The 121,896-nt window shown below is 34.2% G+C and overlaps 4 protein-coding genes across 4 annotated transcripts; all 4 read right to left on the bottom strand.

Moving 5' to 3' along the window:
• Positions 1 to 15,816: 15,816 nt before the first annotated feature.
• On the bottom strand, positions 15,817 to 30,618 carry LOC123542542 (protein eyes shut homolog). The gene is made up of 15 exons (XM_053531158.1): positions 30,573 to 30,618; positions 29,948 to 30,020; positions 28,209 to 28,291; positions 27,234 to 27,305; positions 26,534 to 26,636; positions 24,940 to 25,034; positions 24,371 to 24,439; positions 23,933 to 24,107; positions 23,611 to 23,715; positions 22,812 to 22,922; positions 22,315 to 22,425; positions 21,688 to 21,824; positions 21,352 to 21,448; positions 16,836 to 17,003; positions 15,817 to 16,085 (listed from the first exon to the last, which is right to left on the bottom strand). Exons 2-15 carry the CDS (start codon positions 29,991 to 29,993, stop codon positions 15,817 to 15,819), a joined length of 1,641 nt encoding a protein of 546 aa, XP_053387133.1. The 5' UTR covers positions 29,994 to 30,020; positions 30,573 to 30,618.
• A 23,184-nt stretch (positions 30,619 to 53,802) lies between these two features.
• On the bottom strand, positions 53,803 to 74,905 carry LOC123541803 (receptor-type tyrosine-protein phosphatase alpha-like; the record flags this gene model as incomplete). Its single annotated transcript, XM_053531159.1, has 19 exons — positions 53,803 to 55,690; positions 56,035 to 56,170; positions 56,943 to 57,106; positions 58,950 to 59,078; positions 59,375 to 59,509; positions 59,937 to 60,013; positions 63,637 to 63,739; positions 65,154 to 65,282; positions 66,039 to 66,174; positions 66,967 to 67,115; positions 67,573 to 67,698; positions 69,346 to 69,449; positions 69,829 to 69,865; positions 70,313 to 70,377; positions 71,900 to 71,987; positions 72,364 to 72,515; positions 72,785 to 72,885; positions 73,219 to 73,321; positions 73,810 to 74,905. Coding segments are annotated over 19 exons (3,108 nt in total), but the record flags the coding sequence as incomplete, so codon positions are not given.
• On the bottom strand, positions 74,787 to 82,685 carry LOC128551249 (proprotein convertase subtilisin/kexin type 5-like). The gene is made up of 2 exons (XM_053531999.1): positions 82,624 to 82,685; positions 74,787 to 75,581 (listed from the first exon to the last, which is right to left on the bottom strand). Exons 1-2 carry the CDS (start codon positions 82,670 to 82,672, stop codon positions 74,914 to 74,916), a joined length of 717 nt encoding a protein of 238 aa, XP_053387974.1. The 5' UTR covers positions 82,673 to 82,685; the 3' UTR covers positions 74,787 to 74,913.
• Positions 82,686 to 102,990: 20,305 nt separating this feature from the next.
• Positions 102,991 to 120,878, bottom strand: LOC123541838 (NADPH oxidase 5-like). The gene is made up of 15 exons (XM_053531136.1): positions 120,756 to 120,878; positions 119,670 to 119,820; positions 119,120 to 119,330; positions 117,430 to 117,616; positions 116,266 to 116,470; positions 113,351 to 113,523; positions 111,817 to 112,008; positions 111,221 to 111,353; positions 110,764 to 110,883; positions 109,340 to 109,377; positions 107,997 to 108,098; positions 107,062 to 107,271; positions 105,736 to 105,912; positions 104,585 to 104,677; positions 102,991 to 103,584 (listed from the first exon to the last, which is right to left on the bottom strand). The coding sequence occupies exons 1-15, from the start codon at positions 120,837 to 120,839 to the stop codon at positions 103,453 to 103,455; spliced, it is 2,208 nt and encodes a 735-aa protein (XP_053387111.1). The 5' UTR covers positions 120,840 to 120,878; the 3' UTR covers positions 102,991 to 103,452.
• Between the last annotated feature and the right edge of the window lie 1,018 nt (positions 120,879 to 121,896).

Below are 121,896 nucleotides of genomic sequence, written 5' to 3' on the forward strand. Positions count from 1 at the left end.
CTCGGGCACCAACATACCCCTTATGATTCTGCAGATGTTATAACACGAAAAAAAAGCACAACAAAAACATGCGTCATCCCTAAAAAATAGATACAATGTATAGATTAATATATTTCTTTTTAGTTACTTTCTTATTTCTTAGCTTTTGCAGATTTACAAACTGAGACATATTTGCATATAAATTAGACGAATACGTCCAATCAGTAATGACCGGATTTTGTCTGATATTTTGTAAATATTCGACCTATTCTATGTAATATTTGACTGCAATATATAATACATAATCATCTAACTAGGTCGTAACTTTTTTTTATTGGATTTTTAACGTCGCACCGACACATGATAGGTCATATGGCGACTTTCCAGGTTTAATGGTTGAGGAAGACCCCCGGTGCCCCTCCGTGCATTATTTCATCAGCGGGCACCTGAGTAGAACCACCGACCTTTCGTAAGCCAGCTAAATGGCTTCCTCACATGATGAATTCAACGCCCCGAGTGAGGCTCGAACCCTCATCGATGAGGGGCAAGTGAGTTGAAGTCAGCGACCTGAACCACTCGGCCACGGTAACTTTCAGTAAGAAATATCAGTACAATTACAGTTTGTCACTTGAATTTGTTTTGACTTTCAGCAGAAATGCGTTTGATGCTATAACCCAAATAACCCAAGTAACAACGTTGAATCTTTTGTTAGAAAAAGCGTTATCATAATTTGACAAATGATAATTATTGTTTTCTCCCTTTTTACCCCTGTTTTCGTGTTGTATGTTAATTGAATTGATGAATTAAATATATTCACATAACAGAGTTTAAACAAGTATTGATTTGGATGACAGATTATTTCTTGATATGCACCGAGTGCTAAAATTATCAAAAATTACAGAAACTGAATCTAACTTAGAAATAATTTCATATCAAATATATAAATGTACTGTATCAATCTGTAAAGTTAAACTTCTTACCAATACATTGTACATACATTGGCATTGTGTTTGTAAAGAAACTACTGAAACCTATTAGCTTACATGTATAATATTCTATCTGAACGCCAAATAGGAGACATTTACACGCGAATGTTCAACAATATGATAACTACTATCAAGAAAACGAATCTGAGTTTTACAAGTTGAGGCCAGTAAAGAGGATTATGTATTAATACACAGTTATAAAATCGATTTCACGTGATTAAGAAAATAATGTATTTATTCATGAGAGGAATATTATAAAATAGCAAAAAGGGTCAAGGAAACATCAAATTTTAATGCGAAAAAATGAAAGAAAGTAATACTTAAAATGTCCCCCCCCCCCCCCCCCCCACCCCCCACCCCTACTCCAAAAAAAAAACACAAAAAAAACCCGATATCTATAGATAGACTATAAAAACTAAACTTCAACGAGGAATACTGCTATACCTTTTTACTTAGTTTTGTTTCCGCTTATTGATCTTTTGAAGTATAGTTTGTAACGTACAAATATATGGCAAAAACATTGTTTGATATGATCTTTTTTGCAGTGTTTGTTCTTCCGATTCTTATAGATATGAAAAGCAAACATGAACGAAACAGTATTTCGAGAACACAGTATTTAATGTTTCTTTCCTTGAATCAGTTAAAAAAAGTTGTATGTGACCAAGAGACGAATGCGATGCCGTGTCATACCACTGTAACAACCTTGCTTTGTACTCTACATTCAACGTAATATGCTTTCTTCCGCCAAACAATCGTGTTGAACGGATTTCATCAAAATTTAGAAGTCGAGAGTTATTAATAAAAGTGACAGAACTTGATTCGCTTATTTCTGTCAATTTCATGATTACCTGGCATAAATGAGGTTAAATGCATACTACACTATACTTACCTATGACAAGGCTTATGCATTGACTTAACAGCAGGTTTAGTTCTAAAACATATATCGAACTCATAATTCTGATGTGTTTGATGTTTATATTCATGCGGGAGAGTTACAATTTTGCAAATACAGATATGTCTTAATCAAAAAAATAACTAAGCAAATTCTAACCAAATTTGTAGCATTAAACAATATACAATGACTTTTCAATATGACAGAAAGATGTCAATAATTTTCAAACATTTCATATAATTACTATCAGCATATCTATTTAAACCCTTGCATAATATTGTTTTAGCAAAGATAGAAGTCATACTTTTTTATATTCTACAGTATTGCAATTCATATTTACGACATACTATTCATAGTGTGAAATATCTGCAAAACTATCACATCTTGATTTATATATTTCGTTCTTTCATCATCAAGTGTTGGACATTCTAAAAGATAGTGGGATTCGTCACCTTAACTTGAATAAGACCCAATGTACATGTTCTATGGTTTAGTGGTACATGTACATTATTCCAATTGCCATTTTCAACAGGTAGTTTACGGTTTCTTGTTCTGAATTTAATAATGTATTTCAAAAAGTTATTTTGAGGTTGAAATAAATATTGTTCCAAACCAAAAGTATACTTTAAAAGTAAGTGCTCTAAAAGATAAATTCACGTTTTTAATATCAATAGACACCTGTTTCTTTACGTATCATACAGGTTAGAGTAAACCACTTTTAGATTCAAAATGCGTTTAAAGAATTTTTTTTAACTCTTTCTATGATATCCATATTTTCATTTATTTTGCAGCCGTACATTAAGATAGGTTAGACAGTTTTAGAAAGAAAATCTATTTTCATATCAATAGGTAGACACAATGCTTTTTTTTCAACAGGCAATACACAGCTTTAGATCCTTGCTTAGGAATATGTTTTTTAGCTCTAAAAAACCCCGCTTGTACTAAACTGGCCCCGTGTTCACAAAACATTTTCAGTCTCAGCTGAGTTTGATAATGAAATTTTACTTCTCATTTATATTTAAATAGCATGTTTAAGACTAAATTTTATGTTAATAACTATTTTAATGTGACTATTCAGTATTAATGGTCAGTCTCATTTGGAATTTAAGCTTGAAGTTTTAGTAAAAATGATATTAAAAGTTTCAAACTCAAACTCAGCTGAGACCGAAAAATGCTTTGTGAACACGGGGCCAGAACTCCTACTCATCAACAACATTCAATATATCTGTTTTTTCACAGCCTATCAAAATATATTAGTAAAAGCTAAACAAAAAAAAAAGATATTTTTCTGTAAGGCAATGATTCAGGATTGAATGATATGGGTGATCTGGCATGCATTTTATGAAAACATTGGATGCCAATCAAGAAGACACAGGGGTATATTCAGGTGCCTACTTAATCACCTTCCCATTTTCTTTTATTAGACTCAAATCCCTGTTTGACAGTATAGCAATTACTTAATAGGTTTTCGTGAAAACAACAACAAAAATACGTCTGTGTGTACAAAATAGTACTCACTTCATACACGAATAGCTAAGCAAAGCATAAATGTGTACTACTACTATTGTGCGTTTAAATCGACCTGGCGGGGTGGGGTGTCACGGTGGCCTACTGCATTATTGTGCAGGATATGTAATATATTCGGCAACCTGATTACCAATTTAGGGGTCATGTACCTTACATTCTAACCAATGTAGCGTTGAATTTTAGTCGATTACGGAATTAAACAATAATATTGCTCTATCTATTTTGCTCGTTTTTTGAGATCACCATTATTTGCATAAGTCAGAGATTAACTCCGCCCCACCAGGTCGAATAAAACGCACAATATAAGAACTTGAAGCTTTTTTAATGAATAACGGTTATATACATACATAGTTATGTCATTGAGACCGTTAACGACACATATATTTTCATCCATAATGGTAATTATACGTATGAAAATATATGACACGAGTTTTGTTTCTTTTTTATATTTTTATTTTGTATTGTCGAAATTAAGGTCATATGGCTTTTTTATAATCGGGGAAGACAAATTGTTTTCGGCATGGACAACTACGTTGACTATCGGCCCTCGGTTAGTCAGCTGGATGGCTTCCTCACATGAAGAATTCTACAAGGTGTGTTCAATAAATACCCGGAAAAGTACTCTTTATTCTTCATGGATCATCAAAAATAAGTGAAATTGCTATTCAATATAGACTAGGGTATACTGATTTGATATGTCAGAATTATATTGTCTTTGGATAAATAATAAGTAAATGCTAGTCCCCATGGCAACGTCATATGAGGTCATCCGGACCAATTTTGTCTCTTTTTCTACTTCACATGCGCTAAAACACTACTTATAACTTACCTATTTTTCAAGCTACCCAATCTTAAATCTGGTGACTATTGAACAGATACTAGTATAAAGTTTTAGCGTTACGCCAATAACGACAAATTATAAATGTGACATCATAAAATATTTGGCAGGCATACTGTGTTTTTCATAGCTTGAAAATCGGTGTTGAACGGAGATACGAGATAACATTTCGTGTTTTAAATAAAAAAAAATCAATGAAAGAGACAATTGTCATGCTGCAAAAGGGACAATGCCCTGAAGAAAATGAAAAATAATTAGTTGAACGGGACGTTTAAAAATGGCCAGGAGAATATTGTTGACGACTCTTGGTACAGACATGAAACAACGTTCAGTCACGGTTTATAATTAAAAATACTCCTTGATACGGAATCACAATCCAGTGTCTGCAATACGACAGGAATATCATATGAACAGTATTTATATATTCGTAGGAAGGTGTTAAATACATTTATAATTCATGGCGATAAACATTGAACCAAAGGTAACCTCGAGTTGTATTGATTAATTGGGTGTGATATGTCAGCGTCATAATGACGTGTGTAACATTATACCGTCATACCTCAAACGGCATAATTCTTATACATAGAACATCATCTTTAACCGCTCATGGGTTCGTATCAGCTCATTACTTTAATGTAACGATTATATATTATGATCAGTACAGTTTATAAAATTGATATAATATGTAATTGATAAGTCACTGTGTATAACAGCAGTTCATCAAGGATATTCCGCATATTGAAATTAGAAATTCATGTGAAAAATCAGAATCCTCGAAAAAAAACTTGGGAAATGCAAGGACACAAAAAATAAATAATAACAGTTAAAATGATATATCTGTAGGTAAAGTTGCGAGAATGAAAGCTACGCTGAACCGTATCTCTACAGCGCATTGAAAGAAAATGAACGAGAAATTTTCTGTGCAGGAATTATTTGGTATCGTATGCAACTCAAACTGCTACAAAATATGTATTTTAACACCAATAAGAACAAAAACAAAAACAAAAATACTCGTTATATTATTATGGTAATTAAATGCGATAACACTTCTACTAGTCATTTGCAACATGTAGTCATAGGATTAATATGTATTTCATTGATAACTGATTGTCCGTCCATCCGTCCGAATTTGTGTCGTTCATCAGCCAGTTGTTCGAAACTTTAACAGTTGATTAAGCTAACAGTCGATTAACTTTTAGGTAATATTTTGACACTTTAGAAAACAAATGTATGACTTAAGGTTTATAAACACTAAAATGTCTTTACAGTAAAATTAAAACATCATACTAGTGTTTCCCACCAAGACTAGTATTTTGAATCAAAATTTAACTGGCGATTAGTTTAACAGTCCGTTAAAGTTTCGAACAACTGGGCCCATATCTCAAAAAGGTATTTGACTCAGAGTCATCAAACCTCACACGATTGTTTGATATGCTGTGCACCAGGAGTTTTTATTTGGATCCCACACAGTCAGACCAGAATTATGACCCTTGTCGTAGTAAAATATGCATAAACAGGGCCCAAGTTTGTCAAAAAGTATCTAACCTAGTATTATGAAATATTACAGGAATGTAATTCAGCATGTGAAGTTGTGCATCTAGGGTTTAGTTAGAGATATCACTCAGTCAGACCAGATCATAAATATACATAAATGGGATACAAATTTGTGTAATATGTATCCCAAAACACAGAGTCATAAAACATTATACTATTTCGTAGCACAGTTGATCACATTCAGTCATTAACTAGTATTACTGATAAAAGACAAAAATGTAAATTGTCAACTCTTTGTGCTTTCATTGATTTTAAAAAGGCATTCGACACTATAAGTAGAGAACTGCGGTATATACATATATAATATACCAGACATATAATACACACGTTATTCAAAGGCTCTTTACATATAGCAAACGCAGCCATACAGGGTGCGAAATTCATCCTCTACTAGTACAGACACAGAGTGATCTGAAAGAGGGACAGAGTGAGACAGATATAGAGAAATCCTATTTAGATACAGACCTGTCTGACTAATTTAGCCTAGCTCTTTGGGAATAGACAGTCTAGTTCTTTAAAGTGCCCGATGTATAGCACCGATACAGCGAAGCTGTCTCTCCTTGGAAGAACCGGTATAGGCCTCTAAGTTAGGTGGGAGACACTCAAGAGCATCTCAAAAATATCAGAGTGCCTGGGCCGGGATTAGAACTCTGGCCATCTTGATTGACAGTCAAGCGTATTACAACTAGACGATCGGCCCACCTGTACACCAAATTGACTAAACTTGGTTTTCATACGAAATTATTTAATGCTATCAAGTCACTCTATTAGAATGTTTTGTATTTTGTGAAGCTAATTCATTTCAATACAGATTGATTTGCTGTCAATACTGGATTAAAATCGCTTTTATTATTTAAACATTTTATAAATGATCTAGCTTTAAAACTTAAATAGAGGATATTACATAAGTGTCTTTTCATATTGAATTTATTAAACGAGTTGAATAAAATAATAAAATGCGAGGCTCTGCCGAGCATTTTATCAATTTTATTCAACGAGTTTAATAAATTCAATATGGAAAGTCACAAATGTAATATTCTTTTTATCACATGCTAGCCTTTCCTGTCGAAACATCAAAGATTCTACTTCCTTTTACTATATAAACAAGTCAATTTGACCAACGTCTCATGTACTATAAATGACGTCGACGTCAAAGCTTTATTACACTAGTGTATTATCATTTTTATTTAATGGCTTTATTACACTCCCGCGACGTCAAACATGTGATAAAGTTACATATAATGGGATTGATATTGGTGGTGAAAATGTACCTATACTATTGTATGCTGATGATATTGTTTAAATAAACCAATTAAAGTCAAATATTATACATTTTTCCATTATACATTATATACATTAATCCGTCCGTGTTTCAGTCAGAATGAATTTGTGCTTAGAATCGGTGACACAACTCTTAATTAGGTAACACAGTATAAATATTTAGGTGTATCCTTAACTCAACATTTAGATTATGCAATTACTGCAAAAGCTGTTGCACAGTCTGCAAATAGAGCTTTAGGTATGTTAATTGCCCGGACCAAAGCATTTGGAGGCATATCGTTTGAAGCTTTTACGAAAATGTAAGACGCCGTAGTTGTTCCAGTAATAACATTCTTCATCCGCATGGGAGTGTGATATTTTTTATGCATCTCTGCGGGAAGATAGAATGTGTGTTTTTGTAGCGTAGTCAAATGTTTCTTTTTAGGACTTCTCAAGGCAATAACTAACAACAGCATACAAGCAATAGCACTTTATTCCAGGTCAACACTTCTATACAAAGATATCAAACAAAATTGTATATCAAATTATCAATAGTATATTAAATAAGTGGCAGAAAAAGGCCGCATGATATCAGGCCCACTGACTGACGAGCAAGCAAGCGCATGTTTCAATCAATAAATTGACTAAAATAGCAACTGCGGACTGCGGACTTGTGAAACTAGGAATTACGCTACGTAGTAATGGGCAAAACCTAGTTCACACTGTAAACGAACCTATCCGTTAACCGACATAGCGGTAACACACTGAAAACTGACCTAGCTGTTAAAAGACGACTTAGCGGTTAACATACTTTAAATTGATATAGCGGTTAACACACTTTAATCGACCTAGCTGTTAACACACTTTTAAACCAACCTAGCGGTTAACACACTTTAACCGACCTAGCGGTTAACACAATTTAACTGACCTAGCGATTAAAACACTAAAGTGTTAACAGAGCTAGCGGTTAGCATCACTTTAACAACAGACACGCAACCAATGGTTTGATATACTGCCAACCGACCTAGGGGAATACATCACTATAACAACATACAACCGTAAAAACAGTTGTTACACTTTCAACTGCCCTTGTAGCTTACATCACTTCTGCTACAGGAAACCAACCAGTGTGTTGTAACATTTTCCCCGTTTAGTTATATATGAGACTTACACATTAACTTAAATGTTTATTTGATATAGGCAAAAGCAGTTAGGATAAATTAAATGTGTAGATGACAACCCAAACTACCTAAGGAGCACTGTGACCTTAGTCACCCGTAGTATAGCATGTTAAAATCTACAAGATTTCAATTATCACTGCAAAAACTACCTTATCCACTCAGATAATAAACTGATTAAGGCAAATGTAACTTAGGCAAATTTAGCATGTAGACGAAAAACTTAAACTACCTAAGGAGCATTGTGACCACAGCCACCCAAGTTACCAAGGACAAGGAGCATTGTGACCATAGTCACCCAAAGTATAGTAAGTTAAAATCTACAAGATTTCAATTATCACTGCAAAAACTGCCTTATTCACTCAAATATTAAACTGATTTAGGCAAATCTAATGTATCTCGGGCAAATTTAGAATGTAGACGAAAAACCTAAACTACCTAAGGAGATTGTGACAACAGCCACCCAAGTTACCGAAGACAAGGAACATTGCGACCATAGTCACCCATTGTATAGTAAGCTTAAATCTACAAGATTTCACATATCACTGAAATAAATTTAGACTTGAATTGGATATGTGATGTTAATACACATGCTTACTCGATGCCAGTTGGAGACCCTCATCAACGCGACAGAATCCTATAAATTAAAGCATATAATAGATTATTTAATTGTTGCATTTATGTCTTTTTCATTTTCTACTCAATACTATACATTCCGAGGCAACAACAGAATCCTAAGAAATAATGTTTCCAATCATATATGGAACTGAAACTTCATAACATATTTTTCCATAAAAAGGGTTTCATATTCAAATAGTAACTTTTCTTTTTTAAAAATAGGATAACATAATTGGCTAAAGCCCGTCTAACATATGGTCCTCTAACATAATGATGTAAAAAAATCATCCTAGATACATAATATAGAAGGTGAAGTGAAAGACATGAATCAGAATAACGTGTTGAGCGACCTGTGAATTTTCCACTTTTCTCTATTTTATAAACAATTTAGTTCTTCATGGCATAACAGTAAATAGTGCAGTGAACAGAGATTAACACGGTAAAATTATGTACAAGACTTAGTGTTATTTGTAATCCGCGCACCAAAACCCTAAAAACTTTTTAGAGAAAAGTACGGGAAAGCGTTGGATTACATGAGCTGGATGACTATACAATTTATATAACATAAAAGTACATAAACTTTACGAAACAAGGACTGTTCAAAATTCGTATCGATCCATGTTCATTGCACTATTTATGCAAGTTTAAACATGTAAAAACAACAATAGCTAATTTACACAATAGATGTACAGTATGTCCAGCGTTTAGTCACAGGTTAGGCAATTTTTGACCAAATTTGTACAATCCGATGATGTACATCATGATAACATATTCCACTTTTAGACGTAATTACCTGGGTCGGAAGTAACTGGTTAATAAAATGAGTTTCTAAATATAACCTCATTATTCTAGAGTATAACATTACATTCATTTAAACAAATTCTTAATAGACATTTCTAAAGTAAACGTAAATCGGAAACGGATTACTGAATCCGTAAATGTTATTTGCCAATAATGGTCTAAGGGAGGTTACTATTGCATTACTATTGGATGAAATTGTCTCCCATAGACCACAAATTAGCCTAAAATTTTACGGATTCAGTATTCCGTTTCGTAATTACGTTTACGTTAGAAAGGTCTAATAGTTATGGCTTTTATTCATTTGTGAGCATTAGCACAGGTTTGACTATGTAATAGCTTCATATGGTATCGTGGATTCTACGATATCGTGTGTATGTAGTGTGTAATGCTGTAAGACCTTAGACGATGCATTTGATCATGGCACTTTCCAATAACACAGCCCAGCCAAAACAATGACAAATATCTAATATGCATAGCCACTTTCCAATAACGAGGTCCAACCAAAACAAAGACAAATATTTAATAGATATAGTCACTTACTTTCCAATATTTCAGCCCATTAAAACAATGACAAATATCTAATATGTATAGCCACTTTCCAAACAACACAGCCCAACCAAAACAAAGACAAAATATCTAATAGGTATAGCCACTTTCCAACAACACAGTCCAACCAAAACAATGACACATATCTAGTATGTATAGTCACTCTCCGAAAACACAGTCCAAACAAAACAAAACAAATATGTGATAGATATATCCACATTCCAAAACACAGCCCAAACAAAACAAAGACACATATCTAATAGGTATAGCCATTTTCCAACAACACAGCCCAACCAAAACAAAGACAAATATCTACCCAACCCAACCAAAACAAAACCAAATATCTAGTAGGTATAGCCACTTCCCAAAACACATAGCCAAGCCAAAACAAAGACAAATATCTAATAGGTATAGCCACTTTTCAATAACGTAGTCCAACAAGAACAAAGACAAAATTTATATTGAAATATCTGAAACGTACAGCTTCTTTCCAATAACGTAGTCCAACCAAAACAAAAACAAATATTGAAATATCTGATTGGTATAGCCACTTTCTAATAACGCAGCTGAACCAAACCAAGGGGGTGGGGGAAATATAAATAGCCATTTTTAAAAATGATAAAGCAACCCAACCAAGTGAACGTGTTGTGCAATATTAGCAACTGAACCATCCAAACCATTTTTTTTTCTTTTGTCCACGATAGTAGAAAATTTCAGTCTTGCCGTGCCGTGTAATATAATTTTTTTTCTTTTGTTTTAAAGAAAGCAAGCTAATTACTTCAAGGTTTACACTCCGTCATTTCTTTATATATAATATGTATATATAATTTGGTAAAATTTGTAAAAATATTCACAAATGTCGTGTCATGATACATGAAGAAAATAAGTGTATATTTTTATGTATATGCAATAGGTACGGTATGGCAACTTGAAGGGTGGGTGGGGGAGAAGCGGGGTGTGAGGGGCTCAAAAAGGTGGAGCATTTTTATGTTCATGTTACGTACCTTTTATTTAGTAAGCTATATTAAGGCCCTGCCAAAAAAGTTTAATTGCATAATATTTAAAGGTAGATCTACATCGGAAATATACTTATTTAATGAAAAGTGTTGCTAAAAAGATTTGTATTTTCCGTTAACTTTTTTTGTCCTTTCATGTGAAGAGACCCTCACATAATTAAAATTTAAGAGGTACAGTTGGTGTGGGAAAATGAATATCATCGTTTAAACGTTGAAGGAATACGATAAAATTAAGAAAAGCCGTTATCAAATATTTCACAAAATCGAAAACGATTTAACTTCCTACCTTACCGTGCTATCTTCATTTTATTGTGAAGATCTGACTGCTTTTAATCCATGTATTTTTTACGAATCTCCACTTTATTATGGAAAATATATTTGTCTACAACGTTCACTGTATATGTCAAATCTGATTTATATGTATATAAAATACTTTGAAATTAATATGATGTTTGTTGCCACTCTTAAAATTTCAGCTATTCTTGTATGCCTATATATAGCGTGTGCATACCTTTTTTACAGAATACATATTAATAGTACGCGTACTTTTATTGTGCAGAATACATATTAATAGTATGCCTATACTTTCCTTACCATGTTACATTGTGTACTTTCTATTTTTGTAGACAATACATATTAATAGTATGCCTATTCTCTCCTTACCATGTTATATTGTGTACTTTCTATTTTTGTAGAGAATACATATTAATAGTATGCCCATTCAATCCTTACCATGCTATATTGTGTACTTTCTATTTTTGTGCAGAATACATATTAAAAGTATTGCTATACTTTATTTACCATGTTATATAGTGTGTACTTTCTATTTTTGTAGAGAATACATATCAATATTGCACCTATACCTTCTTTACTATGATTTTAATTGTGAACGTACTATTTTGTATCGACTTTCTTCATTTATTTTACTTTGTTTAAAATGTTTAAGTCTCATTTTATGTAGAATATGCATTATTGAACTTGGATTTGATGTACATGTATCATGTTATTTTCATGAGGACATCATGCTCAAATCAGGGCTAAAACTCCGTTCTGTTCTGTTATGTTCTGTGCTGTGCTATGCTATCAAGATAAATAATGGTTTTGATCATCATGTCAAAACGTATCAGTCTTTGTACAGTTTCTGTGAAATATACAACAGTCTTAATGAACGTATATATTTCATAAAAAAAACTGTGTATGTCCAGTAATCGTAAAAATACGATAGACATACGCGTATATTGTCCCGAGACAATAAAAACATACATACAGAAATCCTAGTGAAGTAAAAATACATTTCAAAATGTAAGAATGAGGTTTGAAAGCAGTAAACACGTCTGTTCATGCGTCGGTTACAAATATCATGATAGTCTGTGTCAAATTGTCACTGTAGTAACAAGTGATACAATAATCCCCCTTCTCATGGAAATCATGTGTAATTACCATTATTGAAACACACTCCTTTCGTCTTGGGTCTTTAAAGTCATTAGTTCAGGTCTATTGAAATTCTACTGTAACAACCTTAGATGCTTGCCTCATTTCTTCATGTTTATATATAAAATGTCCAACTTGCATGTTAATTTGACAATACTAAACTACCTAGATTCATTTGTGAGACAATACATCATAAGGAATTTATATCATTGAGTTTGTTTAAACATAAATACACTGTTTCAGTAATGTCCCCCACATTATATAACTCAATAGAAAGCCTGCTTTTAATTCTCAAGTTTTGCACTTTGCATGTTTTTCACTGACAAAATTATGAGAACAATGTAGATCTGTCTAAAGCTTTTAAACAAAATGAAATTGGAAAAGGTCGCCAGGTAATAGCAAAAGCTTTTGCGACATTTGGAGACCTTCGGGATTCACAAAGTGTTTGATCTACATATCAATATATTGTTGTTTAAAAGGTGTCCTTATTATAACTCCCATAATGTTTTGCTTTGTTACAAATCTTTGTCGTCTTCGGTCAAAATGCATTGGCCATTTTGCCACTGGCGAAAATGTGTACCGAGGCAGAGAGAATTTATACAAAACAAAATTATTATTTCAAAGATAATGATTGGGAAATTATATTTTCAAATTTTAAACCTTTCATTTGAATTTATTATCGGCTGCATCATAGAGAGCTAGTTTCCACACATTTCCATCATACGATAAAGAGAGTTAGAAGAGAGAGTTTATTAAAGATACCCAACGGCTATCCGTCACTAAAATATCTTTCGTAAATTTACAAGCTTTTGAGATTTTTCAAACTGCCATAATCATTTTTTTTTCTAATTCTGATCTAATTCGTACTTGTGCGAAATCTAGAAATGGTCTTTTAATGTAAAAAGGACTGGTTTTAAATATGGCTATGTGCATAAATTTAAGGAGACGAGCCTGTGATGGTTTTCAAATGTTTGCAGTAATATTCAGTCTTTATCAATTTATGCTAGTATGTAAATTTATGGACATTCAAGTAAATACTTTGTTAATTTACGAACTGTGTCAGATTTACATTTCGTATCATTTGTTTATTTTTCACATTTTCTTTTCAGTTTATTCGTAAAAAATGCGTAAATTTACGCACTAAATGTATGTTGTTTTTTTTTCTATATTATATCTTTACGCAGGTTTTTTTAACAGAAACGATGCAATAAAGATCGTAAATTAGTGGTTTCACGTGAAATCAGGGAATCAAAAAAAAAAGTTACATGCAATAACTAATGTATATGTAATTAATATAGAATAATTAAGACATTTGGACATATAATAAACCAACACATACGCCTGGTGTATTAATAATATAGATAAAACAATGGTCCATATGTGTTATGCAGACGTTTACCTACCATGTTTTAAACTAGACAAGAATTTATTTTGCAATGATCTCTTAAATCCCTATGATAAAGACGAAGTTTTCAGCATGTCAACGATGCTTGTGTTCAAATTTCTATCCCAACATGAGGTCAGTTTTAATCTTATTAATATTATCATTACACCACATTTATATAGCATGTCTCCATGTTATACAAGTGTATCAAAGCCTAATGAAATGACAGATCGATATACTTGCAAGAATATCATTATCAAAATATCATATTTCTAATTGTCGCGTAAGTTTTGTTATTATTTGTTGTCTTTCAGTTTTGCGGGAATAAGTAGAATCCATTTGAAAATTGAAACTAAAACTATGATTAAATACTCGTCACCACAATAGCACAGTGATGTTATACACATGTTATAGATTTCATTGCTTTTTAACGGAGTTAAAAGTAGAGTAAAGCCTGTTGACGTAGTGTTTTAATTTATCCTACCTTCATGCAAATAAAGGCAAAAATCAAGGGGTCAGATAAATTTTGCTTTATCTGGTCAGTGACTAGATAAAGCTTGGCGGACTACTTTTTGGATTTTTTTTTAAACGACGCCATCTTCTTTTTGAGAATAACTGCTAAAAGACATATTTATGCAATTATTTTCATAAACGCGCTTTTATTAGGTACGTGAGACAATGTCACAAATGTATAGTGTATGCATACCGTATTTGCAATTACTACAAAACGTTTTTATAACGGAAACGCTCGGAGAAACGGAAAGCGACTCATGTAATGATGTATAGCGTTTGTTTAGAATTTTAGCTTTCTACACTTCAATCTAGAAATATATTGCATCTGGAATGCAATGTTATTGAATAAAATCATCGAGGAAACGGTTTGCCTATTTGTTTTGTCAAGCGGCGATATGGCGTGTATATAAGTCTCGTCAATCGTTTGCTTGGTGAGGATGGGCAATCCGGCATTCAACTGAACTTCGGACAAAACTTCACTTGGCAGCAAATTAAAATTATTCTTTAATGCTCAGCAGAACAGAGAAGTCGGACACAAAGCAAAACAAGGTTAGCCTTTGTTTTTCGGCTCTTATTTTATAATATTTTTTTATTTTAAAGACCCGTTTGTGTAATGGTGGGGCGTATTAATTTCTGTGCAAGACAGACTCAGATCTAGGTGGTGGTAGATTTTGAATTTTAATTAAAGAATGATTTTTGATCAGAAGGTAGGATAAATAGAACATTAGGTTACTGTCTTATAAATTTGAATTTATTAAGTTCGTCTACGAAAAAACAAAAGTATCGGCAGAGCCTCGACTTTTATATTTTCTCCGACTCACTTAATAAATTTAAATTTATAAGACAGTAACCTAATATTCTCTATAAATATTATCATAACCAGTAATTATTGCTAAATAATAAAATAAATAGACCAGAAGTAATACATCCCTAAAATTGCATAAAAGTCACCTAGGTGTCTAGTACAATTATCATTTGCAGTAGGTACGATAACAAAATGCTATTACATCCAGGTGGTTTTTATTTTATGTTAAAACACACAGTTGAAAGTAATTGTCCTTATAGAGAACATGCGTATTTACAAAATTGTCCATGTTGCACATGAACTGATACAGTCAGAACAAAGTGAGTTTATCTGAAACAACTTATTTCATTTTACTTCCTCCTGTACGAATCAAGTGTTCCATCTTATGTTAATATCAGAGATAATATAATATTCTAAAAAGAATCAAATATATTCTTATCAGTTAATTAATATAAATAAGTTAGATATCTGTTATTCGAGCAACAATTTCAGGTGTGTTTTCTGAACATAATTTGTGAAGATTTAAGTGTTGCATGCTGTTTCCATGCATAATAGATGAAACCTCCCCATCCTAGGTAGTATTTGGATCTTGCTCCAGGTGGTGATACATATTCACCATTCAAGTTTGACTGAGCACAGTTCCAGTACCACCAACCACCATGATAAACTTGTCCACAGTTTAAGTCAGAAGTGTCCACATCATGATCGAATGTGCTAAAGTCATAACCATTGCAATACGAAAGTCCATTTGAATTACCTGAAAGTAATAAATGTTATATAATTTAACAGATGCATCAAGGCTTCAATAGGTTAGTGTTGTCTGTTCAATAGGTTATAAGGTATAGAATACCTGATCATGAAAATGTATAGTTCATAATGTTAGTCGCACAAACTTGCTCAACTGAAATTGTGTATAACGGTGCAAGCCTGTTAAAGATGCAGGTCATCACCTTATTTGCCACATGCTTACTTTGCTTGACAAAAAACTATTAACTTGAATGCATACACATATGAAAACTAGATGTATGACAAATATACATTGCAATAATTCTTATTAACATTTAGCCTGCTGGCGGCAAGTGATTCTGTATTTGCGACCAGTGAAGACCGAGATGAGCCTGCATTGATCATCTTAGTCTGCACTGTTCGATATTTGGTCAGTTAAGTTTCAGTGAGCACTTCGAATATCAAATGGTACTGCCAAAATTGAATGATGGACCAGTGCATTTTAGAAATTTAGCAGGGTAAAGATTAAGAGAAAGCGTGTTCAACGGAATATATCTTAAATGTTAATATAAAACTGGTTATGGCAAATGCTGATTTCATTTAATACAATCAAAGGCAACATATAATTTTCTTTTGCATATTAAATACGTAGTTGTGATTAGAAATCCTATCATACGGTATGCGATCAAAGACAGTAACAACAAACACTCTTTGATCGAGTCTGTTAATAAAATGCAATGAAAACTTTATCATCACTGACAACATAGTATCCTTAACAAACCTGATATTTGTTCAACAGTCTGAGATCCGAGATGGAGGGTAAAATTTGGATATTTCGATAAACTGAAATTTTGAAAGACCTCGTACACATGAGAATTGTCAGCTGCTACCACATTCAGTCTAAGTTCACTCTCATATTTAGATGCCATTTCTTCGATATAACGGAGACCTATATAAACAAGAAGTTGTGACAGAGTTACCAACGTCTACCGCCAAGGGACGTTTTTCCCAAAACATATTGGAATTGCATGCCAATACAACATAATTCTAAGTAATAGGGCAACATACTAACAATGTACATTAAGTCATAAATATATATCATATATATCATGAAGACATTATCAAGTTTGAAAATGTCTGGAAATTTATGATAATTTTTCTGGTGAATGCTGTCAAATACTAATATCTGTATTTTAAAGATTTAATGTGATTCTATTTTTAAATTGGTAAGGAAAATAAACAAGAGTGCAAGAATGTCACAATATACGCCCGATATAGCAAATTTCTTTACACTAGCACCTGTATTTGCATATGGATTTTTTACCAACTATAAAAAAGTTATTATAGATGTTAGTTTATACTAATTTGTTTAAGGTCGATTGTGATGAAAGCTTCAAGCTTATTGGAACCACTCTCGAGTCCGCTTCCTGGAAAAACCAGTACTGGTGTCATATGTGAAGTCATGGTCGTAACCCCAGTGGGGCTCGAACCCACGACCTCTGGATTGAGCGGCCGACACCTTATCCACTAGACTACCGCTCCCCTTAAAATAGACCTTGACCGTAGACCTAGGAACCTGGTTCTTGCGCATGACAAATCAACTCATTATAGGGAATATTTATGCAAAGTAATTTTAAAATCCCTTGATGAATGGCAGAGTTATGAACTGGACACGAAAACAGAACCTGTTAACCTTTGTCCTCTAAGAGCGACCTTGACCTTGGAGCTAGGGATCTGGGTCTTGCGCATTATGGGGAACATTTATTGAGTTATGGACTGGATACGAAGTGTGACGGACGGACTGATGGAAGGAAGGACGGACGGACGAAAAGACGCAGTCTATTTCTATATTCCCCTTTTTTCTTAGAAAAGGGCGGGGCACAATTAAAAGAGATGATATTTGACCAAATCAAAATAGTGTTAATATATGTATGCATTTTCCTCGGCGTATCGAAGACCTTTATTGTTCTTTTTCTTGAGAAGGAATACTTAGAATTTGTAAGTCACACTCGACTGAGCAACTGACATCGAAAGCTGTTGTCATTACAAGCTATTACTCCGTGACCTTAGAAATAACCTTTGACGTTAAAAATATTCTTTCTGTTTTTTGTCAATTAATGAGTGGGTAGTTCTTGAAAATAGATATATCTTATTTAGTGATTTGTCGTTGAATAAAACCATTGTTTGGAATTCAGATAAGACATAATAATACGCATTGATCTGAACGACAAACAATAATTTCATTCAAGAGCAAATCGCTAAAAGAGCTATATAATTTCGAATCTTACACGTTATCCATGATTATTGTCTATACCCTTAAAAATACCGTATAAGTACTTTTTTCTGCGGGAACTTTATTTCTGCATTTTCTGCGGGAGACAACAAGACCGCAGATTTAAAATCCGCAGACAATTTTGTCTTGACATGCCGTGATACGATGATACAAGCCGCCATTATAATTCGGTTAAGTATAAGACAATGTCCGATAGCGTTATCGGCTTTTGTCCCACCGACGAAGCAAGTTTAAAATTTTAGTAGTAACGGTAATATAATAGAACTGTTTTATCATTTTTTGCTGTTGAATAAACATAATAAAAACATCATTTTTTTTTAATTTTCGTTCCCTATTGAGCAGTCAGCTGCCACTTTCAATTTTCTTAAATTATGTGACAAACACAATCCATTGTATCCTTTGTGTCTTTTGTTAACCGATCCGTCTGGTGTTGGTCATATTTACCGTTATTTGTATGGAACTTGAAAAAGGCGTGATTAACAAAAATTTTCATACTGTTACAATGCATAGAATATAGATTCAAGCATTTTTCTTGTCTGTTTGTCATGACTGTATTTATAAAATGACAATTTTTTTCTTGCGTTTTTATTTAACACTCAACACGATGTCACATTAGTATTCGTCAACTTTTATTCTCAATCCGGAAGCCAACATAACCGCCAAAGTAACAACAAAATACGTACCTGTCTATTTGAAGTTAATGAAACAACCGGTGAATACAGAACCGCAAAAATAAATCCAATCAACGTGAGAAGGAAGACACCGCAGAAATTTAATACCACCCCATTCTTGAAAAAATCGCAGAATATTAAGCCCGCAGTAATAAGTACTTATACGGTATTCACCAAATATTTGCCTGTTCTGTTTTCTTTTACAGTGCGTCGCTATGACGTTTGCCGTTATGACATAATAACTGTGTCGTGCATGTGTGTGTGTTGCATAATAACACACAGTTTCAGCTTTTTTGTTTAATATGGAAATAAATCGGATAATGTTAGAATATAAGGACTGATCTAAAAATTATACGTATTATTCCTGTTAAAATCCAACTGCATTTCTTGTTATCTAATTAATACATCAATCCACATTATAAACTTTAAATCAAAGACATCGAATACTCATTTAAAAGTTATGCTCAGGCTAACAAATATCGCATGAAAACGAGAATGCCCGAGATAGATTAGTGCCAGATAAATACTTACGCACAATACTACTTTAAAATGAATTATGTTGTCTGGTTATGAAAATAAAGTCATGAAAATATTATTACTCGTCTTTATTGATATTGTTTATCATTGTAAATATATTGCGCAAAAATTGCTGCTTTTACAGTATATTAATATAACCACTATTTCCTACTTTCAAAACCTGCGACATGCTGCTCTACTGGTAGAACTGGCAAATAACAAATCAGAAGCGTGCTAATTTGAGATAACTACTACCAGTTACCGATTTGTTATCACTTAACCATATCTTATGGAATTTTATGTATTGGCACATAACTTCTCTTATCGTGCATGCAAAGATGTTAGAGATGGTACCTACCAAAGTAAATCTAAGGGGAACAGCTCTGAATTGACCAATAAACTGAAGCTAACATAAAACATTGGACAAAATTGAAAGAAAAATCCTTTTTCCAACAACTGATCAGGCAGACAAAATATGACCTACATTTGTTTAAATCTCATTGTATTCAATATACAATATGCACACTTTTCTCATGGCTTACACTGACAGTTATTTTATAAGTTGTAGTGAGGCCCTGATAGAAAGTTTAGTAATGCATGAAGATAATGTAAAATAATGCATAAATTCCAAAAATTTACGAAATTAAGAAACATTATTAAGTTCTGATCTTTTAGTCAAAGTCATTTATTGTTCTCAATGGTGATACACTCAATGAATCATTCTGAAAGTGTTGCATATGCTTTAGTCATTTTGAAGAGTTTCTCTTACTGTTCAGGAGTACTTTGCTTCAAATAATGTAACACAAAAATTCATTGTCATCGAATATAATCATAATGTTTTAAAGTAGTGGTTGTAATTACAACATTTAAAGGTAGCTCATAGGTAATGACTCTATGTAATGTATTTTAAGCAGTACAACATTCTCTGGATGGAACTATCACGATCATTGATTTCCTTGAAAAACGAATAAATGCTGAAAAGGCATATGGAGTTTACTTTATTTGATGATTTTGGATACAGGTCAACTACCTTAAACAAGCTATAAAGTGTTTTATTATTGTTTTAACAAAGTAAGCGGATAACTTCAGATATCAACATTAATTTACAATTTAAATTGTTTACACAACTTGAAAAAAAAGGTTTTTGTTGGGGCCTCTCATTTACAAATATATCAGCAATTATCACCTGAATTGAGTGCATTTATGAGTGGAAAATATTGATGGTAAAATGGTGTAGGGGTTTGTTTACATTATAAAATCTTTAATAACTTCTTACAGGTAAATTTTTGGTATGGTTTTGGAAAGCTTATGATAAAGAGCATGTCATTGTCTTTCACTCAGAAGTTTTTCAACCGTTTTAGACTCTTGGCTAGTCTTGGAATTTGACTTTATTAAAAGACAAAATGAAGTTCAGTATAGGCTCTTTCAAAGTGTTGAAAGTAGACTAAACTTACACTATACAATTTTGAATTTATTTAGCTGTGGAAACTTTTGATATAGACTATAATTGGAGAAATCCTAAAATCATTGAAAGACGGTCAATACAAGAGTTGTCTATTTTGCTTCAGATATTTTGAAAAAGTCGTTTTTTAAATATCAGATAATTCTATTTTTACATGGAGAAGAGGAAAACTATAAATATATTTAGAATATTGGTGCCCTTAGCTATCATTTCACTCTGAAAAAAATATGTAAAGATGAATTTGAATTTTTTAGGTACCATCTCTAAAGGTGTTGAACGATTTACACATTACATGTACATGCGAACTTAAAATTTGAATCCAGTAATATCATGTAATAAGTGATATTATACTCACCAAGCCAAAATTCACCTCCAAGGTTTCCAAAACCATCTGTATACTCTGTGAAATTGCGGTAGAAATCAACAGAGCCATCAAATCGTTTCTGAAAAACCTGTATGTAACAGAAGTTTTGATAAAGTATCCCCACGAAGCTGTTTCAACCAAACATTCTTTTCCGTTATGTGTTAGCTTAACTGTTTTTGTCTTGCTTAAGATATTACTTAAGATGTAATCTAGATCAGTACTCTGAATATTGAAATACCCTTATTTGTTAAATACGTTTTTATCACTAATCTTTTCATTATTTAAAACATATAAATGTATAGGTACAATACATTAAGAACAAGTTACCGTCCATCCGTAAGGATATGTATCCATGTCACAATATACGTCTATAATTTGTTTTGATCTCCACAACGTAACACTGTATACCCCACTTTTTGTGCTGATGTTCTTCGTGTAAATGTCGTAGCAATCAGCTGCTATAGCTTTATAAAATATTATACACAAATCGGTCACAGGTTCGGAAAGAGCATTTAATGCTGTAATACAATATTATTCATAACTCGACGACTTTCACTTTAAAGCATTTAGAAAAGGTGTAAGAGTGAAAGAAAATATAAATTTTAAATACAAATACATCCAGTGCAACAGTGGAGCCATACATGCTTGATATTTTGATAGAACAATATGAAACATAATTATGTACCTCTATCAATTTTATTTATCGAAGTCTTTGTGACCATTTTGATAACAAATACGCTTAAAAATATATCTACAATGTACAAGGCTTTTCACTTTAAAGTATTATGATATATTTTCTTCCATTTGGTTGGAAATAGATACAACTGACACATAAGCAAGAAAAAGTCCAACAGGAAAGTGCTACTGTAACATTATAGATTTGTAAGTCTGACAAAATAAAATATATCTTAAATTCTGTGTAAAGATTTAACAATATTTTGAATGACATCTTACCCGTTTCGCATCTTTCTCCTGTAAAATTACTTCCACAGATGCACGTGAAATTTGCTGTGTTAGAAACACATCTCCCATGCACACATGGACTCGATTGACAGTAATCAGTCTCTAAAAGAAAAAAATAAATGCATGTATCATAAAATAATTCTAGCAATACTAAAAACTTAGAAAACGTCAAGGAATCAAGACGAATTATTTTTGTATTGGTAGGCAATTATGTGTATGTGACACACACGTCATGTCAATATATAATATATAATTAAATGTAACAAACAGATGTTTCTTCGACATGTAAACAGTATAAGGGATTCTCGCTGGAATTCAGCGCGATCAAAACTATATCAAAACAAAAAAGTATCTTGTATACCGCATTCAATATCTAGAGTTGTGGTAATCCAAAATCTCAGTTCAGTAGCATACCTCTTACATTGATAAACAATTTATAAATGTATTAGGTTTGATGCAATGACGTCAAACTATCATAAAACACTTACTGTTTTCACATCGTTGACCCTCATATCCTGTTTCACAAACACACAGATAGCCCTCTTCGTTTCCATAACATTTTCCATGAACACAAGGGTTGTTATAACATTTCCCGAAACCTGTTCGTGAATAGAAAATTGACGAATACTGGTAGGTATATAATGTTTTATATCACTATCAACATGATTTTTAATACATTGAATGCAAGGAGGTAAAGGAATACTAGTACCAGACTTAGGTTAACTGAGAGGAAATGAAATGTGCAACATCCCTCAATACCTGGCTTTCGGCTAAAGCGAAACTTGTATGATAAAAATGCATTGAATGTACAATTGTATTAGGTACTATACAATCATCCCACTTTTTACGGCCACAAGACAACGCGTAAAGCCTGATCTTGTGATAGATAATAGAATTAAAGATATCATTTAAAAGCACTGAATTCAACAATTTAATAGCAGACACGATTTGATTATGTCTGTTCGTGAGAGGTTATGGAAGGTGCAACATCTCTCAGGCCCCAAAGCACTAACTTTGATTAACACTATTATATAAGAATTGGAATCATGTACAAAATTAATGTCGGCTTCTTATTAATCCATTATCAGTTTAGCATGGGAGACTAGGGTATTCGCCATTGTTAACCGTCTATTGTGGCTTCTTACATCTATAGCCCTTGGGTCATTTATACTAGTTTTCAACCTTTACTCGGAATTTTGAGCCCTGAGGTCAGAATAGTATTTATCCTTTGCACGAAATATTGTTTATTTCGAATCTACTTAATTAGAATCCTAAACAGCTACTTACGAGTATCACATGTAACTCCAGTATACGTATCGTCGCAGATACATGTAAATCCATTTGCGGTATTCTCGCAACGACCATGCAGGCATGGACTAGAAGAACAGTGATCTGAAGAAATATGCATAGTATAGCTATCTAGAACTTGGTATTAAGAATTATGATCTGAATATAGATGAACAATATGTCTATCTAGAACTGATACTATCATATTCTGCGACGGTTCTCGTAAATCACAAAATTAAAGCAGAAATGTATGAATTAATATTCTGTCAGGTATACAAATACGAATATAGTTCTTTTAACTGTAAAGAAGCAGTATACGCACCTGCGACAAGTGTTGTACCATTACAACCTTTATTGCACAAATCATTGTTACAACAGCCACTACAAACGTGGTCTGTCAGCGAACGTTTGGACTTTACATGATCACTTTTTCCTTGAATATTCGAAACGTCACGGCCGATAATCGCTGTCCCTTGTTGCTGATTGTGTTTACATTCCTTCATCACAAAGAAGTGTGTGAATAAGTGCATTTATTAAAATCGTGTCAAGAAAATGGTGCATTAATTTTTCTGATAAATGAATAAACGTGGAAGGCAACTGGGTAAACCTTTTTCACGATATGGAAATGACTGTTTTGTTTAACAAATATAAATCGACCACATTAGACGAGAAAGCACAAATTTCTGGTGCTTATGATGTACTACAATGTACATTAACAAGGGCTGAATTAAATAGGAAGATATTATACAAGAATACTCACGTGAGCCCTGGAACAATCGCTTGTATATATTGTATCTCCGAATTCATGCATGACATCAGACTTGCAAACCTGCAATAAATTACGTAGACATTTTTATCTGTATGCATTTTAGGCGACAGCTAGCCGAAAACTGTCCCAGTAGTTTGCAGCAGACCAGACCTTATTTAGACTACCCATACAATTGACTTTATATCTTTTATTTAACCATTTGAATTGACAGGTTACAGAAAATGTCATCGGGCAAGGTATTTATTTCCACACATTGAAGAAAAAAAAGATACTAAAAGGTTACTCGTCTTCTTCAGATACTTTAAAACCTTTTAACTTCGTGCACTTGTTCCCTTTGATGACAAAACGTAGAATGCAAAGAGTCCATTGCTCTGTTTTGTATCATCTCAAAGTTACGCCCCTTTTTTCAACGTAGTTTGTTATGTTTTAATGTATTTTCTGACTATGGTTAACTAGTTTCCGCAGGTGGTGCTCTTGTTTGAAAATGAAATTTTGCGTGTTATCTAAGCTTGAGCTTTTTATACCATATTATACAATGATAAATGTTCGAAGGTACGTACGTCGCCTGCTTCGCAGAAAGCGATTTTATGGCAAGTATCAGGACTTGTCTGCATGGGACAACTGTAGCAAATTGGGCCTCTGTTTTGTGGATATCCTGTATAAAAGGTCATAACCAATCACATAGTTTGCTAGTCATTTGAAACATGCGTTAAATTTGTAAATTCGTGTATTCAGAGAAAATAAAGCATCCACGTGATACCGATGGAAAGGTATTGATTTTGTCAGCTTGAAAAACAAAAACAACTATAAAGCAGAAAGTTAATCTCATAAAAATGTTCGAGAAAGAATAGAAGTATACTAGTATGTTGAAGAAAAAATGTACAGCAGAACCATGTTTTAATATAATTAAACACGACGAGAGATTATACGCCTGCCTAATAATTTCTCTTTGTACACTTAATATTTTAAAACCAGATTCTCCTATATCAGCATTTATTGCGCTTATTAGTAGGTATACATGAGGTCAACGTGACCGTGTTTCAATAACTCAAAAGCACGACGCGGGATCAATAACATCATATGTACATTACTGGTAGATAATAATAACATCATATGTACATTATACCCCCTTCACACCTACGATTTTTTCTTACGATTCCTTACGATTTGCCAACTCGTAGGCAGTCGCAGGCAATCGTAAATAGCTCGTCGGTAGTCGTTAATAGCTAGGCACCACTCGCAAAAGGTCGCAAGCTATCGTGAACGTTGAGGTAATATTTTTGACATGTCAAAAATTTCTTACGATCGTCCGCGATTTGAATTATCGGTGAATAGCTCGGAAAGAGCATGTAAAGAGCTCGTAACAAGTCGTAAGTATCGTAAACAACATGTAAACCACTCGTAAGCGCTCGTAAACGTATCTTAAAGACTTTGTTTTCTTTCACGATGCGGTACGAGGGGTTTACGATATGTTACGGGCACTTTACGAGTACTTTACGAGTACTTTACGATAAAATACGTATGCTTTACGATTTATGAGAGGCATAATAGCTACCGAATCGAACAGTTCCTTTCAGTTGCTGTCAGTACGTCAAAGGAGTGAAACCTCAATCATATCTGCAACAATGCCGCCTAAAAAGGAGGTAGTCAACAAGAAGAATGCAAATTTGAATTGCAAAAACATGATAATCGTAAATACTCGTATCTAACACGTAACTACTTGTAACAACTCGTAAACAAATCGTAATGTACTCGTAAAGCCTTTTGTGAATCATAATAATCCGTAATTCACTCGCAACAGCTCGTAAATAACTCGTAAATAGCTCGTAAAACGATCGTATTGATCCGTAATTACTCGGAACAAATCGGTAATTTTAGTCGTAAATGCATCGTAATTACTCGGAATAAATCGCAATTTGATCGTGCACAGCTCTTAAATAGTTCGTAAATGTGGGGAATCGGTGAACTTTTACGATTTTGTGGAATCCGTCACAAATCGTAAGAAAAATCGTAGATGTGAAGGGGGTATTACTGGTAGATAATAACGATTAAAATTCCACTTTCGAAGCTGAACATACAATATTTAAATAACTTTGAAGTAATTTCTTCTACTTTTTCAACAATACATATCTTAGTATTAATCAGAATATCTACCAGACACTCCGCACCCTTGGGCATTGCACAGATCAAACTGGCAGCATTCACGGCATACTACGAGGTCTGATCCTTGATGCGCAAATGACGTGTTGTGGCATAGCTGAAAAATAACAATTCCATTAAGCAATTTACTTAAGTTATAAGTTTATATATGGTGAAATACCGATATAAATAAACAAATAGTTTTAGTAAACTTCTACAATTTGCAAGATTTTTCTTTAAGTAGAAGAGATATGCTAACGTAATTACGTACTGTAAAACAATTTGTACACAGATATTCCAGCTGTTAAAGCTGCCTTAATCGTTCTGTTTTAAAATTGTATATATAATTAATAATATGCAGTTTAACAATGACATAGTAACATCGATGTGTGCTCGTTAGTTAGAATAGAACTTCTGCTTTTTAAACATCTTCAGTCTTTCTTATCGTTTCTTTGTAATTGGAATGTACAACAAATTATTTCCATACCTGTTTTTCTATGACAGTTTTTAATATATTTTTACAGCATACACATGTAGCATATTTCGGATACCTCAATGTCTAATTAAACGCATTTACTGTGATAGTTTGTATTCAAATAAAAGAACAAGAGTGATCTTCTCTGTGGTAAATCTTTTTCAAATCATTTAAATTTTTCATCGTTACTCATTATTTTCTCTACCTATTGGAAGAAGTATTATTCAAACACATTCTTACCAATTGAGTTATACATCCAACGTTGTAAACAGTATCTCCAAAGGAGTTAGTAATCTTTTCTACACTACATACCTGTTAGCAATATATAAAATACCCAAAATTATATTAGAAATAGAATACATAGTCTACATTCTGCCGAGTTTAAAGAAAATAAACTTATTGTTTATTTTGAAAATGTGAAGATTATCTACAATAAAAATATCCATAGTGGCGTTATGTTAAATACATGTTTAATGAGACCTGATTTCTAATGTATAAATACCACAAAAATTATAGATAGACGCATTGGTCAAGAGTGTGAACGCATTGGTCGACAGGACTATCATGACACTTTCCTACGGACGTGAAGGCTACGGGTTCGATTCCTGGCTACTCCCATTGCGGAGTGTCCTTTGGCAAGGCACTTTATCACAATTGCCTCAGTCGACCCAGCTGTAAATGGGTACCAGCCAATTGCGGGGGTAAGGTATATTTGCTTTTAACTGTTCTTAAAATAGGGTCGCTCAAAAGCTCTACAGAGTTTATGCTAGTTGTTTCACAAAGCGGCGGTAAATGAAATTTACCTTAACTTTTACCTTTACATTTAACAATATTTTCTGTGTGTACTAGTTAATCATATCTTGGATGTATACAGCACAATTTTGTTTTTTGCATATAATTGAGAGAGATGCACATGCTGTTGGATTTTTTAATCAAGCCGGCTGCTATATTTTTTCCGTATTAGATTCTTTTTTTTCTATTAGCTGCGGGTGGGCCTTGCTATGCATGGCTCTACGGCTGTATTTTGGAGTGTCTGTGCTTCCGGGAGGTCGAACCTTGCCTTTTAATTTTCGTTGGAATGTTACATAGACTACATGATCCCAGGATCAGAAATAATAGCATTCTTTACAGACTATTCTGAAAATGTTTCATATATTAATGATATAGTAATGCCAGACAATTCGCTAAACAAATTAGAAAATTATTTACAATTACCTCACCAGGAAAACATTCGTCTACAAATTTGCAGTGTCGGGGTTGTGAGATACCTTTACATTGTAAACATGTAAGGGACAATGCTGTAAAACAAAAATATAATACATGTAAAGAGATGAGGCAAAAATGTAAAACTGGATTTTTCTTCAAATTTGCATATGCAAGGGCGGATAACTCCTGAACAAGCATGGTGACTTTCGATTTTTTTCTCGTAATTGTGTTTATAACATTACACTTTGTTCATATACAAAGTTTGAACAAATTCTATTACTGGGATTTTTAACCCAAAACTGATGCAACCGTCTTTAAAATATTTCTATTCTATCTGCCATTTCATGTTGAAATAATCTAAGACTACTCAACATGCTCAACACATCAAAACATGTACAGCAAATAAAATGTGATTTAAAGTGAGTACGAATTAGTTCATTAAATGTTACATGTGAAACATAAGCGAGAATTAACGATAGATCTACTTATAATTATATAAATAGTATTAATTACAGAAACAATCAAAAAATTAAAAACTTTCATTAAAATACGATTAAAGACAAAATGTCTTTAATCGTTTCTGTAATTATATATGTGTGGTTAGCTTTTAAATTAATGTTATTTTACTATTTATATAATTAAAAATAGATCTATCGTTAATTCTCGCTTATGCTTCACATGTATACTTCAAAATTTGTCATGTAGATATGTTGGGTTTTATTTTTTCTCTGCTTCATATTGAAGAAATATGTTTTCGATAAATACCCGCCGTATCATTATGATCCGTATCTATATGTACATTAATACAAATATATTCTATATTTGCGCTTTTGTCACGTTGACGTTCGCGTCCAAACGGACGTGACGTCGTTTGTATTGTACGTTGTTATTTCTGACGAAGACATAAATGTCGAAGCTAGTAAAGAATGACTTTTGTGTTGTCTCGGTAATTTTTAAATCCTTTTGATTCATTGAATGTTAAGAACTACAATGGCCTAGACAAAACTGATAAAACATATAGATAAAAGCAAGAGAATTGACAGGTGGTGATAACCTGTGTTGAATTCTAACAGATCGAGATGACCTTTGGCAATGTTAATAAATCTTACTATTTCATTTTCCTTTTATATTTTCCTAAAATCTAACATGGCATGATACATTCGTACATTGAAACAGATATTAAAGAGTATTTGTACGACCTATCCAGTAAATTCTATAGGAAGAACTTTTAGCGGCATAAAATGCAACCAAGCAAAACAATAGCACACTTGGTTTGATAACGCAAACTTCTTAACGAAAGCTACCACCGGCTCAAGCGCAATACTCTGATGGGTGAAAATTGGAAGTACTCAATGCCCTCCCCCCCCCCCCCCCCCTCCCCGCACACACACACCCGCACCCCAATGGTAATGTATTAGAATCGAAATAATATATCTCATTTAATGATTTGCTCTTGAATAAAATCATTGTTTGTCGTTCAGATGCGTATTATTATATCACTCGGGCTGCGCCCTCCTGATATAAATTCTTCTCATTTGAACTCCAAACAATTATTTATTCAGCGACAAATCACTAAATGAGATATATTATTTCTTAAATAAATGGATTCACTATTTATGTACAATTTGCAAATTAGCCGAAATAGCATTTAAGGACCATTTTGTTTATCACAAAAGTCAACAAACTTTTAGATGTACTGAGTCTTTAATATAATCAATTGATTGAAGTAAACGCAGTAAGTTTATTACCTCCTTGCATCAGTGGGACAAACAGAAGTAGTATCCTCCAGTCCATTCTTTTTGTCCTTTTCGATTTAAGTGGCTGTAAAAAATTGCATCGTCTATTCATTATTCAGTACATTTACTTCGTCAAAACAATATATTAATCAATCTGGACAGTCTTAAAATGAACAATTTTATAATGTTGTTGTTGTAATAACTAAACCTGTACAGTTCACTGGGTAAATGCAATGTCTTTACAAGTGGAAGTTTGTTTGTTCAAACCAACAAATTGAACAATATTGGTGACAACAGGTTGCGAATATAAATAAACGCTGTTACCTTTTAACTATAATCTATTTGTTTGCAAATTATATGAATTACTATGAATTGCTTTTTTTGTAAAATATTGTACAGAGAGGTACTCCTCTTTCATAAATAAATGCTGGAAGGTCGTCATTTCCTAGCGTCCAGCAGTGAAAGGGTTTGCACTCATGAGATGATACATAATTCTTTGAATTTTACTTTAGTCATATCATATCATTTTTTATTTACTTACTACAATGTCGTGTATATCTTAGTTATATGATCTTAGATTAATTGTAATTTTAAACTGTAAAATTAAGTAAATGTTTTAAAAAGCAAAGCGCCTTACCTAAGTATCTGCTATCAGTCAAAACACTGAATGCCGAAATAAAATCAACTAGCCAACTTAGATAAGATAACATCACTAAAGAATGTCAATAAAGTAGGACTGTTATCAATACATTGCATATAGAAAAGAAGATTAAAAAGATATAAAAGTACTAAATAGATATTCAAGCTATTCAAGCAGCACTTCCGGGCTAGTCAGATAATGGCTGAAAGCTAAAATCCTCAATTTCTCCAAGTTAAAGTGACATTGTCATGTTTTATATAAGCCTGTTCCTATTTTTATTTCATTGTGGACCTAAACGTTTTGATTTTTATAGATTCTTTCAACATAGTGGGTTTGCGACCAGCATGGATCCAGACCAGCCTGCGCATCTGCGCAGTCTAGTCAGGATCCATCTGTTTGCTTTCAAAGTCTATTGTAATTAGAGAAACCGTTAGCGAGCAGCATGGATCCTGACCAGACTGCGCGGATGCGCAGGCTGGTCTGGATCCATGCTGGTCGCAAAGCCAATATGTTGATTTTCTCAAGGTGCGGCTCATATATATATATTATTTATAAGAAATGTTCGTTTTGGCACTATATATTGTGTACTGATGCTCCCAAATTAAATGTTCCATTTCAAAAGTCTTAGAATCGGTGCAAAATGTATTTGCTCAGCTACAGTATGATAACTTTCTATCATAAGCACGGACTGCATTTAACCAGAAAAAGTAAGATCAACTGAGACAGTGGCTACATATTGTCATGACGTATTTTAATACCCAGAAGATCAAATTAGGGAAAATATGGCCGTCTTTTTTGTGGAACGGGGTTATTCAAAGGGCGTATGGTTATTGGAATAAAGAGTTTGCATACTGGATGTGATATGGCGGAATCAAATATATAAGATTCGTTACGGCTATTATATTAGATTCCTTAAAGGTATGATAAGTTTCAGCAAGATGTTATGATGATATTCTATTTATAGAATATTTGGAAACTGTTATTTTCAAGGAATCGCCAGTTAAGTTCTTTAAGGTGACACTGCTTGTTTGATTATAGTTGTTGCATATGCATACTTTTAACGTTATGACAATTTTATGGCTTGGCCAACAGAGAACTTTACCTTAAGTGAGACCCTGTGTATTTTGTTAATACTATTAATTTGATTATTTCGTTATGAAATAACTGTGTAATTGTAAATGTCCTTTCTTTAAATTTCTTTAAGTACGAATACTTTTACTGTTATGATAATTGTATGCGTTGACCAACTGAGATTGTTACCTAAAGTGAAACGCAAGAGCACCCCCATTTTTTCTGGCACGTATTAGTCGTCTCCGGTAGTCCGTCTGCAAAACAGTAGTGGTAATAGAGAACCCCCAAAAGAATAGTCTGAATTTGGCGGCTCAGGTAGCGCGTCGGTGAAATATAGTGGTAGTCGAAAGAATACCCGGCTATTCTTCATTGGATGGTTTTTCGGACATTTTTGCTTTTTGTTTTCTAAATTTTAGGACATTTTATATATCTTGGCGTGATGAAAACTTGCCTTCAACCTTTCATATGAAAAGGAAACTTAAATTATTTTCAAATTATTGTGATTTATGAGATTATGAAATTTTTGAAATAATATAAATTATTGATATTGTCTTAAAGCGTTTAAATTAATGTCGGTGCATTCAGTTGTAAGGCGCATATTACACTCAAGTTTTCAAGCTTTCTATCAAAATCTTTTTTTATTTCAAAACATCAAATGACCGCGTAATGCTGCCAAAATGTACACGTGACGCAATCGACATGTGCGGCGAGTTGTACACTGTTTCCAAAGTATGAGTCCAAAATTGCTTGAAACACAAGTTTGCAACAGAAAAAGCACGATTTATTTCTATTTGGATATTTACAACATCATTTGTGAAACATGCATAACCAAGATTTTATAAAATTATGTTATTTCAAGTTGTTTTGTGTTATTTAAGGGTTTACGTTTTAGTTTGTTTTTTTTCATAATAATTAAGAATACAGTGGCAAGATACAAGCATGTTCTAATATCAAACGATTCAATGACAATTTTATACCTTCAATAACGTCAAAAAGGTTTTAATCTACGACGCTGAAAGGCAATACTCACCGTGGCATAGACACTGAACTGATACATGCACATATCCATAGAGTTCAAAATACCAGCAAAAACAGAAAAAATCACAATCCGTATCAACAGATATTAAAGAATTGTACGTAAGAACAGCCCAGATTTGTTCGTATGTACGAACAAAATTCTAAATTGCATTTACAAATTCTTTTTCATTTCTCAGATTTGTTCATACGTAGAAACTGAGCCTGGATTTGTTCGTACGTACAAACAATAATCCAAATTGCATAAAAAATATCATTTTTCAGTTCTAACATTTTGTTTGTTCGTACGATTCGCCCAGATTTATTCATACGTACAAACTATATTTCAAATTCCAATTTGTTTTTCATTTCTCTCATTTGTTCGTACGTACGAACAGCACAGATTTGTTCATACTTACGACAATATTCCAAAATCCTTCAATTTTATCTTTCAGTTCTGACATTTTGTTCGTACGTATGAACAAATATGTGGACTGTGTGCATTTGAAAAATGTCCAAGACATCCAAAGAATTCTCATATCAGTCTTAGCTGTTCGTGCGTACGACAAATGTGAGAACTGAAAAAGAATCTATGCAATTTGGAATATTGTTCGTATGTATGAAAACATCCAGCGACTGTATGCAAGAGATTAATTTTCAGTTCTCACAATTGTTCGTACGTACGAACAGCCAAGACTGATAATTATGAGAATTCTTTGAATGTCTTGGATATTTTTCAAATGCATACAGTCCACAGATTTGGGTTGTTCGTACGAACAAATCCAGGCTGTTCTAAAGTACGAACAAACCTGGGCTGTTCGTACGTACAATTCTTGATTTTCTGTTGCTATGGTCTATGATTTCTTCAATTTTTGCGGTGATTGTCACCGATAAAGACTCCATATAGCGGCAAAAAAAGAGGGACAGACAGGAAGATCCTCTTTTATTCCGGAAGCAGATAAAAGTTTAATTAGATAGTTGAAGATCAGGTTTTATTTTGATTTTAGAGAAAGGGACACGTAGTAAAATGCGAAATTGTCTGAGAATAAAATAGATACTGATCTTTCCATGAATTTCAATTTAAAGAAAAGAAAAGGGCGATTCAGTTAAACGCGAAAGAAAAAAGTCATACAGATCAAATTGTTGTACTTTGCTAACACATCATCCAGTCATTTACAAAACTGTCCAAGAAATGGTATCGACGAGAAGAGAAAATGGTTATACCAGTTTTTATCATTTCAAGTGGTAATTATAATATTCAGACTTTGCAACTCTGTATGTGAGACGTTGTCACATGTTTTCTGTTATCGTTGCGACCTTGAAATATTTACGTAGCTTATAAAATTTACTTGTAAGTAGTTCGTTTTATTTACTAGCTGATATAGCTTTCGCACATAAAACTCAATTTTGCAGTTATGAAAACGTAGAATCAATGCTTTATTACACGTAATAAATGAATCAACAAGGTTGTCGGGGCAACACCGTAACAATTGTTGTGGAGATGTCATCTCACGTTATCGTTGAGACTTGACTTACGTTGGAACGTTCTTCTCCTAAAGGGATAAAAGTTGTTGCACATTTCAACATGAACAAGCGAATTGTCACGGAACCAACTGTGGGGTCTTGGCAATTTTCGGTGTTGATTTACAAAGTGTGACATCAGGAATAGTCTCCAAAAAAGGAGATGCTACAAGTTTATTATTGTCTGTGTCTTCATACGTTGTTTAAGCCAGATTCACTTGCCAATGTTTAGTGCTGTGACAGGGATCAGCGTAAAAATACATTTGTGTTTAATGTCAAGAAGTTCCTGACCGTTCATTAAATTGGCAAAAACTACTGTTACCATATTTCGATAAAATTGAATCAACTTACGGTTTACAATTTTTAAAATATATTATAACTGTCTGTGTCCACAGGGTATTGATATTTTGTATTGATTTAAAGCATGGCAAAGTTTGTAAAGCTATCAAATATTTAGTAGTAGATGTGTTTGTTAGTGTTTGTTTGACGTTCGGTGTCTATTATTTTGTCTACAATGTCAAATAGCGACTGAAATTCCTTACCTTGTTTGTAAATGTTTCGATACTGAGTAAGAAATACAAATTGATTTAGAGAAAGACTTTCGAAAGAAATTTATGCTAAGCTTATCGCTACATACGAATATGTATGTCACTGCAGCCTTTGACAACACACTACGTCATGTGATTCATATATTAAACAGAGGCATTCCGTACTTTGCTCAGACGGTTGTTAATATATTTCTTGGATAGCTGAAGTTTAATGTCGATACGATTTGTTCGTTCTATCCTTATTTTTGTACATCTTTTCATTGATAATGGTAATTTTAAGTGTGATAATATATGACATGAGTTATATTTCTCATTTATTTTGTACTGACGAAATGTAGGTCATTTGGCATCCTTTTGAGCTTTTGATAAAGGAGGAAGACAACAGGTATCAATCCGAGCATTGTGTCAGGCAAGGGCAGGAAACTGGACAAACTAACCACTCTTCGGTTATTCAGCTCATGAAAAATTCTACAATCAAGCGAGATTTCGAACCCATATTTATGAGGGACAAGTGCTTCGGAGTCAGTAGATAGCCTGAGATAGCCGGTCCTATAGGTTATTTAAGGGATGAACCTCCATCACAGATAGGGAAATAAACGATCTTGTAGTGGCACCCGTGACCGGCTATCTAATGCCACTGACGCCAAATCACTTGCTCCTAAATTATCTAAATCTGTTATCAAAATGTTTTCAAAATATTTCCCTTATTAACGACCAGATTAATTAAACACGTAATTAATTCAGCATAGATAAACGGTAGCTATTTCCCAATTTGTACCCTTTCTTTCTCGTTATAATGAATATACAAAACAGTTTAATAAAAACAGATCAATGATAATTTATTCGATGAACTCTTTCCTTTATTTGCAAATTGTTAATAAAAAAAAAAAGTGTTTAACTTCCTGATGCTCTTAACACTCGTTGAAAGTTCAGTTCGTTTTTCAAAGCCTTTGGTATAACGATACATACCCACTAGTAACAGTGACTTTCTAGATCTAAGATTATATCTTTCAGAAACCTCGTGCTATATTTCGAATATAAGCTGACATTTTTTGTCACTGTTTTTCAATAAAAACACAGGTAGGGATACAGATGACTTGCACATATGTTCCTTGAATCTAAATGTTTCTTTTAATAGTTGACGTTAGAATTTAGCTTACTTGTATTTTCATCATTACGAACCGAAATTGCTTGACGTTCAATATCTCTTGATATTGGTCTTGTACTCGCAAATATTTCGACACACAAAGCGTATGGTTGTTACCATGCCAGTAATACTGTTTGATGAGAGTGGAAAATGATGATTATATAAAAAGGCTGTGACTAAAAACAGCTCTGGCCGGTGTGTCTGTGATACATTACAGACTCCGGTGTATACCAGAACGAAAAGTATCTTAAATGTATATATTTAGTAACCATAGTGATACTCACCCTAACCTTAATTCAGTATATTATACATATTATACACTAAATGCGTGCGGATATGCAAATCTTTGCTTTTTTTTTTTTTGCCGTGCACTCCAATTAATAATCACTTTCGGGCATGCACAGAACGGCTGCACCAGATCTGTAATGAAAAACATCGATACAGAAATTGCTATGGATTTACTGTTTTCAATGATAAAACACTAATATTCGATCACCTTTGCAGTTATAAACATATTGTTTGATATTGCCATTTATAAGTGTTACTTTAATGCCATCCCATAACCTGAGATTGCCATTTATATAGTGTGACTTTCATGCCATCCCATAAAACCTGACAGTACGCTATACTTGACTGGCTTCCCGCATTGAGATTTGCATATTTGAGCTGCGCCATGAGAAAACCAACATAGTGCCTTTGCGACCAGCATGGATCCGGACTAGCCTGTGCATCCACGCAGTCTGGTCAGGATCCATGCTGTTCGCTTTCAAAGCCTACAACAATTGAAAAAAAAATCGTTAGCGAACAGCATGGATCCTGACCGTACTGCGCGGATGCGCAAGCTGGTGTGCATCCATGCTGGTCGCAAAGATACTATGCTGGTTTTCTCATGACGCGGCTCATTTGAAAAACGATAAAGCGATAATCATCTTCTACTGCTTCATATTGTAAGACATACAGTATGTTTTCCTTTTAGGTATTTGTTGTGTCTGTCGTTAAGGAGACATACTTTGCTTCGCAGACATCAAAAGTCTTACCAGTAACTTATGAAAGATTTATAGCTACTCAGTTTTGCTTGTGTCCCAGACGACAAACGAATAAATTATTTCCAAACAATACCATAAAATCAGCTTTGTGATATATTTCAAACAATACCATAAAATAAGCTTCGTAAATATTCTTAATACATTTGTGATGCCATAAAATTTAGGACTGTTGCCGTAACTCATGATGAGTAAGAACATATGTTTTTATTATTTATAAATAGGCTCACGTGGTTATCATATTTGATCTCGTTATAGTCAGTAAGCTATAGAGAATTTAGAGAAAAGATATCCCTGTATAAAGAAATTATATAGTTTGCATCAACTACTTTAAAGTATGCTTTACAGAACAATAAGATCTATGACTCGGACTTGCGTTTTGAAAATTAGTATTTCTTGTTGAAGCTTTTGTTTATGTTTAGGTCCTGAACACATCAATTGTTTGTGTCTTTGATATTTTGAAATATATCACAAAGCTGATTTAATGGCATTGTTTGGAAATATATCACAAAGCTGATTTAATGGCATTGGTTGGAAATGTATCACAAAGCTGATTTAATGGCATTGGTTGGAAATGTATCACAAATCTGATTTAATGGCGTTGTTTGGAAATATATCACAAAACCTTACGAAGCTGATTTTATATTCAGAATCATTTCACGGCATTGAATTTTCAATATAAATCCTGTTGTGACATTTTATTATTTATTCTCTTTAACTTATTATGTTGCATCCATATATTTTTATAAAATCATTAAACACGTGTTTAAGTTTGTTTTGTGGTAATTTGAAATACAGCGAATAACTGAAATATTTTTTTTTTGAAAATTATTATAAAATAAGAAATCCATCCATAAATGATTGTGAATAAATGGAACATTTTTTTGAAAATAAATAATAAAATAAGAAATCCTTAAATGGTTACATTATATCATAAAATGATTAAAAATATATAATATTTGATATCACTAAAACGGGTATGCTATCATTCCCCTAATCCGACGGAATTAAGTATGTTCAATTTTGATATCTGAAAATTAATTCTGTCAATAAATGTTTCTAAATATAATTTTTTTCAATATCATTTCAGATTGACGCGTTCTTGTGAGCTTGTTATTGTTTAGGAAACAATATATACAATGGGAATAACACCTGGTTGGTTATTTGTAATCATGGTCGTTTCAAGTGGCTTGCCATCTGCAGTTAGTGTGTCTGGCTTCGACTTTAAAGTTGGAATTTTCAACTTCTGCAGCAACACCCGCAGTTAAAGCGGTGTGCTGAGAGATACATACAGAAGGTAAAACATTGACTTAGTAGTTTATAGTATAAATTAGCGCGCCACGAGAAAACCAATATAGTGCATTTTCGACCACCATGGATCCAGACCAGCCTGCGCATCTGTGCAGTTCAGGATCCGTACTGTTCGCTTTCAAAGATTATTGGAATTAGCGAAACTGTCAGCGAACAGCATGGATACTGGCGGATGCGCAGGCTGGTCTGGATCAATGCTGGCACTGTGCTGGTTCTCTCATGGCGCGGCTAAAATATGATCTTCGTTAGTAATTCACATTTCGATTTTTCAAAATATTGTAGAAGAAAATAGCTACTCCTATGAATTTAAAACGAGAAATACTTTCGGGATCTACGACCGTGATCAGAATATGGAATGAATATTATAATATCTATTTACTGTTTTGAATAATCAATTTTGTCCCAAGCAACATGTTCGTATCAGAAAGTGCGGGTAAATTATTTTTATAAGGTATCGTAGCACTGCCAGCTACTAAAGCAATGTTTTGCTATGCTGATTTAAATACGTCAAATCCATTTAATTAAATGCGTTCTATTGTTTGATTTGCATATAATTGTGTAGATAGAGTACCTATTTGTACATCACACATTCTGTTATTTATCATAGGACGAGTATGCCGGTTGTCGTGTGTCTGTTCAGACAGACCATTGTGAGGGTTTACCACATTCCTGGGGTTTGAATGAAACAATGGAAGATGGTTACGCATATGCAAAGAAGGTGTTTGTCGAAGAAACCTTCCAGCCACCGGTACAAATTTTTATCAGACTTTTAGTTCAATAACATGTTTTTAAGTTAATGAACTTCGTGGTCACCAACTCCTACAGAAAATAAAATACATTATATAAACAATGCATACATAGTTATTAGTGAAAACATATTAATTTTATCGTTTATTACTGGACAATTGTAGAAACATAAGGAAGTTGAGCGTCTTAGGGTCAATGTTGCCTTAAATATTTAATTAATGTATTATTTGGCATTTATAACATTTACATGTTATTAGCTTTGTATCGAGAAATATATGCGAGTTCTGTAACGTATAAATTGCAAAATATTATTCCACTAAACCTCTGGTGCATTTTTCTCGATGCAAAGCTGATATTGTTTATATCATATACGTATACATATACTGTTAGTTATTTTACACAAATATTATTTCAATGCTTCTAGCTAGCTGTAATTAAAATAGTATAAGTCACTACTTACTTATTTACTATATAAACACCTCGAGTAAATTTTCCAGGAGTAAATCATTTCTTATTCGGTTAAATTATTACTTAACTGATGAAGTTTTTGGTACTAGCCTGAACACGTTAAACGCCTTGGTACAGATACATCCCACATTGTCTTTAAAGCTGCTCGCCCTCAGTTTGGTCGAAAAAAATAAATTTCTCAAAAGCAATATTTTTGTAACAAGAATATAAAATGCACAGGTATAATCAACAAAATAAGCGAAAATCTACGTAGCGTTTTGAGAAAATGGCCGATGAAAACAAGTTTACGGGTTCATAGCACTATATGGCCATATTGAAAAATTATAAACCGTTTCCAACGCTTTACTTTTTCCTACATAACCATTTAATGCGGTGAATCCGTAAACATTTGTGCGGGTGAGCAGATTTAAGACTTGATACACGTTTTGCACTTACTAAAGTTACAGTACTCGAAGGAGCTGTAGCGCGTTCTAAACATGCGTCTTTCCTTTGAACAGAAGTATACCTCTTCGAAGGCTTTCTTCGCTCCCTTATACCTGACTTGTTTATAAAATAATGTGTGTGTCATAATCATAATTGATTCATTTCTACGAAGAATATGTATTGTTGGACTTACTCTTCCTACGAAAACTTGATGAAACCCAAACGTTACTGTGTGACAGTACTGGAAATTCCTTCCTTCTAGGTTCCCTGTTTATTTACATTTCAAGTAAATAAAACAAAAACACGAAAATGAGACTCGCTATTATTATGTAAATTTACTGTATAATGATGTTAATCAATATCTTTTTCATATCATAACATGTTGCACAATCTAATATTTAGCTTCAGGTTTCTACAAATACACAGCATCGTTGGGAGATTCTTGTTGTGCTTAATACTGGATCCCAGATAGACATTTCTATCTTTATTCCGCAACAGATTTTCATGAGTCAGTAAGTACTAGCAATAGTGTTGTTTTTTTTTTTTTGCATAAAGCTCAAAGGATGCGCGGTATTCAGTTTTCTTTTGTATTATAGAAAGTAGCAAGCAAGGTCATTCAGCATTTATTACAGTAAAAGTTATGCATTAGGGAAATTGGGCTATTTCAAATACGATTTATACCTGTAATGGTATTTCTAATTGTTAGTGAATTCTTAAAGTTGATCTATGTTTGAATCCTCTCTGTCAATCAGCTGCAAGAAGTTTAAAACCTAAGTGTACTAAAACATTGAAAGGAAAGCAATGACCTTAAAGCTTCAAGGTTACCTCTCATATCTTGTAAAACAACAAATAAATTAAAAATTGTGTAGATACAAATTGAATATGAAATAAAAACTCACAGGTTCACTTTTTGACATTTTATCAGACATGGTTGGGCACACGGGTAGAAAGACCGGCTTTACGTAATCAAGTTAGATAACTTTCTAATATACCCTGCTCAAGCCCACTAATGTAAGACGCATGTGACTTGAAGTCAGCTGCCTTAACCACTCGGACTTTTTCTCAAACATTTTATATTATATTCTAATTTAATTAGAGACTAAGATTTTAGAATTTGCAGTAAAAATACGTCACCTTTGGATAGAAAAACTAGCAAGAGTAAACCTTTACCCTGCTAAATTTCCTAAATGGACTGTTCCATCATCAAATTTGAGCAGTACCACTTATTATTCAAGGAGGAGTTCACTAAAATGTTTATGACTGAATAGCGAACAGTGCAGCCTTTGACCAACCTGCACTGATGTGCAGGCTGATCATGGTCTGCTCTGGTCGCAAAGGCAAAACCACTTGCCGCTAGCAGGCTAAAGGTTATTCTAAAACGAACCGTTAAATGAGCCGCGCCATGGGAAAACCAACATAGTGGGTTTGCGACCAGCATGGATCCAGACCAGCCTGCGCATCCGCGCAGTCTGGTCAGGATCTATGCTGTTCGCTAACAGTTTCTCTAATTGCTATAGGCTTTGAAAGCGAACAGTATGGATCCTGACCAGACTGCGCGGATGCGCAGGCTGGTCTTGATCAATGCTGGTCGCAAACCCACTACGCTGGTTTTGTCATTGCACGGCTCAAATGTGTTCTTTGTTAAAGCTGTATTATTTGCCTTTTACTTTGCTGTTTAAACCAATTTTGTTCTTTTCATAGTGCATCATGTTTTATATTTCATTTGCAGAGACCTCCTTGTTCTGACCTTGACCGATACGCCTCTTGACGACGTCAAACATGGAATGGACCAAATAAGACAATTGTTTCAGATGAGGTAAATTTAGCATCCAGTACAAGACAAACAATTTTAAAACACCATTTTAAGCTAAACTTTAGACACAATAAAGAGGACACATGATAACACTATATGTTAATATGAAGTCATTTGAAACCATCACCATGCATTGAATGGCTTCCACTATTGAAAAAATACATAGCCAGCGGAGTTTAAACTTTACAACACTTGTCATAACTTTAATAAATGAAAGAGTGTTCAAAATTTGAAAGGACAAACGGAACTTTATCGTACAAAGAGCCGTAATAAACATCATAAAAGATACACCATAAATGCAAAATTCAAAGTCTGCATTAATACAAGCGGAAGTGTTCATAACATTAAGATATCTGTTAAATAGAAAACTACATGCAGTATTTCCTCGGAGACAAAATGTAAAACATAAACGAATCACTTAATAACGTCTCGTAGATCCATTTCTATCTTTTAGGTTGACGTATAATGAAATAGAAATTTAACAAACTAGAGATCATAAGGAAGAACACTATTTCCTAATTGTCGCGTTTAAAGATAACTTATTAATAACAGGCTTAGATGTTCTACTGATTCTGTACGTTTGATAAAACCGGAATGCATGACCAATATCATAAACTTGATAGAATACGTACGGAAGGGAAAATCACCTTACGTATAAATGCCATGTATGCATTTATAATACCGGTAATATTGCTTTCTTTCTGAAACATGTGAAATATTTCCAAAACATGCTGTCAAATCTGCGTGGAATTTAGGGATCTTGAAAGTCATTTGCAAAATATGCACAACGACAATGACATTTAGATTATTTTAGCCCTTATCATGCTGAACACGACTGATTCTGCCTTTGCGACCGGTGTAGATCATGATCAAACTGCACATCCGTGCAGTGTGATCATGATATGCACTGTTCGCCAAACAGTCAGTATCTTTTTGGTATGCACCCTCTTTAACACTTAACGGTGGTGTCCAATTTTAAAGATGGAAAAGTTCAATATAGAAATTTAGCAGTGTAGGACAATGCAACTGAAAATGCATCGTTATAAATTATGAAATGTTTCATTTAAGCCTACATTGTAGGAAAACACTCCGACTATATGTCACCATAATTGTAATATTCTCATTCACAACTTTTTAAGAATGATAATTTCCCAAACGTGATTTATCGTAGAAGAACCCGGGTTTTGAGTTCTTATACGTAAGAATATATCACGAAGGCCGTAGGCCTGAGTGATACATTGTTTCGCATAACAACGAAAAACTAGGGTTATTCTACAATATATCACACTTGGGAACTTACTATTTCGATTCTAACACGACATGATAGTATCAACAGTGTTAGAAAAATCGTAACTACTTTTTGCGACCGTGCTACGCACCTGGATTAGATGACGTCATTGCACGTGAGTGGTTTATTGCAGAATAACCCGAGATTGATTTTGCTCTACATGTATGTAGGTTATTTGCTGGTCGTGTTAGAATATGAAATTTCGCACACTGTTTTTTGTACGTCAATGCGAAAAGTCATTTACGGATATACCGTATATGTTCGCTTATAAGACGTCGGAAATGCATTCTGCGGTTTCTTTTTCTTTTAATTTCCTTGCAGTGCACGCTTATAAGATGCTCCCTTCTCCCTGAACTGGAAATAATGCGTCTAATAAGCGAAAATATACTGTAGGAGAGGTTTTGAATCAAACCGCACACAGTTTCCTTTACTTAATGGCCAAATTCCTTTCTTTTTAAAAGTAAAGAGAATATCATATTGTATATTGTGTTGACAAAAATGGTCAGAATGTTTAGCACTTCCATATATTTAACAATCAAGGAAGTAGCGATAAGCGACTGGACATACTTTGAAGAGAAAATATAACATTTAAGAAGGTAAATGGGACATAATTCGAAAGTTGTTTCAAGTAATATATGGTGTATTAATACTTTCTCTTGAGCGAGTTAATATACGGATAGTCCGTTTAAGCGGACCTGTCTGTGTGAAACTAAAACTAAATTGTCAAAACAAAAATTGTTAGAATTAAAATGGCGATGTGGTTTACAGTGAAATAAAATTATTTGACTTTTACTTTATCAGAAATGCGCGTAACTTGGATACAAATTATCTTTGTATGTAAATATATGTATAGAGATTATCATCGGTATTGTTGATATTGTAATTACCGTATCTAGTTTAATCTGTAAGAAACCCCTTATTTCCTGTAGGTACACGTACCAAGGTACAAATACGGAGTTCGAAATGACTGAAAAAGAATACGGTGTACCTGTAGAATTTGCTCTCTACCACAACAGCACATTGATAAGAGACGAAATCTTCAAGATGTCTCTTCTGGCCAAGAAAAACTCAGTTGCTGTAAGTTTAGAAAATGGAAATATTATCGCCTGTATGTATATTGTAGCGGTTCTCGTATTGAGTGGCTTCGGTAGCTCAACTGGTCACGGTAAGCTTAAGGTCCGAGGTTCAAGTCCCGGTCGAGGCTGCACATTTTTCCTGAGACTGTTGCATTTGGAGGTTCTACCGAGATGTTCACCCTTGGAGCCCATGCGGGGCGAAGCAGTTTGGCTGGGGTGTGCATCTGAATTCGGTTAACAATATGCGACAGACGTTATCCAGGATGCCTATGTCTCAAATTAGGAGGAAAGGTGTGTAGCGGTTCTCCTATCCGTGGCCTTGGTAGCTCAATTGGTAGAAAGTTGGAACGGTAAGTCGAAGATCCGAGGTTTGTGTCCCGGTCGAGGCTACACATTTTTCCTGAGACTGTTACATTTGGAGGTTCTACCGAGATGCTCACCCTTGAAGCCTATGCGTGGCAGTTTAACTGGGGTGTGTATCTGAATTCGGTTAACAGTCGACGGCAGACATTGCCCAGAGTGTCAATGTATCGCACTAAGAGGGTAGGTGTGTAGCGGTTCTCGAATCGGGTGGCCTTGGTAGTTCAATTGTAGAGCGTTGACACGGTAAGCCGAGGTCCGAGGTTCGCGTTCCGGTCGAGGCTGCACATTTTTCCTGAGACTGTTACAATATTGCCTTTAATGAAATGTATTCACACGCGCAGAAATCTTTATCAGAATATGTTTTAGCAGTAAAAACCAATTTATACAAATGTTTCTCTCAACAGCCGCTGCAAATGCCATGTAAGTGTCAGTTCTGTATAAACCCAACTGAAACAGAATATGTTTGTACAAGAGGGCCGTGATGGCCCAATATCGCTCGTCTGAGTTTAGTTGCTTGCTTGAACAGTTAAACGTTTCTACTAAATATATACAGGCAGTTACTTTGTATGTGCGTTTTAAGTTTGTGGGGGGAGGGGAGGGGGGATTCTAAGTAAAAAGGGGGAATAATTCATGAAATTCATCCAGTAATTACAGAGTAAAAGAGAAAGTGCAAAAAAAACTTTAACTAAGGTGTGGACGCGGAAGGATGCCGACGCCGGGTCAAGTATGACAGCTCTCCATACTTCGTATAGTGGAGGGGAAAAGAAATAAAAATATAATAAAACATTTCCTCACATTAGAGTAATGCTGTATATACATGTGTATACTGTGTGTGTGTATTTCAGGTGCTTGTTGAGGACAAAGAGACTGGAGCGCTGGAACTCTCAACTCACCTTCGCACGATGAGATACGTCAATATTTTAGAATCCAGAATTTTTTTCCGTATTCACAAGCTCAAGATTACAGGAAATTAGAATAGGAACATAGCCGAACTATTTTCAACAATATACAAATTGATGCCTATGCTCTTTTGTTTTGGTGTGTTAGAATATTATCATTTATTTTTGTTTTGAAATTAAAAAAACCCACTTCTTTTTGAAGAAAACTGCTTCTGTTAAAACGTTATTTTTGAAAACATTAGCAAATGTTGCATGGATATTGCGCATAAGCCTCGTCACATTCGAACTTAACTTCGATGTATTGCCTATTCGCTCCCCTGTTAGTATAATTTTACCTGCGCAAATTCGGTGTTTACTTCTTGCTATGACGACCGGAAATGTTCTTTCTGAACTTAAGATGTTAGTTTTGCTAGTATATAGCAAATGGTACACTAAATTAAAGCACTACAATGTGAAATCATTTGGTATTTTAATACAGTGATGTGGCTAATACATCAAAAGTAAATAAGTTAGGATAGACGAGATGGGCGAGGTTGGTTTTAACCAATAGTCGACTCCAAACACCAAAATCGTTTTTAACATTGTATTTCAAAGAATCTGTTGCATTTTTCGTTTTGAAGAACGTATGTTAATCTTAATACCAAGTAACATGTCCAGGTAGCATTTTGAATAAAGGACTTGAAAGTAAACTTTTAAATGATTGAAATTGAAGTATTTTTGCCTGTTTGCTTAATATACTGTAAATGCACATATTTTCGCGAGGTCAAAATTTCAAGAATTTGAATTTTTGAGTATGTTCATGAGGTTTAGTATCCGCGAAACTGTAAAAATGGTATTCTGCTTAAATTAGAATTATACTGATGATGAATATTTACGCGAGGATTAATTTTTGCGAGATGTAGGGCCTTGCAAATATAGGGAAAATTAAACTCTCGCGAAAATGTCTGCTTTTACAGTATTTATGATGTGAAGTTGTTGTTTTTTATTGTTGTTTTTTTTTTTAATTATTCCATATACATATATAGAGAGAATATTAGGGTACAGTCTTTAATTTAGATTTAGCTAGCGATTCGAACAAATTTTAAAGTTAAAAAGTAAAGGCTTCAACCTTGAAATTGAAGACAGTAAACCTAACATACTTTTCGTCCTACAATCTGATTTAAAATCATTTTAATAAAATAGAAAAACATGCTAACTTAATATTTTACCTGACTAATTTGTACTGTTGAACTTTTATCATGCTTAACACCATTGGGTCTGCCTTTACGACCAGTGTAGATCATGCACTTCCTTGCAGTCTGATCATTATCCACACTGGCCGCCATTCAATCAGTATCGTTTTGCTAAGCACCCCTATTAACAGTTAATGGTTAAGTCCCAGTTTGAATGATGGACATGTTCATTATCGAAAGTTAGCAGGGCAAACTTTAATACAATTGAATTTGCTGTCTAGTGAGGGTTTACCACTAGTTAAGGTGCAACGTGGATAACCTTCATTAGATCTTGGATGAATTTATATAGACCACAAGGCCGCTTGATTCAGAAAATAATAACATGTCTTTCTAGATGCAATATTCGTTGTGCAGAAAACTCAACTCCTTCACAAAGCGATAGGTGAATGCAAATTATACGTGACGGTCTTATATACATGTGATAAAAATTTCGATTAAAAAACCCGTTGCATAAATATGTGTTTAGTAGCTGTAGTGATGATGCTGCTTTGAAACAAACACACATCTGAAAAAACAGTGTATTGGTCCAGCAGTCGTTTTGTTAGTTAGTAAACATAGGTAGTTGAATACAATTGCATTGTCTGTGCGTAGCAAACGGTACAGTCAACGGGTTAAACAGCACTGTATGTATTTATAGTTTCTTTGTATGTTTATATTCATTGTTATGTTTTCTCTGTTGTAAAATTGTTCGATATTTTTTCATCTTTTTTTTGTACAAGTTACTTCATCTTACAGAAGCATACTCAATACAACGAAAACAAAGACAGACATATTCTCCAGTTTGAATCAAAATCATACACCTTTCAAGGGAAAGAGATCAGGCATCCATCGCTGAATTCCCAACTATAGAGCTACATTCAAATAAAAGTATGCATCATAAAGCTAGAAAAATGCAATAAAAAATTAACAAACGAATTCCTACCCCACCTCCCTTTCAATTTTTCAAAGAGCGTTTGTTATTTTGATGTTATTTTTTCTTAAAGATATATGTATTACATCTTTATCAATGTCAAATAGTTAATCTCGCTGAAGCCGTTGATGTCCAAAGAGGAAAGATACATGCCACAGTTGCCTGAATACAGGGCAAAATGAATTGTCTGCCCTGGAAAGTACTGAAAAATCTACTTTCAAGGGCAGATAATTCAAGACGCATCCTGGGTACATATGAGTTTTTGATAATATTTCCGTTTTAAACTTGATTCTCAGCCAGTACACACCGTTTAAAGAAATTCTACCCGTAGGAAAATGTTTGCCCTATATACATATAGGCAACTGTGGCATTTACCCTCAAGTGCATACAGAACAAATAATTCACAAGTTTTTTTTTTCTATTATCAATTTCATTTTAAAGATGATTAACATTGATATTGTGAAGTCAGGCTTTCTACAAACAACCTAAGCAATAATCTGAAAATCAAAAACTTTTAACATAACTTTGTAAACTGGTACAAGAGGTACTGCTAGGGGCGGTGACTTATGTCACAAATTTTTAAAATTCCACCCTAAAAGTTAATAGATTTAAATGCTATTACTGTATGTACATAAACTGTCACTAACAGCTAGGGGCGGTGGCTTATATCACAGATTTTAAAATTCCGCCCCTGAAGTCGCGAAAATTTCTGCTTTTACAGTTTTCATGATGTTGTAAAGTTTTTGTTTTTTTTTTTGTTTTTTGTTTTATTATTATTCCATATACATATATAGAGATAATATTAGGGTACAGTCTTTAATTTAGATTTATCTAGCGATTCGAAGAAAGTCGAGGCTTCAACTTTGAAACTGAAGACAGTAACCTAACATTCTTTTCGTCCTACAATCTGATTTAAAATCATTTTAATAAAAGTAAGTATAAACCTATCTAAAGCAATTTTTTTTTAAAAATCAAAGTATATTGCCAAAAAACAAAATCTTGCAATTTTTTTTTTTAATTTGAATTGAATTCTTAAAAGCCACTAACATCATTAAATAGAAATGGAAAAAAATGCTAACCTAATATTTATACCTGACTAATTTGTACTGTTTAACCTTTATCATGCTTAACACCATTGGGTCTGCCTTTACGACCAGTGTAGATCATGCACTTTCGTGCAGTCTGATCATGATCTTCACTGGTCGCCATTCAATCAGTATCGTTTTGCTAAGCACCCCTATTAACAGTTAATGGTTAAGTCCAAATTTGAAAGATGGACATGTTCATTATCGATATTTAGCAGGGTAATGCTTAATACAATTGCATTTACTGTCTATTAGACATTTCTAAAGTAAACGTAAATCGGAAACGGATTACTGAATCCGTAAATGTTATTTGCCAATAATGGTCTAAGGGAGGTTACTATTGCATTACTATTGGATGAAATTGTCTCCCATAGACCACAAATTAGCCTGAAATTTTACGGATTCAGTATTCCGTTTCGTAATTACGTTTACGTTAGAAAGGTCTAATAAGGGTTTATCAACAGTTAAGTTGCAACGCGGATATCAGTCATTAGGTCTTGGATAAATTCATACAGGCCCCAAGGCCCCTTAATTCCAAAAATAGATTATTGTTTCCTTAACATTATGAATCTAATAACATGCCTTTCTAGGTGCAATATTCGTTGTGCAGAAAACTCAACTCTTTCACAAAGTGATAGGTGAATCAGTTTCGCTGTTTTGGAGTAAATGTAAATACATACGTGACGGTCTCATATATGTTACAATTATCTCGATTAAAAAAAAAAAAACGTTGCATAAATATGTGTTTTGTAGCAGCTTTTCAAAATTGTGCTGGTTGGTGTCGCTTTAAAAACAACAAGTCTGAAACTACAGTGTATTGGCCCAGCAGTCGTTTTGTTAGTTAGTAAACATAGGTAGTTGAATACAATTGCATTGTCTTTGCGTAGCAAACGGTACAGTCAACGGGTTAAACACCACTAAATGTATTTATAGTTTCTTTGCATGTTTATATTCATTGTTATGTTGTTATGTTTTCTTTATTCTAAAATGGTTCCATATTTTTTTCATCTTTTTTTGTACAAGTTACTTCACCTTACAAAAGCATACTCAATACAACAAAAACAAAGACAGACATATTCTGAAGTTTGAATCATTTATTTCGCTGAAGCCGTTGATGTCCAAAAAGGAAAGGTACATGCAACAGTTGCCTGTATGAATATAGGGCAAAATGAATTATCTGCCCTGGAATGTACTGAAAAAAAATCTACTTTCAAGGGCAGATAATTCAAGATCAATCCTGGGTACCTATGAGTTTTTGATAGTATTTCCGTTTTAAACTTGATTCTCAGCCAGTACACACAGTTTAAAGACATTCTACCCGTAGGAAAATGTTTGCCCTATATACATATAGGCAACTGTGGCATTTACCCTTAAGTGCATATAGAACAAATAAGTCAATGTTGTTGTTTTTTCTATATCAGTTTCATTTTTAAGATGATTAACATTAATATTGTGACGTCAGACTTTCTACAAACAACCTAAGTCAAAAACTTTTAACATAACTTTGTTAATTAGTACAAGAGGTCGGTGGCCTTATATCCGCCCCTGAAGTCAATGGATTTAAATGCTATTACTGTATGTATATAAACTGTCATTAAAACGCATTAATAATTGAATATATGAGGGCTCTCTCAAAATTACGTAGACTTTTGCTACAATTTGTCTTACTATGAACGGCCTGGGATAACGTCTTCCTAGAACTAAATTTGATATTTTTCGTTGAAAACATTAGCAGAAACTATTTGTTGGTATACATTTAAGATTTAAATAACTAGCCTTCGTGTGAACAGGGCATGTGATCATGTGTATAACACTCACCATACTTTCCGTCATAATGGTAAAATAAAGAAGACAAAATACATGTTTTGTAGCCAAGATCAATTCCAGATAAACCGTTTTATTATCATGTTTTGATTTCTTTGGTGACCATTTAAACTGGCGAAACTAGTTATAATTTGAAAAGTTAAAATAAACAAATCGTTAATCCAATCAGACAAGCTGAAATTGAGCATTGGATAAACCGTTGAACGACGATCCGTGGTAACCAGAATATATATAGAGCCATATCAGAATCGATGTTTCTCATTACAGATCTGGTGCAGCCGTTCTGCGCATGCCCGGAATGATATTCAATTGGAGCGCACGGCAAAAGTGCGCATTTTTTTTTTCATGTTTGCACGCATGTAGTGTATAATATGCATAATATACTGACTAAAGGTTAGGGTTAGTTTCACAATGGTTACAAAATATATACATTTAAGATATTTTTCGTTCAAGTTTAGTTAATCCGGTATATACCGGAGTCTGTAATATATCACAGGCGTACCAGATCTGTTTTTAGTCACAGCCTATCATAATCGTGTGTGTTGTTTGTGTGACTTCATTCTGTCTTCTATATCTGTGTAGTACAACATGTTTAACTATTGTAAGGCATACCAGTATATGTTTTGATTTTTAAACAAAAGAAAAGAAAATTATTTTTTTGTTAAATAGTTTGCATCAAACACCACACAAAATTAACAGTTCCAGATAAGCCGTTTAACAGTTACATGTACCAGTTCGTAATTGATTAATTTTTATAATATGTGGTAGTGAAATAGCATTGAATTATTTCTTTTTTGAATTAATACTGTAGTGATACGTCTAAATTTTATTTATGATAATATTTTCTTGATAAAAATAGTCCATCATTACAATGTATTAACAATCTGTTTGTTTCTTAAACAAGATAATGGTGATATTTGGACTTAATACTTAATATTATCAGATTGTTCAGATTTTTTCCCCGAAAATTCGATGACATACTAGTATTTCGATAAGTACCTATTCTAACTCACATATATTGGACGAACCGCAAGGCGAGTCCAGTATGTTTTTCGAATTGATACGAATCAAAATTTAGCAAATATCGTGCATAAATTAGATTTACTAGCAGGTATTTTGATAAAAATAATTATGATGTTTATTCATGGTAAGAGATGGACAAGTAATGCTAGTATACAAGCATCCTCATAATTTCAATGTGTTTTCTATAACTTACTGAGAAAAAATACAATACTACTCACTGTAAGATGGTATATTATCTACACGTTTGTTGTGCTGCTTTTGTGTTAGATAAAAATCACTATCAAAATTCGGTGTATGTACTTGTTTGGCTTTAAACGTAATCGTACAGTTGCGTAAACATCATATTATACCCCTGCTGCATTAATTGCATAAATTGCACACTTCCGCTAATTTTCTAAGAACAATACCGTATATTTTCGCTTATAAGACGCATTACTTTAAGCCGTACTTCCAGTTCAAGACTGGGGAGCATCTTATAGGTGTGTACTACAAGGACATTATAAGCGAATATATACGGTACCAATAACAACGAGACACTTCTTTTATTTTCTAAGAACCACAAATTTACAACGAAAAAAGTGTTACTGATAGATTTGGATAGAAAGAGCCAAGTTGTAAATGTATGGCAAACTATTTTGGCTGTAATGTCAATGAACATATACGAATTTTAAATTTTATTTAGAGTCCACGTTCATGATTTCACTTGAAATTTCAATGTGTCGTAAGTAGCTGGCTTTATTTGTTAAAAGCTTCTTGGTAATTGCTTCACATTGTGAAATGTTGAGAATTCCTGACACAAAACAAGACAGGGATATGAAACCAATCTACTAGTATCGTGAAGCGGTTTTAGTACGACCTGGAATAATTTACCGCTTCAGATTGATGTAACACTATTACCATGATGCCCGTATTAGACAAGCATTTTCAGTATATGAAGATAAAGTACAAAATACAGCTTTTGGGACTTGTGCAAATTAGCTATGGACACGAATTGCCAAACCTTTCGTTATTAAACAGGAATAGAAACTAGTATCACGGTAACTGGTTTACAGTATCTGAATTAACCCTTACCAAGTTAAATTTCTATTATAGACTGGCCCATCATTCAATTTAGGCAATACCATATATCATTCGAAGGGATGGTCACTGAAAATTTACTGACTAAATAGCGAACAGTGCAGACCATGTTCAGACTGCAAGGAAGTGCAGGCTGATTTTGGTCTGCACTGGTCGCAAAGGCAGAATCTTTTGCTGCTAGCAGGCTAAAGGTTAAAGTAGGATTTCTAAAGTCAAATACATATATTCAAAATACCGCTACATGTAGCAATATCGAGCGAATCAATTTGCTAAGGGTGACGGATTTCCTTAATCTGTTTGACTGTGCGATAGTATATGGAGCTAGTTGATTGCTGTCTTTGCTCAAAATACAATCATGATGTAGAAGCATAGCTCAAACAGTTGAGTGGTTCTGGCGGTTCAATAATATATAAACGAGAACTCTATAATATATTAGTCAATTCTGGTGATAAAGTAATAGAAATGGTACCAAAATAAAGCTGCGACACGGACATTTATTTGATAGATTCATGTTAATAAACTAATTTGCATACTCAGGAATATTGCAATATAAAAAGATTGTCACAAAATTACATTAAGTAACTTTTAAAACATATTTAAATGCACGAATTAGTTTTTACCTGGTCTTAAAGTTCCATAGTATTAAATTTTTCTTAAAAAGTAAAATGTTACATTTGAGGAAACTAGTTTCCTCTACATCTGATATGTTAGACTAGTTTGCAAAAAAAGAAATCAATGCTACCAGCAATATCTCTGGAAGCAAAATATTACTTAATCAGAATATAACGAAAAATTAAATTGACGCAAACAAAATGACGATGAAATACAATGTATTGTTTGAATATAAAAACACTTAACGTAACTTTTTTGAATATACATGCATTTCCGAAAATTAGAAAAAGTGTCATCAAACGTGCGAATCAGCTTTTCCTAGAAGGAGATGTGTCACTTCTGAAGTGGGAGATTGATCATGACAAGAAGAAGTTCATCTGTTTCTCATCTTAAAAATATTTTTCACGTACAAACATACATTTATATTTAAACTATGTGTAAAAAGGTTACTTTCTTTGCAAATCCGCTTAAACCCAATCTAGAATGTACGAAAATTGTAAGACGTATTAGGCCGGTTACATTATTAGAAATAATGACAGAGCCTCAAACTAATTCCAACATAAAGTTCTGTTGATGATTTATAATCTCGAGTTCCTTATGCAATACAGAAAAAAGTAATCAAAAGAAATCTTAAAATCAGGTGATATACAAGGACAGCTTCCTTCACACTTTCATTAAACAAAGTATTGCAAATTTATCTATTAGTCTAAGAATAAAATTAATTAAACGAAATAAAAGTATATTTCTTTATTCACATGCATGCATTTACATCATAAACAGTTCAAGTTGTAAATAATTGCTGTGTTTATGAATAATTCGAGCAAATATTGATGTTATAAAGTACCCCACCCATCTGCAGTAAATCATTCCTTTTTCTTTTCAAATCCCCTATGAATGTTTTTTTTTCTTCTTTTTTTCTGACTTCGAGATACACATGTTTGGTGTTCAATCCCCTTTAACTCTAATTGCGATGACTTTGTTTTAGAAATTACATGTATGTATGTATAAATCTGGTTAGACATTCTATGAAGCCCGCCCGTCTAACTCAAAAGGGAGAGCGCGATCGTGGGGTCGTGAGTTCGAGCCCTGGGCGAGTCGTATGTTCTCCGTGACGATTTGATAAAGGATATTGTGTCTGAAGTCATTCGTCCTCCAACTCAGATTCATGTGGGGATGAAGTTGACAGGTTTGTACTAGTTCAGAATCCCGGAACACTTGTTAGGTTAACCGCCCGCCGTTACATAACTGAAATACTGTTGATAAACGGTGTTAAACCCAAACCGGACAAACATACAAACAAAGACATTCTATGTTTTAACTTTTGACACCTATTTTCTAAATTTTGACACCCAGTACTTTTTGACAAAGGTTGTTAAATACTAAATGTAGTCTACCAGTACTTGCCAGAAATCTTAAAATATCATTTTGTCTAATTTTTCTTGATATTCAAAGCACACATTTATTCTATAGTATACAAGCTGTGTACAATAAAATTATGGTAAACACTAACGATCACAATACAAACTAGACGTTACTTCAGAATTTTAGATACAATCTCTCAAAATGTGCCATGATATTTTTGAGGCCTTTTTCTGTGTTTCATTTCCTTACATTCTAATTATCTAACACCATAAAAAAACAAAAGTTAAAATGATCAGCCTATATTTTACATATTCAAACAAAATGATTGAATGTGAAAATTAAAAACAGCGTCTTACTTAAAAACGTGAGTTAAACAAAACACTATGATTACTAAATAATGGCTCCCAATATTTCATGCATTCTTCCATTTATAAAATATTTCATATTTATAAATTATAAAAATCTTGCTTATCAACGAACATTGAGTAACAATTTGTAGCAATTCTAGTTTTTAATCAATTTAAATCAAACAACAAAGACATCAATTTAATACGTAATGTCCCTCTATCTCATGTAAAATAAAATAATTATTGCATAATTATGTTACTTACTATAGTAATAAACTTGCACTGAATTCAGATGTTAATGGGCAGAATGAATTTTAAGTGGCCATGGGACATGATGCGCCAAATATCGCCCTCGGGCTGACTTCAAAGTATACAAATAAATCCAAATGTCATAATTTCAGCGCCAGGTCGGCAAATATTTACAACAAATTTACAAAATAAAACTTGTAAAACAATATATGTTTGCTAACTTCTTCTTCTAGCCTGATTATGTAAGGCCAACACAAGAAGCTGATGTCCTAGAATTACATAAATATCAAAACTTTGATACAAATATAGAAAATAATGTCGACAGTTCCGACTTTCCCGCATAAACATTCAATGACGTTGTACAACACAATTCAATCTTCCGTTCTAAAAAACATTAGTCAAACATGCAAAGAAGCTGTACTTGTGTTCTTTTAGATGTTTTTCATACAATTGGGTTGTTACCTCTTCCAATATCACAAGCTCTATACAATAAGTATTTTTTAAACTTCTCCTTCCAGTCAGAGGGTAGAGCTTCAAACTTGATAATTTTAGATGCGTACTTTTTTATGTAACTGATTTAAATACTACGCATCAAAATTAGAGTATGTGTTGAATAACTCAAGATGTGCGGATATACAACGATGACAGAACTCAAATTGTTCCTGAAACATACAGAAAGCACACTGTTAGCATAATTATATGAAATTCAATGGAGAGCTTTTAGCGCTTTATTAAAATTTCGTGAAACATATTGCTGATCTGTCATGCATTAAATCTTATTCAAGTTATAAATATTGGATGCAAGCAGAGTTTCTGAAAGTAAAAGCATTTAATACTGAGCGAGCAGAGTGTATCAAGGTCAAATATCTAGTCATGATAAGCCTAATATTTGTTCCGCGATTTCTGTATATTAACATCAACATAAATATCTCTTTATTTCCTGGTTTGTATAATGAATATTCATATTTTTTCTATTACTGACAACATTTATCAAGATTAATCTTACCTTATTTGGTATAGCAGTCTTCCTCCTCAACTTTACTTGTCTTACTGTGTTAGCAATGCTGACATGGTACTCCATCTGTATTTTCTCAAGTAGCACAGCAACAACACAGAATAATCCACTTCTCCTTGCTCCTGTTCTACAATGTTAAAGGCATACGTATACATTTAATTTAATTATATCATTAAACCGTTACAATAAATAGAATCTGGAAAGTAGATCCCTCAGAAGCACCGAGAATAAGGCAAACAGTGAAAATTGCAGATTCGGTTAGATTGAGTCTGTTCATGAGCAGTAATGGAAAATGCAACATTGCCCACGCCCCCTAGCACCGGCTTAAGCAGTATTCAATCTTCAAATCTAAATGAATTGAAATCAATGATCACGAAGGACCAGAAAATATAACAGCAGGACTTTATTCTACGACATCCCAGCATGTTCCATAGAAAGCCAGTCACGAGACCGCGTTGACTGCAGTTTGGGTATATATATCATAAACTCGAAGTGTTAATTCATATCACTACAGTAACAAAGAATATCTTTTTGTGGGGTACATTTAGACCGAGAAAACAGTTTAAAGACTCATAATGCCCTTGTTTATAATGTGATTGCAATTTTTTGTTATGAACATAAAGTATCCAATTCCTTTTTAAATCTTACTTTCGTTAATCGTTTTCTCATATAAATGACAAAGACTTGAAAATTAAGAAGTCTTAGCGTATGATATTATTGAAACAAATGAATATGATTGCCTCCCTTTTCATTTGTACTCTATAGGTTCATGTGTAATATTGAAAATAGTGCTTTTCTAATAACTTGTAAATGGACTACCGCTTTATCATTTTTACAATAATATTCGAAGGCTTATAGAACATAAACCCAAGTAACTATTACCAACCTACAGTACTTACAGGCAATGGATTAAAACAGGTCTGTTTTCGCTGCTGTCTGTATTTGATTTCGTCTCCACTTCTTTCACAAACTGTACAAAGCCTCCAGAATCGCTCGGAACTCTTTCCCCCGTCTTCCATTTCATGTACTGATAGTGATAAACGGTCTTCTCACCAGGTCTTTGCTAATGATTAAAATATAAGACTGTTAAGTTTTTGTTGGTTATATTCGCATACAGAGAGACTGGCAAGTAACACCTTCCCCCCTTCCCATTGGTACCATATTATCTACGTCACGTCGAGATAGATATATTATAATGTGCATTTACCTCTTTTCCAGTAAGAATCCAACTATCTTGTATCAGGTCAATACAAACCCTGTCCTAAACGACTATAACAGAATAAAACGACTACATTTTTTTTTTGGTAATTCATAAATGTAATAAATAGATCTAGCATAATGTAACGGTATTTGTAAGTTTACTGAACAAGAATTTGTATAACACGAAATACATCCCCCCTTGATGCATTCAGTAACTGCACAAGGAACAAAAATATATATGGTCACTGGACCTTTGGCGTACTGACCTCAAATCAATAATTATGACTTAATTACCAGTCATAAGTAACCGACGTGATCTTAGATCAAAGCATTTTCTTGTTATTTGGCAAAACAGTTCTACTGTCCTGGGTCACTGTGACCTTGACCTTTGACCGTTTGATGTTAAATTCAATGGAGGCCATCTGCTTGCCATAATCTACCTCCCTATGAAGTTTCGTGATCCTAAGCCCAAGCGTTCTCAAGTTATTATCCGAAAACGGTTTAACTGTTCGCGGTCACTGTGACCTTGACATTTGACCTACTAATCTCAAAATTAATATGGGTATTTTGCTGGTCTTGACTATCCCCCAGCCATTAACTTCCACAATCCTAGACCAAAGTATTCTTGAGTTATTATCTGGAAACCGATTGGTCTACCGACCGACCAACGACCGACATCAGCAAAACAATACACCCATGCTTTTCCGAAGGGTAGCATAAATATATCAGCATTAGACATTGGTTTATGTTTAGAAATCCTAACTAAACATAGAACATGTATGCATTCAACTTTGCAAATTATATGAACAAATGTACAGTCAAACCTGTGTTAAAGAGCACCTCTAAACAGAGACCAACTGTCTCTAAAGACCGCTTGTTTTATTTTCCTTTTTAACATTTACAGTGTATTTTAACCTGTGAATAAAGACCACCTCCCAACAAAGACCACATTTTGGCTCTCCCAAGGGTGGTCTCTGAAGACAGGTTTGACTGTATATGTGGATAATATTATGCAATAAGCTTCAGTTATAATTTCAGAGCAAGTAATATTTGATTGTTAAGTTTTCAATGTTCCAACGTATTTCAAATGACACTATAAATTTTTACCTTGTTTACTTAATACACATTTACAGTATTTTCAGCCTATTACATAATACTCTTTATACATACTTACTTTGTTTTACTATGTTTTTATCTGGACACAGTTAATCAAATACGAAATTTTCGCCTAATGTATATCTAAATTTGCATCATTCCGTTCTTACATTGACAGTACATTGATTTCGCTTTCTTAATGGTTAACTTTCGTAATAGTAGTACATTCATTTTGTTTTCGTAATGACAATTATATTAATTTCGCTTTCACACTGATAGTACAATCGTTTCATTTGTGCAGTGATAGCATTATTCATTTTGCTTCCTAAATGGTAGTACATTCCTTATTCTTTCATAATCATGATAATGGTAGTACATTTATTATACTTTTGTAACGACAAGTGCATTCATTTTACTTTCGCGATGATAGTTAAATTCATTTTGCTTTCGTATTGGTAATGCATTCATTTGGTTGTTTCTTAATGAAAAGTTCATTCACCATACTTTCGTAATGGTTAGTACATTTAGAGTGTTTTCGTTTTGTACCATGTTCACCTTACATAATGATTGTGCACTTAATAATCTTTTTGAGAGTATGTAATCAAACCTACCTTTCCTGTGTTGCAAATACGCAGCGTCGTAAGCGTGTACTGCTGTCTTGCTTCACTTTTAACACAGGTCACCGTAAAACTGCCCTGTTTTAGAGACTGATTGTCAGCCGGTAGATACTGACCAATACCCTGAAAAAAACACAAATAGATACATGCGAATTATGTTAAAGCAATACTTTACTGCATTATGCTACCAATGGTTTATAAACATTGAACGTTTTCTAAAGGTTAAGCTGAATGAATTCAATTACGAGGAGAGTTCTCACCAAAGATACAGAAGCGATAGCTAGTCCTTATTCGTTGACACAATGTCTTTTATCAATTGTTAAGGAGAGTGTACGCCTCGCCAGGGGATCGAACTCACGAGCTCGGTATTAGTAGATCTGCACTCTCCCTATTGAAAACAACAGGATGAAAAAGAATACCTTCTCAGAGTCTGGTGCATTTTCCAATGATACAACACATGAACAGTCTTCCTGGTAAACCAGACATAAAAAGTCTTGAATCGTTGCTGGCAATGGGGTCTGTGCAATGATAAAATTATTCCTCTTCCTGAAACTCTGTAATTAAAGACACTGATACTAGCATCTCATTTTGTTGAAAGAAAACGAAACTCTTAAATAAATCAAGAAATATCGATTAAACATAAGAATTTAAATCTCTGTAAGTATCTAATAAATACAAATGCCTCAACTCACCAATTATTCGTAAGCTTTAACATTTCATGGTCAAGAACTAATAGCATTACTTATTTAGTGGTATAGTAACTCAAATGTGGAATATTACATTCTTCAGAAATTTTCAGGTCACATCCTGTTGTGACAAAAGTACTTAAAGAAAGCAACCTCATGGATGCATCTGGACATTGAATGGATTTCATAATCTTCTCCAGCTTTCTTTGGGACATAATTTAAATATGATTTACAAACATGTTGCTTAATAAATTACATTGATATGTATTTGCATAAAAATGTGATTTAACATTACATCAATGTTTGTAGCGTTTACATAATCCGAGTCACTCAATGAGCGGTTTAAGTATAATCTAGGCCGGTGTCTGTCTCCTGAAAAAATATAAAATGTACTTACAGTAAACACACGAGATAGAATATTAATTACAATATAGATAAAGAATCTTGTTTCTTATTTTGCAATGTTGCTTCAACGTAAAACACGTGACATGGAGTAAAACCGCACGGTAAAATCATCTCAGCAAAATTTGGTTATTTTTCCAATTCTGGACTTGTTTTCGAGGAATTTGTTAACATAAATCCTTTGATAAACTGTTTTACGTGGTAGTGAGCTACAGAAATGGGAAAACAATCAGAAAAAGTGAAGTTTAATAGGGAATTTGTACATGGGTTTTCTCAATCACGAGGCGCTCATCATGGCGGAGGTGACGTGGACAATTGTAATTTACAAAATGAATGGAAAACAAAAAAAGGCTCAAAAAGGCAAAGGCGATCAACCGGAGGCACTTATAGTAACTTAGAACATTCTGAATCAAGTAAGTTTAATTTGTTATCCACTGAAGAGTTCAAAAATCTGTCAACTGACGATAAACTTGTGACCTTATTTGAGATGATATCACGCACAAACAACTTGAGTGCTCGAGTGTATAACGTGGAAGAGCAGGTCAAAACCCTCGCCTCAAATAATGATCAGTTAACTGCACGCATGAAAACCCTGGAATACAAAAGTATTGATGCTGAGGCGCGCAGTCGAAGAAACAATTTAGTTTTCCGCGGCATACAAGAAATTTATCTAACTGAAGATTGTGAATCGATTGTCAAAACATTTATCAAAAATGAACTAGAAATTGACCCAAGTGATATTTGTATACAAAGAGCTCACCGTCTCGGCGCACCGATGCGTGGAAAAACAAGACCGATTATAGTCTGTTTTAGAGATCATCGTGATGTCGAAAAAATAATCTCGTGTGCATTTAAATTAAAAGGCAAAACAAACTTTGGCATTAACCGAGATTATCCGAACGAGATTCTTGAAGCCAGGTCCCGTATATGGCCTAGATATAAAACGGAGAGAGCCAAAAATCCACCTAAAACTGTACATATTGGCTATCCAGCTAAACTAATAGTCAGGAAAAAAGTTGTCCAGGATGAGTTTCCTCAATGACGTGATATTATGAAACAGTCTAGGGACGTCGACACGCAAGAATCTGACTATAGGCCGAGAAAACGTCAGGATAAACAACAGAGTACATCGCATCAGCGAATGAACGCTGAACCAGCGGCAACACGCAATCGTTATAGCGTATTAGCGGAATCGCAATCAGACGACAATTCCGGAACCGGAAGTGACTCGGAGATGAGAGCGTCTTATGATTCATCGTCGGAAACAGATGACCCGTACATCCAGTCTATGCGCGAGTATGCCTCACAGCAAGAAAGACATAACTTTGTCTCGACAGTGCAAGTAACGCAAACCCATAATGCTGTAAGTGCGGATATAAGTAATAGTGCAGCAGTTGACCTTACGTCAAAAAACAATACTTAGGGCTCCAGGGGAGATGCCCTGAACAGTTTTTGTGTTAACCATGATGTGAAAAACATTAAAATCGGTTGTTTGAATGTATGTGGCCTGAAAAGGCGAATTGAATATCCAGAATTCTCTGAAACTGTTAAACAATATGACTTACTTTTAGTAACAGAAACAAAACTTGATATTTTTGACCATATTTACTTAGATGGTGTAACCGATTTGAATATGTTTATGTACTCGGTGATTATAATGCACAGACTGCAGAAATGCATGATTTTACAGTAATTGATAACTATTTGATTGACCTTTTTGGAATTGATAATGATGCAGCCCAGTTTATTGACCAAAGAGCGCAAATGCTTTTCCATAAAATCCCAATTTACAGAAAGTCAAGGGATAAGAAAACAAATAATCATGGGTTTAAATTGATAGATATTTGCAAGAACAATAACTTGTTATATGTAATGGTAGATGTGGCACTGACAGTAATGTTGGCAAAATGACATTCAGAGATAGATCGGTTATAGATTATGTTCTGACTTCTTTAAAGGGATACAAGTTATTAAACGAATTTAGTATTGTTGACCTAGATACTTTACATTCTGATGGCCATTCATTATTGCACTGTGTATTAAATATTAAGCATGAAGTTAAGATTAAAAATGTGAAAAATAAAACTAGTGTACCAAAATGGGACAGTAGGCTAGCAGATAATTTTGTATGCAATATATCAGATACTAGTATAAATGAATTACTGGGACAGATCGAAAATACATGTACTGACCAAGTTAATATTCAAGGTAAATTAGATAGCATTACAGAGCAGTTAAATAAGATTTACTTGAACAGTGCAAAAATTTCATTTAAATCAACAAGACAAAGAAAGTACATAAATAGATACTATTACAATAGGCCGAATCCTGACAAATTTAGAGAATTATTAACTTGTACTAATGCAAGTCAGCTGAAGAAACTCAGCATATTCATATCAGTTTTGTTAAGGACAATTAAGTAACGCATTAAGTCTCTACTTATTTTCGTTTTTTAACAGACATTTATGTATACATTGTTGTACATAAAGTTATGTATAAATTTTCTTTTCCGATCATTACTACCCATGCACTGACTGTATATTAAGTTATTTTTTTCTTAATACTGCTAGATCTATGAATCTAAAATTTACCTTAGATTAATTCCCCTTCCACCTAATGTTCCTACTATACTGACATGTTTACAGCGTAGTTATTTTTAGACAAGCATATGTAACTTTCCATTCTGTCATTATTCCCTTTTCTGCGAAATTCACGTGCTATTGATTGTAAATAGTACACAGACGGTGACGCAATCACGGTCTGTTGCTCATCTCTACTTGTAAATGAGATTACCGATCCTCCCACGCAGTCCATACCTATGTTCCGTTTCAAATATGTCATTTATAAATTTATTCATGATACAGTAGGGCATTTACCCCTTTCCCCCTTGCTCCACTAACAAAACAATTATACTGTTAATCATTTATCAAAAGGTACCATGTCATGTGAAAATTTATTTACATGTGAACATTGTATATGTATACTCTTATGTTATGTTACATTTAACTAGAGTTAATAAAGAGATTGTTATGTTATGTTAAAACAAAACTGAATTATCAAAGTGACATTTACACCTAACCACAATATGGTGTGATACTGTTCCCTATAATTGAGCCGTGCCATGGGAAAACCAACATTGTGCGTTTGCGACCAGCATGGATCCAGACCCACCTGCACATCCGCGCAGTCTGGTCTGGATCCATGCTGTTCGCTATTAGTTTCTCCAATTCCATTAGGTTTGAAAACGAACAGCATGGGTCCTGACTAGACTGTGCGGATGCTCAGGCTGGTCTGGATCCATGCTGGTCGCAAAGCCACTATGTTGGTTTTCTCATGGCACGGTTCATATATCTATTACGTTTTGTTTGTAAGGGCGATCATAAATTTAAGCGATGTTTACTGTAAAATATTGCATAGTTGTGTTCTTTCTATGCTTTCAAAGGATTTTTCAATCAGATTGATTGCATTTTTAACAGGTTCAGTTAAACGATGTGTGCTTAAGTTATATTTCTTAGTTTCGACTTATGCTTCGAAAAGATCTTTACAACGATTTCATTATAATACACAGAGTATGTTTGGAAGTAAAGCTGTACCTGGGATATCAGCATCCTTTCTATTTTTGCCTGCAAGTGACTTGTTAGTTGTTATTGCTTGTTTTTCGTCTTCGGGTTCTTCATCTAGACTCTGCTTGATTTGCTATAAAATCAAAATTGAGAAAAATGTCAATTTTAGATCTTACAATTATTATTGATCACATCTGATTGTATCTAACAAGAAAATGAAAATGTAATCGGTAAAGTTATATACATTGTAATTCAATGAAAATATAAAGACAATGAAAAATGTATCAATATTAAAACTTATAATAACCATTAGTTATACAGTACTATGAAAATTTAAGAACACTTAGAAAATGTGTCAATATTAGACCTTAGAACAATTATCTGTCATATGTTAACATATTAAGCAAGACAACGGAAATATAATCAATTAAGTTATATAGTATTATGAAACATTTAAGGACACTCAGAAATTTTTTATGAATATTAGATCATACAAAGGCACTTTTCTTTTGTTATTGTATTATGCAAGACAACAAAAATGTAATCGATAAAGCTATATAATACAATGAAACTGTTAGGACACTGAGACAATATATCAATTTGATATTTTATAATAACCAGTTATCACATGTTGTTATTTCTAAGCAAGACAATGAAGATGTAATCGATAAATTGAAATGGTACAATGATAATTAAGGGACAGTGAAATACAACTGTTTTGTTACACAAACTACTATCTGATTTAGAACATGTCACTGTTAATATAACTGTTTATCAAGATAACTTAGGCTACATGTTTGTGAATATTTAGAAATAATGTACATATGTTCAGTCTCAATATCTTTAAAAAAGAACAATAAAAAAAGTTTCATCTAGCCTAACGAGTGTTTGCTTTTGCCCAAAAAAGTACATTCAAAATAAGAATTTCTATAGTCACATCACAGCGTATGTATTTGTTTTTTTTTTTTGTCCTAACAAACATAACTTATTTAATTATAAATAGCTTCACAAGAAACAGTTTACAAGCCTGATAATTATGGGAGGGAAATTGCAACAAAACTATGTACACTTTAATTGAAACATCCATTAAAATGTACTTCTTAAGGAAAAACAAAAACAACAAAACTGCTTTATTTATAAAAAAGCCGTCACTATTTCTTGTCAGATGTGTATCCAGACGTAAAGGAACTATTCAGGTTTATTTAATTGTTCTAGTCTCTTGTCATCTCAACTTATCTTTTCACATCTTCCAGCATTTGGCTTCATTTTTTAATGAAACGTGTAAACTAAATTTATTTAAGATATTCAAAACAAATACTTTGGAAGTCTTTTATCTAACACGAATGCGAATGAAACCTTCATACCTGATACTGTGAATCAAATACTTCAGCTATCATTTATCCAACGTAAATGAGATCTTCATACATGATACTGGGGATCAAATTCTTCAGCTATAATTTATCCAAAATGAACGAAATCTTCATACCTGACACTGGGAACCATATACTTTAGCTATCATTGATCCTATATAAATGTGGTCTTCATACCTGATACTTGGAATCAAATAATTTGGCTGTCATTGATCCAACATGACCTACAAATGTTTCAGCAGGTATTGGCTGGCAGTCAAATGTCAGCGTGTGAGCCAGTACTTTGTGCAGATACACATACTGTTCCTAGAAATATTCACAGAAAACGCTTCATTAACGATAACCAGGCAATATATTAGCAGGCTCGGCTTAGTCTGTTCTTGAAAGATAAAAAAAATTTGGCCAACCCACTAGCACCGCCTTTAGGTGAATTTTATTGTTGTAAAATTCAATGTTCTCAATGATCCCTTAGATAGAGTAAACATATTAACACTCTGGGTCCATGAATGAGGAAAAACTCATAATATTTTACAGAATAATTTTCAAGTTGATTGAATGCACGCCTGATGGGAATTACTCTTTTTTACAATGCTCTGTAATGTTGTCACAAGGCAATGATGATAATGATAACAAGTAGAGTTGTGTGCACAATAACCTGTTTAAAATCTCATGTTTTGTGTCGTTCCGTCTTTGCTGTCTGTATCTTTACATTGTTTGTGTTTGTAATAATCATATTAATTATAATACATCGATTCATACAAAGGTAAGATGTTACTGTCTGAAAGGACTGCGTCTTTGAAACATGGCTTTATCAACTGGATATTAAGTCGTGTTTTAGTGTTGTTCTATAGAGACACTTCTGACATATATAACTTGAACACATAAATGAATATATTTTGTATAACTTCATTTTATCTACAGTTACATTCTTAAAGACGTGTATTCAAGAATTCAAACTTAAACTAACAACAAACTATATAATATCATGTTAATGTATTTCGTTATTGCAGATTACTGGCTTCCTGTCTTTAAAAAGGTTTTCAAACTTTCTTTCCTGCTTACCAGAGTTTGTACCATATTTACACGTTGCTCTCTCATACTCATGACACAGCCAAAAACATCGACTGAGCCAGTACTTTCTCCTTCTTTAACAAGTCTGTCCAAAGCAATGTATGTTCCGGTTCTTCCCACGCCGGCACTAAACAATAGAACAAATAGTTTACGATATCGCCAATTCCTGAAGAAAAGGCCCTTACGTAGATAATTGTCTTTATACTGAATTCAAAAATAATTGCAAAACAACTGTTATTCATAAACGTGTGTTTGCTCATTGTAAACGCTAAGTGTCCTTAAGTGGTTTAAATGAGCATCAAGATAACCAGTTTATCTCCACTTGATCTCACTTGGGTGAAGCTCGCAATATAAAGCGATATAAAGATCCTTTTAAAGAGCTATTATAAGTAGGATGTTGAATGTACGCTCTTTCATTCAGTCGCAGCGTGTAAAACCTAAATGTTTAGTCCTTATCCGTGCCATTTAACTTGAGCTGTTTGGATACTCCATTATATCAAAATTAAATTAAGTATTGCACATCACGGAAACAAAAAGTTAGTTTTAAAAGAACCAGTATTGCAGAAACTAACGTTCTTTACATGTAGACACGATGCGGAAGAAAGGAACAGTTTTTAGTTGTCTCATTGGCAGAAGTGTTTGTAAATATGACGTAAATTAGATATTTATATTATAGTTCTTCCTCATTGATATCAAGTGGTTATATGATTTCCGTTATATTAATTATAATTATAATGGTTGTATAGTCTTATATTTGTTATGAATCAATTTTGAACACACTGTAACAAGTTACTAAATTCATGATAAGATTGCTTTGCATCTGCCCTCAAAGCAATGATTTAATTCCACGATAAATCACTGCTTGGTTTATTTTATTTCTTACACCTTGCTCATCAGTTTTCAAAAGTTGAGATCATACCTGCAGTGGACAATTATTGATCCTTCAGTGTTTCTCGGCGTCATTTTCACCCTTTGTCTGAATTCTACCAGACTTGTGACGCTATCTGGAACATCCTTATCAGGCCATGCAGTGTAATGAAACTGGGTCAGTCTTCGTCGTTCTTTACCCTAGAAATGTTTCGGTTAAAGTTGATTGCTATGTGATAGGATGTGCATAGTCATAGTTTCAGGCTTCATTTAAATTATATTTATTTTAAGTTACACACATGCAAAAATTAAAATTGTATTTTACAAACATTTTTGAACAAATATAGTTTGCTGATTTACTATTCAAATAAAGTTAATATTTCATGCCAAAAATACTGAACATTAATATACACATCATACTTAAATCTATAATATTTCCTCTACATTTATAACAAAAAGTACTTTTAATACCGGTGCCAAGAGCATTTATACAACTGGACATGTATATAAATTTGAAATCAGCTAAAAAATATCGAAACAGATAGAGCAACAAAACATGTATGCACTGCAAAAAGGTCAATATATCAAAGCTAATACTTTTAAAAATCACGAAGACTGATCAAGTAAATCAGGCATGTAGAAAAGAAAAGAGTGATACTTTTGAAAGTGTGAACATCCTAATTGTGTACTCGACAAATTCTTCTATCGTTTCACATGTGACAGTTACGTCGTCATATTGTACACTTTCTTCTAGATCTGGCCAGTATTTCTCGCACTTCATGCCCTTTAATTGAATAAAATGTAGTTTTGTTGTAAAAATAATGATTCACTGAAAGGTAAAAATGGAATACAAAGCGTCAATTGTGGTTCTGCTACGACAACTTGTGTATGAACAGCCAAGCTTGTGCATGATCGTAAGAAACGACATAAAGGGTCACACCTTTTATTTTTATTTTCTATGTAAATGAGATGTGAAAATTAAATTTACAATCCTGTTCTGCGCCATATATAACCCATATTGTCATCATGCAAGGAAGAAATAAATAATTACATTTTATAAATCATAATACATACAGGGACAATCATAATCAGTTTATTTATTTTCAAAGAGGATACTTATTTCTGATTAAATAGATCTAATGTTCGCTTTCTTTCCATAATTGAGTATAATGATAAAACTAGTACATTTGATATGTATGTAAATTTATAAATCTATCATTCGAAACATGCATGAACATTGTTTCTGCTCCCAATCAGTTCTTAAAAGAAGAAGGTATATTTCTTATCTTTAATTCCAAAAATCCAGTCATCATTATTGACATCAAATAGCTTTAATATAATTGAATATAAAGAGTTTCAACTGCAAAGCATTTTTAAGTTAAACATTTTTATGTATTGAGACTGATATAAACCTTACTTGGATCAAATATGGTGTATACCGATCTAGATGCAGAAACAGTAACACTAATTTCTTATATTTACATTTTTGTACAATCCTACAGACATGAGTTGTTTATTTTCCGTGAGTGTCAAATGATAAAAATAAATATCACAATCTTTTCAACATTTAAATAGAACAACGAGAAACGCGGCAATGCCACGAAACCAGGTTTTCAACACTTTTCATAAGAATAAAAAAGTATACTGAATCACAGTGCACCACTTTAAAGCACAACCCTAACCCTAACCCTAACCTAACCCTAACCCTAAAGCACAACCCTTTTTTAGTAACAATGACCTTGACCTTGATCCCAGAAACCCCAAAATCAATCCCAAGCTACAACTTTATATAAGTTTTCTATACACCAAGTTTCATCATGATAGCTCATTCCTAAGTTAAGTTATTGACCGGAAACCCTTTTTCTATTTTAAGTAACAGTGACCTTGACCTTGACCTCAGAAACCCCAAAATCAATGCCAGCCTTTGTCTTGATATAAGCTACATACATACCAAGTTTTATTCAAATATCTTTACCGAAACAAAAGTTATTGACCGGAAGCACCAGTTTGACGCCGCCGCCCGCCCATCCGCCCGCCCGACCAACGACATACCCCAATCTAATAACTCAGGTTTTCGTTGAAAACCTGGTTAAAAAGACGGCCCACCATCGCTAAATTGTAATTCGCTTTCAAATAAAAATACGGCTAAAATATTCGTGAATACAGTATAAATTACACAATTGTGTCCATTTAGTTTTGATATTTACCGTCAGAAAAAAAAATAGCTTTTAGCTTTAATTTAATGTTCTTTTTGAAATTTAGGTGTCCGATTTTGAAATATTTTCGTTTAAGTTTTTGGGAATGACGTCAAATGCACACACTCTCATGGGTAAGTCCACACTTGATATTACTGCAGTGGAAATAAACGTTTTCTTCTATTTCTTTTCAAAATATTTACTGGAAAAAAACTGTTTGTATAAAAAAAACTTACTGTTGTTTCAGTCAGGTTTGTCAGCATAACAATAACATCAGATTTTTCATGCCATACCATTTCCCAAAATGTATTGAAGTCATCTGTTGTCTTCTTTGTAGGGCCTGTAATGAGCATGTACTATTTTACTATTTGTGTATTATATTGTACACGGAGTTCGGCAAGGAAGGGCTGTCTAACAGAAATACTTTAAAAATGATTCGATATTTCAATCTGAGTATGTAGAGATAGCTATAGGCCGCTTACAAAAACATAATTGACAAAATACTTATAGCCTATAATAGTTCATACTGACGTACTTGAAAATAAAGATATAAGTTTAGAATATTTTTTTTCATAATATTATGTCACATATATGAAAATTAAAATTAATTCCCTGATAAGTAAACTATATTAACAGTCTTCTCTAAAATTACACTACTCCATTCTTACACATCACTTCAGTGCAAACATCTTAACACATGTCACTGTTCATGAACTTACCAAGTGATGCGATATATTCCTTATCTTTCTGGAAACCCTGTCAAAGAATTAAAATATAAAGGTAGTTTACCAGTAATGACATTTGGATATTTCCGCGACCTTTCATATTCTTATTTATCATATTGACATTCTTCATGCCAATAATATTATCCATGCCAGCCGAATATTGGCATTCTTCATGCCAATAATATTTTCCATGCCAGCCGAACCCCATACGGAGAAAACGGAATTAGACAGAGTCGAATTTATCGACAGACAAAGCAATCTCAATTATATCAATACACTTAAAAAGTTTATTGGTACTGAAAGTAACTGTGTACCAGTTTTACAAAAGAATTACACAAGAACAAACGTATAGTGTACATGAAAAAAAAAATACACGTGAAATCTCAATAAAAATGGCAATATCTAAACTTTTCTCTGGCTAAGAAAAATAAATTTGCATTTTTGTGATAGCATCACTGAAGACCGTATCTGTACTTACATCGATGTAGCAAGCGTTGATGAAAAACGTAGGATCCCCATCGATTCGAACACGAGAGTGATCATCTATCAAGACAAAGTAATCATGTAATATTAGTTAGTGTAATTAAGGTCGTTTATTTTTATTTTAGAAGAGTTAGAATGTATAGTTTAGGGCGATTTTATGATTTGAGAACAAATGTTTAATAAACAGTTGAAATACATTCCTCTGACCTAAACGGCATAGTAAATGTTCTACCTAAACGGACCTCCGTGGTCGAGTGGTTAGAGTCGCTGACTTTAAATCACATGCGCACTCAACTGAGGTTTATAACTCTCCATGTGTAGAAGTCAGAGGTGCATATGAAAGGTCCGTGGTTTTACCAATGTACCCACCAATGCCTGCAACTGACCTGATTGGCGCCTCGGAAATTGCTTTATGGTATAAACTGTCTCGGAGTGACTTAAACCCAACAAGTATCTTGCTACTATGTTTGATATACCATTCTAACACGATCTGCAGCAAATGCTATATAAACATATAGCGAAATCGCCTATACATGAATCTACGATAAAATATGGTTGGCTGTTACATTTCACCCCCTATGATTGTGGCATAAGAGATTCTACTTCAGTTCAATTATTTCAGGGCCAGACGTTTAAAAACAGCATTTCAAAAACATAAATATGATAAAAAGTCATACTGACTTATGTGTAGGACCGTAAAACACGTTTTGATCTCTACGAGCGAATTAAATTAGCTTAATTAAGATTCAGTGGTGACGTCATAAATGTATGACATAAAGTATGACGTCATAATGATGTGACGTCATATAAAGTTAAGCTCGTAACTTGTAACACAGGGTCAACTCGCCTTATTTGATGATTCTCTTCATAATTTGTTTGCTAGCTGTTAGATTACTAATTCATAAATACTTCTCAAAATTCTGATAAAAAGAAACAAATTTCTATACGTTCCATTGGCTATGCAACTCTTTCTAACCATAGGGGGTAAATTGTAACAGCATATGACCCGAATGACGTATTACGCTGAAAAGGTAGTACTGAAAATGCGAAGTATTTGCGTTGTTAGAATCGAAATAATAAATATGTTCCAATAATTTTATCAATTAATAAAACATGGGCAGTCGTTTGGATGCGAATAATTAAATCACTCGTGCTACGCACTCGTGATTTAATTATTACGCATCCAAACTGCTGCCCATATTTTATTAACTGATAAAATATAGGAACAGATTTATTATTTCTTAATTCTAATATGCTTGTCTCCGTTAAAACACTCTTATGCTAGTATGACGTCACGTTAACGTGCGATGACGTCATAGTTTTTGCTGCGCCCAAGAAAGAGCGCTTCTATATTTTATCTACTGTTTTATATCAAAGGTTTATTAGAATCGAAATAATTCATAGCACAAGCGTGTTTTAACAGTATTTATGTATTCGAGTGGTTATACGTCGGATGTAATAATTTCACGAGGGCGTAGCCCGATTAAAATTTTTTGAACGACGTATTACCACCCATCGTGCATAAATAGTGTTAAAGCACTCTTTTGCTATAAAGTATTTCTTAATTGCACAAATTACTTACAAGGATACATCCCATTGTACCGGTTTTTTGCTATATTTTCTTGTTTTCTGGCAAACGTGCAATGTTTAATTAAGTTCTTTGGCAGTTTCTGAAATATTTAATTTGCATAAATTAGCCAAAGTTTGATGATGCCAAAAATAAGTAGCAACATTTCCAAAGTAGTAATATTCATGTCAAAATGTTAGTTATAAAAAGGTAAAAGGAATCTGTGTTTAACACGTTGAAATAAATAAAAAAAAACTTTGAAACCTTTATTTACATAACAATAGATAACAAAAGATAAATGTTTAATGGAAATTATCAGTAATATCAGTATTATACACAATATGGTACTTGAAAAATAGAAATTACAGAATCTGAAAAACAGCGTGCGTTTCATTTCAAAATAAGTCATTAACTAAAAAACTGCAAATATTCATTTTACATAACAAATATAGTTCACTGAAAAGAAAATAAGTTCTTACTGTAAATTCGATCTTGAAAGAATCTCGCGTCTTCTGTTCTACATAGCTGAAGAGACGGGGTACTTTAATCTTGGTTGTCATATTATAGTATGTATCTTCCTGCGTCGTGTCTAAACTATCAACATCAACAGCATTCTCTTCTTTCTGTACTTCTAAAAAATATTAATTTCAAATCACCTTTTTTGTTTCTGTTCCATGTTAAAATGTTGACAATTTCAAATGTTGGCAATAATGGTATCAATAATTAATGAGATATACCAAGAAAATAAGTGGATGTATCTAATCCTCCACGTCAAGAAGGAATATGTTAGAAGGACAAGGATATATATTAAGATTTATATTTAACATAGTTCATAGAACTGTAACAATCACAATGACCAGGAAGGTCTAATACGTATCAGTTGTTCCAGCAATGACTTACCTGTAAATCGGACGCCATTTTGATCTGACGTTTCCCCGTTGCATAAAGATTCAGGGGCATTGGTATCGTTATTTTCATTAGTTCTGGGCATTTTCTTTTTCCTACAGAAAGAGAAATAGAAATGGCGCTTGTTATTATTACTCACAAAAGAACTAGAATTACCATTCTGTAATTCTGAGTTTAACAGGATAATTTTCGTATTTTGTGCTTATAGTGAATATCTTTTAAAACTGGAACAAGATACCAGTTAAAGGTTCTGCAAATATAAACTTACTGACTAGAACGTCACCCCCGGCGTAAAGATCATATTATTTTTCTATGTCATTAACGACCTGGTTCCTTAAAAGTGTCAAAGCATGCAATAGTTATTACTTCCGTATTTCTGCAAATAAAGTAATAGAAAGTCTTGGACATGTTGGATAGCGGTGGAGTACCTTTTCAGTAGGAAACAAACGCCGACAATAATTCCAACAGCAACAACAACAAACCCGGTCGCCCCTCCTGCCACTGGTTCAGTCATGCTCATTGCTGCAGCCTCTTTAAAACATGCATATACACATATATACTCGTATTAGGCAGGTTAAACTAAATTTTCACCACTAGATTTAACAAAGTCAGTAAATTATTTTTATTACATATCAGTCATGATTTTAAATAATTGTAGGTTTTTATAAAACGGTATGACATTTCATAATTGTTTTGTTGACGTATACCTAATATGTGTAGTAGTACAGACTGTCTGACCTGTAATTAAAGCTATTTTAAGCAAACATCTGGATTAAAATTTTAAAAGACACCCATTGAAGTATTGCTCACTGGAGAGACTGTAAATATTGCTTTATAGTATCATTTTAAAGCCTTTTTTCTTCAAATTGTTAATTACTCATGTTTGTATTAGCTTCTTATAACTATTTTTGATAGAGTGCATTTTTTAAATGAGCAAATAGTCCTGTTACACTGAATTTGTTTTGAACATGTTCATTGATTTTAATACTATGTTTAATTACAAATTCCTTATTTAATACCTTCAGAACACGTATTTCCTTGAAATCCATTCACACAACCCATCAGACACTGTCCAGTTATCCGATCACATTTGTTTTGTGCACAACTATGACTGCATTTATTCTCACATGTAAGTCCGTGGAAACCATCCTGGCATCCGTTTAAACAATGGCTGGTAGAGGCATTACAAATCCGTTGTTCTGGTTTGTAACTACATGATATAGGACAGGAATAATTGCAAAATAATCCGTACATATCAGGAGAGCATGTCTCGCAAATGCCAGATCTTTTATCACAATTCCCATGGCATGTTTTAGGACATTCAATTTCGCAGTCCACACCATAATGTCCCGGCTTGCACTTAAGACACTGTGAGTTCGATTCACATATGTCACAATTTGAACTTCTTACACAGCATTTGTCACCCGAGAAACCTGGTTGACAACCAGATGAACACAAACCAGTGTCAATGTCACAGCTGTTGTTGCTGCATCCGTTAGAACATTTTTTGTCGCAGAATTCACCGTAATAACCTTCCGGACACGATGTGCAATTTCCGGATTTTCTATGGCAAATATTTTTAAAACACCATTTTGATTTACATTGTTTTGAACAGTCATTTTTGTAAAACCCAACTTCGCATGTGTCACATCTACCTCCTCTAAAGTTTCCTTTGCAACTAAAACATAACCCACTGTCTTGGTTACAATGCTTGTTTTGGCAATTTTTAGGGCAGTCTAAAGAACAATTTTCTCCATATTTACCGGTTATGCATTTGTCACATATGTTTCCTACATAGTTTTCATTGCAACCATTAGAACAGTCTCCACTATATCGCTCACACAAACTGCTATTACAGTCTTTAGGACATTTTAAGGTACAGTTACTTCCATATCTGCCAACGATACAACTGCTGCAAAATTTATCAGTAAAATAATCCGTTACACATTCTTCACATTGACCGCTTGACTTATGACATACTTTGTTCTTACAAACTGTTGAACATTCCTGGTCACAATATGTGCCATATTTTCCTTTTTCGCAATTATTACATTGTTGTCCTGCAAAGCCATTTTTACATTCACAATTCCCGGTACTCTTATCACATGTACCATATCTGCAACCTATAGAGCAGGTTTTTCACAGTAACTGCCGTACTTCCAAGTCACACAAGAAGAGCAAGAGTTGTAGGACGAACAATCTTCACAAGAGCTCCTACATGAAAATCTACAGTCATTATAGAATACGTTTGTGGGGATATCTAATTCCCTTCCATTATAACGTCCAGTTTTGCATCTTTCACATGTTTGCAATGATGAACACGACTGGCAATCGGAATAGCACCTGTTCTGACACCTAGACTCCGGGCTATAATACCCATCTTCACAGGCCAGGCAATTACCAGATTCTGAACACGATTTGCAGTTTGTTGGACAATATAGAGAGCAATTCGTTACCGCACCAAAGTTAAAATAAGGACGTTTGCATTCCGTACATACTGTACCTGAGGTGCAAGTTTTGCATTTACTTGGACAAGACAAGGAACAATCTCTGTAAGTGCCCAAATACTTTCCATCGGGACATTTAGTACAGTCATGCGTCCACACCTCATTAATGTGTTGTCCATTCCGTGCACATGCTGCACAATTAGAAGGACACTGGTTGTAGCACCTGTCTCCATAGATACCATCAACGCATCCTTTATTGCAATAACCAGGAAAAGGTTGTGGCAAATTGCATTCTCCATCAATGCAACATCCACAGTTTTCGCAGCCACGGTGGATAGCCTGAACTAAAACGAAAATGTCTAAATTGTAATTATGTTCATGCCTTAGTAAAAGAAGAACAAAGATTCAATAGGAATAGCAACTATCCGAGAATGCAGCATCCGAAAAACAGACCCTAGCAACAGTGTACAGGATTACTATAAATATGTGTCAGGATAACAAACTTTAACACCTTCATATTTTAAAAGATATTTATTTAAATAATGTTTATATTGCAAGGGCATAGATTTAAATCTTCGACAAGGCGACCTCGATTCAAGACTAAGACGCTATCAAAAATTCCAAATAACTTTATTACATATTACAAATCAATCTCTTTCAACAAACCTCACCACTTATATTTTAATTTGTCAGGAAATTGATTCGTGGGAATTTGGTCACAGAAAAGATTCTTAGTATTAGAAATGCTCAAAGTCATGGTTACATTTACACATTTTAACTAGTCGGTCATATTGAAATGTATCTAACAACGTGACGTCTTTGATCACGCAATCAACATTGCCATGACGTCGCATTTTCTTATTTGATAAAATAACAAAAAAGACGTATCGATGTAAAACGATGATAAAGGCAGCGATAATAAAACTAGCCTCGCATTTGAATAGTCCTTGCTAAACACCACTATACCAAATTATCCCGTTTGCATGCACACTTAAATAATAAAGACTATTTCGAAACATGTTTTACTTTCTTAAAGCAAACAAAATCAAACCACGAACGTTTAAATCATTCAGCAAATACTGAACAATCATATTGGAACTGCACAATAAGTATGTAAATAAATTAAAATAAAATATGTTTATTCTGGGGAAAAAAATAGTATTATAATTTAAAGGAAAAAGTCGGGGGTTTGTTTCACGAAACTTCATAAGGCGTAAAAATTTTGTATTCCGGTAACATGCTTAAACAAATTAGAGTAGATAGGGAAGGTTGGTAGGTAATGTTTTTGGAATGTTTTTAGTAAGTGGGACTTTTCGGATTTTTTTTGTGTCAAAAATGAATACAAATAAGGGGGTAATGCCTTAAGAGCATCAGTAAGTTGATTTCTAACATCTCTTACCATGTTTAAAGCATAAATCTTACCATGTTTAAAGCATAAAAAGTGCAGTTTTGCAACTTTTTGTTAATAAAAAGTTGAGAGAAAAATTTTCCAAGCCATAAAACATTTAGGGTTATGCCAACAATTTAGGGTAGGTCGGGATATCGGAAAGAAACAATTTCTTTTACGCCTAAGTTATGTGTTAAGTTCACTTCTAAGTTTGAATTTTAGACAAAACTAAGTCTTATGGAGTGTCATAAAATATACCCTAAACGGTTTCACAAACCTTAATTATACATGTCCTAAATAGTGGTTATTTAAGGTATTTGTGTGTTTATTTTGTTGGGTTTAACGTGGCACCGACACAATTATAGGTCATATGACGACTTTCCAGCTTTGATGGTGGAGGCATAATATTATCCCAAACTAAACAACTGCGATACTGGCATCAATTCTATTGGCTTCTCTGTTTTCAAGAATATAATCATTCAGCTAGCCTAGCTTACTGTTATGTTTGTACCGTATGGTATTTAATCGCAATACAATCTCCTGTGTTTTTTCACTAATCCCCGTGTCGGGTGTTGAGTTTTTCTTGTTTGCACGATTGAGGAATTAGATAGATATTGTAATTTTATTTTCATGCTCTCTGATTCCATGTAACCGAATATATTAATGCTGATGAATAGGTAAGTAGTTAAAATGACAGTAACCAGGAGTGTGTTAGTGTTAGATGTAAATAAAACAAACCCGATGCCTCAATTTGCTGTTTTTTTTTTGTTTTTTTTTTTTTCAAAATAAATCAATGACGCAAATGATAATCCTACCAAGCAATTTATCTTTACACATTTGACACAAGTTAAAAGGAACAAGGAAGAAACTGTATGGTTAAAATCTTAGTAATAAGTCATTTCGTTGTAATGTCAATTTTCATGGTAAATACTGATGTGTTTTTTTCTTCTTGTCTTATATATGATATGACATATAGTACAAATAACATTATGACTATAGGGCATAGTTCAATTAAGCCTTATATGGCCTACACAATATGGAAAATTTTCAAATTGGTTATAATTAGAAAAAGTATACGTTATTTGCTACCAGGGTGGTTATCTTGTACAGTGAATTCAGATTTTTCGAGATATATATATATATATATACTCTTTTGTTAAAAACATGTGACAGAATGTATTGCAAATCAAACTACTTGATAACGCATTATAGATAATTTATCAAAATGGAAGATTTATGCAACACTCTGCCTGATTGGACGAGAGTGTCAATTTCTTTCACTCTGTTGATTGTGCTACGCTGAGTGAAATGTAGACAAAGCGTTTATCCTAAACGACGCTGTTCAAAGTTTTAAAGCTAACTTTGGCTCAGTATATTTAGCAAGAATATTGATATATCTCAAAATGATAAGTAAGTTTAATAAATATGATAAAAACCTGTTCAAATACCAACATATATCAAAATAAAGAAAGAGCTGAATACGGTCTGCGTATCACATGAATAAGGGTGTGATAAGAGTCTTTTATGTAGAGAAGTGCTTTTTAAAAGATTTTCGTTGTTACAATTGTCGTCTGTATATGAAAAAAGTTTCTTGCTTTTGTGACTTATTCAGATTGCATATTAAAATGAGTACTTGTTTGCTTTGATATATTTGTTATAAATTATTTAACTGATTTATTATATATGAATATTTTTCTTTAGTATGGTATGCAAATATTGAACTCAGTTGAAATCTGTTTTATTATATATATGCTTTATAATGACTGAATCTCATTACACTGAAATGAAGGTACGCTGCATACAGTTTATCTATGTGATATGACTACGGTCAAACTTTGCTTATGAAACAGAAATATTGAAATAATTACAATTATATGTTTTGCTTGACCTTCACTTTTTAGCTCACCAGAGCACAAAGTGCTCAGGGTGAGCTATTGTGATCGCTCACCGTCCGGTGTCCGTCCGTCCGTCCGTCCGTCCACACTTTCTTTTAAACAACATCTCCTCCTAAACCAACAGGCCAATTTTGATGAAACTTCACAGGGATGTTCCTTGGATGGTCTTCTCTAAAAATTGTTCAAAGAATTGAATTCCATGCAGAACTCTGGTTGCCATGGCAACCGAAAGGAAAAACTTTAAAAATCTTCTTCTCAAAAACCAGAAGCCCTAGAGCTTAGATATTTGGTGTGAAGCATTGCCTAGTGGACCTCTACCAAATTTGTTCAAATCATAACCCCGGAGTCAAAATTGACCCCGCCCCAGGGGTCACTTGATTTTACATAGAAAAATCTTAAAAAATCTTCTTCTCGAAAACCAGAAGCCCTAGACCTTAGATATTTGACATGTAGCATTGCCTAATGGACCTCTACTAAAGTTATTCAAATCATGACCCCGGGGTCAAAATTGACCCCGCCCCAGGGGTCACTTGATTTTACACAGGAAAATCTTCAAAAAATTTCTAAAAATAAAGCAGAAGGCCTAGGTCTTAGATATTTCACATGTAGCATTGCCTAGTGGACCTCTACAAAATTGATTCAAATCAGACCCCCGGGGTCAAAATTGACCCCGTCCCAGGGGTCACTTGATTTTACATAGGAAAACCTTAAAAAATCTTCTTCTCAAAAAGCAGAAGCCCTAGAGCTTAGATATTTGACATGTAGCATTGCCTAGTGGACCTCTACTAAAGTTGTTCAAATCATGACCCCCGGGATCAAAATTGACCCCGCCCTAGGGGTCGCTTGATTTTACATATGAAAATCTTCAAAAATTTTCTTAAAATAAACCAGAAGGCCTAGAGCTTAGATATTTCACGTGTAGCATTGCCTAGTGGACCTCTACAACATTTGTTCAAATCATGACCCCAGGGTCAAAATTGATCCCGCCCCAGGGGTCACTTGATTTTACATAGGAAAATCTTCAAAAAATTTCTAAAAATAAACCAGAAGGCCTAGGTCTTAGATATTTGACATGTAGTATTGCCTAGTAGACCTCTACAAAATTTCTTCAAATCATGACCCCGGGGTCAAATTGGCCCCGCCCCATGGGGTTACTTGATTGTACATAGAAAAATCTTCAATATTTTCTAAAAATAAACCAGAAGGCCTAGAGCTTAGATATTCGACATGTAGCATTGCTTAGTGGACCTCTACAAAATTTGTTCAAATCTTGACCCCCTCAGGGTCAAATTGACCCAGCCCCAGGGGTTACTTTATTGTACATAGGGAAATCTTCATAAATTTGCTTAAAATAAACCAGAAGGCCTAGATCTTAGATATTCGATATGTAACATTGCCTAGTCGACTTCTACAAACTTTGTTCAGATCATGACCCCCGGGGTAAAATTGGCCCCGCCCCAGGGGTTACTTGATTGTACATCAGAAAATTTTCCAAAAAATTTCTAAAAATCATCAGTTTGACATTTGAAACATATTACTCTGTTGAGCGATCCAGGGTCATCATGACCCTCTTGTTTTATAGGTGTGACGTCATTGTCCAAAGATTCGTGAATAGCGAATATGCATTTGTTAAAGCGGGATCAGTTGGCTTATTTTAGAAATAAATAAAAATAATAAATAAAAAAATCCTTTTATTGATTTTTTCTTATGTATTCTAATCAAACTTGATTTGTAGCATCTTTATTAGGCCCGCAGCCAACTTTATTCAGCTGGGACATTTGACCCCTTTTAGGGGCTGCTAGAGTTAAAACTAGAAATGCCCTTATACAGCGTCTCATGAACAGCTTGGTGGATACTTGGTCTGGAGCATCAGTCATACTTGGTCTGGAGCATCATTATAAGGTCCTCTTCCAAATTTATTTATATAGGAACTTGGGCCCTATTAGGGACCACTATAGCTAAAAGTAGATATACCTTTCTTCGCATTAACCACTAAAATGTAATGGATTTTTATCAAACTCGATGTGTAACAATATCGTAAGGTCTCCTGCAATTTTTTTACAAATGGGAATAGGGACCAATTTAGCTAAAAATATAAACACGCTGAATGACCTCTTCTCATGAACCGCTTCATGAATCTTCATCAAACTACTGCTGTAAATATTCGTCTAAGGATAAACGAAACAAAATTGCAACCCTACGAATTAAAAGAGAACCATTTAAACTGTTAAAGTGCGGTGTTTAGTTTTGCAATTTGAAAAATGTTAGATGAAAGATGAGTGTTAGACGAACAAGAGCTGTCTCCATAGGATGACACATGCCCCCGATGGCACTTTGAATGAATAGTTATGGCCGATGTTAGAGTTTAGGACCTTTGACCTACGGAGCTGGGTCTTGCGCGCGACACGTCGTCTTACTGTGTCACACATTCATGCGTAGTTATTTTAAAATCCATGCATGAATGACAAAGATATGGACCGGACACGCCCATCAATGCACTATCATGAAAAATGACCTTTAACGCCTAAGTGTGACCTTGACCTTTGAGCTACGGACCTGGGTCTTGCGTGCAACACGTCGTCTTACTGTGGTACAAATTCATGCTTAGTAATTTGAAAATCCATCCATGGATGACAAAGATATTGACCAGACACGCCCATCAATGCACTATCCTTTAACGTCTAAGTGTGACCTTGACCTTTGAGCTACGAACCTGGGTCTTGCATGCAACACGTCGTCTTACTGTGGTACACATTCATGCCAAGTTATTTGAAAATCCATCCATGGATGACAAAGATATGGAATGGACACGCCCATCAATGTACTATCCTTTAACGTCTAAGTGTGACCTTGACCTTTGAGCTACGGACCTGGGTCTTGCGTGCGACACGTCGTCTTACTGTGGTACACATTCATGCCAAGTTATTTGAAAATCCATCCATGGATGACAAAGATATGGACCGGACACGCCCACCAATGCACTATCGTTTAAGGTCTAAGTGTGACCTTGACCTTTGAGCTACGGACCTGGGTCTTGCGCGCGACACGTCATCTTACTGTGGTACACATTCATGCCAAGTTATTTGAAAATCCATCCATCGATGACAAAGATATGGACCGGACACGAAAATTACGGACAGACCGACAGACTGACAGACCGACAGACGGTTCAAAAACTATATGCCTCCCTTCGGGGGCATAAAAATTCATAAACTTCTTTCCTTATTACAATTCGCCGACCATCATTTTTAAAGATATTTCTTGTTTTATTGTGGTCGACGGCTGTGCTCATATTGAACATTTCAGATCTGTTAAAAAAATGGTTAAAAACTGAAGATTTCTCATACACGTTATGTTAAAAGTATTTTCATTACGTCAGATATTTTCTTTGATAAGGCATAAATTGTAAAATATTTCGTGCAGTTTGATAAAACAATATTTTATTATAAAAAAAAATAACACTTTTTCGTTACTCTATTTAGATACTTTCATTTTTTGGCAAAAGTGAATTTTCTCCAGTCAGCTGAAAAAGTGGATGTGAATTTATTTTATTTGAATTGCATCATTTTCTAATGTCAATCAATATGCATGTATTTGACAACATTTTTGCATTGAAGATAAGTTCTTCATGCAATAATCCACTTAGGACTTGGGAGTAAATATTCAACAATGACTTGATAGGTAGGGCTGTCTGTAAGAGCTGCTACAAGAAGTTCAACCTTCAACCCTTCCCCAACCCCCTTTCTACCACTTACCCCTTCCTCCCCCTCTATCTATATTTTGCATAAAATTAAAATGTACTTGTTGGATTTTTTAAGCAACTCGTCTGTAATATTTCTCCGTTAAAGCTTCTTTTTGTTGTGGACCTACTTTGCAAATGCGTGGCTCTGAGGCTGTGTTTGTGGTGCTCTGTGCTTCCGGGAAATCTACGCTTACCTAATATCTTTTGAACAAAATCTTTAACAACATGCTTCAAAATGATCAAATCAAGACTTATGTATAGCACTTGGTCTTAAGATCTCTATATCAGCGACCAACATTACTCTATGTTTTTATTTTTCATAAATTAAAACTTCAGGTACTATCTCTACACAAGGTACATACCTGTTTGACAAAGACAGCAAAGAACGACACAAACAGATTTTAGTAGCATTGTTACATCCACCTGCAATAGAAATGGAAAGTACAATACTGAAATTAGGAAAGTTACTAGTCTAGTAAACTAAATATAACAAATCCTAAGTGTTTCGCTTGTTGCAAACGTTATGCTTGAATATCCTTACCTTTACGTTATTTATTGTAAATATGCTGTTACAGTCAAAATAAGACAACTATTACATAACTCGCACTTTTGATACTTTTTGATACGTTTATTTCATTTGATACTCAAAAAAGAATTTACGTTTCCCATGTGAAACATATCATTTTATATCCTTTCAGTACTTAGAGAAAAGAACTAATATTTTTTTCTTAGTCTTTTCTATATTGCTGTAGCGTTGAAAATGATTTTTTCTTCCTTGTCCACAAGTTGACCCCTCTTCGGTTGCTGTAAATACATCCTTTTAGCTAAATTTGAGGTACGATTATAAATTTGGTAGATATGCCACAGGCTATCGCTTTAAACTTTTACGTTCCAATTTTAAACATGTCATATATTCTATAATTTTGCTACTATTTGAAAACAAAATACATTATAATTAAATTAATCTTGAAACTTGAAATGTAATAAGTATTTTTACGGGACACGTTTCAGTGCCGCATTTGATTTTACCCCATACACATTTAACCCTTTGTTATGAATTGCAGAATATATTTTAAATATTTGTTTTCTTAGAAACTATATTCCAAGTGATTGCAAAGTATTTGCATCAGACTTTTGCAATCAGTCTGCAAAACGTATCACAGTGAAGCAAAGGGTTTGCAAATAAACACTTAGATAAATTACAGACTGCAAAGGTTTTGCAAACAAATACTTTATTAAATTAGCAGACAGCAAAGCATCTGCAAACAAACACTTATTTTGTTAGCAAAGGTATTGCAAATAAACACTTTGTACACAAATTAAAGAGCAAAGCATTTGCAAATAGTTAACATAGATGAATTTGCTTAGGTAAAGGAAGTAATTAACCATTCTGTTTTCTGATTGGTCTATATTCAAATGGCAGGAATTTTGAAAACGTTTTGAGGAAATGTTTACACATCAGTTAGCAGAAATATTTTGGTGATGCAAACTTGTGTTAAACAGATCATTATAGTCTAATTATTTTTTCTGGATATAAACTTTGTTGAATAAGGATTAATGCAATACCAAGTTATTAAGCAATAAGACTTCCAAGAACCAGAGAATATTGCAGCATATGGAAAGGTAATTAATGTTAATCAATGATAGTTATATAAAACACTTTTTACTGAAGCAGTTGTTGAAACTTACATTATTACATGATTTTAGTTATTGTTACAGTAACTGAATGAACACTGCAATGATTGACTGTTAATAGTTATTTAAACTGCAAATGGTTTTGTGACTTTACATCTGTTTTTCAGCACGTTCAAGTATTAAACAAAGTCCTTTTCTTTGAACCTCAGAAATTCATTTTTTGCTATTTGTTACGTATTTGCAAATACTTTGCATATTATTTGCATGTAAGTTGCAAATACTTTGCTATCACTTTGCGACGTGTTTGCCAAAGTTTCAGCTGCAAATTGTAAATTGTTAGCGAATTATTTGCATTCTGTGAGCGTAGTGTATATTTGCAATCACTTAATAAATTTAAATTTATATGACAGTAACCTAAAAGCTTTGCAGAATAGTTGTACGTTTCGTTCCATTTCTACTCGTCTGTGGAATATATTCAGCAATCATGTGCTGCAACTGTTCTGCAAAGGTTATGGCAAATATTTGGCAAAGATAAAAAGTATATTCTGCAAAGGCCCTGTTTTTGCATGGGTACTTGCCGAGCAAATAATTCAAGTAATAACCACAACTCCCTTACAGAACAAGCCTTCTCTGAAAATGAAAATAAAAAGTTAATAGAAAGTTAATGGAGCTATTCACCACAGCAGTTCGCTGTTCATTCACCGCATCCAGTGAATGATTGGCGATCAAACTTCATTTTAACATTCTATTCACCGCAGACTCCAGTATTCACTTCTTATTCACCGCAGGACTTGGTATTTTAAATATTGTATCATTAATTCACTTTCTATTCACCGGAGAAACTTGAATTTCATGATTTGTGAATAAAATAGCTGCACCCGTTTTGGCGGCAAAATGGTTTGTAGAGTTTGAAATTCTGGACCATGCAAAGCACAGCAGATTTATTTGAATAGCATGGTACCAGCTATAGTAAGTGCTTTTTAATTGTCTATGATATACACAAGGCATGTCAAAAGTAAAATGTGATATTTTTTTCAATTTATTTTATTCATATAATTCTAAACAGATGTAGACTTATTTTTGTCATCAGTTTCCATGGCTTTGATTTCTTGTGAATGTAAATGTATAAAGGTTTCCAGCTAATTCCCTAGCTTTTTGTCGAGCCCGCTTGCGTTGAGTTCGATATAGTCGCCACTTTTGGCGGTTTGGTGTATATGTGCTTCCGTGCGTCCGTCCGTCCGATTTTGTCCGGACCATAACTTTGACATGCATGGACCAATCTTGTTTATATTTTGCATGAATGTTTACCTCAATAAGAAGGTGTATCATGCGCAAAGCCCATGTTCCTATCTCAAAGGTCAATGTCACAGTTGGAGGTCAAAGGTCAAATTGAAGTTTGTCCGAAGCATTTCTTCTTCATGCATAGTATTTTGATGTATTTTGGCATGAATGTTCACCATTATGAGACGGAATGTCATGCAAAAGAACCAGGTCCTTAGGTTCAAGGTCACACCTGACAGACCGCTGGCGGGTTCAACATTCTGCCCTACAAGATGAAAGCTAGCTTTCTGCAGACATGCAGCTCGCAGTTCATTCACCGCAGACTTCGCAGCTCATTCACCGCAGACTGTTCGCAGCTTATTCACCGCAGACAGTTCGCAGATCATTCACCGCAGACTGTTCGCAGATCATTCACCGCAGACTGTTCGCAGCTCATTCACCGCAGTCATTCACCGCAGACCTCATTTGCATGTGAAAAGTTAATGAAAAGTTAATGGTCCCAACTTCATTCACTTTCTATTAACCAATCATTCACCAACCATTCACCGCATCCATTCACCCCAGACCATTTTTTTCTGTAAGGGCTGCATTATTACACAACAAATCTGATTAAACCATATAAGTTTGGAGAACCATTTTCACGCATACTGAAGAACTGGGCAAAAATCGATTCTATTATCTTTCCTTGTTTATTGAGATCAACGCTATACCTTGTTGTCTCCCCTCGACCGTCTAGCTAAATATCGATCAGTTGCAGATCGTTATGGTTCGGCTATCTCCGCTTATCGTATCACGGGAGGTGCCGATTATAAAAAAACCCCAAGGATTATAGATTAGAGATCTCCAGTAAAAACGTAGTGGGAAGGGTGATTTATTTTACACCAATTTTAAGTACCGGTAAAACAACAACAGCAAATATAGTCATCAACTTGGTTTAATTCTGTTTTTCAATAATGTAAAATACGGAACGGAAAAAAGAAGACACTACGTTATTTATTCTTTTATTTTGCATAGTCAAAGAGCTATAAAAAGTGTTTTATACTTCTTTGGCATAGTATATGAAAATATGATCAACACTATATTATCTTCTTTATATTTTACATTAAGGAAACTGAGACATAAAAACAAATATAAATACACAAAATCATGTATATTAGGCGAGCATAACGAAGCGAAGAAATTACCTTTATACTAAAAACTTGACCATTGTTATCATAATAGATGGACACTTGACCATTGTTATCATAATAGATGGGCATCTTACGTCGAATTCAAGCATTATTAGCTTTTTGTTAAAATCCAGATACATAACATTTCATTCACTGCCAGTATTAATAATTAAAAAATAATGTATCCAAAATAAGTTACATGTCGCTGAATAAAATCATGTTTTGGAGTTCAGCTGCAAAGGGATCATATCACGAGGGCGCAGCTGGGGAGATATAAACAATAAGCGTCTGAACGTTAAACAATGATTTTATTGAGGAGCAAATCATTGTTACAGTTTGAGATATATTATATTGATTCTAACATTTATCAAGGATTACTGTCGTCTTACTTGCCTATTTTGTTTTGTTTTCTTTTCAAGGGCGCCGCTTTGACTTTCAAAGCTATAACGTCATAACTACGCCATGAAAACAGTGCATGTGTTGCATAATTATATAACACAGTTTCAGTCTCCTGCGTTTAAAAAGTAAATATATCGGGTCGCGTTAGAATAATATAACGCTTATCAAAATTGTTGTATTTACAGTACATTTAAACGATCTGCCACAAACGACAAATGGTACCTGATATTCGTTTATTAAACATACGCATACTGGGATAAAAATGATACTAACGAAAGCAGTCCAGTTTCTATCAAAGTCGTTTAAGGCACTTATATATATATATATATATATATATATATATATATATATATATATATATATATATATATATATATATAATATGAAAGAGTTTGAAACCGGTACTTCGGTACTTATGGATGAAAATTAATGTAACAAAAATATCAGAATAAACATAGGATATCGGCATCTAAATAGAACAGCCAAAGTGACCCACCTACGTTAGATTATAATTCGCCCTTCCCGCGCCCCACCCCCACTCCGCCCCATAAAAACGGACTTATTTCAAATATCCTTAAATCCAGGAAAAATCATATACTGTTGTCGATTCAGTTTTGATTTTGGCCGTCGGAAAAATGATGTTGAGCTGTAAGACAATGTTCAATTTTTTTTTAATTTTGGTGTCGAATTTTGAAAGATTTTTGGACGACACCATTTTTTTCATCTTTGCGAATGACATCAGATCCCACTTGCTATCTCTCGGAAAGTGGATGCACCTCATAGTATTATTATAAATAAACGTTTTGTTTCTGTCTATACAAATATAAAGAGAATTTTGTTAATAAATTAATATAGATAGAAAAATGTCTTAACTAAAATAGATTAAAGCCAGCGAAAGTGCTATAAAATTGTAAGCCGTAGCATTTCGCAGATTTAATGTTTAAAATATATTTCAAAATGATCTAATAATTGTCATTGGAAATCCTATATAAATATATTTATTATAATCTAATGATATTACCTTTGTCCTAATTCACATTACAAAGTTTCTGACTTTACGATTGTATCCGTTTCTTTATTTTTAGATAAATGACAGGACAACGTATTTAAATTACTTTAATAAGACATTATTTTACACTTATATCCTCTCCTCATCAGGACGAATAAAAGAACACTTTACAACTTTCCTGTTTGGGTTCACTGGAGCATGGAGAACATTTTTTCTTCCTTGTTCGCAAGTTTGACCTTCTTGGCCCTATGCTCGTTTTGAGACAATACTAACTGTGTTCCCTATTTTATTATTGTTTGTAATGAAAGATGACTTGAAGTCACGATTACACTTTTGAAAGTGTGTGTAAATTTTATATACGGTATATGTAATTTAATAATAAACGTCTTTTCGTTAAAATTCTAATAACTGTATGCTTTTGAAAAAAAAATCTGTTTACGTGACCCTTTCCAGCTGCTTCACATAGTATCTTTACTACAGCCTAGTAATTAATGTCATTTTCTTAAATATAAATTATCAAGTTCAGATTTCGAATACTGCTTAATAACTACGTTCGCATGAAACAGGAAGAGAATTTTATCAAGATGAATTTTGATTAAAATCTTTTCCCATGACAGTACTGAAAGCTAAATTGGTTTGTTGAAAGTAATAGTTCTGTTAGCGGGTACATTTCTACCAGGGTAAATATACTTCAACTTTATAATGATACGTAAGGCTTTCAAAATTTAAAATACATTAAAGCATTTTGGATATTTTTTTCTGTTGATAGTGATTGAATCAAGCCCTTATATATCAAACTAAACTTCAAAGAAATTCGGTAACTTAAAATATTACGGTGCCCCTAAAGTGACATGTTACACACTTTTTTCCACTTAACGAAATAACTAATTCGTTTAAACGAAATAGTTATTTCGTTAAGTGGAAAAAAAGTGTGTATCATGTCACTTTAGGGGCACCGTAAAATATAGTATCGTCATCTTGGTTTTATTTTGCTAGAATGCTTCGAAACAATTAAGCTTCAAGTAAGCTTTTGCTTAAATGCAGTTCTGTGGAAACGTCTACTAACTTACAGATTTTATTAAATGTCAGATTTTGTCAAGATACTAGCCCGTGTACACTTCAAGATGATTTTCTGCATTTTTACTTGTCATGTTTCTTTTCTTCCGGTTTGAAGAACGACACTTTAGTTATACTTACAAGCAAACTTTTTGCCATTTTGTCTTCTTGTGGTCATTTGTAGCGTTTTCGTACTTATGGTTCAAACACTGTAGCATATTGTCTAGATTAGTAACCTTAACTCACGATTTCCGAATTGTCAAACATGCAGAAAATATTTAACGCATAAATATAGTATAAACATCAGAATTTAAAGGCATATCTCGTGAAAGCTAGCTTAGAATTAAATCCTTTAGGCGTTTTATGCTAAATTTTTGAAACATAAAAATGTACTCTTGGTGGCTATTTATTATTTTAGAATATTTAACTTAATACAAATGTAGATATAGTGCTTTTAACACATTGGACGTAATGTGATATATGTGATAATATATTTTTGTTACAAAAAAAAAAAAAAAAGAAAAAAAAAAAAAAAAAAAAAAAAACAGTTATAAATTTGGTTGACATTTGGGTATAAATTATATGGACGCGTCTTTTTTTCGACAGATTTGTCGGTCCGTAGAGAGAATGGATTCCGCCCAACAACTTAAGTACCAACTGACCAGGGACCTAGATAGATGACTCTTGCAGTTCTTGGGGTCGATGTCCCATGGAAACTCGAAAACAGTTTCCGCTAAATAACATGAAAATCACTACTCAGGACAAGCAAACATAATAGCAAGATTGGACTTATAAAGTAAATAATCTCTATACTATCTTTTTGGTATCAGTAGGTCAAAGATAAAGGTCACAGGGGTCTGAACCATGAAAACGATTTCCGCCAAATAATATGAGAATCACTTTATCCAGTATCTTCAAACTTGACATCCTAATTGGGCTTATCAATTAGATGACCCTTACTGTATTCGGGGTCAGCAGATCTTAGGTCAAAGTCACAGGGGCCCGAACTTTGAAAACGGTTTCCGCTCAATAACTTGAAGACCACTTGACCAAGAATCTTCACACTTGCCTGCATTGATTGAGCATAAAAAGTAGATAAGACCTATTGCTCCTGGCATCAATAGCTCAAAGATCAAATTAACTGGGCCCCGAACCTCGAAAACTGTTTCTGCCTAATAGATTGAGAATATCTTGACCCAGGAACTTCAAACTTAGTAGCACGATTGGGTTTATCAAGTAAATTGCTCCTTTCGTTTTTTGTTTTTTTTATCAGTAGGTTTAAGGTCAAAGTCACAGGGGCCTGAATATTGAATACCGTTTCCGCTCAATACCTTGATAACCAATTCAGGCAGAACCTTAGGCTTTGATAGTATGATTAGGCCTATAAAGTAAATGAACAATAAAGTTTGTTTTGGGAGTCTAACGTCGAAGATCAAGGTCACGGACCAGAACCTTAAAATCCGTTTCCACCCAATAACTTTAGAACCATTTTTCCGGGACAAGCAAACAAATTTGCAATATTGTGCTTATAACATAGATGACCCCATAGCCTTTGTGGTCAGTAGGTCAGATGCCAAGATCAGAACCTCAAAATCTAATAATTTGAGAACCGCTTGACCATCAAGCTTAATATCATGACAGAGCATGCAGGTTGCACCTTTTGTTTATGGGATCATTAGGTCTAAGGTCAAGGCCTGAATCTTTAAAACTGTTTCTGCTCAATAACTTGCGACTCAATTAAGCAAGAACCTTCAAATTTGATAGCATGATTAGGCTTACAAAGCAGATAAACTCTATAGTTTGTTTTGGGGGCCATTTCATCAAAGGTCAAGGTCACGGGCCGGAACCATGAAAGCGGTTTCCGCCCAATAACTTTAGAACTATTTAATCCAGAACCTTAAATCTTTGTAGCATGATGAGGCTTATATAGACGATGACCCCTATACCCCTATTGTTTTTTTTTTTGTTTTTGTTTTTTTTTTTTGGTTGAAAGGACAAAGGTCAAGGTCACAAACTTTCAAACTTCATAGCAGGATTTTACTATTAAAGTAAACGATTTCTATCGTTTTTGGAGTAATTAAGTCAAAGGACCAACGTCACAGGGATCTGAACATTGAAAACCATCTCTGCACAGTAACTTGAGAATCACTTGACCAACAACCTTCAATGTTGATAGCCTAAGTTAGCTAAATGAATAGATGACCCATACCGTTACTCAGTGACTTGAGTATCTTTTGACCCAGTATCTTCAAAATTGATATCTGAATAGAAAACTGTTAAGGAATCTTGAAACTTCACATATACCCCGCGTTTAACGTACAACCATTTGTAAACCAAATGATTACCGTGTTTATCCAGTAGCACTAAAATGCTTGACTAATTTACACACTGAGTTGCTTCCGCGATCATTTTTCGCATTTTCCAGTGTTGTTATCTGATCAAATGATCTTTTATTAGCCCACTTTTGTTTAATTGTATACATGCGCTGATGATATGTATACCAAATACAGAGCAATTTCAAGTGTTTAAGAGAGAGCCTTATATATTCGATGTAACGAAATAGCGTGACAGTAGTCCAGGAAGTCGTGTATATTTCCTTTTTAGAGAAACTTAGACAATTTTCATTCTTCGAAAAACTCTTAATTTTGATTGCCTCTTTGCATGTATTTACCATTGTGTTGAAAATTTATTCATTTGAAAATTTAAGATAAATGCGTGCTTCTTTGTTCGTGTTCAGTGTTTTATCCCTTTTATCACGATGAAAAATCGTGGCGTTTTGTACTTCAACCGAAGTGTGGTTGTATATGTTGTCCGTTACATCAATTAAACTTCCTATATTTAGTGACATATAACCAGTAATGATGTCAACAGAAAAAAAAACAACATTAAAACGCTCGAAGAACCAGCTAAATTTTTCATACTATCTTATTTACACAGTAGAAGAATCATTTATAATACTTAAATCAAACATAATGCATACGTTAAGATTATTGAAAGTCAAATTCAATGCACAACTGCGTAATGTTTCTGATTCCTACCTAGATATGTGTAAATTTTAAATCTTGTACACAGATGCTCTCTGGGACAGTTTAGGAAAGGGCTGACATAACCATCAGGAATAGTTTTCATTCTGTCACGCATAGACATGTTATGTTCTGATCAACCGTGACGGTTCAAAATGTAAAATAGTTTTTTGTTCCATTCTATTCTGTCCTGTAAATTTGATAGAGCGTGAACTGTTATAGGTTATTATATAACTGCTAATAGTATGGTCACATTTACTGATTTGTCATTTTTAAACACGCATTGCATGTCTGCCGTATCTATTTTAATCTATTTCATTAAAGCGCATTCTGACGTAATGTAACTTGCAGGCTTATATAGAGTCTGGTGCTGTTTCTGTATCGATGTTTATTGTTGTAATTTTAATATGAGTGTTGATGTCATTACAATAAACTTTTTTTTTTCTTATTAACTTAAGAATTAGTTTAAACATGCTTTCATCAAAAATTCATTCAATATTTACAACGTAACATTTCAGGAATTGGACAGCATTTACGAATTATATTTTCCTTTTCTGTTGAATATGGTTTTCTTAGATATCTAGTTTTTTATAACAGGTCACATTGCGACTTTTCAGCTTTAGATGGTGGAGGAAGACCCCGAGTGCCCCTCCGTCCATTTTTTTAGTCACGGGAGGCCACCTGGCGGAAAAAAAAACAGCCTCCCGAAAGCTACTGTTGTTATATTTTCTGGTCATTTGGGATCATGGAGTCCATTCAATAAATGTGTAATAGAGTTCCGCTAAAGCCGACGCTAGGGGGCGTGGGTGGTGTTAACGTTGCACATTTCATAACCTCTCATGAACAGACTCAATCAAACCGATTCTGCTATTATCTTGATTATTCTTATTGCATTCTATGAATCTTTTAATATATTTTATTTCCTCCTCGAAAGAAGAATTCTGCCCACAAAGCGAGGCTAGAACCGACATGGGTGAGGGGCAAATAATTCAAAGCCAGCGACCTTAACCTCTCGGTCCCCTATAACACAATATAACACTACATTCTGTGATAATGGCAAATTTCGCTTTATGTCTTAAAATGAAATCATTGCAAAGCAGAAAGTAAATTTATCTTGATAAATAATCGTATATTCCCACGACGTTGTGGAGATCAAAACATTCTTATTAACAATAAATTGCAATAGGCGGTTACAGCTACATTATTTGCATTTTAAACTGCACTAATAGGTATTTTGATAATATAAATGTCCTGTCTTACAAAACAAACATACATCAAAATATCGTAAATATAATATAATAACAGTAATTAAGTAACGCGCATTCAAGTTCGTCAGATGAGTCACCGGTATAACAAGTACAACTGCCCTAATATAACATTTTAACTATTTTCATTTGTTATGGTAGTATCACTTTTGAATAGATTCGATATACACCAAAGAATGCTATTATTGACAGTGTAAAGTCGTCACGTTTGTAAGTGACCGGATACGAGAATACTTCCTGTCTCGAAATTATTATCGAGGCACGCAGATACAGACTTCCTTGATAACCAATACAATAGTCCGTATTTAATTCAATTCAAAATACAAAAAAAAAATGTCTTGTTCAACCAATCTATCATAAAGTATCTATTTCACTCAGATAGAAACGTTTTTAACTTTGTTTTACATCAATTTTAATTGTGAGTAGCCAAGATGTTTGTTAGGATTAAAAGCATGTGTTAACATTTGATAGAGTGTTTTCTTGTAGAGAGATTTTGCTATAGTTTTGCTGTGCTAAAGCTTAAAATAGAAAACACACAACTTTGAAATATATTTCTAACGTCTTGTTGAATGTCTTGCCAGTTAATAAATGTACACTTCTGAACAATAAATGAGCCATGCCATGAGAAAACCAACATAGTGGGTTTGCGACCAGCATGGATCCAGACCAGCATGCGCATCCGCGCAGTCTGGTCAGGATCCATGCTGTTCGCTTTTAAAGCCTTTTGGAATTGGAGAAACTGTTAGCGAACAGCATGGATCCTGACCAGACTGCGCGGATGCGCAGGCTGGTCTTGATCCATGCTGGTCGCAAACCCAATATGTTGGTTTTCTCATGGCGCGGCTCAAATAATGACATCGTACGTGGTGTGTTTGGTTAAGTGATAACAATGCGTTATTATATACCATGCATTCAAGTCAAACCCTCTTTGACGTGACATAATAAGCAATGGTTAGTAATTAACAGAAACAATACTAAGTTTTTTGATAAGTTAGATAAGTTTATTTCAAATGTTCCTTTAGGTCATTGTCCCAGGAGGTTAAAAATCATGGAAATGGCAATATAGTTATCTTAAATATTTCGAAACATTTGTCTCATTGTTTCATAAGAAAATAGTTTAAACAGGAATTTAATATCTACATAGTTACGTTAGCAATAATTGCCTAATAGGAAAATCAGCATTGACAAAGATGAAACAATTACAAAATGCGGTTTATTGTTTTTGTGCTAGGATTAACGTCACATCGACACAATTGTAGATCAAATGTCGACTTTCAAGGGTTTTAATTATGGAGTAAGATCATAAGAGCCACATTAGGCATTATTTAATAAGGAGCTGATAACAATTTCCATAAGCCAGCTGTATAAAGAAGCTAAAATGTACAAACCACTTGTACCAGCTCAGAAAGAAAATGTCTCTGTACATGTTATACCCAATCCGAAGGTATAATAAAAGAACCTTGGTCATGGACGGGAAAATGCACTAACCCATTTCAAGCGTACATTTCGCACCTAAAACGCGCAATTCGATGAAATGGTACCAAGCATATTGAACAAGCGGTAATTTATCTTCCATCGTGCACCAGTCACATTGTCTCAATATTTCATATTAAAGAAGAACTCCACATTTTTTATGCTTTCGTCAACGTAACAGAAAAAAAAACTTGCGTGAACTTCTCTAATGAACATCCGTTCTAGAAACATCCGTTCTAGAGGTCACAGCAGTGTGCACATGTTCGTCGAAATATAAACAAACAAAAACAGAATGCAAACTATTCATAGTTACACAACAAAACTCAAAATGCTGAATGAAATTCATTTTAAAACTGATTTAGAATTTGAAGTCATACATTGGTATACATCTGTTTTGTTTATTTTTTTTTTTTCACATTGCACATATATGCTACATACACATTTTAGCGAACATGTGTAGTTTTCAGATAAACCAATCAGAACAGTTTTGTAATCTAGACCGGAACTTCACCAGGGAAGTTCATCAAAGTTTTTCTGTAACTTCGATGAAACTATAAACTACGCATAGTTTTTCTAAGATAAGAAATATTGAAAAAATGTGACCGGTACACAATGGAAGATTTTCCACTTGTTCAATATCCGTAGTACACATTTACCCAATTGCATGTTTTAGGTGAGAATTGCGCGATAGGTTAGTGTATTTTCCCGTTCATGACCATGGTTCTTATATTATACCTACGGGTAGGGTATTACATGTACAGATGCATATTCTTTCTGGTCTGGTTCCAGTGGTACAAACCAGGCAAGATTTCGAATCTACATCGGGGAGAAACAAGAGATTAGGCATGCATAAGCATTTAAAACTTCAATCAAAAGCAAGATGTAGTTCTACAGAAGTATGGTACATAAATCATATACTTTGTATTTCAAAACAGAACTTCAATATTAACAACAAATGGATAATTCATACTATAGAATAAGGAATTATGTAAATTTGTTTACAAAACTCCATGTAACTATTAATATATGATTTGTATCAAACCCTGAATAGTTTGTGTTATTTTTTTTTCATATATTAACATCAATTTGAAATGAAGTATTTCTTAACCTATTTTGGAATTTCTGTAGAAATCATCAAACGAATAACATACGCAATTTAAAAGATGCGATATATAGAATATTAAGAAATGATTATAACCGTTTAACTTACCCGTATTTTTTATCCGAGCTTATGTCCATATACTTCGCATTAAAAGTACAAGGATGTGAATAGGATAGGATGGACAAAAGAAACTAAGTAGTGTACATGATGAAGAGATAGGAAGTGACGATGATTCATGTATTTGTAAAGATTTCATCAATCAGGAAACGTTTATTTTCAAGTATTTTCAAGTGTATTCATATGGACACTTAATTATTCTTGTGATACTTATGAATCACTGGTTGTATCTATCGTTAATACAATGTCTTAATTGGCTTAAGTTTATTTTTTACCTCAAGGCATATAATGTGATAATAACACTAGTTTATGCTAAAATATTTAAAGTCGATTGTGAAACAAGCTCTACAACGCATATAAATTTATCTCTCCCGACACCTCATTCCTGATGGAATCCATCGCCACGAGGATGCGAGATAATAACACTGATATACATAAAGAAACAGAGTAAAGAGATTATAATGGACAGTTTAAAAAAGTATTTATATCATCGATTTGTTGCACATATCATAAAGCACCTTGGTAACACCACCAATGAGAAGTTTATACCCGTGTACCAGCACCAAACCTCGTTTTTACATGAAAGCGTATTAATACATCGGTGGTCAATAGTTTATGCTATTGACCGGTGTATAGGTCAACACAGGTTTATAGCAGATGTCATGCAATGAAACACTCATTGAATGGTTTGCTGATTAAGAGTCTTTCGTATCTCGGACAAATAGTTCTATCAATCGGCAAGCCGAGCTCGGGCCAATAGCGTTGACATTTGACCAGCAAGCCATTTAAAAAGTGTCTACTAAATAAACCCCTACCAACGCTCTGTAAGTCTTGAACGCCTTGAAGGATTTAGAAGAAATTTGACGCAAATGTTCACCACCAAGTCGAGACGACGTGCAGAGCGCGTGTTTCGAATAGCTCACTTAAGGTTAAGATAACACTTAAGGATCAAAGGTCATACCTTTTGGACTCCTTAAAGTATTTCGAAGAAACTTGACACAAATGTACATCACATCAAGAAAACGTGTAGAGCGTATGTTTAAAATGGCTTGCTCAAAGGCCAAGGTCACACTTAGGGGCCAAAGGTCATATGACTTTGTTTAATGTACGCTCTGTAGCTCTTGAAACACTTGTAAGATTTTCAAGAGACTTGACACAAATGTTCACCACATCGAGACGACGTGCGGAGTGCACGTTTCGGATGGCTTGCTTCAAGGTCAAGGTCAGACTTAGGGGCCAAATGTTATACCTACGGGTGTATATTGCACCGCATAGGGGCGCTCTTGTTTTTATGACCTATATCTAAATGAACACATAAAAATAAAGATACATCACAAACAAAAAGTGCCTTAACATATAGGATCGGCTTACGGGCAGCCATCCATGGCAAACCGGTGGCTCCCTTTTCGGGGAAGTCTTATATTTCAATCTTCTCAGATCGTTAAGCACGACTCTTATGTCGTGTAGTTGGTACTGTTTAGTTTCTCAACATGACCATTTCGGCCTGGGTGGTTCCAATACTCCCGCTTTCATAGCCTTGGGTATTGTTTAATCACCCCTTGGATATGGTGCCTGCTTTTTAATTTTGTATTTTGACAGTTCCTGTGATACGCAGGCTCCATAACCTCAGATCCCCTTCCTAAATTCAAGTTTGCTCAGTTGTGCCCATTGTTTTCCCGTTTAGGGCAAACCCTTTACTTTATCTGGGGACCAAACGCCGCTCTTCATGGAATTACACGCCTCAACACGTGTATCATTGAAGGTTCAATGTTCACCGCCGTTTGAATACATCTGCGGATGTCTCCAAATTGCTTTTTGTACTTTTAGCATGTGTAAATGTTGAGTTCTGCTCAACCCGGGGCTAGAGGGCGTGGACGGTAGCGTGCATTTCCACTACCGTCCATGAACAGGCTCAATCAAACCGAGCCTGCAACATTTTCGTTTTTGTCGTGTTGAGCGACCTGTGAAGTTCCTACTTTTCTCTATTTTATTATCACAACAGCGTTGTTTGTGCCGTGTGGCGGCCGTAAAAAGTCTCCCCGTACATTCAATCAGGGCTGTTATATTTCGATCTTCTCAGGTCGTTCGGCACGACTTTTATGTCGTGTAATTGGTACTGTTTAGTTTCTCAACATGACCATTTTGGCCTGGGTGGTCCCAATACTCCCGCTTTCATAGCCTTGGGTATTGTTTAATCTCCCCTTGGATATGGTGCCTGCTTTTTAATTTTGTCTTTTGACAGTTCCTGTGATACGCTGGCTCCATAACCTCAGATCCCCTTCCTAAATTCAAGTTTGTTTAGTTCTGCCCATTGTTTTCCCGTTTAGGGCAAACCCTTTACTTTATCTGGGGACCAAACGCCGCTCTTCATGGAATTACATGCCTCAACAGGTGTATCATTGAAGGTTCCATGTTCACCGCCGTTTGAATACATCTGCGGATGTCTCTAAATTGCTTTTTGTACTTTAAGCATGTGTAAATGTTGAGTTCTGCTCAACCCGGGGCTAGAGGGCGTGGACGGTAGCATACATTTCCACTACCGTCCATGAACAGGTTCAATCAAACCGAGCCTGCAACATTTTCGTTTTTGTCGTGTTGAGCGACCTGTGAAGTTCATACTTTTCTCTATTTTACACATCTGAGGGAGATACAGTCGGCATTTTCTACTCCCCTTCAGCAAGGGATAGCACGATTATGGAAATAGATATCGTTGTTGTAAATAGAGCAGGAAAATTAATTATTATGCGCCTGTGGGATTTAAAAAGAAATCTACCATAGAGTCCCCCCATGTGTTCCGTCAGACCCAATCAGAGGGAAGCGTAGCATCCAACTGTAAATAAGTTACCGTTGTCCTTATGAACCTAATCAAAATTCAAAAGGAACAATTGTGACGCAATTAGTACAGAAGTGTACATGCGTGCGTCCATGCGTACTGGGCTTGGGGGATCCGTCATTCTCAACAATATTTCAGTTATATGAACGGAGATGTCCATTTGTAGCAGTGAAGAGAATGCCCTATTTTGTGCTTCTGCCTCACTGGAATATCGCGCCGTTGACACGTGTTATGATACAATTCCCAGTCAAATTATACTGATAATTACGGTCTTCCGTTTGGACAACCGTGACTTTTTATTATATACTTAACCGCGATGCACGATGGTACGATGACGAAAACGCGATGGCGCGATGGCACGATGATGAAACAATGATGGTACGATGGTGAAAACGCGATGGCATGATGATGAAATCGCGATGGTGCAATGGTACGATGGTGAAATGTCGATGTAATATCGCGTTTTCATCATCATACCATCGCGTTTTCACCATCGTATCAACGTACCATCGCGTTTTCGTCATCGTACCATCGCGTTTTTACCATCGTGTCATCGCGTTTTCATCATCGTAGATAATGGGCTTACCATTTCTAAAGCTTTTCCATAAATGCTGTGTGCCAAGCGAGGAAACTACCACTACTATTTTCACGTCTTTGGTATGACGCGACCTGGAGCAAATCTGCGACTTCCCACACTCAAACCAGTCACTACTAGTATACAACTAAGCTACAGGCTGATAGTCCACAATCGAGGACATTACAATTGCAACTGCAGGCAAATGCATGTATGTCAATGCTTCTCGAACTTGCTAAACTCCTACATAAGACTGAGTAATTTTAAAATTGTATCCATGGTCGCACGCAAATTTTTCGATGGCCGGTAGGGATATTCCCATACTTGTACATTATATGTTACAGATAGCTTTGTTGAAGTAATAAACTTTGATTATTCATTACACGGCAGAGGCACTCCATAAATGCAGTGTAAGTTATATCCCCCGATGAGGTTTACATTCTTAATGACGATTTGAATAGAGACATTGTTTCTGAAGTCCTTCTCCTTCCGCCTCTGATTCATGTAGGAATGTTGTTGAGCACAAGTATCAACTCGGACAGGATCATGCAAGGTAGTGTTTTATCTCTTCTAAAATTTTATTTTTTTTGGAAATTTTATACTAAAAATGATTTAGAATTGCTCTTTAAAACAAACTGTAAACCAAATTGTTTACAACCAATGGAATGCCTCCTCAGAGTAATTGCTGTGTTTTCAAATATATGTCGAGCCTTTTTTAATTGACTGCACATGCTTAGGTAACTAAAAAGGTAAATTTCAGGATGTATTTTTAAGTGTCTGTAGTTATATTTTTAACGTTATAGTTGTCCGGCTAACAATCTTGTCTAGGTATTTCGGGTACATTTAAAGCCTGTCTCTGATTTGAAATAAGCAGCGTTTTGTAATTCTGGCATTTCAATTTGCAGTTTGAACATGATTATACGCACAAAGTTGTAAAACTTTTAGAAAGCAAATTTGGTGCCCTCTGCGAAGTTTTAATGTGTAATAAAATACATTTCAGTTAAAAGGAAAGCCAGCACTGAAAGTGTGTATCAACTGTCCAGTAATATTGCTATATGTTTTTATGTAATTTGTCCTTTAACTTTGGAACTAAGGTCGGATGAAAAGGAGAGGCACCGACTGTAGCTCTGTGCTATGGTTCTTGTACATGTAAGTCAGCGTTCCAAGGCGGTTCTTTCAATGTTCTTTTATTGGTTTGTCACATCTTGTTCGTAAATATGTTGAACTTTGTCCATGCATTTTTGATACACACATCAGCAGAGTATTGGTATTATGGTACAGGTATTCGTATCATGGGAAAGGTGTTGGTATTATAGGACAGATATTGGTATTATGGGACAGGTACTGGTATTATGGGACAGGTGTTGGTATTATTGGACAGGTGTTGGTATTATGGGGACAGGTACTGGTATTATGGGACAGGTATTGGTATTATGGGACAGGTGTTGGTATTATTGGACGGGTGTTGGTATTATGGGTACAGGTACTGGTATTATGGGAAAGGTATTGGTATTATGGGTCAGGTGTTGGTATTATGGGACAGGCATTGGTATTATGGGACAGGTACTGGTATAATGGGACAGGTATTGGTATTATGGGACAGGTATTGGTATTATGGATCAGGTACTGGTATTATGGGACAGGTGTTAGTATTATGGGACAGGTACTGGTATTATTGGGACAGGTACTGGTATTATGGGACAGGTATTGGTATTATGGGACAGGTGCTGGTATCATGGGGACAGATACTGGTATTATGGAACAGGTGTTGGTATTATGGGACAGGTGTTGGTATTATGGGGACAGGTACTGGTATTATGGGACAGGTATTGGTATTATGGGACAGGTGTTGGTATTATGGGACAGGTGTTGGTATTATGGGGACAGATATTGGTATTATGGGACAGGTATGGGTATTATGGGTCAGGTACTGGTATTATGGGACAGATATTGGAATTATGGGACAGGTACTGGTATTATAGGACAGGTATTGGTATTATGGGACAAGTATTGGTATTATGGGACAGGTACTGGTATTATGGGACAGGTGTTGGTATTATGGGACAGGTGTTAGTATTATGGGGACAGGTACTGGTATTATGGGACAGGTATTGGCATTATGGGACAGGTATTGGCATTATGGGGCAGGTGTTGGTATTTTGGGACAGGTACTGGCATTATGGGACAGGTGTTGGTATTATGATTTATGGTTTATGATATTATTTGCTGATGATATTGTACTGTTTACCACCGATCCAAAAAGCCTGCTGTCACAAATTGATAACGTTTATCAGTATTCACAGAAGTGGGTTTGAAAATTGATATTTGTAAAACGAAAGTATGTGTTTTTGAAAAGCGTAAACAAAATCATGTCTATTCAGATTTTGTCATAAATGGTGGAAACATTGAGATCGTAGGTAATTTCAAATACTTGGGTGTAAAATTCAAATACACTGGTAATATGTCAGGCGCTGTAAAACCCCTTAGAGCTTAACATAACCTTTTGTCATTGTTGGATAAATTTATTTTTGATATTAAAACTAAACTCTCATTTTTTGACAAAATGGTCGTACCAATAATGGCGTACGGTTCAGAAGTATGAAGGATTTATAATAGTACCAGTTATAAATGTGTGGATAAACAGCATTTCAGATTTTGTAAATATATATTAGAAATTAAACAGCAAACACCAAACAGTGCTGTTCTTGGTGAATTGGGAAAATTCCCATTATCAGTGATCTGCAGGGAAATATCAATACAATACTGGCTAAAAATTATGAAAAACAGAGACTCACCTTCTTTTAAAGTGTATTATGACCTATGCCAGCATGTACAAACAAATTGCTTGGCAACTAGAATTAATTTTGTGTTTCAGTAACGTAAGGCTTAATTTTGATTGAACTGTAAATTATTTCCCAATTATACAGCGCAGAATCCGTGACCAGTATATTTAAGAATGGAGAGAAACCGTACATAACATGTCAAAATTAGACTAATTAGAAGTATTATAATTGTAAATATAAAAAACATTTTGTATTTGAAGATTACCTTTGTAATATTACAAATTATGACTTGAGAAAACATTTCTCTAGATTAAGATTGTCATCTCATAACCTTTGTATAGAAAGTGGCAGATATAATGGTACAGTAAGAGAAAATAGACTATGTATATTGTGTAATCAAAGGGCAGTTGAATCTGAATATCATATTATGTTTTGTTGTAACAAATTTAGAACAGTTTGTAGAAAGTACTTTAGACACATATCTTGGCCTTTTATACAGAAATTTAACTCGCTTATGTCGACAAAAAGTAAAAGTTTGCAAATAAAAATATCAAGATATATTAAAGAAAGCATGTTAATAAGAAATTATGCCCTGGAAAATTTAACTGTTTCTTAACTGTACATTGTAATAATGTGTATATAGATACTAAGTATCCATCATTTGTGTATGTATATGTGTCTTTGCCATAGTATTTTGTGTTTGTAAAAGCCAAAGGCAAATTGCTTGCTGTTATGCCAATAAACATGAAACCTGAAACTCAATCCACCTGTTGAAAAACGCAGATGTGCAATTTTAAGACTTGTGAAGCTTTATCGCGTGACCTCCGGGCAAAGTTAAAATGTTACCGGAATTAGTTTTGTAAAGGATACAGACTCAATCGAATTTATGTAAGCTTACTGTTTTCTTAAACGGACGGAAATTGATAGATTTCAATACACTAAATTCAGGGTATTCTACTGACTATCCTGAAATACACACGAATTACCGAAATAATTCTAGAAATCATTCATAGAAAACAATGTAAAACCAGACTTTATTGAATAATAAATTCTAGGATACATATAGTAATAACATTATATTATACATGCTATTTACAATAAAATATTTACCATGGGAAATATTATTAAAGTTTGAATTTAGTAAAATTAAATTTACAGCAAAAAAAAAAGTGTATCAAAATGCAAGAGATTTATTTTTCAGCTGTGTACATGTACTCATTATAGCTGGCTTTCTCACAGAAAAAAGATAAAACTGTATCTGGCGTATTACTGATGATGTATGTTCACACAACTTTTAACAGACACTTGACATTAAAACACATAACTAAAATACCTGTTATGTATCCAACACTAGCATCTTTCTTAAAGATATAAAAACCTGCTTTGTCAGCATGTATGAAATGTGTTGATTGATTAAGCAAAGTAAAGACAAGAGATCATGCTGATAATTATGCTGAATCTGTGTACCAGATCTAAAAGTTTTCCTTTGAAAATGCAAAGTTATACTTTTCAGACATTTCCTTTACAGTTTTGCCTAATGCCGGTGCTCCACAAAAGAATATTTTCACTTTCCCTTTATTTTCAGCCTTTATTGCTTTGAAAATCTGAAATGAATAAATAAAAAACAACAGGCGAATCAAATAAGAACCCCTGAATAATTCTTGCCAAATTATTAATTTTACATTCATATATTTCTTATCACTCGGAGGCGTTATGACTTCTTTTTCTCATTAATAATTCACAGCATGTATCTATATTAACAACGCTGGCAAGCAACATCTACATTTCTATTTAACCATTGCTAAATAAAAGTAACATCCACTGGATTAAAATGTAAGGTCCTATGTATTTAACTAAGTACTGAAAACTGATGGCAAGTTTAAAGTCCCAGTCAGGTGACAAGACGTTTACTGTCTGGAATGTCTCGGTACGAAAGGTTGGGGAACCCCAAACCAAATGTTACCTCGTGTTGATCTTTACTCTGATCTAGAAGCTGCAAGTCACTTTTGAAAAAAAAAACAACAGATTGTTACCTACACGAAACGCTCCCAGTTTGGAATAACTCTTCTCTAGTAAACAATACCATCTCCCAAATTTTCAAAAACAAATTTAAAACAAATTTTTCCACCATGTTGTATCATATTCAAATCTGGCCGTTCCAGCTGTGTCTTTTGCCATTACCTTTTTCAAGTCATGCCTACTACTTTGTGTTTTTATTCTTACCTTATATCAGTCTGGGCTTCAAGGCTCTGTTCGTTTTCTTACGATAAACCAGTCTAGCCTTATTGCATATAGGCAATCCAGGTTGCTGTATTATTGGTCCATTCTTACCTGAAATCAGTCTGACTTCAAGGCTTTGTTCTTTTTCTAACCATAGACCAGTCTTTTATTTACGCCATCCAGGTTCCGTCCTTGCTGTAATATTTGTCCGCTCTAATTTGCTTTCAGGAATCTGTATTTAATTAGATTATTACCTTATTCCAGCATGACCTTTTAGGCTCCGTATTTGCTTATTTTTTTTATTCTAGTCAAGCTTTAAGAATCCCAGTCTGGCCTTTTATGCTCTAACTCCAGTCGAGCTTTTAGGGACCAATTAATTATTACCTTATTCCAGTCTGGTCTCCCGGGCTCTGTTTTTGTTTTTAAACCTGTGATAAGGTCACGCTGGCTCTTTTCATACATTAGATCTAGAGCAATCTATAAATAAAAAAATAAATGTCAAAATTGTTGGCTTTGTTCTCGTATTATAATTATATACTGGCACAATTATTTACTTTTTAAAAGTATGTAGAGCCACTGACTCTTGCACATTGAACATAAATTAAAACATTATATAGTTTTGCAATGTACAGGTATGCAATGTTTACAAATTTATGCAGTAACATGAAAATTTTAACATTTTATTTAAGTATCATGCAAAATATGCTTAAATTTTAACATAAATAAACATAAATACAGTAGGGTTATTATAACAGTACCTCGATATGGGATACTGTATTCGGCTGGAGTAGATTTTTGTCAGATCGTATCTCACGAGGCGCGCAAGGGCCGAGTGTGATCCGACCTTGCAAAATTCATGATAGCCGAATACAAAATCCCAGATCGAGCTTGTTATAATGACCGTTTTATTATATACATCTTCCTTTTTGATTGTTGTGTGTAGCCGACCCAAAATGACGCTCGGCCATTTCCGTGCACTTACATAATTTCCTTTCCCTACTTCGGTGATTAAACACTTTAAAATTTCCGTAACAGCCGGAAAATGTCAAAACCGCACACGCTTATGGCAAATTGCTAAACAATTCAATGATCTAAAGGACTGTGTACTTGCAAGTATTTTGAAGGAAATGTATTTGGATGAAAGATTTAACTTTGCACAACAACAAACACAGTCCTTTTTTATTATCCACATACTGCGGTCATAGAATGATTTTTTTGTTATTTTTGAATTCTTTGATATAGTATAAACAACAAACTTATCAGAATTGACTCTCTGTTTTAATGATATACAAGATTTTCAACAATTTTAAAAGCCCATATTCTTTTTCGTACCATTAACTAGCTTTAATTTTAACAAATGACTTTACAATTATATTATTATTGTAATAAGATAATCCGGAACATACCTGGTTTGCCTTATCATTCAAATAATAGAAAACTGTATGAATTGACAAGTATACACAATTAAACAAGAGTGCGCATTTGCGACAATCTATATGATTAGTTTAAATTATTTTCCCGCCAAAGTGACATACTTGGAGTCCGATTCCTTTCATATCTGTCTTTTTCTGAGCAGCGGTCATGTACATATGCATCTGTATACAGTTCTCTAGTATCCCATGATGGCTGCTCTGCTCAACCTCGATCTGATTGAGTAACGTCAAGAACCATTCAAAACTTCTCTGATCTCTGTTTATCCATATAAAATCAACCTGAAAAAAAAACAACAGTGAACAAAGTCTGTTTATCCATATAAAATCCACCTGAAGAACTGAAGAACAGTGGACATGGTCTTTGCTTATCCACATAAAATCCGCCTGAAGGAAATAACAGGGTTTCTTTTCGTCCATAAATAAACCCGAAAATAGTGATCATGATAATCCTTTTTCGTCATCCATATGAAATCAATTTTAAAACAGTGAACAGTTTTCTCCTTGAAAAAAACATGGACTATATTTGTCCATACAAAATGAGCATTTAATTTAGCAGTGAACATGCCCTCTACTAGTAAATATAAATGTTATCAGTCAAGAGTAGAACTAAAAAATTAATACAATATTTTAAATCATATTATTATGTAATAAGTGCTTGCAAAATATCTGCAATTGTTTTATTCTAGCATAAAACTGCTGTTCTTGTCACTTTTCGGATGTGTTTTAATAGATGAGAAAACGTGTGTTAACAGAGATATGCTCGCACTCACGTGCTGTAAAGACACTTTTTATATATGCGCGATCCGTGGAAAAGCGTAAACGTATTATGGTCCACTAACAGATAATTCAAAAGAAAATGACGTTAACGTTAAAAAGTAACTCAGTCATTCCTGCTCATTTCATGGAAATACAGTGTCTTTGAGGAACAATACCTTCGTTTAATGCTGTTTTACATGCTTAATGCCAGAATAGCGTGCTCGCATGTGAATTTTGTGTTATAACATCTTTATAATCCCTCGGGATATCTTGGTTCGCTCGCCCTGCCGGTCTCGGTCACAAACAATCCCTCGGACTCTGCGAAAAAGCATGCATTATCCCTACATCGTTAAGATATGCTATTTGAGCAGTGACATTAAACCGATATTAAACAAAATGGCGTCAGGAATAATGCACCCTAAGGTATATTGCGAAACATGTATAAAAATACGATAATTTTTTTCACTTTGTTCCCTGTATACTACTTTATCCTCTTAGCTGGCCCATGGACTGACCAGCTGAGGGTATGTTTTCATATTGTGCTGTATATTCTCCATAATGCCTGTTTCCCTAAACACATTTTCTGTCTGGCAAAACAAATGCGGCTTTACTAGAATCAGTGATTATGGATTTAAGCGAAAAGTGCCACCGAACTGCATAACTGATACGAACCTTTCTTAATTTCATATCACAGGTATCTTCTTCGGGATACCAAACGTGCTCACATTTCGGACATTTTTGGCGAACCGCATTAAATCTATACCATACACTTTGTAAAACCGAGGCCATAGGTGTTACTCCTATTCCTGCCCCGATAAGAACAGCATGTTCTGTGTCAAAGACCTCTCTGGTTCCAGTTCCGTATGGACCGTCAACATAACACTGAAATTGTTATGCAAAAGCGTTTAAGATATGGATAAATACACAATATTTTTATTCATATGTTTATCAGATACAGTGTACATGGATTTCTGACCAGGTATGTATTACTAATATCCGCTTTCAAGGAAATCTCTACCGTACAAGGAGTTTACGGTTTGGAATCTATGAGCGGATTTTTAACAGACATTTTGCCTTGGTTTGGAAATAGGTCGAATTATGTGAACGACAAAAGAAAGTTATATTAGCAATTCAGTGAAACTTAAAACAACCCTATAATTTATAGAAATAGATGAAACTGATATTAGACGTTTTGTCTAGGGACAGCTACTGAAGCCGGCTTTTATGAGCTTGAGAATTCTTTCATGCATGCCTTTTACATGACAAAACTATTTTTACATAAGATGATAGGTAGGGTAGATTTCTTGGAAGCATAGAGCACCAAACACAGCCTCAGAGCCACGTATTTGCAAAGTAGGCCCACAACAAAAAGAAGCTGTAATGTAAAAGTATTACAGACGGGTATCAAAAATCTAACAAGTACATATAAATTTATGCCAAATACAGATAAAAAACACGTTATCACAAAATAAGAAAATGAAAAAGTACATATTCATTTACAACTACTTAATTTTAATGCAATTTTTTAAGTCAACTATTAATATATTTTTCAACGAAGAAAAAATGTAGCAGCATTGTGGTATTTGTATATAGCACAACAAGGTTACCTTCACTTTCACCACTTTGTGTTTCTGTTTCGGTTTTTCGCCACGCCTTGATGCACCGCCTTTAAATGATTTCTTCATCATTGTAACACGCCTTGAATACGCCTATAGGTGGAACACAGCAAAGATTGACATAAAAAAATCAGGGTAAATGGTGGATAATTAAATTGAGCCGTACCGCAAGAAAACCAACATAGTGCGTTTGCGAACAACATAGATCCAAACCAGCCTGCGCGTCCGCGCAGTCTGGTCAGGATCCATGCTGTTCGCTAACAGTTGCTCTAACTGCAATAGGCTTTGAAAGCGAACAGCGTGGATCCTGACCAGCCTGCGCGTATCCAAGCTGGTCGCAAACCCACTATGTAGGTTTTCTCATGATGCAGCTCAATCAAAGTATGTGTACTGAGAAAGTTTTTTTTCTACAAATTGCTATAATAATCGGAAAATTCAAAATAATACAACACTGTTATTGTCCATATATGTTCTGTGTATTGTACCACATGAATCACCTTTATTGTATCAACCCATAATTAAGACAGGTTGATCCATGGATCAATGCCGGTCGCAAACGCAATATGTTGGTTTTCTCATGGTGCGGCTCACTTTAGCCAGTACTAATAATCAAAGTAATCAACTATGGGTATTATTACAATAGAATAAACATTAATAAACATTAAGAATAAACTTGGCAGAAATACATGACCGGTAAATAAAAAAGTTTTTACAAAACTTCGTTAATACATATGCTAACAACAGAAAAAATATGTCACCATTCTGAACACCACCCATTGAGTTGGTATAACAAAGACAGAGCCTAATAATCTTTTTAACCTATTTCAGATCAAACTACATGTATGTGTCATTCCTGGGACCATACCCATTCAAGTAACTCTGATATTTGAATTTTCTTTTCGGTCTGTTGGTGGTCAGTTTGTACGTATTGTGACAAAACTATTCACAGAAATACATTCTGTAACAACAGACAGCCCAGGAAACTTTCATCAGTATAAATAAGGTGCAGACAAAATAATGACACGCTGAATCTGTGCTGTTCTTACGTCTAATTTTCAAACGTTGATTAATACAGGCAGTTGGCACCAGACTTAACTTTTTTTTTATTTGTTTCTTGCGTACAAGCAATGATCATTTGGACTATAGCCTTGCTATATAGCCTGGCTATAGTAAGTTGTGTATTATGTGCGTGTGTAACAGCTACATCTGTTAAAAGGAACATATCATAGCCGATAATTTTCTACTTTGTTTTATGCAAAGGTCACAACTTATTCTTAAAGAAACACTTTATTTGTCACTTGAGTTTTGATATTTACTAAGTTTATAAAACTCACCCTTTCAAACTTTTCAAATCGTCTACTTGTATTGCTTCCTATGCAAATATCAAAAAAAAAAGAAAACATAAATAAACATTTGAGCAGATGAGAAAACCAACATAGTGGTTTTGTGACCAGCATCCGCGCAGTCTGGTCAGGATCCATGCTGTTCACTAACAGATTTTCTAATTGCAATAGACTTTGAAAGCGAACAGCATGGATCCTGACCAGACTCCGCGGATGCGCAGGCTGGTCTGGATCTATGCTGGTCGCAAACCCACTATGTTGGTTTTCTCATGGCGTGGCTCAATTTTATTACTTCAGTAGAGATGGTATTACTGTTTTGCACAATAGTAAAAAACCCAAAACAAGTCTGTCTGTGTATACCTATGATACCCAATAACATAATTCATCAGCTTTTTTTTAAGGTAATCTAAAACTCGTGTTACCTTTTAATGTTGATCGCCATTTTTGTTGACGCATTCGATAATAATCTCAAAACTGAATACTTGATAAACATTGATGCTTCGTTTTCGTTGATGCAGCTGATGATACGGGATGCTGATTCGTAACTTTTGCTAACACAACCGATGGTCTCAAAACTGGAAACTTATTCAAGATTTATTCGTCGTTTTTGCTGACGTAGCCAATAGTAATTTTAAAACGGAATACCCATTTAACATTGATCTGTTATTTATTGACGCAGCTGATGGTAATATTAAAACGGAATTCAATTTAACATTGATTCTTCATTTATTGACGCAGCTGATGGTAATCTTAAAACGGAACACCATTTAACATTGATTCGCCACTTATTGACACAGTCTAGGTAATCTTAAAACGGAAAGTCATTTAACATTGATTTGTTGTTGTTTTTTTTCTGTTGCATTCGATGACCCATGGTGATTCGTCAGGGATACCAATTTAAATTTGATTCGTCATTTTATGACACAACCAATGGTAACCCCAACTAAATCATTTCTGTTATAACTGTTGACTTTCTGAGGATATGGATAATTTACTGCAGTAATTGAAGACCCACCACAGATCGACTGTATTTTTTTGTGTTTTCATGATGGTAACTATACATGAATTGAATAAAAAAGTTTTAGAAAACAAACACCTAGTAACAAATGGGTACAGATATAAGGCAAAGACAGTTTGTTTTCATGTATAAATATTTTACTGGATTAATTTAGTACTTCATATATATGTGTAAGTTTGACCACACTGTAAGATAGTTATTTATCTAAGCAGTTTAGACTATACTAAATAGTGATTAATTCAGGAAGTACCCAACTGTCCTTGTATATATAGTAGTATAATACCCGTATTATCAGAATCATTTTCACGAAGTTTATGTGGGGGAAAAAGTATGTAAATTGTTGTAGGTCTTTAATATAAGCCTTAGAACTAAACAAAAGAAAGCATTTTCTACTCACTGTTACTCGACACCAGTGCTTCAATATCAGCAGTATCATCAGGGACCTTCAGTTCGTCAAAATGTTTGTATAGTTTATTAGTCCAGTGACCGGCAGACCGGACATGTAGCCAGATGTGCCCTACAGATTATTACAAATTTGTTATTTCATACGTATTAATGCAAAATCTTTCATGCGGATTTAATATGGAACCTAATTTTCTCATTTTGATTTTTCAATAATTTAGCGTTATTCATTTCTTTGATTTTAATTTGAAATTGACTGCAATTCATTTTGCGTCAGTAAGTCTATAATATCAGAGTCGTTGTTAGACAGAAAAAAATATTATTATTTCATTTTGTATGCCTGACGTTCAGGCGACTTTTGTAAAAAATTATCGATTTCTGCACATAAAATTTCTGAAAACTTCTATTCAGTCTACAACGAAAAGAATACCGACAGTAAAGTAATACTTGACCTTCCATTTCCGGTGCAGAACTGATTGTAAATGGGTGCCATTCGTATGTTGCTATTTCCGGTATCTGGATGAAAATATAATCGCCGGGCTTGTAGCGGAAGTTGGTTGGTCGGCTGATTACTAAGTGTGTAACCTAAGTAATAACAATATATAATACTGAAAACCAAAACTACCGTAACCAAGTTGGCAACCAACAATACACATGAAACCCCAAAGTGACGTTGCCTAGGTATGGACAAAGATTTGAATTAAAATCTGTGAAACAGAAACAGTGATGAAATAAAGTCTTATTCTAATGATATTCGAGACCGAGAACGAGTCTCATTTCCGTGTAAAGGGAGGTAATTTGTTTACTTCTTTATTTTCAACGTGATAATGCAGGTAGAATGATGTCATGAAATTTAGAATGCCCCAACGCATGTTCAATATTATGTATAAAAGACATCATTTTTTTATTTTTTAGGAACGGGCTCATGCGAATATTAAGCATAAGGTTTCAGTCATTTGGCAATGTAAAATCCTAGTAATTTATATCAGAACCTATTACAAATCATTTTATATAAAGTTCGAATATATATGAATATAGAACAACTTACGCCCGACGGCAAGAGATTAATCTCCTCAATGTACGTATCCCCATATCTCGCCATCTTAATGAACTTTGACCTAGATATTTTCTCCAGGATGAAGATTACTCCTGGAACTATGAACCACTTCCAAAATTGTGGGCCGTGAAGTATGACCAAGATCCAGAATGGTACATAGAGCATGTGAGTCCAGTAAAACACCTTAAACAGAAATATGGCATTCTCCATACAGCACAATTACAAATGCGCTCATCAAGGCGAGCAAATAAAGTCTGTAAAAAGATCCTTTGGAAGCAAAGAATGCAACCAAGAAGAATATAATAGCAGACTTGATTTGATTGAGTCTGTTCGTGGGAGGTAATGAAATGTACAATACCTCTCATGGCCCCTAGCAGCAGCTTAAGCGGAACTCTATACAAATTATGTTGAATGGACTCCATCATCCCAAAGGACCAGAATATATAACAACACTAAATCTAAAACTTGTTAACAGTTATTCATTACAGAATACATTTTAGAATTGTATCGAAAAATGTGCTACTTTAGGAGAGAAATATTACTCCGCGAAGAAATGAGTTAAATTTGTTGTCAATTTCAAATGGTATGAAGAAAACCGATAAAATTGAAATTACCGCGGTAATCCATTTTATAACACGACATCACAAATTAAAATGACGCCAACAGTAACGTCACGCATTCAATATGAAATCGTACCGACCATATGGAAAAAATATTGACGTCTTTTGCTTTACAGTTAGTTCATGGACATTGAAAAATACGTAAGTTGTAATATACCATTCAAGCATTTTAATTTTGAAATGTGTTTGTATTTACTTAAATTGAATACATACAGATGATATAATTTCAAAAAGCAAAACAGTCTCGTCAAAAACAAAAATCATAGGCTTCTTCAGTTGACAATACAATATTTCTTAAACATACACAGTTACAATGCAAAAATGACGTCGGCGCGCCTATCAGACATCGACATGTAGGTGTTAATTGGTTCATATAAATAAAAACGTTTCTTTACACCTTCAGATAAATATATATTTACATGACTCCCTTTTGAAAATGCCGGTCCATATTTTGTGTTACTAACCGGTCTGTAGTTTAAAACAAACTTTTGCGGGGCTAATAGCAAATTTATGAAAATTAATGTCTAGTGTCATGTTTCGAAACACTTATTGAATGACTTGCTGGTCAACAGTCCAAATTATTGTCCCGTGGTCTTTCGGACCTCGGGCAACAGGTTTTTGACTAACAAGCTTCTCAGTAATTCCATAGTATACATTTGTAAAACAATACGCTTCTAGACGTTTTTATCTTAAAGAACTTATAGTTTTACAGAAAATAAACATCGAAAAGAACACAAATTTCCGAAGAAAGACTATTCTTGTATATACTTATTCATAAAGCTGGAAATTTAAATAAGAGTTAAACTCTCTCAGAGTCTTCTGTTTAAAGAATATACATATACAATGTATCAGCCAATAAACATATCTTCCCTAAAATAGCGCAAAATGTAGTCATATAAACTCACCTGAAAATGGCCACCCCTTCGGACAAATGGCAAGGAACAAACGACCAGGACTGTGAGAACAATATCTAACAACCAGCCGGTTATAAATGCGCTACCACCAACATATCCAACACCGGCTTTGGCTGTAAACAATACTTCCCACATCTCTATGGCATTAGCATTAGCTGCGTGTACTGAAATGTAATAGTATATCTTCACTTAGTTTGGAGCATTGACTATTATAAATGCACTGCCACCGACATGCTCAGTATCGGCTTTGGCTGTAAACAAGACTTCACCCATCTCTATGGCATTAGCGTTAGCTGCATGTACTGAAATGTAGTATTATATCTTCATTTAGTTTTGAGCATTGACTATTATAAATGCACTGCCACCGACATGCTCAGTACCGGCTTTGACTGTAAACAAGACTTCACCCATCTCTATGGCATTAGCGTTAGCTGCGTGTACTGAAATGTAGTATTATATCTTCACTTAGTTTGGAGCATTGACTATTATAAATGCACTGCCACCGACATGCTCAGTATCGGCTTTGGCTGTAAACAAGACTTCACCCATCTCTATGGCATTAGCGTTAGCTGCATGTACTGAAAGGTAGTATTATATCTTCATTTAGTTTTGAGCATTGACTATTATAAATGCACTGCCACCGACATGCTCAGTACCGGCTTTGACTGTAAACAAGACTTCACCCATCTCTATGGCATTAGCGTTAGCTGCGTGTACTGAAATGTAGTATTATATCTTCATTTAGTTTTGAGCATTGACTATTATAAATGCACTGCCACCGACATGCTCAGTATCGGCTTTGACTGTAAACAGACTTCACACATCCTATGGCATTAGCGTTAGCTGCGTTGTACTGAAATGTAGTTATTTATCTTCATTAGTTTTGAGCATTGACTATTATAATGCACTGCCACCGACATGCTCAGTACGGCTTTGCTGTAAACAAGACTTCACCCATCTCTATGGCATTAGCGTTAGCTGCATGTACTGAAAGGTAGTATTATATCTTCATTTAGTTTTGAGCATTGACTATTATAAATGCACTGCCACCGACATGCTCAGTACCGGCTTTGACTGTAAACAAGACTTCACCCATCTCTATGGCATTAGCGTTAGCTGCGTGTACTGAAATGTAGTATTATATCTTCACTTAGTTTGAAGAATTGACTATTATAAATGCACTGCCACCGACATGCTCAGTACCGACTTTGACTGTAAACAATACTTCCCACATCTCTATGGCATTAGCATTAGCTGCGTGTACTGAAATATGATATTATATCTTCACTTAGTTTGGAGCATTGACTATTATAAATGCACTGCCACCGACATGTTCAGCTAGTACCGGCTTTTACTTTAAACAAGACTTCACCCATCTCTATGACATAAGCATTAGCTGCGTGTACTGAAATGTTGAAATGTAATATTATATCTTCACTAAGTTTGGAGAATTGACTATTATAAATGCACTGCCACTGACATGCTCAGTACCGGCTTTGACTATAAACGATACTTCCCACATCTGTATGGCATTAGCATTAGCTGCGTGTACTGAAATATGATATTATATCTATCTTCACTTAGTTTGGAGCATTGACTAGTATAACTGCACTGCCACCGGCATGCTCAGTACCGGCTTTGACTGCAAACAAGATTTTCCAACAATTCTATAGTATTGGCATTTCCGCGTATGCTGGAAATACGAGATGAAATAATAACTTAATAACGAATATGTGCAATATAAATGGACCATCACCAATATTCTCAGCACATTGGTTGTAAACGAGATTTGTCGACATTTCTATAGTATTGTTATTTCCGAGTATGCCAAAGATGTGTATGATAGATTTTTTTAAAATTTAGTATTTGCTTTCTGTGCATGTTGAAATGAAAAGTGTAATTATTCCTTTGTTTGTAGCCATTAATAATCTTATACGCGTTGGACAAATGCAATTAACATCACATATTCAATTTCTTTCTTTAAGTTTTAGAAAATTCAACATTGTCTGACATTTAATATAATTTCGTCAGTATTTCAAAGACACAATGTACAAGATATGTATTTAGCGACAACCGCTGTAATAACTAAGGCTTTGACTTGGGGAATCGCACTGAACCTTACCTAAACAAAAAAGATGGCGGCACTACACGAAACGGTGAGTTTTTCCTAAATATTGTGTTCTTTTTTTTTTTTTCAAACGTGTTGGAGAAAATCATCTAGATATTGTTGTTTAGGTAAGGTTCAGTGCGACCCTCACCCCTCCCTGTTGATAATGAAGCCCATGCCTAAAAAGCAACTGCTGAAACCCATATGTAGCCGTGTCAGAAAATTTCCCTTTCCTTTCTTTTGTTTTAAATACTTATTGCAAAATAAATAATATGTACTTTGTATGCAATTTTTTCGGCTGGTGACGATAAAGAGTTGCTATATTTGATTTCACGACATCTTATGTTCATCGTGAACTGCATTATTTGTTAGCCGATATGGTAACAGTTGCAGTGTTTAGGGAAAGGGTCACATTCGCATCCCTACGCTCATGTAAATGTACATCCTATGGGTAAATAGCAATCTTATTGGCGTTAAGTATGGATTTTGTTGGGTATAACGTCACACCGACCAAAGTAAAGGTAATGTATGGCAACTTCCTAGCTTTTAATAGTGGGAGAAGACCAAAGATGTCCGTCTTCAGGCGTCATGACACTATCTGAGGCACGACGGGGCACGTAAGTTGAACCCACCGACCTAGCGTAAGCAAGCTTGATGGCTTCCTCACTTGAAAAACAAAATCTACAGCCTAAAGTGAAGTTCGATCCAACAGCGGTGAGGGGCAAGTGATTCAAAGTCAGAGACCTATATCACTTCCCCGTGGAGGCCTGCGAATATCTAAAAAATAAATTGGACATACCAGAATTCCCAATATGAGCCATCGTATGAACAAGTGAGAATCCTACAATGGCCCATGCTGTCATCTTATGAAATAGGATGTGCTGATCTAGAGGGAGAATATGCACCAGTTTTGTCATCCGAATGAATGTCAAGCTCTTTCTTAACATCAGTACAAGTACCCACATACAGTTAAAGTTCAAACACAGCCCAGCGCCTCGTGCGAACTAAAAATCAAAGAAAAATCCTATATTTGTATTATCATTATGAAGGGTCCTAGAAATAAACAGGAAGTATAGGCTCTACGCTAATTACATGATTAGTTTACATACGTTAGTACAACTGAAACTGATGTAAAAATAATAGGTAATAAAATAGCTTTATGGAGTGTATCATTGCATCATAACTAACTATTTCTGGAGTGTATGTATGGGCTGATGCAATACCTTTTGGCATTCAGGTTAAAGTTTTATTGCAAGCTTCTCAATGCACTCTATTTTCTTAACTAATTTCCCGTTTAGATAGCAATTAGTTTAATACAGACTCAAATATCCCAGAAGGGTTGCAAAGAAATTTAAATACAAAGTTACAGAGTTAAGTCAATATTTAATAGAGTTATACCCGCTAGAACGACCATGCGAACTTACTGATACTAACGCTAGTTACAGCGGACATACAGTAAACATTTTTGCGTTAGATAGTCACAGGTTTTTAGATTTGTATTGAGAAATATGCGGAAATATTGCACAACTTTAAGTGCGCAGCATGATTCTGCGAAAGAACTCGTTATTGTTCAAAGATGGACTACACACCATATTAAAGTTTGACTAATCGACCGAGCTTAAAACCTATGTGTTAACCCTTAGCCTGCTAGCGGCAGATGATTATGCCTTTGCGACCAGTGCAGACCAAGATCAGCCTGCACATCCGTGCAGTCTGATCATGGTCTGCACTGTTCGCTATTCAGTCAGTAAATTTGCAGCAAACACCCCTTCAAATAATAAATGGTATTGCCCAAACTGAATGATGGACCAGTCCATTTTAGAAATTTAGCAGGCTAAGGGTTAAATGGCGTTAGGTACAAAGCTTTGGTCCAATATATAAATATTCATGAATGATGATTCACTGGCGAATGAATATATTCACAATCATTGGTGTATATCATCTACGTTTGCTGTATACCTACCATAATCCAAGTGTTCGACTCTCTGTACTGCCACATAGCCACTGCATATAGAACAATGTTTAGTGCCCAGTAGATGAGGAAATATGCAACTTTTCGATAATTATTTTTCCAGTAGTCAGATGTAAAATAACGCAATCTGCTTTTCTTTCCCTTTGAACTATCCGGGGGTTTAAGCCATTGAGCTGCACTGAAAACAAACAACCAGATATCGCGACCATTATACCAGGTAAACAGATGCTTGATTCTTCACCAAGTGGGCATTTTAAGGGCCCGAATACATTTACATATTATATTTAATACTCTTGACAGAACAATATTTAATTTTATTACATACCTAAAATGATTTTCTATTGAGTTTCAATAGACCGCGATCGTGCAATATTTTTCCATACTGACGTGGAAAGCTTTCATATCGGACGTGGAATGTTTTCTTAACGTTGTAATGGAAAGAATCGCGTGACGGCCATGGCGTCCACGCGCACGTTGCGACAACAAATTGATGTCATTTTCGCAGAAAATATTACTGCGCGTCAGTTTGATTTGTTCATTACATTTTCGGCTAAATTCTTTCCGTATTTTTCCTGTCTTTCGTTACAGAACGATAATTTAAACATAAATTAATTATTTGATAGTAGGTATGTAATAAAAAGGTTATCAACTTTGTATGTAGATAAATGCACTCGTTTTTTCGCGGATAATATTGCGCTCCTAAAGTCGCGCAATATTACCGCTGAAGAACTCGTGCATATATCCACATACAAAGTTAATAACCTATAAATATCAAATTTTACTTCTAATTTTCAAATGCATTATTTACCTTTATATTTCATTGTAATTTTAAGCAATGCATTTGCTATCACTAATACTAGAGTATTGGTGAAAATCTTAGACCAATAAAGGATTCTGTGGTTGCTGATTTAAGAGATTTCGTTTTGGTGCGTTGGTATGTGTGCGGTTTAGTTAGCAAATTTCGCTGTGAATTCCTGGCGAAAGCACAACCATACCTTAAGGAAATTTTTATAGTTTCACTGCGGCGTCTTTGCTCGTGCGCTAGCGCAACATAACAAAAATATCAACATGCCGCGCTTGTGCACGTAATCGACAATCATTCGTGCACACGAGTTGGCGAAATGTCCTTAACAGATTATTTTGCCAATTGATTTAAACAGCTAATAACACGATTGAAATAAATTAAAGAAAAAAGCTTATTCGCAAAATGCTTAAAACGTTAAAACTGTGATTTGTTTATAATGTGTTTATAAAAGATTGTCCAACGCGAGATCATACAGGTCATGTTAAAGTTTAATGCTAACACTTCCGAGATTTTCTTTTATATAAACAAAGAAGGCTTTTACCGTGTTTTATGTTGACGATTAAAACACGTTTTGCAAAATGACCTACTTTTAGCGCCAAGGTAAGTAATACGTCCATTTACGCCTAAAAAGGTTTCCAGATTAGTATCCCTTCCTAGTGTAATTCAAAAGAAGATTTTAGTTTTGCGTGCTTTGTTGTCAAATAAGACAAGTTTGTTTTTTTCTTTCAGATGTGTCTTAATTGATCACGAAGGCTGAACGCCTTCGGGATTAGATTACGACGCATCTGTAATCAAACCCGCGTTTTGTTTGAGAACAAAGCACGCAAGACTAAAATCCATTTCCTAATTTTCCCTCAGCTTGCAAATGCCAATCACCTTAGAGTAAGATTCTCTATTACTCCCGGGTGTTTCTCTAACGCTGTTCGTAATTCCTCAAAAGTTATCGTCCCTGATTCGTCCTCATCAGCTGCATCAAATAACACGTCTGTCAGATCCTCCAAATTGTCTTCTGTCAAGGATAATGAGCTCTCCTCCATGCAAGCCCTAAGGACTGCCATAAACTCGTCTCTGTCGATACTCCCACTTGCTGCATTTACAGATGTTTCATAATTAGCAAAATAATGCATAATTTATGTAAATAGAGTTATATTTTATGTCATCGAAACTATTGCATAGTTATGAAAGGGGGAACAATTTGAAACCCTTCCTGTGTCAAGTTTAGCTCCTGCGAAAAGTTTTTGTCTTTACTGAAAAAATATCTTTCAATTTCAAATATTCATGCACTTTTAATCATTGTTACTAGCCTTATAGCATGATATTTATTTCTTTGATACAGTATTTGTTGCTAAATATATTCCAAACAGAATTTCAAATATAACAGAATATAGAGTCATAAAGTCTGTTTTATTGATAACAATGAATTTACCGTCAGCATCATATACGTCGAACAGAAATTGTAATTTTTGAGCTGGAGTTCCTTTAGTGAGCATGCGCAAACCGTCCATCAGTTCGCCAAGTTCGAGAGTTCCACTGGAGTTTTGATCAAATAATTCGAAAAATCGCTTGGCAAAGAAAGACTTGAAATGAGAAAATAGTTTAGTAAAATTATAAGTCTGGAAGTACACAACTGTGTGTTTAATTATGAACAAGTCAATGTTTCGATAGTATAAAAGCACTTATTATAGTTTTTTATACTCTATTGAGTAATATGCACTAAGTAGAAGAGGAAAACCACAAGTCGCCAAACACGACATTTTTTGTTGGATTCAACGTCGCACCGACACATGATAGGTCATATGGCGACTTTCCAGCTTTAATGGTGGAGGAAGACCCCCAACACGACATAAGTGAAAATGTTGCAAGCTCGGTTTGATTGAGCCTGTTCATGGATGTTAGCGGAAATGCAAGCAACCGTCCTCGCCCTCTAGTCCCGAGTTGAGCAGAACTCAGCATTTACACATATTACAAGTACCCGCTGGTGTATTCATACGGTGGTGTACATGTAACCTTCATTGATACAAAGTGTAATTCCATGAAAAGCGGCGTAAGGTCCCCAGTTAAAATGGCGATTTTGCCCAGAACGAGAAAACTCTTTGGTTCTCGCTCTTCTATGTCTACATAGCTTAACTGAATCACGAAATTTAATCCCAACTCGAAGCAGTAAATTTCTTTTAAGTTCAAAGGTCAAAATACACGAATTTATGTCCCCACAAAATAGCACATTTGTCCCAATTCACGAAATTTCGTGCCACGACATTAAATAATTACACAGCAACATCTTCATCTTATCTGCGAAAAATTACTTTTCAGCCTGTGTGAAAGACTACTAACAAATAAATGCAACTACCAAAAAAAAACCTGTCTTTCCGCTTTCCGTTAATCATAGTGTAATTTGAACTGTGTTTGGAGAGCAGTTATCTACAAAGACATTTTTTTCATTTCCCAAGGCTTGTCTTTACAACAACGTTTGACTATGCGTAAAGAATTTAGATCATAGGCACATCGTACTTACTTTTTTCACACCAAGAGCTTTCTTAAACGCCTCAAAATCAATTTCTTTCTTGTCACCAGCGATATCTTTAAATTTTAATTCCATCCATGCAAGCCATTTAGTGTCCTCGTCGCTGTATAATTATGTACATAGAATATTTGAACTGATTTCTACTATAATAAATCTTATAATTAGGCATATTGTATTTATACAGCAAATTGTAATTTAAAGGAATAATGAAAATCTACCTTTAAGCTTGAAAAATGACGTCTAAATATTACATAAATAATGCATGGCAAATATTAAATAATAATTCAAAACAGACCAATACTACAGGGATGATAAAATACATATAGTTCATTCCAATAAAATTCACAAGACACTTGCCTGGCGTACAGAATTTATTCATTAAATAATTATGTACTTGTAAAAAAACAGTAAGTTAAAAATATAATTGTTGTTGTTAGTTTAATCAGTAACACAAAACAATGAACAATATCAAACAAAGAAAAAAGCGTGCAGTGACGTTAGGTCAAAAAAAGCTTGATAAACATGTTATATTAAAGGAAGACACTAAAACAGTTATACATACATCCCGTGTAAAACCCTTGTTAAAACCCTTTAGAAATCCCTGTAAAACCCGTGCAGAAACCCTATGTCGAAATCCATGTAGGAACTTGGAAATAATACTCACACTGAGTTCACCTTAGTGAGTATGGCAAACCGTGTAAACAAGTTTCTCTTTGCATGTAATAAAACGTTTCCACCTGAAAATGGGCGACGAAATGACTGCTATTTGAACAACCGCTGTAACTGGACCATTTTTATCATTTTGGAGATTCAAGTTTCTAAAGTGTATGAAAACTACTTGAATGAAAAATAAAACACAAAATATACCTAAATTAGCAGGTATAGGTATTCAGTGATCTAACCTGACTATAAATATAATGTATATTAATTGGAAGGATCTTTTGTTAAAGTGTGATTTTTTATCTACCAAATTTTTATAGATTATTCATACTATTCAAATCTTCAATTTTCAACCTATCTTAAGGGTTGATATATTCAAGGTGATTCATGTGGTACAATATACAGAACATATGCGTACAATAACATAGTCATATTATAAATTTGTATTTTCCGATTATATGGCAATTTGTAG

This window comes from Mercenaria mercenaria, chromosome 19 (assembly GCF_021730395.1).
Source record: "Mercenaria mercenaria strain notata chromosome 19, MADL_Memer_1, whole genome shotgun sequence".
In the NCBI taxonomy this organism is placed as follows: domain Eukaryota; kingdom Metazoa; phylum Mollusca; class Bivalvia; order Venerida; family Veneridae; genus Mercenaria; species Mercenaria mercenaria.

Coding starts and splice junctions, on each gene's coding strand:
- LOC123542542 (XM_053531158.1), bottom strand. CDS start 29,993: ATGGACTGGAGGATACTACTTCTGTTTGTCCCACTGATGCAAGGAG. Junction 25,035..26,533: donor CCAAGGGTGCGGAGTGTCTG/GTAGATATTCTG, acceptor CCTTTTATACAG/GATATCCACAAAACAGAGGC. Junction 24,108..24,370: donor GCGATTGTTCCAGGGCTCAC/GTGAGTATTCTT, acceptor TTTGTGATGAAG/GAATGTAAACACAATCAGCA.
- LOC123541838 (XM_053531136.1), bottom strand. CDS start 120,839: ATGGAATTAAAATTTAAAGATATCGCTGGTGACAAGAAAGAAATTGAT. Junction 116,471..117,429: donor AGTCGAACACTTGGATTATG/GTAGGTATACAG, acceptor TTTGATTTTTAG/TTCGCACGAGGCGCTGGGCT. Junction 105,913..107,061: donor GTGATATGAAATTAAGAAAG/GTTCGTATCAGT, acceptor TTTTTTTTTCAG/GTTGATTTTATATGGATAAA.
- LOC128551249 (XM_053531999.1), bottom strand. CDS start 82,672: ATGCTACTAAAATCTGTTTGTGTCGTTCTTTGCTGTCTTTGTCAAACA. Junction 75,582..82,623: donor TTGCTGTCTTTGTCAAACAG/GTATGTACCTTG, acceptor TTTTCGTTTTAG/TTCAGGCTATCCACCGTGGC.